This window comes from Lolium perenne, chromosome 3 (genome assembly GCF_019359855.2).
Source record: "Lolium perenne isolate Kyuss_39 chromosome 3, Kyuss_2.0, whole genome shotgun sequence".
NCBI lineage: Eukaryota > Viridiplantae > Streptophyta > Magnoliopsida > Poales > Poaceae > Lolium > Lolium perenne.
Window position 1 is genome coordinate 78,102,306 of NC_067246.2, and position 144,179 is coordinate 78,246,484.

General features: G+C 42.9%; 1 protein-coding gene across 1 annotated transcript; it reads right to left on the reverse strand.

The window, feature by feature from the left end:
* Positions 1 to 73,189: 73,189 nt before the first annotated feature.
* On the reverse strand, positions 73,190 to 74,419 carry LOC127341834 (uncharacterized). The gene has a single exon (XM_051367769.1). The coding sequence runs from the start codon at positions 74,218 to 74,220 to the stop codon at positions 73,507 to 73,509; it is 714 nt and encodes a 237-aa protein (XP_051223729.1). The 5' UTR covers positions 74,221 to 74,419; the 3' UTR covers positions 73,190 to 73,506.
* Between the last annotated feature and the right edge of the window lie 69,760 nt (positions 74,420 to 144,179).

Sequence of the window (144,179 nt, forward strand, 5' to 3'; positions counted from 1 at the left end):
GTCGGTGAAGGGCTCTTTTTCAAGCAAGCTGCACTTCACAGACTCAGATTGAGCTGCAAATTTTTGTGAGTGGTCATGAAGGGTAGGTATGTGTGCCTGAGGAGTTTCAGATTTTTCTGACAATTTTACGTGTTTGTTGATTTTTTTATTAAAAAATGACAGAAAACGAGTAAAACTCATAATAAATGCTAAATTCAATGTAAAATCATCAGTAACTAGTGGGACTGAGTAAATGTTGTGACATTCATGTGGAAAATTCAAATTTAAATTTTTCATGAGGTTTGGTGTAGTTTGATGTGTTGAAGTGATGCCTACTTTGGTATAATTGTGCACTTCGTCCACAAATGAGCATTTGTTTTTTATGTATGTTGAAAAAATGACTAACATGCCATAATTGTTCTGACCTAACCTATAGTCCGAACAAAGGCATGTAGTCAACATTTTGTTGTACATTTGAAGTTGTAAATCATATGGTTTTAAATAATTTTGAAGTGCAACTTTATGATTCAATGTATTTTTCAGTGTGCTGATGTTTTGCCATTGTGAACTTATTGACAGAGATTACATAATAGCAGTGGGCTCCATTTTTGCATGAGATACTTTGTGTTTGACTTTTGAACTTACAGGATAGCAACCACCATCTACCCCACAGCCTCATTAAATAGGTTGTAGGCAGTTACTACTACTTATTGTATTTATAATGCCCCTGGTTGGTTTTGCCTTCTGCCCTCGCTTGTTCATGCGGTGAAGCAAGTCTCCTTCATCTTCTTTTTCTCTCTTTTGTGCTGAAAAACTCTTTTCTCTCTGAAGATTTTCGTTTGTTTTGAGAGGTAGGAAAATATGTTTTTACATGTCACTACTTCACCTCACCTCCTTTTTCTCTGTTTGTTGAAAATCCTTTTTGTCCTCTGAATAATGTTGTTTGTTCAGATCTATGGATATATGTGTATGGTTTCAGATCTATGGATAGATTTCTATGAATATGCCCTACCTACCTGTATTTTTTACTAGCTTTGGTAATTGCTAAATATACACAGGATGAACTGTGTTGTTTGTGGTTCGATGGGCAATCATTGTCATGAGAGGCGGGAGACTCTCAGTTCATTTCGTTGTTATCTTGGAAGCAGATTTGATGACTTTATGGTATATATCCTTTTTTAGAATGTATCTTTTTTGTTGACAGATTGTAGACTATATCCTTATTTTCTGCATTTTTGTTCTACTGTTTTTTCAGACTGTGCCTTGTTTTGTGAGGAGGCAGTTCAACAACCTTGTTGGTAATATCTTTTTTGTCGTTACATCGGATGAAGTGAAGTACAAATTTCATGTTAAGAAAGGCAGTTCGAAGACACGTGTTTTTGGAAGTGGATACCAAAAATTTCTTCATGACTACGACCTGAAAGTTGGTGACTGTATCATGTTTGGGTTTGATAGTGCTCCTGAACTGTTTGGGATTTTTGCAGAAGGTCCTGATGGCACTGAAAAGCATCGTGTCGATGGTAATTCTGTTTTCTCCTTTACCATGTGTTGCCCATTTTTTGATATAACTGATGTTATATCTCCTCTTTTTTTATTCTTTTATTAATTTTAAATTTGTATGCAGAAATTCCAACTGCAGTTGTCCACACTAAAGGTGTTATGCTTACTACTGCTCAAACATTGAAGAAGGAACAACTTCTCCGTGAGCGTGGTCTTGGTCTTGGTGTTGTTTTTCTGCACACCTTGACGAATACTGATTTGAAGGGCAATGGACTGGTATAATTCTCCTTTTCTTTATGTAATCTTAGTTATCCTTTATATCCTTCCCATATATAATTTAATTTTTATTATTCAGCGTATACCGAAGGAAGTTGTTAGGTCCTTGAATATCTCTGAAAGCGGGGAGGCATGTTTTTTTGTTGATGACTATGGCTACCGCCCTCAGGGTGCATACTACACTACTACTGATGGAAGGATGAAGTTCGATTCCTGCTGGTCGGAGTTTACTAAGGAGTATAACTTTGAATCTGGGAATGTTGTTCTCATTCTTTTCAACCAGGGCGGCCATGGTGGTATTGAAGTTTCAGTTGATATCATATGATATAATCTTTATCATATGATATAATTGTTTTAGTCTACAATTTGTGTGTGCCCATTGTGTGTTTATGTCATTTCGCTACCCTGGCCGCTCTTGTGTGAAGGGATTGTATAGTGGGATTATGTAGGGGGTACACTTTATGATTGACTATTTGGTCCTGCATTTTTTCTACTGCCAGTTCAATTTTCACTGATTTTAATTGTTCATTTTTTGCAAAGTAATATGTACTTCCCTGGGCCTTGGGAAAAACAGAACAAGCCCACTAGGCTGGAAGTTAAGTGCTTTACTTCCCTGGGCCTTGGGGAAAACAGAACAAGCCCACTAGGCTGGAAGTTAAACAACTGGGTATGATTGCCCAGGTTCCAAATAACAAAAGTAGAACATAGTCTTTGAAACATGACATAGTTTAACCATGAACCTCCAGGGGAACAACTAAACAGAAACTAAATTTAGTGGAGAACATGAGGGCCAACAGCTGGACCGACGAGCGGGATGAGGCCGATCCCCGACGTAGTCCCTGAGGAACTTGCCAAAGGCAGCGTGCTTCGCCTTCCTAGCAGGCTTGTGCTTCTGCTTGCTACCTTTTCCAACTCCCGTCGCGTGCTGGATCAGACACTCGAGATCGTTCGGGAAAACCCTGCCGCAGAATGGGCAATGTGGCTTTCCGTTACGACGGAAAGGGATCTGGCCAGTCTTCAGCTTCTTCAGAACGAAGCGGCTCTTCCGGTCCCGGTCCTCCTTGTCGCTGTCAACGTCCTCAGAGTCTTCCTGCGATTTTGAAAGTAAAGAAGAAGTGAGAGAAGGAAATTAACTGAAATACAATTGAAGCATTAAATATTTTTGTATGAACATTATTAAGAATTAATCATGTAGAATCAACATTTATGATCCAGATCCAACCATACATAATTACTTCACTAATATAAATAAGCACCAATTTAAACTGTTGTCACAACTTGTTCATGGGTAGTCCAATAATTATTTCAGTATTATAACTAAGCACCAATTTAAGAGAAAATGGTGATTATAAATTTCATGGATCAGGGATCAATCATTTGTTCCCTGAAGATGTACTGATTCATAAAACAATATGGATTCATGACGTCAATAAGCAGGAATTGAACAAAAATTATGGTCATAAATTACATGCAACTGATAATTCATTTGTTCCCCAAATAAAAATGATGTACACACTATGGTTTCATCGTATAAATAAGCACCAGTTTAAGACAAATGGTGATTATAAAATCCATGTATCAGATCAATTAATAGTACCTATAATATAATTCTTGTAATCATAATCACTCTGGTATGATTCATATTCGGATGAATTTAAGTTTGAAATGCAGTGAGCGTTACACTAAGCAGGTATGATTCATCACACAAAAGGAATCATTACAGTTGAATCAAGATGTGCATCAAATATTACAGATCTAGTAACTACAAACCATAAATCAGATGAGCAAGAACCCCAGAATCATCAATTTGTACAAGAAGTCGCAGACATGGCAAATCAATCTACCCTATGAGCAAACCCTATGGTGAACAGTAAGATCAAGAAAAACAGGGGATCGATCGGAATAGTAGAGTACCTCGCTGCAGTTGTCGGAGGCCTCCTCTTCGAACTCGTCGCACTCTCTGGGGCCATATAGCTCGAGGTACTGCCTGGAGTGGCGGTAGAACGGGTCATTCGGATCGAAGCCCTGGTCATCTGCTTGTGCCGCGGGAGCGAGGACGTCTCCCTTGGCCTCATCAGCGACGGCGACCACGGCCGGTTGGGCGGAGCCCTCCACAGTCACGGCGCGGCGAAGAGCGGCTCCAGTTCCGGAAGAAGATCCCGCCTCCGCGACGTCGACTACTACCGGACCATCGCCGTCGCCTCTGTCGACGTTGACGACCGCACTCGCCTCCGGCTCGTCTCCGCGAACACGCTTCATCTTCGGGATCTTCGGTGGAAGGGGAGGTCGGCGTTGCGCTGGTGGAGGTGCAAGCAGGGTTTTTCGCCAGAGATTGGGGAATAGAAGTTGCGGGTGGGAGAGACGATGGGGCCGATGGATATAGAGTAGGTGCTGCCGTTTGGGTTCCTCTGTCTGACGCGTGCGTGTGAAAACGTGGATTGCTGCATGTAGTTAGTCCACTTTCCCATTACTTTGACATGGGTCCCACGCATGACGGATGGGCTGGCACAGAATTTTCAGTATGGGTATTAAAAACTCTAAAATATTTGAAATACGAATTAGTGATCACACATAGCCTCTTCTTGAGTTTAGAGGATGAATTTTTGAAAATTTTCAAACCAAACTGCCAAGATAGCATGCTAGCGTCATTACCCACATGTTGATGCACCCTTATGCCAAATTTCAGTCCATTTCAAGTTAACTACCTCAAAAAATGGTCAAGAACTGCCCGTTCGAGGTAGACGGGCATAATCTTTCACTACGCACCTCACTTTTGTGAGTGCTTTGGTAGGGAAACAAATTTTTTTCTAGTTTGTTATTTTCCATGGAAAGTGTTAGCCACACAGTGGCCATTACACAAGGTTTGGAAAGATTTCAACAAATTTTCAATTTTATATGAAAGTTTGAGTGTTTGGTGAAACCTAGGTTGACCTAATTGCACTAAGAGGTTGTCAAACCTTTTTCCAAGTGAAACTACTGTTGTAGGGTAATGTGGTGACGCCAAATGAGACCAGCACGTGCTCCCAATTTTCCCAATGCCGAAAATGCCCTCACTTGTGTAAATTCACATCAAACTACACCAAACCTCATGAAAAATTTAAATTTGAATTTTCCACATGAATGTCACAACATTTACTCAGTCCCACTAGTTACTGATGAGTTTTTGGCGATTTCCCCCTCTTTTCGTCCGAAAACCCCTGATCTTTTGGTTTGGTGAGTTTTTGGCGATTTCCCCCTCTTTTCGTCCGAAAACCCCTCGTTAGACACATGTCCACCATGGGGACACCATGCCACCAACTCCAAAAAATCAAAACCCATAGCAACCAAGGTGTCATATCACAATGTGCACAAGGGTGCCAAATCATGCCCCAAATCCATGGTGGTTTGGTGAGTTTTTGGCGATTTCCCCCTCTTTTCGTCCGAAAACCCCTCGTTCGACACATGTCCACCATGGGGACACCATGCCACCAACTCCAAAAAATCAAAACCCATAGCAACCAAGGTGTCATATCACAATGTGCACAAGGGTGCCAAATCATGCCCCAAATCCATGGTGGTTTGGTCAGTTTTTGGCGATTTCCCCCTCTTTTCGTCCGAAAACCCCTCGTTCGACACATGTCCACCATGGGGACACCGTGCCACCAACTCCAAAAAATCAAAACCCATAGCAACCAAGGTGTCATATCACAATGTGCACAAGGGTGCCAAATCATGCCCCAAATCCATGGTGGTTTGGTGAGTTTTTGGCGATTTCCCCCTCTTTTCGTCCGAAAACCCCTCGTTCGACACATGTCCACCATGGGGACACCATGCCACCAACTCCAAAAAATCAAAACCCATAGCAACCAAGGTGTCATATCACAATGTGCACAAGGGTGCCAAATCATGCCCCAAATCCATGGTGGTTTGGTCAGTTTTTGGTGATTTCCCCCTCTTTTCGTCCGAAAACCCCTCGTTCGACACATGTCCACCATGGGGCCACCATATTATGTTATTGTTCACCACTTTTAGATTTTTTCGACGAAATTTTTTATAAAAATGAGTAAAAGTCATAAAGAAAATTTGAATCACAATTTTTGGTGATTTTTACGTCTGGTATGTTTTGATTTTGAAGAACTCTACTGCTCTGAACATTTAGTTTACTAGCACTTTGAAGTACTAGGATGTACACAACATAAAATTGAAACCTCCCAAGACAATTGTTAACATATCATGGCAAAATATTTATAGTTTCAAAAGAACGGACTACTAGCCAAAAGCACCTCACGCAGGAGGGAGACCAAACCAAAAGATCAGGGGGTCATGCAGCAGAAGAGATGATCAATCCACCATCAGCAGGACTTTGTCGACCACGATCTTGCGGTAGAGCTCGTATGAGACCCAAGCATCAATGGCTGCATACTCGATGTTCATATTTGGAAGTGGGAAGTCCCCCCACAGTCTGTGCCGATGGTGGTGGAACTTCTTCTTCATATCACCGAACCATGAATCAATGAGTCTTGCTGCCATGGTAGCCATGCCAGCCCTCGCATGACCAGTGTACTTGAAGTACTCGTCCTGGAGATCGACGTAGTACTCACAAGGAATCTCCATGTGCCATGTCCTCCACGGAACTCTCTTGTCACCACGGATGTCAACACTCGCAAACGTAGCGCCTTCTCGAAAGAAATCGCAGATAGCCGGAGACTCCCACCAGTTAGCACTGCAGTAAACAAAGTAATGTACTAGTCACAGATCAGTTACAAATATGCAAGAACCTACAGAGGAGACGAAGATGAAACAAATTAATAAATCGGGAACAATGTGTAGCAGATTTAGATCGGGAATGTACTGCTTTTCTGGAACAATGTCTAGCAGATTTAGATCGGGAATGTACTGATTTTCGGGAACAATGTCTGACGAAAGTCAAAGAGAGACAGAACGGCGGCAAGTAAAAAACCCCAATCGAAAGATTAAAAAAGGGGATTAGTTCTTACGCTGCGTAGTGGAACACCAGCACATGTCGACGCATGCAGAGTTGAACCACGGCGATCTTCTTCTCGTCCTCGGCTCAATGGTTGGTGTACTCGAAGTCGAGGCCGACGAACTTGTGCTCGTCCTCCATGAGCCACTCCGTGTACATGTCGAGGACACGGCGCACTTCCCAGGGGTCGCTGGTGTAGACCACCTCCAGGTCCTCGTCGTCGTGGAAGTGGACTGCGCGCGTGCTAGTCCAGTTGTACATTTGCTGCTCATCCATGTCCATGGCGACGCAGCGGCGGGAGACGAAGATAATGAGGGAGAGGAGACGACGAGAAGTGTGGAAACCAGGATGCGGTGCGAATATTGAGACGGTAGGGGAGGGGGAAGGGGATAAATATCATCCCCATTAATTACTCCGTGCGAATATTGACACGGTAGACGAAGAGAAAACTGACGCGGGTCTAGTCCAACTGACGTGCAGTCCAACTGACGTGCATTCGATCGTGTTGTCACGTCAAAACCCAGCACCGCCCATTTGCACTCCTCTTGACCTACCGAAATTTACTCCACGATATAACTTGCCATCATATCACGACCTCCTTCAGCCGCCGCCAGATCTCGCCACGTCTCTCGCCGCCACAGCTCGCCACGTCTGTCGCCGGCGAGACTTGTAAGACTCTCGCTCCGCGTCGAGACCAAGGATGGCGCCTACTAGTGGAGTACGTAAATAACATGTACGTCTCGCGATCGATCGTTGTTTCCGATTTGTAATCTTTCTTCATATTTTTTGCAGTGTCCAGTTTGCTTTGACAAGAAGGGGATGTGCGGCGGAGGGGGAGTCGCGTTAGGTTTTTTCGTGCAAACACTACAAGAGGGTTTTGAGGAGAAGTCGGTACATGCACTTATAAGTTTAAAATTCATTCAGATGTTTTATTAATTCGCCGCCACATCAAAGTTTAACACGTGATCCTAGTAGTTATTGCTAGTTTAGTACTATTATTCAGATGTGTGTAATAATTGTTGGTCACCATATGTATTAACCGCTTATTTATGGTTGAGTTTTAGGATAGTTGTGATAACTTTTACGTTCATACCAGTTTTACGATAGTTGTAGCTGTTAGAGATAGAGGTATCGGTAGTTCAGTCCTATACCGATAGAAGTTCAGATATGTGCTGATAGAAGTTCAGATATGTGCTGATAGAAGTCCAAGATCTGAGACTCGGTGATTATCCGAGTAGACGCATAATTAACTTACTTTTGTATTAACTCTACTGAATTTAGGTCAACCCTTGCTACTATAGACCGTATTTCCTTAAGAAGTATGGTGTCCAGACCTCCCACAGGACAACTTTTGAAGCTGCACTCAAAACCAAAGATGGCCATGCATTTGTTGTTAATGTTACCAACAGAGCTGGCAGAACCTATATCAACGGAAGATTTTGGAACGAATTTGCTAGAGTGTACAATTTTAAGGTTGGCATGGAGTTAATTTTCAGAGTTAACTCATCTGGTCGATACTCTTGTAATAACTGAATCGAACCACTAATCCATCCAGGTAATTTTCCACCTTTGGACAGAATGATTGATCATATTAAATATTCCATCTTATGTCAGTTATTTTAATTATGCAGCTTACTACCAGTTGTCCCGTACGAAGCGTGACATTGTTGACTCGCTCAGTAGTACTGATGGAACAATGATAAATTGGAGGATGATGCATACCGTCATTCTTCAGGTGGACAACTTGGACTACCTTATTGAGTACCACAATGCTGGAGATTATGATCAAGGAGCACTAGTTGTCCCAATGCTGCATACTCTGAATTGGACAAACAGTGAAAATTACAACAAACACGTGGTAAGCAGTAGATCATATCATTTCATTAACTTTGCGAGCTACATTACGTACAAGTGTTAACTAAACTATGTCTCTACTGTTGGAACAGAAAATCCCTAGCCGTTTGGTTCCTAAAGATATGGAACAATATGGTGCAATCAGTATTGTGTGCCATCCCAGTACTTTGGTGCGTGCGTCCTACGCAATTTCTTCTGACGATGGTCGTCTCTGCGCTGCTGGGTGGAAGGAGTTCATGGACAAGGAAAAGCACCTTCAGATGGGTGACAAGATGCTGTTCTTGCTTTACCTGGGAAATGCAGGGGTTTACTTGTTTGCTACCCATGTGCCTGAAATCGATCTGGAGTAGCTAGTCAGTGATTCATGGTGCCCGTGTGTCCAACTATGCAGCCCCTTTAGGTTTAAATTAAGTTGTAAGACTCTTTATGCGATTGTCGATTTTGCTTCTGTTAAAACAATATTTAGTCATATCGTGCTGCTGGTTGTAATCGTGTCAAGTGTCGATTAATTAAAACCATTGTCAAAGTTATGTTACAGACATGTTGGCTTTTCTTATATCTGTCCATATTTTAGCTTATATTAATTTGCTCTTAAACCCTTCTGGATAATTGAATGACAAGTTCGAGATCGTAAACATCTAAATAAGAACATTTCAAATGTTTGGAACAAAACATATAGTTGTATGCATAACATGTTTCTATCAATCTACATCACTATCTTCGTCTGAAGTTTTTCCCTCGTCATCATGTATGTTCTCTTCCAATATGAGACTATCTTCCTCATTCTCTAGTTCATCTTCGCTCATATCCATGTCAACATTGGGACTATCTTCCTCATTCTCTAGTTCAAGAATTGTACGAGCATCATGAATATGTACAACTTCATCAGCACGATGATCATCCTCCTCTGCCTCCACCTCCACCTCTGCTTCATCCTCGTCTAGGTCGACAACATCATGAAATGTATGGTCGACTGAACCTTCATCCTCCTGGTATGCGTCTTCATTCCGTACAAATGCATCATCGTTACCATCTTCTAATTCTGGAACGTCGTACACGTGTCTATGGCTGAACTTCTGCACCACTTTCCACGGATCACCAAACTTTGTATCCTCCAAATAGAAGCATGTTTCAGCTTGACTGGCCAATATGAATGGTGAATTCTTGAACCATAGGACAGAAGTGTTAACGCTTTTAAAATAACCATCATCTTTTATCTTGGAACCCCTGCCCGCAAGGTCGAACGATGTAGCAACGAAACAAGTACACGGACTGTCACCGTGCTTGTTAGTCCTGTATCGCAGTTCAAGAACTTCTTGCAGAACACATAGAACTCGGTCTCATCTGCATCACCAAAAGATCCCTTAGTCGCTACGCCCGAATTTTGAGTCTTCAGGTCTTTATCCCGAGTAAGCGTGCGAAACCTCGCACCCTTTACGTTGCAACCAGCGTATACTACTACACGCCGGTCTGGCCCAGCAGCCAGAGACTTCAAATCTTCTGATGCATTGGCCAACTGTCTCACATGGTTTGCAAACCAACCTGCAAACTCTCTCTGAACCGTCTCCTCGATGTCACGCACACCCCTACCTCCCAATTCTTGTCGGAATTCACTGAAACATAGAAAAAACACATATGAAATACAGGACAATTATGTCTGCAACATTGAGAAGTAGTTATTAAAGTGAAGCTAACTACTTACTTGATATAACGTTCTACATCGTCACAGTTGTTCAGCACATACCAAACCATTTTTTCAAATTCCTTGTCAAAATGTTTCAAAATGGATTTCCCAAGACCTTTAGCTCCAACTGAAAATACTTCCATCTCGTCACGATCAGGTTTTCTCCGTATGTCTTGGTTCCTATCATCTTTGTTAAATCTTGTTTCTGTGCCATCCTTGAAAAATCCAGAGAAAAAAATCAAACACTCATCAACAATGTATCCCTCTGCGATAGAACCTTCTGGCCTTGCTTTGTTACGGACCATAGACTTTAGATAACCTAATCTTCTCTCAACTGGATACATCCAACCATAATGAACAGGACCCCTCAAAAGAGCCTCCTCAGGAAGATGAATAGCTAAGTGCATCATTACATCTTAAACAGCTGTGGGGAACAGCTTCTCAAGTTTGCATAGGATCACAACAATTTCAACATTCTATCGATTCAGCACATCAACTTTCGTGGTTTTGGCACACAGCTCCCTAAAAAATCTTCCTAGCTCTGCAATAGCCACATACATTTCCTTAGATGCAATTCCCTTGAGCCCAGCCGGCAACACTCGCTGCAGAAGTATGTGGCAATCATGCGTCTTCATACCGGTAGCCTTACAACCATCAATATTCACACATCTTCCCCAGTTTGCGCAATAACCATCTGGGAACCTAGTGTTTGCCAAATACCTACACAAATGTCTCTTCTGTTCCTTCGAAAGCGTCCACGGTGCAGGGGGCTTCGCATAAGTTACTGCTGCATCATCATCATCCTTAACAATTTTCTTCAACCAATACTTCTCCCGGATTTTGAATTTCTTCAAATCAATTCTAGCACTAACAGTGTCCTTATTGCTGCCCTCAAGTTCAAGTAGTGTACCAACAATATTGTCACATATGTTCTTCTCAATATGCATCACATCTAAGTTGTGAGCTAACTTAAGTTCTGGCCAGTACGGTAGATGATGTAAGCTGACTTTCAGGTGCCATGTTGGTTCACCAGGTACAGTTGCACGCTTCCGCTTTCTACTAATTATTGGATTTTTCCCATGTACAAAATCCTTAACCCTTTCTACCTTCTCAGCTACCTCTTTGGGTGTGTACTTCCTTGGTGGATCTCCAGTCTCAGTTTTACCATTGAAAAGTCTGCTTCTCCTGTATGGGTGACCTTTATCAAGAAATCGCCGATGCCCAATGTATCCAATTTTGTTTTTCAAAGATTCATAGCAAGGATTCTCATCGCAATGCACACACGCATGAAATCCTCTTGTGCTTCGGCCTAACATAGTGGCATATCCAGGATAATCATGAATAGACCAAAGAAACGCAGCATGCAATGGGAAATATTCCTCTGTGCATGCATCAAATGTCTGCACACCACTCCATAGCTGCATCATATCTTTTATCAGTGGATGCATAAATACATGAAAATCTTTCCCTGGGGAATAATTTCCGGGGATTAGCAATGCCATCATGTAATTCGATTGATCCATGCACATCCATGGTGGGAAGTTGTAAGGAATGACAAAAACAGGCCACATACTGTAAGGATTACTCATACTTCCAAAGGGACTGAAGCCGTCTGTGGCAAAACCTAGTCTTATGTTACGAGGATCTTTAGCAAACCAATGAAACTTGGCATCAAAGTGCTTCCATGCCTCACCATCAGCAGGGTGCCTCAGTACATTGGGCTCATCAACCCTCTTCTCTTTGTGCCATCTAGTATGTGTCGACATTTCCTTTTTAACAAATAGTCTCTGCAACCTTTTAATTATAGGAAAGTACCTTAACACCTTGTGAGGGATTTTCTTTTGCAAAGAGGGTCTCTATATCTTGATAATCCACAAACATGGCAGTGCGTATCGTCCTTGTGATCTCCCCAAAATAAAGAACAATCAAACTTGCATACATGAATTGTCTCATAACCAAGTCCAACATCAGAAAGAACACTCTTAGCATCAGCATATGATTTGGGAAAGTCCACACGTGGCAAAGCTGTACGTAAAAGGTGAAGTAAGAGATCAAATCCTCTGTTTGTTATCCGGCTGTATGATTTGACATGAAGGAGCTTAATAATGAACGACAACCTAGTGAAAGTGGTGCATCCCTCATGAAGTTCTTTTTTGGCTGACTCAATTAGATTAGCATAAATATTTGGCAGGTTAGGACCTTTATTTCCAGACTTCTGCAGTTCATCGATCATACTAGACGAATCATCAACATAACAATCACCACTGTCTTCGTCTTCATCATTGTCACTATCATACGCACCATCATCGTTTCTATCCCGCCCTTCGTCATCACTAAAACCTTCCCCATGTCTAGTCCATCTTGTATACGTCATAGACATACCTGAACAATTTCAGTGATCCTCAACTGTTTTTATATCCTGACGTATCAGATTTAGGCAGTCCTTGCAAGGGCACAAGATTGGTTCATCTGTATTGTCCAAGTGTTCTCGCGCAAACTTGATGAAATCCGTAACACCTGCCATGTACTTTGTTGTGAACTTCTGGGTGCCATCAGTTATCCAACTTCGATCCATTGCCTACAATTCAGTTAAGAATATGCCAACGTTCTTCAGAACAGATCTTGACAACTGATTAAAAAATCTAGACCTAGCGAACAATCAGGAGAACTCACCGATGATGCGTCTCGCCGCCTCCACAATGGAGCCTTCACGGATTTCTTCTCACCTCGACGAGAACCCTAGTCGATTCGACTGTTAGCAAGATCACCTAGATAGGCCGTGTCTGCTAGCGGCGCGACTTAAACGAGGCACCCACAGCCGACTTAAATATTAATAAGGAAATTATTATGTCGTAACATCTACATCACACCATTGAAATAAATATGTAGTATAGACTAGTTACGGATCCAGATCAAAACTCCATGTCTACCTTAGCGGTAACACTCCGCGTCGGTCACGTCAAAGCCCTGGTTCGATTCTTCCAAAACACAATTTTTTACTTAATTAAATATGTTCCTGACAAGTGGGTCACGCATGATATATAAAACTAATAACATTTAATAAAGTAACTTAGTATTATTTACCTGCTATGTGGGTCCGTTGTACACGCAAATCACGGTTTACATACACCACGATCTTTTTGATTTCGTCACCTATTAACAGACACGATGGAAGCCCTTCCGGTTGGGTAATGGGTGACGATTTTTTGTTGACGAAAAATCATACCGTCAAGCATTACCTTAAATGCATGACGGAAGATGAATTCGTCACCTATAAGGACACATCCATGACGGTATGCATTTTTGTCACCAGGGTTTTCGTCAACAAATATCCCATTTCTTGTAGTGATAAATATGTATCTAGGGTTATTGAGATAGACAACAATCACGTTCATCACAAACCAATCTAGGCGCATCGCCAACCCCTTATTTCGAGGGTTTCTTCCGGGTAAGCATCATGCTGCCTAGATTGCATCTTGCGATCTAGGCAGTATACGTTTATTCGTTGTTCATGCGTTGCTCGCGCTGAAGCCTTGTTGATGGCAAGCAACGTAGTTATCATAGATGTGTTAGGGTTAGCATTGCTTTACCACGATACATGCTTTGCTCCATGCTATCCCTAGACATCTAGCCGCCTTTACACCTGTCTTAGGTGTAAGGGCGGCACCTTGCTTGATCCGTGTTTAGTAGATCCGATCTGTTATGATTGCTCCTTGTTCTTCAAGGATTAGTTTGATATCTGCATAGTTAGGCCTTGCAAACGGGTTGAAGGATCCAGTAGCACGTAGGGTGTAGTTTGCTAGCCCTAGATAAGATGTTCCGGGGATCAACTCTATGTTGGTTTTTAGGCCTTATCTAGGGCTGGTTTATTATCATCTTACGTGGTTGCCAGGCTCAATCACGCGTAGGATGTTCCGATTATGCGGTGAAAACCCTAAATCATCGTAGGTCGTTTTAGCTATGTATTGATCAAGCAGGACCACCATGTGATCGTAGACCTCATACGAACCATGGGAGGATCGGCTCCTTGAGCCGATCCACAGGACAACCTGAGAGCCGATCGAGGCTCGTATTTAATGTTTACATGTATGCCATGCAGGAAACTAAGCGAAGCAGATCATCACCTTCCTGACCAGGTATAGGTCAGGTGGCACGCCCTTGCACCAGCATCGGGACGTGCGTGCCGGAGCTTTGCGGGCCGTCGCTCGAGGGACCAGGGCCAGCCGCAGTTCTGGGAGCCTCCCGGCTCTTCGTGTTGCCCGTCGCTGCTCGCCGGTGGGTTTCGGACGCCAACACATTCTGGCACGCCCGGTGGGACCGTCTTCGACATCAACCGCATCGCCATCTACATCTGAGATGGCGGAAGGTACTCTAGTCACGTACGAAGATCTGACTGAGGAACTCAAGAAGAAGTATGACGATGTCAAAGCTATCTTCGAAGCCGACCTCATTGGCTCTTTCCAGAGGACCCGCTCACACGGCATCAGGTGGAAAGGGTTCTCACCTGAAGGCGCGCTCGACGGAGTGGATCTGTCTACTCCTTCAGAAGAGCGCACCAGGTCGCTGCGTCAGGAGATTAATCACATGGTAGCTGACTCGCTACACCGCCATTCTGAGAACCTAGTGAACACTTTGGAGCGTGTCGCCCTTCGGGTGATCCAGGAAATCATGAGGCATCAGTACTCTCCGTCAGGACCTGCTCTAGGGACTCATCAAGGGGAGATACCACTCCAGACCCGACCACCGCTACCGTTCGCGCTGGCAGCACCAGAAGTGCCGAGTTCACCGGCATTCATCGTCCACAAGATCAGTGGTGATCCTAGTGATTACCAGTTCTTGTATAGGCGCCTAAGGAGATCCCTCACGGATACACGTGCACATACGTGCTGCATCGCAAAGAATCGGGCACTCACGAACCAGACTGCAACAGCAGGGGTTTCTGGGACAGCAGGAGGGGCTTCTGGATCAGATCTTGAGAAGCAGACGTGGCTAACTAAGTATGCCACTCCAACAAATCTCCAAAGCTCAACTCCTGCAGCTAGCTCAGATCTTGAGAAGCAAGCGTGGCTAGCTAAGTATGCCACTCCAGCGAATCTTCAGAGTTCGCCTCCTGCAGCTAGCACCGCGGATCAGATCAGTACAATCTTGAGGGACCAGTTCGACATGGTGCCGAAAAGGAGGGCAATTGGCTATTCCAAGCCGTACCCCAATGAGTACGATTTGATCCCGCTACCACCCAAATATCGGCTCCCTGAATTCTCCAAGTTTAGTGGGTCAGATGGCTCCAGTTCAATCGAGCATGTGAGCCGATATTTGGCGCAGCTGGGCACGATCTCAGCGGCAGATGCACTACGCGTGAGGTTCTTCGCACAGTCCCTCACAGGATCGGCTTTCGGGTGGTACACCTCGCTGCCACCAGATTCAATCCGGACTTGGAAGCAGATGGAAGAGCAGTTCCACATGCAGTATCATTCAGAGGCTTCCGAGGCTGGCATTGCCGATCTAGCACAAGTACGGCAGAAGCGCGGAGAAACAGTGTCAGAGTACATCCAGCGCTTCAGGGCCATCAGGAACCGATGCTATTCGGCTCGTTTGACTGAAAAGAAGCAGTCGAGTTGGCGGTGGTGGGTCTCGCGTCGCCGATCAAGGATATGGCTTCCCAAGCAGATTACCCTTCATTGGCGCATATGGTTCAGAAACTGTCATTATATGAACAGCGCCACCCAGAGTTGTACCAGGACAAATTCAAACGTGCGGTAGTCCTGGTTGAGACAGAGGAAGATGAAGGCTCTGCGGGAGATCAAGAGGTAGCGGTGGCTGAATGGACTCGGGGGGCAAGCCCCGTGTCCTGCAAGTGGGTTAAGCCACAAGGTCCTCCAAGAGGGTTTGACTTCGACGTGACCAAAGCTGAGCAAATTTTCGACCTCTTACTCAAGGAGAAGCAGCTAAAGTTACCCGAAGGCCTCAAAGTCCCCACGGCACAGGAGTTGAACGGAAAGACATACTGCAAATGGCATAACACGTTCACCCATACCACCAACGACTGCAGGGTGTGGCGTCAGCAGATCCAAATGGCGATAGAGCAAGGGCGTCTAATCTTCAGCCCGTACGCCATGAAAGTCGACACGCACCCCTTTCCCGCTGTTAACATGGTGGAGTGCACTTACCCTGGGAGGTGCCAGCCAGGTTTCTCGTTCAGCATTAACATGGTCGGGCCTGGACACCACTCTGGTAAGGACAGAGACGAGGGCACCCGCTCTCGTGGCAAGGACAAGGAGGAAGCCGCTCCACGCGATCGGCTCCGACACGATGGCAAGCGCTACATCACAGAGGGAGAAGTGAAGAATGTGCGATATCAACGACCTCTCTCTGATCATCTCCTCAACAAATATGTGAGTCAGTACGACCAGCGCCGGCGATACAGCGACGACGACGAAAGAGATCGTCTGGCTAGCAGGGACGCCAGGAGATATCGTCGGCATGATCGCGACGAGGAGAGATACGAGCGCCAGGCCAAGGAAAAATCAAGAGAGCAGGACGACGCGGACAAGCACTGGGACTGTCCCTTCTTCAAGCACTGCTGGGATTTAGGAATGAGCCGATTGCCCACAATCGGCAACTGCCCAGAATGTAGACAGAAGAAGAAGGGCACGGGAGATGTGTCAGTGTTCAAGCGTCTAGGACCTCTCCCATCTCGGAACAAGCAAGCTGAGTCCTCTCAGGTGGAAGATCTTGAGGAGTTGGAAGACGACGATGAAGAAGAAGAAGATAAGTACCACCGGCCAAGGTGGTGCCCTGATGGACTCAGCCGTTCCCAAAAGCGTAGGGTTCAGCGACTACGTGGCTTGGAGGAAGCCAAAAGGTTATACCTGCATACGTTGAGGAAAGCGCGGCCTGATCTGGCCGCGAAAATCCAGCGAACTCTGGACGAAGAGGGTCGACCACAAAAGAAAGAGTGGCGCCCCAAACAAAGGAAAGCCGATGATGAGACATCGGCTGGCACAAACATGGTGTTCATCCTGCCAGCAGAGTTTTGTGCTCCCGGAACAGAAGAGGCATCTGTGGCACAACTTGACTGCGGCCCACGGCCGGTTATTTTTGAGAAGCCACGAGAAAGAAGCTATAGACACCTGAAGGCCCTGTACTTACGAGGTTATATCAATGGGCAGCCTGTCAACAAGATGCTAGTGGACACCGGAGCGGCAGTCAACATCATGCCATACTCCATGCTACGTCGTTTGGGACGCTCTAGCTCGGATCTGATCAAGACCAACGTAACACTGAGCGATTTCAACGGCCAAGCATCAGAAGCAAAAGGTGTTCTGAACGTGGATCTGACCGTGGGGAGGAAAACCATCCCTACGCATTCTTCATTGTCGATAGCAAGAGTACCTATGCTGTCCTGCTAGGGAGAGATTGGATCCACGCTAATTGTTGCATTCCATCCACGATGCACCAATGCTTAATACAGTGGGATGGAGATGAAGTCGAGGTCGTCCACGCAGATGACTCAGCCGAGATCTCAACGGCTGGCATGAACGTTTGGGAGACGGCAGGCCAAGAGCCACTCTCCGGCATCACTTTGGACGACTGTGAGCGCATCGACGTGACAAAAAACGGGGTGAGGCTGGTCTTATCCACCGGCCTGACCGTGTAACAAGAGCAAAGGCTATGGACGTACGTGGCAAGGCCGATCCTTGTGATCGGCCCCAAAAAATAAAAAGTGATAATCTTGTCTCAAGCATGTCACGTAGTCATAGTAAAGCAAGACCAAGATGTAAACCTTCATTGAGCAATGCCATCAAAATGGGGGCCGATTCCGGCAATCGGCCCATATTATTATCCTCGCCATATGTCTCGCCTGTGTTCAGCGTCGATCTAACAGGTGACGGAAAGCTAGGGTATGGGTTTACATCGGCTGATGAGCTAGAAGAAGTTGACATTGGTCCTGGGGATAAGCCACGACCAACTTTCATCAGCAAAAAGTTAGATCCACACCTCAGGAGCCAGATGATAGCTCTGCTAAAAAAATACCCGTATTGCTTTGCATGGGATTACACAGAGATGCCTGGGTTAGACAGGAGCATCATTAAGCATCGGCTCCCTCTCAAGAAAGGATTTCGGCCGTTACAACAACGAGCACGTCAGATGAAGGCCGAAATTCTCAAAGAAGTCAAGAAGGAGATCGAGAAAATGTTAGCCGCCGGGTTCATCAGGCCATGCAGGTACGCTGAATGGATCTCCAGTATCGTACCTGTAGAGAAAAAGGACGGCCGATGGCGTGTGGCCATAGATTTCCGAGATCTCAACAGAGCCACTCCAAAGGATGAATACCCAATGCCTGTGGCAGAAACATTGATCAATGCAGCTGCTGGCCACAAGGTGTTAAGCTTCATGGATGGCAATGCCGGCTACAACCAAATCTTCATGGCTCCAGAAGATATACACAAGACTGCATTCAGAGTACCAGGATCGGTGGGCTTGTTTGAATATGTGGTCATGACTTTTGGGCTGAAGAATGCCGGTGCAACGTACCAACGAGCCATGAATTATATTTTTCATGATCTGATCGGCAAGTTGGTGGAAATCTACATCGATGACGTGGTGGTCAAGTCTGTCTCCATGGAAGGACACTTGGATGATTTGCGACACATCCTAGACCGGACTCGGAAATTCGGACTGAGAATGAATCCAAAGAAGTGTGCCTTTGGTGTGATGGCCGGTCAGTTCCTAGGTTTTCTGGTTCATGAACGAGGAATTGAGATTGACCTGAAAAGTCAGGAGGCAGTACGTACCATGCAGCCGCCTACCACGAAGAAAGAGCTCCAACGTCTTATCGGCAAGATCAACTTCGTCCGACGGTTCATCTCTAATCTGTCAGGACGAATTGAGCCGTTCATGGCGTTGGTGAAAATCAAATCTGATGACGAGTTTCACTGGGGGGCAGAGCAGCAGCAGGCGTTTGACGAGATTAAGCGGTATCTAACAACGCCGCCTGTGCTAGTTCCACCTCAGCAAGACAGGCCATTCTATATCTACTTATCGGTAGCTGACACGTCCATCGCTTCAGTAGTGGTGCAACTCTATGAGGGTGTTGAAAAGGTCATTTTCTACTTCAGCAGAAGGATGTTGGATGCAGAGACAAGGTATCCTGAGGTCGAGAAGTTATGCCTCTGCCTATTCTTCACCTGCACCAAGCTTCATCATATCCTTTTGACGGCAGAAATCATCATCATATGCAAGTCAGACGTTGTCAAGCACATGCTGTCGGCTCCTGTTTTAAAAGGCCGACTTGGTAAGTGGATGATTGCGTTATCGGAATTCGATCTCCGGTATCAGCCTGCGAAAGCAGTCAAGGGACAAGCGTTGGCCGATCTCATAGCTGAACGGATCAATACTAATATAGCAGCACTATCTGTGCGTGCATGGGCTATGTTCTTCGATGGATCGGCTTGTGACGATGGTTGTGGCATCGGCATTCTGCTCGTGTCGCCTCGGGGGGCAACATATTCCTTCTCTATCAGGCTATCTACCCCTTGCACCAACAATGTCGCTGAGTATGAGGCAGTGCGCAAGGGAATGGAGTTGCTTTTGGAAGCCGGGGCAGAGGCGGTGGAGCTTTTTGGAGACTCGAAGTTGGTGATCTCCCGGCTCACGGACGAATACAAGTGCGAGAGTGAGTCACTCTTCCCATATTGGATGGAATGTCGTGAGCTGATGACACATTTTCGGTACATCAACTTCAATTGGGTCCCAAGATCTCAGAATACCGACGCCAATGATCTCGCACAGATGGCGTCAGGATACAAGGACATACCAGACGGGTCAGAAGTTCAGGTGCAGTTCCTAGAACAGGATGACTGGAGAGCCGATATCTTCAATTACTTGAAGGATTCGGCTCGGGGGGCACCTAAATGGATAAGGTACAAGGCCATGAAATATGTCCTTATAGGAGATGACATGTTCTACAGGACGTTGGAAGGGTTACTACTCAAATGCCTGGGACCAACTGAGTCTAATCGGCTCTTACATGAGGTGCATGAAGGCGCCTGTGGAACTCACCAATCGGCTCATAAGATGAAGTGGCTGATCAGGCGATCAGGGTTTTATTGGCCCACTATGCTTGAGGACTGCTTCAAGTACTACAAGGGATGCCAAGCGTGTCAGATGTTCGGGAAGATTCAGATGGTACCCGCATCAGCAATGAACCCCATCATCAAGCCTTGGCCATTTCGAGGTTGGGGCATGGATATGATCGGCAAAATCCATCCTGCGTCGAGCAAAGGCCACGAGTGGATCCTGGCCATTACAGATTACTTCACCAAATGGGTGGAGGCCATCCCTATGAAGAAGGTAAAATCAGAAGATGTTATCAAGTTTGTGAAAGAACACGTCATTCATAGGTTCGGGATTCCTCAAACCATCACGACCGATGGAGGTTCGGTCTTCATCTCTAAAGAATTCAGAAAATTCTGTGATGACATGGGAATTAAGCTGATCCGATCATCTCCATACTATGCTCAAGCCAACGGGCAAGCTGAAGCGTCCAATCAGAGCCTGATCAAGCTGATCAAGAGGAAAATTGACGAGAACCCTAGGGTTTGGCATGAAACGTTGTCAGAAGCTTTGTGGGCCTACCGCATGTCATGCCATGGAGCTATAAAAACTTCGCCATACTAGCTCGTCTATTGGCAGGAAGCCGTATTACCTTGGGAAATTACGGCTGGATCGAGACGTGTCACGAACGATCTAACAGCTGAAGAATATGCAGCCCTGGTGAGTGATACCATTGAGGATGCAACGGAACTTAGACTTTGGTCCTTGGAGAAGATTAAAGAGAACAAAGCCAGGGTGGCTCGTGCATACAATAAGAAGGTGAGACCAAAGGAGTTTCAGGTTGGTGATCTAGTATGGGAAGCCGTGTTACCATTAGGAACTAAGGATAAAGCATATGGCAAATGGTCTCCTAATTGGCACGGTCCGTACAAAGTCGATCAAGTATTGAAGGGCAATGCATACATGCTTGAGCAGCTGGACGGTGTTAAATTCCCAGTAGCCGTCAATGGTCAACACCTCAAGAAATATTTCCCAAGCATGTGGGACGATGGACAGTGAAACATGGGGGCCGATGTATAAAATCGGCCAGTAAAAAAAAATTTATATGCAAATCACAGCCGATGCGCAGACATCGACTTGAGAAATATGGATACCAGCACAGCCGATGCTCGGACATCGACTTCAGAAGAATAATAAAAGCCGATGCAGAGCCATCGACTCTAGAGGAATAAGCTCAATGGAGCAGGTTAACAGATTGGTTTCAGGCCAGAATCCATGGCATTTGAGATGATTCTCCCATTGGATTTGCTGAGGAGTTCGATCTGCGCGTTCGAGATTGGAGGATGGCGTGGACGCGGATTAGATATGTTTGACCGTGCGAATAGGCAACTAGTTTGGCCTTAAATCATGTTTATGGTGCAAGCCGATGCCCTGCCATCGGCTCTTTGTGCATTGACTTCGTTCGGCAATCGGCAAATTGGGCGAGAAAACAAAATTAATAGAGGAATATTTTCTTTATTAATAAAGGGGATTTCTTACAAAGAAAGAGCCGATTGCTCAAGGGAGGAAGAACAAAAGAAGGGTCTATTGACCAATCTACTACTACTAGACCTATACTAGTAGACGTTACCCTACGGGCCGTTGCTGCCCTCGTCGTCGGAGCTCTCGTCGGCGCTGCTGCCGGCGGGTTCCTCGTCACTGCTCCCATAGCCCTCTATGGGAGCTTCCTCCTCGTCGTCGTCATCGTCGTCGTCGTCATCTGATCCGGCGCGGAAGCGCTTCGCCAGCGGATAGTCCTCGAGGGAGTCGTCGTCGTCTTCTTCTTCCTCCTCCTCGGAGGAAGTGTAGCCGTCCCAGGAGAACGAGTCGTCCTCACTCGTCGCTTCCAGTTCCCCGTTGGCAAGGAACTGGAGGTCGTCCTCGCCGCTGGTCAAGGACTTGTCGTCCTCGGACCAGACGAAGAGCTTGTGGTCCTCGTTGTCCCACTCCGTTGAGGCAAGGATGTCGTACGCCGCCAGCGAGCCCCACTCCGGCGTCGCCTCGCGAGATGAAGAAGACTGGGAGGAGAGATCCGACGAGGCGGAGGAGGAAGAGGAGGAAGACATTGCTACTGAGATTGGGGTTTCTTGGTGCCGATGGCCAGAACAGAGCAAGGGGATAAAGTGGCGAACTGTTCGAAGCGGTTAAATAAAAGGGAGGTATAGTGGAGATTCAATGCCACAGCAGTTTCCGAGGAAGTGGTGCCCAAAAGAAAAAAAAAAACAACTGTCAAATCACGCGGAGAAGTTGAGAAGGCAAGGCATCATCACGAAGGATACTGCGGCGGTTCTGCCCTGCCACGACATGACCCGACGAAGAAAAAAGCAGAGTGATTTTGGAATTATCAATTCCAAAACCAGGGGGCATTGATACGTCTCCAACGTATCGATAATTTTTTATGTTCCATGCCACATTATTGATGTTATCTACATGTTTTATGCACACTTTATGTCATATTCGTGCATTTTCTGGAACTAACCTATTAACAAGATGCCGAAGTGCCAGTTGCTGTTTTCTGCTGTTTTTGGTTCAGAAATCCTAGTAAGGAAATATTCTCGGAATTGGACGAAATCAACGCCCAGGGGCCTATTTTGCCACGAAGCTTCCAGAAGTCCGAAGACGAAACGAAGTGGGGCCACGGGGTGCCCAAACCCTAGGGCGGCGCGGCCCCCCTGGCCGCGCCGGCCTGTGGTGTGGGGCCCCCGTGCCCCCTCCTGACTTGCCCTTCCGCCTACTTAAAGCCTCCGTGACGAAACCCCCAGTACCGAGAGCCACGATACGGAAAACCTTCCAGAGACGCCGCCAACGCCGATCCCATCTCGGGGGATCCAGGAGATCGCCTCCGGCACCCTGCCGGAGAGGGGAATCATCTCCCGGAGGACTCTACGCCGCCATGGTCGCCTCCGGTGTGATGTGTGAGTAGTCTACCCCTGGACTATGGGTCCATAGCAGTAGCTAGATGGTTGTCTTCTCCCCATTGTGCTATCATTGTCGGATCTTGTGAGCTGCCTAACATGATCAAGATCATCTATCTGTAATTCTATATGTTGCGTTTGTTGGGATCCGATGAATAGAGAATACTTGTTATGTTGATTATCAAAGTTATATCTATGTGTTGTTTATGATCTTGCATGCTCTCCGTTACTAGTAGATGCTCTGGCCAAGTAGATGCTTGTAACTCCAAGAGGGAGTATTTATGCTCGATAGTGGGTTCATGCCTGCATTGACACCTGGGACAGTGACAAAAAGTTCTAAGGTTGTGTTGTGCTGTTGCCATTAGGGATAAAACATTGATGCTATGTCTAAGGATGTAGTTGTTGATTACATTACGCACCATACTTAATGCAATTGTCTGTTGCTTTGCAACTTAATACTGGAGGGGGTTCGGATGATAACCTGAAGGTGGACTTTTTAGGCATATATGTAGTTGGATGGCGGTCTATGTACTTTGTCGTAATGCCCAATTAAATCTCACTATACTCATCATGATATGTATGTGCATGGTCATGCCCTCTTTATTTGTCAATTGCCCAACTGTAATTTGTTCACCCAACATGCTGTTTGTTTTATGGGAGAGACACCTCTAGTGAACTGTGGACCCCGGTCCAATTCTCTTTACTGAAATTCAATCTACTGCAATACTGTTTTACTGTTTTCTGCAAACAATCATCTTCCACACAATACGGTTAATCCTTTGTTACAGCAAGCCGGTGAGATTGACAACCTCACTATTTCGTTGGGACAAAGTACTTTGGTTGTGCTGTGCAGGTTCCACGTTGGCGCCGGAATCCCTGGTGTTGCGCCGCACTACATCCCGCCGCCATCAACCTTCAACGTGCTTCTTGGCTCCTCCTGGTTCGATAAACCTTGGTTTCTTTCTGAGGGAAAACTTGCTGCTGTGCGCATCATACCTTCCTCTTGGGGTTCCCAACGAACGTGTGAGTTACACGCCATCAAGCTAAATTTCTGGCGCCGTTGCCGGGGAGATCAAGACACGCTACAAGGGGAGTCTCCACTTCTCAATCTCTTTACTTTGTTTTTGTCTTGCTTAGTTTTATTTACTACTTTGTTTGCTGCACTAAATCAAAATACAAAAAAAATTAGTTGCTAGTTTTACTTTATTTGCTATCTTGTTTGCTATATCAAAAACACAAAAAAATTAGTTACTTGCATTTACTTTATCTAGTTTGCTTTATTTACTGTTGTTAAAATGGCCAACCCTGAAAATACTAAGTTGTGTGACTTCACAACCACAAATAATAATGATTTCTTATGCACACCTATTGCTCCACCTGCTACTACAGCAGAATTCTTTGAAATTAAACCTGCTTTACTAATTCTTGTTATGCGAGAGCAATTTTCTGGTGTTAGTTCTGATGATGCTGTTGCCCATCTTAATAATTTTGTTGAACTATGTGAAATGCAAAAGTATAAAGATGTAGATGGTGATATTATTAAATTAAAATTGTTCCCTTTCTCATTAAGAGGAAGAGCTAAAGATTGGTTGCTATCTCTGCCTAAGAATAGTATTGATTCATGGACTAAATGCAAGGATGCTTTTATTGGTAGATATTATCCCCCTGCTAAAATTATATCTTTGAGGAGTAGCATAATGAATTTTAAACAATTGGATACTGAACATGTTGCACAAGCATGGGAAAGAATGAAATCTCTGGTTAAAAATTGCCCAACCCATGGACTGACTACTTGGATGATCATCCAAACCTTCTATGCAGGACTAAATTTTTCTTCACGGAATTTATTGGATTCAGCTGCTGGAGGTACCTTTATGTCCATCACTCTTGGTGAAGCAACAAAGCTTCTTGATAATATGATGATTAATTACTCTGAATGGCACACGGAAAGAGCTCCACAAGGTAAGAAGGTAAATTCTGTCGAAGAAACCTCTTCCTTGAGTGATAAGATTGATGCTATTATGTCTATGCTTGTGAATGATAGGAATAATATTGATCCTAATAATGTTCCATTAGCTTCATTGGTTGCACAAGAAGAACATGTTGATGTAAACTTCATTAAAAATAATAATTTCAACAACAATGCTTACCGGAACAATTCTAGTAACAACTATAGGCCATATCCTTATAATAATGGCAACGGCTATGGTAATTCTTACAACAATAATAGGAATTCACCCCCTGGACTTGAAGCCATGCTTAAAGAATTTATTAGTACGCAAACTGCTTTTAACAAATCTATTGAAGAAAAGCTTGGGAAAATTGATATACTTGCTTCTAAAGTCGATAGTCTTGCTGCTGATGTTGATCTTTTGAAATCGAAAATATTGCCTAATGAGAATCATCATAATAAAATTGTTACTACAGCAAATGCCATCCAAGTTAGAATTAATGAGAATATAAGATTAATGGTTGAACTACGTGCTAGGTGGGATAGAGAAGAAAATGAAAAACTAGCTAAAGAGAAGAATGTAGCTAAAGTTTGGACTATTACCACCACTAGTAATGCTAATGCTACACATGTTGCTGCACCTCCTACTAATAATAATAAAAGAATTGGTGTTAGCAATGTTTCCACTTCTAATGCAAAGCGCGAGAAACTGCCTGAAACTGCTAAAACTGCTGAAACTGCTTGTGATAAAGCTGCTGAAATTTTTTCCAACATTGGGGATGATGATCCCATTGCTTTAGATTATAATTGTTTGAATTTTGATGATTGCCACATCTCTGAAGTTATAAAGTTCTTGCAAAAACTTGCTAAAAGTCCTAATGCTAGTGCTATAAATTTGGCTTTCACGCATCATATTACAAATGCTCTCATAAAAGCTAGAGAAGAGAAACTAGAGCGCGAAGCCTCTATTCCTAGAAAGCTAGAGGATGGTTGGGAGCCCATCATTAAAATGAAGGTTAAAGATTTTGATTGTAATGCTTTATGTGATCTTGGTGCAAGTATTTCTGTTATGCCTAAGAAAATTTATGATATGCTTGACTTGCCACCGCTGAAAAATTGTTATTTGGATGTTAATCTTGCTGATCATTCTACAAAGAAACCTTTGGGTAAAGTTGATAATGTTCGCATCACCGTTAACAATAACCTTGTTCCCGTTGATTTTGTTGTCTTGGATATTGAATGCAATGCATCTTGTCCCATTATATTGGGAAGACCTTTTCTTCGAACTGTTGGTGCTATCATTGATATGAAGGAAGGTAATATAAAATATCAATTTCCTCTCAAGAAAGGTATGGAACACTTCCCTAGAAAGAGAATGAAGGTACCTTTTGATTCTATTATGAGAACCAATTATGATGTTGACACTTCGTCTCTTGATAATACTTGATACACACTTTCTGCGCCTAGCTGAAAGGCGTTAAAGAAAAGCGCTTATGGGAGACAACCCATGTTTTTACCTACAGTACTTTGTTTTTATTTTGTGTCTTGGAAGTTGTTTACTACTGTAGCAACCTCTCCTTATCTTAGTTTTGTGTTTTGTTGTGCCAAGTTAAGCCGTTGATAGTAAAGTAAGTACTAGATTTGGATTACTGCGCAGTTCCAGATTTCTTTGCTGTCACGAATCTGGGTTCACCTCCCTGTAGGTAACTCAGAAAATTAAGCCAATTTACGTGCATGATCCTCAGATATGTACGCAACTTTCATTCAATTTGAGCATTTTCATTTGAGCAAGTCTGGTGCCATTTTAAAATTCGTCAATACGAACTGTTCTGTTTTGACAGATTCTGCCTTTTATTTCGCATTGCCTCTTTTGCTATGATGGATGAATTTCTTTGATCCACTAATGTCCAGTAGCATTATGCAATGTCCAGAAGTGTTAAGAATGATTGTGTCACCTCTGAATATGTTAATTTTTATTGTGCACTAACCCTCTACTGAGTTGTTTCGAGTTTGGTGTGGAGGAAGTTTTTAAGGATCAAGAGAGGAGTATGATGCAACATGATCAAGGAGAGTGAAAGCTCTAAGCTTGGGGATGCCCCGGTGGTTCACCCCTGCATATTCTAAGAAGACTCAAGCGTCTAAGCTTGGGGATGCCCAAGGCATCCCCTTCTTCATCGACAACATTATCAGGTTCCTCCCCTGAAACTATATTTTTATTCCATCACATCTTATGTGCTTTGCTTGGAGCGTTGGTTTGTTTTTGTTTTTGTTTTGTTTGAATAAAATGGATCCTAGCATTCACTTTATGGGAGAGAGACACGCTCCGCTGTAGCATATGGACGAGTATGTCCTTGGTTTCTACTCATAGTATTCATGGCGAAGTTTCCCCTTCGTTAAATTGTTATATGGTTGGAATTGGAAAATGATACATGTAGTAATTGCTATAAATGTCTTGGGTAATGTGATACTTGGCAATTGTTGTGTTCATGATTAAGCTCTTGCATCATATGCTTTGCACCCATTAATGAAGAAATACATAGAGCATGCTAAAATTTGGTTTGCATATTTGGTTTCTCTAAGGTCTAGATAATTTCTAGTATTGAGTTTGAACAACAAGGAAGACGGTGTAGAGTCTTATAATGTTTTCAATATGTCTTTTATGTGAGTTTTGCTGCACCGGTTCATCCTTGTGTTTGTTTCAAATAAGCCTTGCTAGCCTAAACCTTGTATCGAGAGGGAATACTTCTCATGCATCCAAAATACTTGAGCCAACCACTATGCCATTTGTGTCCACTATACCTACCTACTACATGGTATTTTCCGCCATTCCAAAGTAAATTGCTTGAGTGCTACCTTTAAAATTCCATCATTCACCTTTGCAATATATAGCTCATGGGACAAACAGCTTAAAAACTATTGTGGTATTGAATATGTAATTATGCACTTTATCTCTTAACTAGCACAGTGGCCCGCGCAAAGCGCGGGCAACCCCTTTATTGTAATTTTGTTTTCTTAACACTACCTCTATATGTCCATAAAAGGTTGTCAGAAGTTTGTTTAAATTTAGATATATCTAGAATTTTTAGTATATAGATACATCTCAATTTGGACAAACCTTAGACATCTTATTTAGACGGATGGAGTATTCTTTTAACATCACACACATATATATGTATATATGCATGTCGTATATATATACATATAATTAAAATGTTGTATAGTTGAGCCCATTGGCCAGGTAATCTCTTTTACCTACTTTCTACTCTTTGCTAATTTGGTCTCCAAAAGCTAACACACTTAATTGCTCGCAACTAATTTGGCAAAGACTAAAAATAGAAAAAAGAATAAGTTCATCAGGCATAGGTGATTATCTAGTATTAGTCTGGTTAGTCATTGAGAAAAACCTTAGGAAGTTGATCTCTCACGACTATATGTTGGTGGAACCTAAGATGTAAAAAACATATTTTATAATATTAAAAAATGATGTTCCAACCAATATTGTATACACATATTCCAGGTGATGGCATGCTTGTACATACAAAGTCCGAGGCCACCAATTTCACACAAACAAAACAAATGGAGCTAGATTGGGTCTGAGTGTGTCAAATTTGCAAGTGTTGTCCAAATCCTCCCTACATGGATGGAGTGAGCAATCGTGATTGTGATCAACTTATTCTTGATTTATAAATCCCAAGTTAAAAAAACAAATGGAGTATAAAAGTAAATTAGAAGTTGCAAAATATTAAAGGAGAGTAAATTATCAATGGATGACATGGAAAATATTAGTAACATAGATGTTAGTGACTAATTCATCTGAGTTTGTTCTTCATAGGACAGGCCTACATGTCGTCCGCAATGAAGCAACACCATTTGGGACGCACAGAGGTTCAGAAGCATAGAAAAAACTCAATCCTTAGGTCGCATCTACACCTATATATGAACTCAATTCTTTGTTATGGTTCATTTGTAACATTATTGTTATCCAGTTTTTGAAAACCCCATGCAGTCGACAAATGATTTACCCTGATATTAACTAAACCATGAATATGTCTTTTGGAGTATATTATCCATGAACTCCAGTGTTTTTTATTGAATCTTCCCTTTTAGATACAATTGGTGTCTGTTATCAGTTTTCCAATAGGTCTAGCCGAGAACAGAGTACACTGCATGCCTTTTGTTATTCTTGGTGCAAGCTACCTGCAGTTTGGGATAAGAGAATCTATGTTTTTGTTTAATTGTAGGTTGCTTCATTTTTAGCAGTGGAAACATGAAACAATGGAGTACTATGCTTAGAACATTTGTTAGAACTTCTTATTAGTGCCGCAGTCTGGCGAGAATAGTCACCTGAAGATAACATACCTAGAATATCCACTTTTATTTTCTATGGGGTAAATGTTTAAAGTGTACATATGGGACCTGTTAAGAAATAGGTATTCGAGGTGAAATACGGCTTAACTACAACATAAAACAGAATTAATCCAAATGACATTCGAGGTGAAATAGGCTTACAATTATGTGCATGTGAAAAATTTATGTTGACATAATTTTATTTCACCCGAGAAAACATTGAGGTGGTTTCACCCCCGCTCTTATTACATGATTTCTCTGCTGCATGCTAAAAGGCTCACATTCATAAACCACAAAGAATCTAATATTAGGTATAATAGTATGCCTAGCACGCAAAGCTATGAATTATTTGATGGCTAAGAAAATGGCATGGTGAAATTTATGAATGGAAATTTTGTTTCTGTCGCCTTTGTTGTTGCAGAATCCCATGGACCAAACTATAGTAATTGTTTAGTAAATACAGTATCAGACCAAAAATACTACTCAGATAGAAACGTGGCCCATGATTTAAGCTCATTGTAATGCCTGAGTCTAAATTATAAAGTCAAATGAGTTTCACGGATATTAATTCTGATGATAATTCAATCAAATAAGTAGCGCATGAAAATGATTGTAAATAAATTATATCAATTTAAACAATGTTATTGTTAGCAGCTCCATTACGATTATTAGATATATACTGCAAAGACGTAAGCATCTAGTATTAACTTGTAACATGCAAGGGAATGTTAGATCCGATTTTGTCCGTAATCATGCAGAAGTTCTCTCAATCAGCTTTCTCCTTGAAGTTTTACACCCCTTTCATCGTCCATGACTCGCCTAAAATTTAAGTAGCCATTTTAATAACCAACAGTAAGCATATGTACCTGCTTGGAGAATTTATTTTTTCCGATTGGCAGCCGGTGATCCTAATCGTCTTAGAAAGAGGCTATACTTCGCTCCACGGACTGAGGCATTGTCTTGCACTCTTGCAAATAAATTCAGAGCAAGCCATTGATTGAGTACCTCAATATGCAATTAGATTTAAAAAGTATTACAGGAGGGCCAGTACAACCTATTTTAAAAAGCATGCTTTGTTACTCAATGCAACCATGTCCAAAAATCAGAGCAGTGATCCGTGACCAAATGATGAAGTTTATATGAATCTGAGCCAATAATAAAGGGCATAGGGAAACTGCTGCATGTAAAGACGCTTTGTTACCATCGTGAACACTGCAGCCTTCACCTAAGTTAGGAGCGTGGTGGCTATTAGGCTGGAGACATAGGCCGGTTAAGTGGTATCAATGGCTAGCTGTAGCACAGCAAATTCAGATCTACAGCTCAAACCAATTGAAAGAGATTAGCAGATCAATAAGAAAGAAGCGTACATTATGCGCGCCAGTGTCTAGCGCTGGACATTGGGCATGCAAGTCTTCCATCCAAGCCATCAGCTGCTCGTAGGCCGCTTCGTCGCTCGGCTAGCTAACAGTGCCGTAGCAAATCCTGAGAGATTAATTTAGGATTTACAAAGAGAACTGAAAATACATACCTGTCACGCGCAGGCACCTAGCTCTGGATCATGATAACGATTCAAGTCTCCGATGCATGTTGTAGGCTGAGTCCCTCAATCGTTCTTGCATCTAGGTATAGATCCTTGTTACCGAAACATCTTCATGATACATATTTGAAACCTGCAGCCGATCTGATCGCACAAGTAGAGTCATTACCGTCGGCCGGACGGCCGGCTGACCGGCCAAGGGAATAAGGTGAACTAATACCACAGCATCCATGAGCACGTAAGGGCACAGGGAGCTTGTGCAGTTTTGACGATCGAATTGATTGCTTTTATTAGATAGACATAGATACATGACATCGAAGGGGTACAACTAATCTAGGGCATAAGTGGGTAATTATTTTGGCTTTCAATGTCGATAGACTATTATACAGATCCAGCGGCTGATATTGCATGTTTAATTTAATTTAATTTAGTTGATGGTCAGATGTTTCTGATTATTGTGGGATTTTCTAGCTAATTCTCTAATTTCTGGTTAGCCCGTAATTTACTTTTAATATATAATAGATAGATAAGTTGCTTGTTGTGCGATAACCATGTTCACTGGGGACGCCATCAACTTTTCATTGTTGAATTTCATGTGAGTTGCTATGCATGTCCGTCTTGTCTGAAGTAAGAGAGATCTACCACCTTATGGTTAAGCATGCATATTGTTAGAGAAGAACATTGGGCCGCTAACTAAAGCCATGATCCATGGTGGAAATTTCAGTTTTGGACATATATCCTCAATCTCAAATGAGAAAATTATTAATTGTTGCTACATGCTTATGCATAAAAGAGGAGTCCATTATCCGTTGTCTATGTTGTCCCGGTATGGATGTCTAAGTTGAAGAATAATCAATAGCGAGAAATCCAATGCGAGCTTTCTCCTTAGACCTTTGTACAGGCGTCATAGAGGTACCCCTTTGTGACACTTGGTAAAAACATGTGCATTGTGATGATCCGGTAGTCCAAGCTAATTAGGACAAGGTGCGGGCACTATTAGCATACTATGCATGAAGCTTGCAACTTATAAGATATAATTTACATGATACATATGCTTTATTACTACCGTTGACAAAATTGTTTTATGTTTTCAAAATCAAAGCTCTAGCACAAATATAGCAATCGATGCTTTTCCTCTATGGAGGACCATTCTTTTACTTTCAATGTTGAGTCAGTTCACCTATTTCTCTCCACCTCAAGAAGCAAACACTTGTGTGAACTGTGCATTGATTCCTACATATTTGCTTATTGCACTTGTTATATTACTCTATGTTGACAATATCCATGAGATATACATGTTATAAGTTGAAAGCAACCGCTGAAACTTAATCTTCTTTTGTGTTGCTTCAATGCCTTTACTTTGAATTATTGCTTTATGAGTTAACTCTTATACAAGACTTAATTGATGCTTGTCTTGAAGTGCTATTCATGAAAAGTCTTTGCTTTATGATTCACTTGTTTACTCATGTCATATACATTGTTTTGATCGCTGCATTCACTACATATGCTTTACAAATAGTATGATCAAGATTATGATGGCATGTCACTCCAGAAATTATCTGTGTTATCGTTTTACCTGCTCGGGACGAGCAGAACTAAGCTTGGGGATGCTGATACGTCTCCAACGTATCGATAATTTCTTATGTTCCATGCCACATTATTGATGTTATCTACATGTTTTATGCACACTTTATGTCATATTCGTGCATTTTCTGGAACTAACCTATTAACAAGATGCCGAAGTGCCGATTCTTGCTGTTTTCTGCTGTTTTTGGTTTCAGAAATCCTAGTAAGGAAATATTCTCGGAATTGGACGAAATCAACGCCCAGGGGCCTATTTTGCCACGAAGCTTCCAGAAGTCCGAAGACGAAACGAAGTGGGGCCACGGGGTGCCCAAACCCTAGGGCGGCGCGGCCGCCCCCTGGCCGTGCCGGCCTGTGGTGTGGGGCCCCCGTGCCCCCTCCTGACTTGCCCTTCCGCCTACTTAAAGCCTCCGTGACGAAACCCCCAGTACCGAGAGCCACGATACGGAAAACCTTCCAGAGACGCCGCCAACGCCGATCCCATCTCGGGGGATCCAGGAGATCGCCTCCGGCACCCTGCCGGAGAGGGGAATCATCTCCCCGGAGGACTCTACGCCGCCATGGTCGCCTCCGGTGTGATGTGTGAGTAGTCTACCCCTGGACTATGGGTCCATAGCAGTAGCTAGATGGTTGTCTTCTCCCCATTGTGCTATCATTGTCGGATCTTGTGAGCTGCCTAACATGATCAAGATCATCTATCTGTAATTCTATATGTTGCGTTTGTTGGGATCCGATGAATAGAGAATACTTGTTATGTTGATTACCAAAGTTATATCTATGTGTTGTTTATGATCTTGCATGCTCTCCGTTACTAGTAGATGCTCTGGCCAAGTAGATGCTTGTAACTCCAAGAGGGAGTATTTATGCTCGATAGTGGGTTCATGCCTGCATTGACACCGGGACAGTGATGAAAGTTCTAAGGTTGTGTTGTGCTGTTGCCACTAGGGATAAAACATTGATGCTATGTCTAAGGATGTAGTTGTTGATTACATTACGCACCATACTTAATGCAATTGTCTGTTGCTTTGCAACTTAATACGGGAGGGGGTTCGGATGATAACCTGAAGGTGGACTTTTTAGGCATAGATGCAGTTGGATGGCGGTCTATGTACTTTGTCGTAATGCCCAATTAAATCTCACTATACTCATCATGATATGTATGTGCATGGTCATGCCCTCTTTATTTGTCAATTGCCCAACTGTAATTTGTTCACCCAACATGCTGTTTGTTTTATGGGAGAGACACCTCTAGTGAACTGTGGACCCCGGTCCAATTCTCTTTACTGAAATTCAATCTACTGCAATACTGTTTTACTGTTTTCTGCAAACAATCATCTTCCACACAATACGGTTAATCCTTTGTTACAGCAAGCCGGTGAGATTGACAACCTCACTGTTTCGTTGGGACAAAGTACTTTGGTTGTGCTGTGCAGGTTCCACGTTGGCGCCGGAATCCCTGGTGTTGCGCCGCACTACATCCCGCCGCCATCAACCTTCAACGTGCTTCTTGGCTCCTCCTGGTTCGATAAACCTTGGTTTATTTCTGAGGGAAAACTTGCTGCTGTGCGCATCATACCTTCCTCTTGGGGTTCCCAACGAACGTGTGAGTTACACGCCATCAGGCATGTGTTATCACCAGAATTTGACCAGATCAGAGGTGGGCCATGATTAAAGATGGGCTTGAAGAATATACACGGAAGATATACATGAATCGGCCTTGTACACGAAGTTTGGGCTAGTTTGCCCGTGTATCTGTAAATATAGTAGGATACGTGTCGGTTAGGTAGAATTTGGCTCGTACACGGTTGGGATTATTCCCACGTTAGAAAGTCTACGGACTATAAATATGTATCTAGGGTTATTGAGATAGACAACAATCACGTTCATCACAAACCAATCTAGGCGCATCGCCAACCCCTTGTTTCGAGGGTTTCTTCCGGGTAAGCATCATGCTGCCTAGATCGCATCTTGCGATCTAGGCAGTATACGTTTATTCGTTGTTCATGCGTTGCTCGTGCTGAAGCCTTGTTGATGGCAAGCAACGTAGTTATCATAGATGTGTTAGGGTTAGCATTGCTTTACCACGATACATGCTTTGCTCCATGCTATCCCTAGACATCTAGCCGCCTTTACACCTGTCTTAGGTGTAAGGGCGGCACCTTGCTTGATCCGTGTTTAGTAGATCCGATCTGTTATGATTGCTCCTTGTTCTTCAAGGATTAGTTTGATATCTGCATAGTTAGGCCTTGCAAACGGGTTGAAGGATCCAGTAGCACGTAGGGTGTAGTTTGCTAGCCCTAGATAAGATGTTCCGGGGATCAACTCTATGTTGGTTTTTAGGCCTTATCTAGGGCTGGTTTATTATCATCTTACGTGGTTGCCTGGCTCAATCACGCGTAGGATGTTCCGATTATGCGGTGAAAACCCTAAATCGTCGTAGGTCATTTTAGCTATGTATTGATCAAGCAGGACCACCATGTGATCGTAGACCTCATACGAACCATGGGAGGATCGGCTCCTTGAGCCGATCCACAGGACAACCTGAGAGCCGACCGAGGCTCGTATTTAATGTTTACGTGTATGCCATGCAGGAAACTAAGCGAAGCAGATCATCACCTTCCTGACCAGGTATAGGTCAGGTGGCACGCCCTTGCACCAGCATTGGGACGTGCGTGCCGGAGCTTTGCGGGCCGTCGCTCGAGGGACCAGGGCCAGCCGCAGTTCTGGGAGCCTACCGGCTCTTCGTGTTGCCCGTCGTTGCTCACCGGTGGGTTTCGGACGCCAACAAAGGGCCAAGCCATGGCGACTCGAGTTTTTCAGTACTGTTTTGATTGAGTCGTAGGACTAAATCCCCGACCTGAAATGATCTTGGCCGCAAACATCGACTATGGTAGTTTTTCAAGTCCTGCTGGTACTTGGTGACCCGTGATAGTACTTAATCTTGAGCTTCATCCAGTGCATCGACATCGTCCTCTAATGCTCTTCTGGAAGCTTCTTCATCGTATTCCGTGACTCTTGGGGAATCATGCTCTATTTCTATCGGCAGTACTGCCTCAACTCCGTGGACTAGAAAAAACGGTGTCTCCTGTGTCGCTGTATTTGGTGTTGTTCGAATACTCCATAATACACTTGGCAACTCTTCTGGCCATGTGTGTCGAGCTTTTTCCAGTGGTCCCAACAAACGCTTCTTGATACCGTTGCAGATGATACCATTGGCTTTTTCGACTTGACCATTGGTTTGCGGGTGCCCAACTAATGCGAAGTGCAATTTGATGCCTACCTCTGCACCAGTACGCCTTGAATTCCTTGGATGTAAAGTTACTGCCATTGTCCGTGATGATGCTATGAGGTACTCCAAACCGAAAGACAATGCTCTTCACGAACTTTATTGCTGACGCTGCGTCTGGTGAATTTATCGGCTTTGCTTCTATCCACTGGTGAATTTGTTGACAGCGACGAGCATATACTCGTATCCTCCTGGCGAGGCCTTGTGTAACTTTCCCACCATGTCGAGGCCCCATTGAGCAAAGGACCAAGACAATGGTATTGGCATCAACTCCGCTGCCGGAGAATGAGGCTTTGCGGCAAATCTCTGGCACACGTCGCAAGTTCGTACTATCTCCTTCGCATCCTCGATTGCTGTCAACCAATAAAATCCAGCCCTGAAAGCCTTGGCCACAATAGCCCGACTGCTTGCGTGATGCCCACATATTCCCTCGTGTACATCCTTCAGGATTATCCTTCCTTCTTCGGGTGTGACGCACCTTTGTAACACACCCGAAATACTTCGCTTGTACAGCTCCCCTTTGACCACCATAAAAGCTTTGGATCGTCTAATAACTCGCCTTGCTTCAACTGGATCGTCAGGTATTTCTTTCCTTAAGATGTATGATATGTAAGCTTGCATCCATGGAATCTGCACCATCATCACCAACTCCTCTTCCTTCTCCTCTTCTAGTGCTTCTTTAGGAGCCGTCGAGGTTTTCTCATCCTTCTGCTTCCTCTGTGCCTTCTTCGGCTTTGTAGACCTCTCGGTTATCTCTTCCCAGAACACACCTGGTGGAATTGCGAGGCACTGCGACCCGATGTTTGCAAGAACATCGGCTTCATCATTACTCAGCCTGCTGATATGATTTACCTCGCATCCATCAAATAACTTCTCGAGCTCATTGTATACTTCTTTGTATGCCACCATGCTATCATTGACTGCATCACATTGGTTCATGACTTGTTGAGCCACCAATTGTGAATCGCCAAATATCTTTAGTCGAGTTGCACCACAAGCTTTCGCCATCTTCATCCCGTGTATAAGAGCTTCGTATTCTGCCTCATTGTTAGATGCGTTTGGAAACGTCATCCGTAAGGCATACTTTAATTTGTCGCCTTCAGGTGATATGAGTATCACGCCTGCTCCGGCTCCCTCTAACCTCTTGGACCCGTCAAAGTTCATAGTCCAAGTTCTCGATAAATCCGGGGGTCCTGTATTTTGCAGCTTCATCCACTTTGCGATGAAATCTGGCAGAATTTGCGACTTTAGTGCTTTTCTTTTTTCATACGTGATGTCCCGAGGAGAAAGTTCTATTCCCCAAAGGGAGACACGACCTGTAGCTTCTGGATTGTTTAATATATTGGATAGAGGCGCCTCGTTGACCATTATTATCGGGTGCGCCGAAAAATAGTGCCGCAATTTTCTTGCGGTTGTGATTACTCCATATGCTAGCTTCTGGTACTGCGGGTACCGCTGTTTTGAAGGCGATAAAACTTCACTGATGAAATATACCGGCCTCTCCACTCCATGGAGTTTTCCTTCTTCTCTTTCGACAACAAGTGATGTGCTGACCACCGCAATATATAACAGGAGGGGTTCCTTCTCTTTCGGCGCCACCAAGATTGGAGGTGTCGAAATTGTGCGCTTGAGATCCTCGAAGGCTCTATCTGCCTCTTCGTTCCACTGGAACTTCTCTCCTTGCTTGATTAAAGCGTAGAACGGCAACGCCTTTTCTCCCAGCCTGGCGACGAAACTGCTTAAAGCTGCGACTCGCCCAGTTAGCTGCTGTATTTCTTTCAACTTTGTTGGCTTCCTCATTGTTACGATAGCTTGAATTTTTTCGGGATTAGCTTCAATCCCTCTTGCTGAGACTAAGAACCCGAGAAGTTCTCCTGCAGGGATGCCGAAAGAACACTTCGTCGGATTCAGCTTAAGACAAAACTTGTCGAGGTTGTCAAAAGTTTCCTTCAGGTCCTCGATTAGCGTTGCCCCCCTTTTTTGACGTTATGACGACATCGTCAATGTACACTTGTACGTTTTTCCCAATCTGTGTTGCTAAGCACTTCTGCATCATCCGTTGATATGTTGCTCCCGCGTTTTTCAGACCAAAGGGCATTGTTCTGTAGCAAAACACGCCGTAAGGTGTAATGAACGCTGTTTTGACTTCATCCTCTTCTTTCAACCTGATCTGGTTATAACCAGAGTATGCGTCCAGGAAGGAAAGACATTCACATCCTGCCATGGAGTCGATGATTTGATCGATCCTTGGGAGGGGAAAGTGATCCTTTGGATAGTGTTTGTTGAGACACGTAAAGTCGACACACATGCGAAGGACTTTAGTGTTTTTCTTCGGGACCAGCACTGGATTTGCTACCCACGTGGCCTCTGTATGCAGCTCTTTAATGAAACCAGCTTCTCTGAGTTGATCAATCTCTGACAGCATAGCTTTGCGGTTTGGTTCCGAAAAACTCCGCAAAGGTTGTTTAATTGGCCATGCTATTGGATCCAAGTTTAGGTGGTGCTCGGCAAGTTCCCTGGGTACTCCTGGCATGTCAGCTGGACACCATGCGAAGATTTTCCAGTGCTCACGGAGGAACTCGACGAGCGCGCTTTCCTATGCGAGGTCCATGTCTGTAGCGATGGACGTCATTTTCTTCGGATTGAATCTGCACCTCCTTGGAATCTTTCGTAGTGTTGAAGGTTGGTTCTTTGGTTAGGCCTCCCTACATCTGGCAGCACATCATAATCAGTCGTGAGCCTTGACGCCATGTATTCTGCTTGCATCCCGAAAGTTTCTGACAGTCGATGAAAATCCTTGTCACATTTATCGGCTAACGCAAAGCTTCCTTTGACTGTGATTGGTCCCTTAGGTCCAGGTAACCTCCATAACAAGTATGTGTAATGTGGTACCGCCATAAACCTTGCATATGCTGGCCGTCCCAACAAGGCGTGATAATGCGACGGGAAATCCACGACTTCAAACTCCAGCCTTTCTATTCTGTAATTTTCTCGGGTCCCAAACTGAACGTCGAGATTGATCTTCCCCAACGGATAACTCGGCTTCTCTGGCGTGATGCCATGGAAACGTGTGTCGGTTGGTTTCAGATTTGCTAGAGATATGTTCATCTTCCTTAGTGTATCTGCGTACATAAGGTTTAGACTGCTGCCTCCATCTATGAATACTCGAGATACATCGAATCCTGCGATTACTGCTGGTAAAATAAGTGCTGACTGCCTTGGTCGAGGAACTTGATGCGGATGATCCGCTGTTGTGAAGCCAATGTCTTGCCCTGACCAATTTAGGTACTCAATCGTTGGTGGAGGCATCTTCTCTGCCATGAACACTTGTCGCGAAATTACTTTCTGAGCTCTATTGGACGGCCTACCCTTCTGAATCATCGAGACCGCTCCATTGGAGTTGGGATCAACGTATGGAGGTGGTTGTGGTGCTGCCGCTATTCTGAGCTGGTGTCGATTTTCGTCCGTAATTGCGGGAGGAGGTGGCAAGTGGATCTCACTCCTGGGCCCTTGAGGGTTTCTATTTGTCGCCTGAGCGTTGGCTTGCCCTGCAAACCTTAGCATTGCCTGAAAATTTCGACAGTCCTTCTGCAGGTGTCCTGACTGTCTCTTCCCATTGCTGTCGAGATAGAAGTGCATCTGACACGGCCCGTTCATCATATCCTCGGGAGATACGAAAGGTCTCTGGAACCTTGGCCCACTATTTTGCCTGTTATTTCGGGAGTCATCTCTATTTTCTCCTCGCTGCTCGTTGCTCCTTTGATAATCATCTCTATTGCTTCCTCCAGCGTTTCCTCGGAAACCAGCCGAAATTTGGCCAGGAGCGTCATAGCTCGAGTACTGTCGAGGAAATCGTCGCCTATTTTGCTAATTTCGACCACGGTCCTCTTCTGGCGACCTGTGCCGCTTATTGTGGACAACATCTTCTCCATCTACCCACCTGTTTGCTATCTCCATCAACGCTGACATTGTCTTTGGGTTGGTTCTCCCCAAGTCTTCGACAAAATCTCCTCGTTGAATTCCAGCTACGAACGCATCTATTGCTCTCCCGTCAGATATCTTTTCTGCTGAGTTTTTAATGATGTTCCACCTTTGGATGTACTTTCTCATTGATTCATCCTGCTTTTGTCGACACGCTCTCAACTCCTCTAGTAACGCGGGTTTTTTGTAGGTGGATCGGAAATTCTTAACAAACACATCCTCGAAGCTATCTCAGCTGTCGATAGAACCTGGAGGAAGCTTCTTTATCCAAGATCGCGCAGCTCCACTCAGATGTACTTGGATGCTCTGCATGGCTGTTGCTCTGGTTCCTCCTATCAGCTTCACCGTCTCGAGATAATCAACTAGCCAATCCTCTGGATCTTGTAGGCCGTCAAATTTTTTGAAGTTATCAGGTAGTTTAAACCCCGAAGGAACTCGAGTTTTTCGGACCCTCCTTGTAAAGCACGGTAGCCACACATATCCTCGTCATCTATCTCTGGGGAGTGCCGATGTTCCCTTCTATTTTTTCGTGCTCTGTCCACTCGTGCTTGTGCTGCTGTGTCTCTTGCTCCACTTGGTCTCTCAGGACCTGGTGCTGCTGCAGTAGGTCGTGGACTATTTTGCCTTGCTGAGCCTTCGGGAGGCGTCGTTACGAACGCCGTTCCCATGGCCCCAACTCCTGCCATGGCCATGTTGTACAATGCCTCTCGTGGATCTCCGGGAGGTGGCTTGGATGCGAGGATGAACGCTTGCGTCGCCATGCATCCAGCTTCTGGTGTCTTAGGGATAATATTCCCTCTTGTATCTATCGACATAAAGGACATATCGAGGTTTTGAACCAAGTTTTCCCTATCATCTTCAGGTATGTTTTGCAGCCGAGATCTTGCTCTGTTTCGAGCTTCTCTGTGGCTATCTCCCGAGGTTCCTGAATGTCGACTTAACTCCGCCCTTCGCCTGCTTGATGCGGATGCTGCCTCCCTTCTTCTGTTCAAAGCAGCTGTCTGTTTTTCTAATTCTCTTCCAGCTCGGGCGAGCCTGTATTGGTATGCTTGCAATTCTTCCGTCGTGGCGGTTGTGGCCATTGGTTCTGTACCATCCATAGGTCTTGCGGCTCTATCCCACGCTTCTTGTGGAAGTTGAACCCTTAGACGCAGTGTAGGCCCAACATATTTACTGCCTAGACCTTGCCTAAGGTCAGAGGGATCGACGTATGGATTTCCCAAATCATCGAAAGCCTCGGAAGTCTCCTCCTGATCGTGACTCGGTTCTCCGATGGCATAAATCTGATGATATTTTGGATTCTGAACCTTGCTGGGTTTGGTGACACCATCATAGAGATTGGTGAAGACCTTCCCAACGGTAGTGGACCTGTCGATGAAGTTGAAGCTGTCGATGCTGCTCGAGTCATCGCTTATATCGGAGTCCGCAGATGACTCAAAGGACATGTTGCTGAAGATCTTGGCGAGTTTTTCGCTTGCCCTGGTGCTGATGAAGCGTGGCGATGAAGTATCCTCGTCGCCTAACTCAGTTGACGATGTTGAGCTCGAAAAATTGGAATCGACCGCTGATAATCCCGACGAGATCGGAATTTCGAGACGATACGCTCCTTCTTTCTCGACGCGGAAGTGGAACTTTCCGAACGTCATCTCCATGGGCTCCTCCAGATACGCATATGCATCCAAACGGGAGGGCGGGTGAGGAACAAAATCGACTAGACCAGTTTCGATCTGTTTACCTCTATCCATCGCGTTGCTTGCTGTTGACGAAGTCGACGATCTTGAACGTGCCATCGAGATCAGATCCTTGACACCTCTAATTCCCACAGACGGCGCCAATTGACAAGGGATTAACTTATCAATGCCTACGGGTTGTAGACTAGGGTTTTAGTCGGAAGTAGAGGGCAAGTAGATCTCGAAGGTTTCAGCCAAAAAGTGCTCGACGATATGAAAACTAGGGTTTGTGAGACAATGAATCGATGCTTTCTTTGTCCCTCGGCTCCCCCTTATATAGGAGGAGGAGCCGAGGGATTCGTAATACACAAGTTACAGAGTTCGGGAGGGTTTCCAACTCATCCCGCAATATTACAAGTGCTATCTCCTAATACAACTCTAGCTTTCCTTAATTAGCAACTTGGGCTTCCGATTCTTCTTATCCTTCGGGTCGTGGGCCTTCAGTAAACCCCGGGTACCATCTTCGGCAGGCCCTTTGGAATGCCTATGTCACAGTAGGAGATAAGAGTAATACATCCCAGAGATAGTGAGAGGACCAGCTATAGGGTTCGGAGGATAGCAAAAGGAGATGTCACCTTTAACGAGCCTAGGCCGAGAATGAATCCTGAACCCTTGAGCTCGGCCACCACCAAAACCCATGGCTTCACAAAACCCAGTATAGGTGCATAGTACTTCTCCTTGCCAGTCATCCAAGTCATAGTGCGATCCTCATCATCATGGAAGAATACGGTGCAATGGAATTGATGGACAAGAAGGGGACAATAGATGCCTTCTCTTTGGTCATCATCAGGCTTCATGCACACAAGCTCATACAGTCCCAAACCCTTTAAGGTATCCACCACAAAGCGGTATTTGCTGGCTTCATGCAAGGCAAGCTCTTCAGTATTGATGACCTTGGGCATCACAATAGCACCGTTCTTCATACACTCTCTAGTGTCGTAGAAATCTTGCCATATGCTTGCTTGAGTGTTGGTCCAGAAGAACTTGTCCCCACCAGTGTAAGTCTGTTGCACAAAGCGATACGGATTTTCCTTCCTCAGACTTTGCCAATCACCAAGATGTGTTGTGCCCACATTGTAATCTGGCACAATCTCATCACCAGCTTGGGCTGCATGTTTGTCTTTCCTCTTAGCGCCAACTGTCTTGGTCGAGGTTCTGTCAGATGAGCTACCTGTGCCAGGAGCTTCTTTAGGAGGCACGCGACCTCTACTACGGCATCCCAGAGGCACCGTAACCTTTCCTCTTTTGGCAAGATTGCCACGGTCAAGGTCTTCACCACTCCAACTATCTGTCAATTAGCAAAAAGAGCAAGCATAGCAGTGGGGTAAGTGTACACGTCATCAATAAATAGGGAAGCCAAAAAGCATAGGATATATTCAAGTGTTTTGACGGAATTGTGCGAAAACTGGGCGACCCGGCGTATGGTCTGGTCCAACCGGACGAGAGACCGGGCTGGCCGGTTACCCATCCGGTTGACCGGGCCACGCGCCGGACCGGGCGGTTGAGAGGCCGGTTGACCGGGCGTATGACCGGGTCTGTCGAGTTGTGAGGTGTTTCCCAGAATTTCTACCACAAAATCATGCAAAAACTCATAAACTTGAACATAGACTATAGTAATAGGGTGGAATATGTGCATGGGGGTGTGAGACACTCTAAGTGGCAAAAGGACTTACTAACCCTAACCCTAATTTTCCTCAACTTTCCTCAAAATTGTGCAATGGGAGAGGACAAGTGAGAGGGAGAGGGAAGGGAGAGAAGATTTACCCGAAGACATCGTCCTCTTGGCCCAAGTGAGCAAGAAGAACACTTGGAGAGGGCTTGAGGACCAAATCCCCAAGATCTCCAAAATTGGCTTGAGGGAGACCAAATCCCTTGGTGAAGATGCTTGAGAGATCCCGATCTACGATTGGGTGAAGTTTGGGGAGAATCTAGTGGTGGGAAGGGCCTAGGACGTGGTGGAGATGGTGCAGGCGGTGGCCATGGAGGTTGTGGAGGTGGGGGATAATGAGGAAGATGACCCCCAAGGGGTAACCTCCTCAAAACATAACCAGCCGCATGGCCGGTCTGCCGCCCGGTCGACCGGGCCTGGCGCCGGCTGGCCCGGCGCAGAGACCGGTCCAACCGGGCTAGAGACCGGCCAGGGTTATTCTGCCCAGTTTTTTTTTGTTTTGCCTCGTTTTGCCTCTATTCTTTGTGTAAATGTGTATAAAAGCTCAGATGATGACATGTACATATAGATAGATAGATAGATGATGATGAGATGAGCATAGACATGGGGTTGGAAACACAAAGTTCTCTAGGCATACCCATTGGAGTGAAAATCCAAACAAGATGTAAATAGCAACAATGAGCATGATTCGAAATATATATCAAGAATCATAAGTTATTTTTAAGTGATTTTTGCAATAAGATCATTTATAAATGAGGGGCGGGGGATTACTCCCCCTATGTGAAAGCGCAAATGTCATGAGACCTCGAAGAGACATGCTTGGGTCCATATAATGACATTGGGTCTATTTATGTTGCACACATAGGTATGCATCATACCAAGACATGGTAAGATGACTATCCCCATATGTGATGTGCCTCTAAGCTAGATAGCAAGATAAATGCAAGAATATAGTGCAAGAAGTTATTCAATCTAAGTTTTTAGGATCAAGAATACCAAGTTCTCCTCTCAAGTTAACAAACCGGGCTTCATCCAAAGGCTTAGTAAAATATCCGCCAATTGGTAGGTTGTCCCCACATGAGTGAGATCAATATCCTTATTGGCAACATGCTCGCGTAGGAAGTGATGGAGAATGTCAATATGTTTGGTGCGACAATGTTGAACCGGGTTATTGGCGATCTTAATTGCACTTTCATTGTCACAAAGAAGAGGCACCGTACCAAGAGACACACCATAGTCTTTCAAGGTTTGCTTCATCCATAACAATTGAGTGCAACAAGATGCCGCGGATATGTATTCGGCTTCGGTGGTGGATAAAGCGGTGGAGTTTTGTTTCTTGGATGACCAACTCACCAATGACCGGCCAATAAATTGGCAAGCCCCGGAGGTAGACTTCCGGTCAACCTTATCACCGGCCCAATCGGAATCCGAATAGCCAATGAGTTCAAAGGTTGACCCCTTTGGATACCATAGCCCGAGAGTAGGAGTGAGAACAAGATATCTTAGAATCTGTTTGACCGCCATTAAATGGCTCTGTTTAGGAGCGGATTGAAAACGAGCACACATCCCTACACTTAGCATGATATCCGGCCTAGAGACACAAAGGTAGAGCAAGGATCCTATCATGGAGCGGTATACCTTTATATCCACATCCTTCTCACCGTCACACGGGCCAAGTTGCCCCTTTACGGGCATGGGTGTCTTCATTGGACTTGCATTGGTCATGTTGAATTTCTTGAGCATGTCCTTCACATACTTTTCTTGAGATATGAAGGTGCCTTTTGCAAGTTGCCTCACTTGGAAGCCTAGGAAGAACTTCAACTCTCCCATCATGGACATCTCAAATTTCCTAGTCATCAATAGCTCAAAAGCTTTGTTATGATTGGGGTTAGTTCCACCAAAGATAATATCATCAACATATATTTGACATATAAATAAGCCACCCCCTTTAACCCGCTTGGTGAAAAGGGTGGAATCGACCGTACCCATGCAAAACCCATCATGTAGTAAGAAATCCCTAAGGAACTCATACCAAGCACGTGGAGCTTGCTTGAGACCGTAGAGTGCCTTATGGAGTAAATACACGTGGTTGGGCCGACATGGGTCTTCGAAACCCAGGGGTTGAGCCACATATGCGGTTTCTTTTAGGGGACCATTCAAAAATGAACTTTTCACATCCATTCGAAATAGTTTGAAATTGTGGAAAGATGCAAATGCAAGCAAAAGACGAATAGCTTCAAGACGGGCTACCGACGTAAAGGTATCCTCAAAATCCATACCTTCTATTTGGGCAAACCCTTGCGCCACTAACCTTGCTTTGTTTCGTATGACAATGCCATTCTCATCTTGCTTGTTCTTGAATATCCATTTGGTCCCAATAACATTGATGCGATGATCCTTGGGTCTCTCAACTAGAGACCATACTTCATTACGAGTGAAACACTCCAATTCTTCTTGCATGGCAATTACCCAATCCGGATCAACCAAGGCTTCATGTACCTTGAGTGGTTCAAAACTAGACACAAAAGCATGGTGTTGACAATAAGTGATAAGTAATGTATGGTGTCTACGAGTTACCACTCCTTTTGAGATGCTACCAAGGACTTGATCTACTTTCATGTCACTTGCCCTTGTAGCGGCCTTGATCTTCCGAATGGTTCCTTCATGATCAATGAACTCATCTCTTGCTAGTACTTGATCATGAGGGACCACTTGAGCTTGATCATGAGTTGAGGATGTCTCTTGATCATCATCATGGTCTTGCTCAGTGGAATGAGGACTTTCTTCTTGTTCTTCGGAATGTGACTCATCTTGAGTGGAGGATGGTTCTTGAGTTTCACTTGATGGTTCGGCTTGAGTTGAGCTAGGCTCCACTTGAGCCGTGCTTGATACTTCTATTCCATCATCTTGATCATCATTATGAACTTTCATGGGCCGGATGTGTCCAATGCCCATATGCTTGATGGCACTAGATGGATCATCACTATTACCTGCAACACATGGAACAACTTGCTCCACTTGGGAGCCATTATCCTCCAAGAACACCACGTCACAAGATACTTCAATAGTCCCAGTGGACCAGTTGTAGTATCTATAGGCGTGAGAGTTCTCCGCATATCCAACAAATATGTCCTCTATGGTTCTAGTTTCCAATTTACCGAGCTTTCCTTTGTTGTTCTTAACAATACATTTGCATCCAAAGACACGAATGTACATGACATTAGGCTTGTTACCTATGAGAAGCTCGTATGGAGTTTTGTTATGGAGGGGGCGGAGGAAGAGCCGGTTGGAGTAGTGACAACCGTAGAGATGGCTTCTCTCCAAAAGTTGTGGGGTGAATTGAATTCACTCAACATGGTTCTTGCCATCTCAATGATAGTCCAGTTCTTCCTTTCAACAACACCATTTTGTTGAGGGGTCTATGGCGCCGAAAACTCAAGCTTGATGCCCTCATCATCAACAAACTCTTGCATGGTGTAGTTGTTGAACTCGGTGCCATTGTCGGTCCTAATCGCCTTGATCTCGGATTCATACATACGTTGAGCTTTCTTGGCGAAGGTGATGAACTCTCTATGGGTCTCATCCTTAGACTTAAGGAGAAAGACCCAAGAGTATCTTGAGTAATCATCAACAATGACAAGTCCATACTTGCTCCCACCAAGAGTATCATAATGTGATGGCCCAAAGAGATCCAAATGAAGGAGCTCCAAAGGCCTAGATGTGGTGACGATACTCTTGATAGGATGTTTCTTCTTGAGTTGCTTTCCGGCTACACATGCACTGCAAACACGATCTTTCTCAAAAGAAATGCCGGTTAGTCCCACAATGTGCTCACCCTTTAGGAGTTGTTTAATATTTCTCATGTTGACATGACCAAGGCGGCGATGCCACAACCAACCTTTGTCATGCTTGGATGCCATTAGACATGTGGAGGGAGAGGGGCTCTCTTTCGAGAGGTAAACCACGTAAAGGTTGTTCTCCACATATCCAAGAAGAACCAATTTGAGATTGTCACTCCTAAAGACTTTCACACAATAATTAGTAAAATATGAATTGTAACCGGCATCGGCAAGATGATATATAGAAAGTAAGTTATAGCCAAGGGCTTCAACAAGCATGACCGTCTCAAGGCACAAGTCCTTAGAGATTGCCACCTTGCCATACCCAAGTACCTTTCCCTTTGAGTTGTCACCAAAGGTGATGCTTGACTTCTTGGTGATATCTTCAATGAATTGATCAAGCACACCTCTTCCTCCGGTCATATGATTGGTGCATCCACTATCAAACACCCATTTTGGACCACCGGAGGAATACCCCTACAAAATCAAGTAGAGGATTTAGGAACCCATCGATTAATGGGTTCCTTTGCAATGGCAACAATATCTTTTGGTACCCAAATTGAGTACTCTCTATAAGCTTAGCCATTACGAGGGCCAACATAGCTAGCATAAACATCACCATAATAATCAACAAATAAAGCATAGTGATTGTTTGGCCCCGTGCGATCACCACTTAGCGGCTTTGCCCTTTGGGGCCTTGCCATCATTAGTGACCTTCTTGTTCTTTTCATGAGTGGGCTTCTCCTTCTTGTAGTTCTTCTTCTTGTGAGACTTGGGAACATATCCAAGTCCAAACTTTTGATTGTTTGACATTTGCTTACTCAAAAGGTCATCCAATCCCATCTTATTCTTGGCGGCGGTGAACTTTGCAAGTTCCTTTGTTAACCTAACATTTTCCTCAAGAATAGCTGCTTGCTCACAAGAAGATTCATTAGGATGATAGTTGAGACCATATTTGGTCACCAAGGATTCAAGATATGCATTGGTCTCAACATGCAAAGAGAGTTCCTCTTGTAAACGAACATGTTCCTCAACAAGCTTAGCATGCTCACTAGTAAAAGAGGTGGAGGAACTAGCAACCTTTTCTACAACAATGGGATCCTTCATTGATCCAAGAGCTTTCTTGTAGGTTTCTTGGAGAAGATCATGGTTCTCTCCAAGTTTCTTGAGCTCATCCTTAACAAGCTTGTTAGCTCTTTCAAGGTGATCAAGATCCCTAGTGAGAGAAGCATGAGCAACTTCAAGCTCCTCCTTTGAGGCATTGAGCTCTTGGGTCAATGATTGAGCCCTATCAATAGTTTCTAGGTCCTTAACTTTATCAAGTTCATAAGTTTCAATTTGTTGCTTAAGGCCTTGAGATATGCACCTTTCGGTTTTTAGCTCTTGTCTTAGGAGATTGAATCTCCGTTCTTTTTCATTCAAATGGTATTCTAATTCCTCAATGGACTCATCCTTTTCTTTGAGAGAGTCCATCAAGAAATCAAACTTGACAAGAGCTTCACCACGAAGGGTGCATCTAACATTGTAAAGTTCCTTGAGCGCAATTAACTCTTCTTGATTTTCAGTCTCATCATCAAGAACACTAGATAGAGAAGGTGGGGATTCCATTACCTTGGTTTCTCTTGCCATAAGACAAGAGCCAACGATTGTAGAGGAGGGAGAGTCATCTGAGTCATCATCTTGAGTTGTCCTTGCCATGAAGGAAGAACCAACATCATTCTCCGTGGAGTAATCCTTGGAGTAGTCATATGTGAAGAGTGACCCGGGCTTGGAGAAAGCCAAACCGGCCACTCCGGCCTCCTTCTCCTCATCTTCCTCTTCTTCATCGGACAAGTACTCGGCCCCAACAAAGGCTCTTCCCTTGTTCTTCTTGTATCGATCGTTGATTGGGTTTGGCTTCAATCTTGGCTTGACCCCTTTGATGAACTTTGGCTTGTCTACCCTTTTCTCATAAGGGCACTCATTTGCAAAGTGGCTATCTTCATCACAGTTGTAGCAAGTTCTCTTCTTCTTCTTGTCATTGAGGAGCATTGGGAACTTTGCCTTGTACTTCTTGGCAAAGAAGGAAAAGTCGGTAGCAATGTCACTAGTTGAAGTCATCTCCTCATCTTCTTCAACTTCATAGTCTTCTACTCTTTCATGGTCAACTCTAGCTTTGGGAGCAAGGTTGTGTGACGCTTCATGGTTGTGTGAGGCTTCATCAACACGGTTCATTGCCATGAGCCTTTTTCCTGCCTTGTCCATGTTTTCATTGGTGGCCACATAGGAGACTAGGTTATCGGAGTTCCGATCAGCACTCTTGGTCATGATTTGCAAGTTGAGTGCAATGTTGGTGTCTTCTTGCTTGACAGCAACCATAGCAATGACATTGGACTTTACGAATGCTTCATTCATCTCGAAGCCGTCATTGTATTTCTCAACTCCAAGTCCATTGACCCTTACTCTAAGAGCACCAAGCCTTGCATAGGCATCGACCACGGATTCTCCTTCTCGAATCATGAACTAGTGAGCCCCTTGCTTTGCGGTCTCATAAAGAGCTGATTGGATCAAATCGGTTCCCTCTTGGAGTACTACGATTCGATCACACAACTCTTTAGCGGAGTCAATGTCATTGACTTGATCAAGGAGCTTGCGGTTGATGCCACTTCTAATCTTGTCACATGCGGAGGCATTGAGTTGACGGTTGTAGAATTCGGTGGAGTTCAACCGAGCGGGATCATGTGGCTCCTGGTATCCATGAACAATGATCTCCCATAACTCCACACTGCAGCTGCGAATATGAGATTCCATAGCAGATTTCCAAAAAGGAAAGTGAGTTCCATCAAAATGGGGAACATTCCCACTATGGTTTATATGAGGCATGGGTGATGTGTTTTTGGGATAGTCATGGTTGAGTTCATGGAAACTTCCTTGAGGGGCCGAATCCCCACTAGGATTCCCACTAGTCAAGTTCTTAAGCATGGCCGACATCTCTGCCATTTGGCTTTGTAGGGCATCCTCCTTTTTCTCCTTCTCGGCATCATATGCCAAGAATCTAGATTTCATCTCTTTAACCGAAAGGTTAGAGTTTTCATCTAGACCCTCGAATAGTTTATCCATCTCACTCTTAAGGCGGTTGAAGCCCTTAATAAGAGTCCAGGCTCTGATACCAATTGAAAGTTCAGAGATGGTAAACCTAGAGGGGGGGTGAATAGGTTTCTACAGATTTTAATTCTTTCTTTGCAATATTAGGCTTTGCGGAATATAAAGGTGAGCCTAATGCAAACTAGGTGAAACAACCTATATGAGGATACAACTAACTCGAGCACGAAGGCTCTCACAGGCAGTTAAATCACAAGTAAGGAGTTAGGTTAGAGATAACCGATAGCACGCGAAGACGAGGATGTATTCCCGTGTTCCCTTCCTTTGCAAGAAGGTACGTCACGTTTGGAGGGGTGGAGGTCCCACGAAGGATTCCCCACGCCACGAAGGCTCACCCTATTCTCCGGAGCCTATCCCACGAAGGAATAGCTCACTCACTTGTGGTAGACTTTGAGGTAGCCTCCAAACCTTCACAATCTTGTCAGGAGCAAATCCACAGCCCGGATGCTTCCGGGCCACTCTTGCCCACCTAGGGTTTCCAAGGAACCCTAGAGAGCAAGCTTCTTGATGAATACAAGGGGGAATGAGATTTAGCTTGGTAGAACAGTAGATCGGGTCCTCCTCTATCGTTTCCCCGGAGGGATTTGAGTTTGGGTGGAGGAGGAGGGAGATCTGAGGCTTTTGGTGTTTCTAGCAATGGAGTATGAGAGAGAGAGAGCTCAAGAACAGCTTGTAGTGTAGTGCCTACCCCTTCAGAGGTAGGAGAAGGGGTATTTATAGTGTCACTTGAAATATGGCCGTTGTCCACTTGACACATCAGCTTTTCCCCGAGATTTCCGGTCAACCGGACCAGGGACCGGACTATCCGGCGTAGGGCCCGGTCAGACCGGACCAGGGACCGGACCCGCCGGTCCAAACCGGGCGGCAGACTGGACCCCAACCGGAGCCTTGAAATCCTTTACAGTAACCCTCCCGGTTGGTGTGAGCGCAGGGCCCGGTTGGCGCCGGGGCGCCCGGTCCTGCGCCCGGTCCGACCGGGCCAGAGACCGGACCCGCCGGTCCAAACCGGGCGGCAGACCGGACGCCAACCGGAGCCTTCCATAGGCTTACAGTAGCCCGCCCGGTCGGTGTAAGCGCAGGGGCCGATTGCCGCCGGGGCGCCTAGCCTAGCGTCCGGTCAACCGGGCGGCAGACCGGAGTCTGCCGGCGCACGGGCCGGTCCAACCGGTCCTATGACCGGCGCCCTGCTGTAGACCCCCTTTTTGATTGTTGTCGAAGTGGGGGGGTCTCCTTTAGCCTTCTTGTTCCTTTGATACACCATTTATGCCTCTTTGGCTAATACCTGGGATTATCCTTACAAACATGTATTAGGCCAAATACTCTTAGCACGGTGTCATTGTTACCAAAATAATGGATAAGGGTAAAATACCCTTACACTAGGTAACTATGTATCGAAAGCTTATAGCAAATTTAACTTAATGACGTGATCTTATGCTACGCTTATTTGGGTGTGTGTCCATTATATCATTCATCCAATGATATAACCTTGTTATTAATAACATCCAATGTTCATGATCACGGAACCATGATCATCTATTAATCAACAAGCTAGTTATACAAGAGGCTTACTAGGGACTCCTTGTTGTTTACATAACACACATGTATCAATGTTTCGGTTAATACAATTATAGCATGGTATGCAAACATTTATCATAAACACAAAGATATATAATAACCATTTTATTATTGCCTCTTGGGCATATCTCCAACAACAACACATCGCCACACAAGCACCATGATACAAACGCAATGTCACACGGTTAACAACACTACCCGGTATAGCTAACCGGCAAGGACACGCCTTGCACCGCCACCCGCCAAGAATGGAGGGGGACGATGCACTAAGCTTCTAGGCCGCATCACAACCGAAGGAAGGAACTTCGGCAGGCAGACTCCAACTCCAGGAAGACCCAAGCCAACGCAACTGTCCACCCATAAGCGCCTAAGGGTCGGCGAGAGTACGGCAAGATCGAACCAGACTGGAGGAGGCGACGACCAAGAAGCACCGTTGACGGTATACAGAGTGCCCCGGAAGCCCACGCTCTAGGTGGTGGCTGACATCAACTCCAGCAGGTGCATAGTGGACCCCACTAACCACCAAGACGACTCTCCAAGGAGGGGAACGACGTAGCCGCGCCACCGCTGCCCGATCCGTTGACCGGATCTAGGGTTTCCCCTGTGGACGAGAAGGGGAAGGACGGACAGGGCCATGATGACGCCTGCAAGGAGGTGACGACACCCTCAGGCATCGCCATCGTCAACATCACACAAGGATTTCTCCCGGCCCTAACGTCGACCCCCACGCCTTTGGGAACATGCACAATGGAGCCGTCTTGGCATCACCACCAATGAGAGGCTCGCCATGGCCATCAGCCAAGCTGGAGGCCCTGCCAACCACCCCACCAACACTGAAAACGGGGGCAGGACGATGGGGATCCGGCCCACCGCTGCCTGGCCGGCCGCTGGCACCACCACGGTGCCCAGCTACCGGTGCCACCAGGCACCACCAGGCTGGCCTGCAGCCAAAAGCCTAGCCCCGCAGGCCCGCCCATGCCCAGATGGGTAGAGGCGGGCTTCGAGCTCACAGCCATGGCAGCAGGGGCGCCTCCACCGCGAGGAGGGCGCTCCTCCGTCGATGTCGCCGTGGCGAGCTCGCCGCTGGACCTCCGCAACACCTCGCCGCCGAGAGCCGCCGCCGAAAATCGTGCCGCCGCTAGGGAGGAAGCCGCCACCGCGCGAGGGAGAGGGCCGCCGCCGCCGTTGCCGCCTGGGCTTCGACCGACGGGTCTTCGGGCGACTGCAAGGAGGGGCGGACGGGGCCGGCTGGAGAGGTGGCGGCGGGATCTCCCCCCGTGTCACCTAGGGTTGCGCGACACGGGGGCGGATGGGGTCTGCTACCTGCAATTTTTTAGGAGTACATAGAGAGATGGTATCAAGCATTGGATTGGATGTCTCATAACAACGAGGTAGGTCCCAACTTATTGTTTCGTAGGAAATAAAGACCGGAGATACCCCAAGAGTGTAAACAAGTTTAATATCATCTCCTTGTACATGCATAAAACCTAGCTTCTCTGTCACACAACCAAGAAAAGCAATTAATCATTTGGGACAAAGATTTGGTGCACATGGGCACTAGTGATCTCATTTTTTAAATAAATGAAAAATGATATTTTTGAGTTTCGAAAAATTATGAAAAAATCTGCATATAGCTAATAATGTATCCCACAAACGTGTAAAATATCAATTTTAAATACTTTATATTTTAAGCTACACAAAAAGACAAAAGTCCAAATCTGAGTAGTCATTTTCAAATCTCTAAAAATATGTCAGATTTTGTTATTTTTATCTAGCACAAAGTAAACAAGAATTTTTGGTTGAGATTTTGCATGATTGCGGGAGGTATCACTCACAATCTTCAGAATTATTTTTCAATTTTTTCATAACTAATAAACATTTTTTATTTTTTAAAAAATGGTGAGAGCACCGGAGCTTGGGAGCCAAAAAAACACTTTCCGCAGAAAATGGCATATGATTGCTTACACGGGAGAGCTAAAATTGTTTGCCTTCTTGTAAAGTATTACTCCCTCCTTTTCAAATTAGGATGCCTATAGTTTTTAATTAAAGTTAAAATTTTAAAGTTTGAGCAAGTATGTACAAAAAATATCAACATCTAAAATTTTAAATGCACATAATATGAAAATATATTTCATGACGATTTTAAAAATATTAATTTGGGATTATAAATATTGACACTGTTTTCTATATAGTTGGTCAAACTTTAAGAAGTTTGACTTTATCCAAATATTATAGGCATCCTATTTTGGGATTGAGGGAGTATGTTCCTAATGTAAGATATTTTTTTGTAGGCTAAATAATGTATGAAAACATCTTATATTTTAGGACTGAGGGGGTACCAAATAGCTCTTGCTTACCCAAGCAAGGCCACAAATTCCATTGCATGTCTTTCATACTCATCCCAAACTATGGGAGGCGGAGATTATTAAAAAAAACACCACCTGAACAAAATGAACAGGGTGTTTAATCAATTGCTAGCCACTGGGTAGATAGTTTGATTCAAATATAATGTTCTTAGGTCAGAAAATATGTCACGGATGATTAATTCAAGCTTGAAAAGACGACCTCATCAACTACCTTCATGCCATATAGGGATTGAAAATTAAAGTTTATTATACCGTTTGTTATTTCGATTGAAGTGGATTAAAAATGTTGTGCTTTAATTTGAAGTGAAAAGAATAAAATGTGTCTACAATATTTGGAAAATATCTTACTACCTTCTTTTGATTAGATTTCAACTTGGAAGTCATCCACGACCTCTCTCCATCAAGGACGTGCCTCTGAAGCATACCTGTTGAAGCATCCAGAGGAATCATGCGATATCCATGTGGTGATCTTATGGCTTTGGGCTTTGGGCGCAAAAATGGGAGGCTGTGATGTAGTGCTTTTTCCTAGTTTCTGCTGTTATCATGTCTTAGTCTTGAGGACTTTCAGATTTTCTCTCTAAGACCCTCGGCTTAGCTGATGGGCTGGATCCTTTTATATTTTTGCCGCTATGTGTTTCGTTTTCAATAATGAAAATGGAGCTGGGGAGCGCTCCCTGTTAGTCTAAAAAATATTTGGAAAAAAAACGTTATTCTTATACGAGGCACCTCTTCGGGAGTGGGGGATGTGCACGCGGACGTTGCGGGCAAGCGTGAGGGTGGCGGTCGTGCCAACATGAAGCTTGTTTTAAAAAATCAGATTATCCAACTAACCTGAGTATTTTAACATGAGCGGCGTCCCGCCCTTGTGTCTTTGGACTGTTTCCTTAACGCCCTCTTGTAGCTAACTCTTATTCTTTGTTCAAAAAATTAATTTCTTATTTACGGCGCATGAGCTTCCGCGATAAAAAGGACTTTTTGTGTTCACTTGTTGCGGCGAAGTGAAATTATTATTTATTCATCATAGTAGTATAACCATCTCTTAGTTAATCGCTGTTAGTTAAACTGAATATACGAGGCAAGTCAAGAAAAAAACGACATCACGATGTTGGTTTTCAGTGTAAGTGGGATAGTACCAAAGGAGTGGCTGAACTTTGCATTCAACAAAAGCTAGAAAAGCTCCGAAAATTGCAACCGTTGGCTTCTTGCGGACTCGTGGTGCGTCCAACAATCACGTCATCATGTGTACTAGTGTATGGACATTCATGTCATGGATGCTACAAGGAGTACAGTACCAAGGAAATATTCGCCTTTGCGGTGTGTGCCGTCGCTTGCGATCGCGTTGGACACAAAAAGGCTCACGTACATAAGGTTAGTAGCGTACTACCACTAATTCGAGTAACTCTAACTACGTTATGCACGTTATGCTAAGCAGCAGTTAAAGGTATCTCCACCAACTGGTTAACAACGATCCCATTAGCTCACTAGGTGTCAGGCATAAAACGGGCTCGATCCCGTCGGCGCCTCTTAAAAGTAGTTGGGACATTTTGGAGCCTAATAAAATAGTCAGCAACCTCACATCGGCCCTTATGCGCAAGGGTCGGTTGGGAGCGCTGGGCGTGGGCACTCTAGTTCATGAAGAACTTTGCTTGCAAAACTCTCCTAGCAGCCGCATGCGTCCATTCCCTCCCAATTCGCCTCATACACTATTGAATCGCCATCGCCACGGTTGCAGTTGCCTCCCCGTGTTTGCTTCCCACCCGTCCACACAAAATTCCCACCACCACCACGCCTAGACATCTCGCATCGTGTTTGGGTAGGAACATCCGTCGGTGCCTTTGGTCCCATCGTCGTCCTCATTTGTTCGTCCTGCCCACAAGGTGTTCGTCGGTTTGCCGCAATGGAAAACGGCGATGAGATGATAAAGCTGATGTTGATGAAAGAGGAGGCGCGCTGATGCCACTGCAGGCAAACAACAACTGATGTTGATCTTGACCAACCTATTCAACGATATCAATGTGTTGCAGTTGTTTGTGGTGTTTGCAAGACTAGCCGGGGCATATTCTCTGGCTATCAATTATTAGATCAATGGTCATACGCATAGGGCAAGGGTACTATCTAGCCGATGATATCCATGCATCGTACGCTACATTTATGAAAATAATCCCGTACCCTGCTATAGAGAAGAGATCTTATTTTCTCAGTGCTAGGAGGCATCAGGCATGTCAGAAGGAGATGTCTAGCGGGCTTTTGGTGTGTGTGCTCCATCAACCGTTTTGCCATTGCATCGACACGCTGCTGTCAGCGTCTATTTAGAGTGCTCGTGTGAAGATGCTCATAGTTTGATTAAGAACATGTTCACGTAGAATAGATAGTGTGTGTTTCCCGGAAAAAAAAAGTGGGCCTGAAAAAATCATTTTCTTGTGCTTGTGTGGTGTGAGGCCGGCAGGGCTGTTGCGTGGGAAGAGGTTCGCGTCATGGGCCAGTTGGGATGAGCATGAGCCCGGTTGGCTTTGGACGACTTCGTCCTGCTAAAAGCTTAAGAAAGGCTTAATCCCTCAAAAAAAGGCCTTTAAAGGCGAGAAAGCATATCAACCATCCGCCGCCTTTTCGTGCCCACCTTTTCGCCTTCCACGCTCCAAAGGCGCGTGCGCAAGGCCGGTCGCCGGAAGGCGGCAGCCGCACAGCGCTCGTGCCATCGTGTTCGTGCCGTGTTCGTCTCGTGCCAAGTCGCAGAGCCGCCGCCACGGGACGAAGCTGTCGTGCACCTCCTCTTCGTGCGCGCGGCCGTCGGAAGCTGCCGCCGGCCGGCCGGCCACCTCGTGCTCTCGGGCAGGCTGACGCGTGCGCGCGGATTATTGCCCTTCAGTAGTTCAGTGGGGCTCGCGTGTCGGATGCACGGTACAAGCAGGTGAGGCTGGCTTGGCTAGAACTGGAATGACAGGATGGCGCGACCTAGCTGTACGTACACTAACACTACAGTGGGGATCGGTCACGCACGCTTGCTTAGCATGGGAGGCAATGGCCGCCGTTGCCGTGCTCGATCGCGAGCTCGCGCGTGCATGTCTCCTTCGCTCGCGAGTTGCGACGAGTAGTAGCCATCCATCCATCCACCATCATCCCGGCCTCGGCCCGCTCCCGTTTGCTTCCTTCACTAGTCAATCATGATGGTGGCTTGGCGGGTGGCGACAGATGCCACCTGCCAGTTTTAACCTTACCCTGGCGTCCCTTCTCCATGATTTGATCATCATGCTGCACTCTAAGCCTTTTTCGTTTTCACATTAGGCTATTTCTCTTTCAGTTACTTACATTTTTCTGGAATCACTATAGGAGAATTGCCGTACGCCGACGGCCAGACGATGTGCCGACGACCAAATGTTGGGGCCGTCGGCAAAGGAGCCTCCGGAGCGCGGCGATAAGGATGGCTATCGGTGTTAAATTGTCCGTCGGTATAGGTTGGAGGTGCCGATGGCCACCATCGGCACAAGACCAGTCTGGCCGTCGGCACAACATTTTTTTCTTTTTTTTTTACTACAGACCTATGCCGATGGTTATACCGTCGGCATAGCTTTTTTCTATTTCTCCACATCAGTCTTCAAAAAAGCATAACTAAATCATTCTAATTGAGAAAAATAAGTATAATATATCAAATTTTGCAGAAAAACAAAGTCTATCATAGAAAAATATCAAAAATGGAATATTTTAAATACCTAAACAAATCTTCTTAGAAATGAGCTATAATGTTCAAGGTTTCATGGTTTTCACACACGGCAAAAATGAAAAAATGGTCGTTTGTGGGTCGGATTAGAAATCTACGTCCGGGGTATTGCTTACCATCCAAGGGCTACACACGTGCCAAATATGACCTCGTTCCGGAAAACTATGCCATGCTAAGGCTATTTCTCACCACATTTTCTCCGAAATCCATAGAACTCCGGACGTGATAGCCCTTTTCGTGAAGGTTTTTTCAAAATAATTGTCATATCCCAGTTTTGACAAACGGAATAGTTATTATGATAAATAAAATGACGCCACACGGCTCCGTGGGATTTTTTTGACTTCGTTCAAATAGCCATCTGGCCAAAACAGGCCCCCTGGGACATGCGGTATCGCTGTACCGGGCGTGCGGTGTAGGATAACGTTGCATAGAAAACAAAAATTTTCCTACGGCGAACACGCAATCCAAGCCAAGATGCAATCTAGAAGACGGTAGCAACGAGGGGATATCGAGTCTCACCCTTGAAGAGATTCCAAAGCCTACAAGAGGAGGCTCTTGTTGCTGCGGTAGACGTTCACTTGCCGCTTGCAAAAGCGCGTAGAAGATCTTGATCACGATCGGTTCCGGCGCCACGAACGGGCAGCACCTCCGTACTCGGTCACACGTTCGGTTGTTGATGAAGACGACGTCCACCTCCCCGTTCCAGCGGGCAGCGGAAGTAGTAGCTCCTCTTGAATCCGACAGCACGACGGCGTGGTGTCGGTGGCGGTGAAGAAGTCCGGCGGAGCTTCGCTAAGCTATGCGGGCAATATGGAGGAGAGGAGCTTGGCTAGGGTTTGGGAGGGGTGGCCGGCCACTCTATGGGGGGCGGCCAGCTTGTGGTCTTGGGGTGGCCGGCCCCCTCCCTTGGCCCCTCATTATATAGGTGGATCCCAAGTGTTGGTGTCCAAGTCTTCGAATAAGACCCGAAACCAAAACCTTCCATAAGAGGTGAAACCTAGCCCAACTAGGACTCCCACCCAAAGGGTGGGATTTCCACCTCCCATGTGGGGGGTGGCCGGCCCCCTATGGTGGAGTCCACTTGGGACTCCACCCCATCTAGGGCTGGCCGGCCATGGTGGTGGAGTCCCATGTGGACTCCACCTTCCTTGGTGGTTTCTTCCGAACTTTTCTAGAACCTTCTAGAACCTTCCATAGAACCTTCCGCGACATTTTATTTCACATAAAATGACATCCTATATATGAATCTTATTCTCCGGACCATTCCGGAACTCCTCGTGATGTCCGGGATCTCATCCGGGACTCCGAACAAATATTCGAACTCCATTCCATATTTCAAGTGCTATCATTTCAACATCCAACTTTAAGTGTGTCACCCTACGGTTCGAGAACTATGCGGACATGGTTGAGTACTCACTCCGACCAATAACCAATAGCGGGATCTGGAGATCCATAATGGCTCCCACATATTCAACGATGACTTTAGTGATCGAATGAACCATTCACATATATTACCAATTCCCTTTGTCTCGCGATATTTTACTTGTCCGAGGTTTGATCTTCGGTATCACTCTATACCTTGTTCAACCTCGTCTCCAGACAAGTACACTTTACTCGTACCGTGGTATGTGGTCTCTTATGAACTCATTCATATGCTTGCAAGACATTAGACGACATTCCACCGAGAGGGCCCAGAGTATATCTATCCGTCATCGGGATGGACAAATCCCACTGTTGATCCATATGCCTCAACTCATACTTTCCGGATACTTAATCCCACCTTTATAGCCACCCATTTACGCAGTGGTGTTTGATGTAATCAAAGTACCTTTCCGGTATAAGTGATTTACATGATCTCATGGTCATAAGGACTAGGTAACTATGTATCGAAAGCTTATAGCAAATAACTTAATGACGAGATCTTATGCTACGCTTAATTGGGTGTGTCCATTGCATCATTCACACAATGACATAACCTTGTTATTAATAACATCCAATGTTCATGATTATGAAACTAATCATCCATTAATCAACAAGCTAGTTTAAGAGGCATACTAGGGACTTCTTGTTTGTCTACATATCACACATGTACTAATGTTTCGGTTAATACAATTCTAGCATGATATATAAACATTTATCATAAACATAAAGATATAAATAATAACCACTTTATTATTGCCTCTAGGGCATATCTCCTTCATCTCCCACTTGCACTAGAGTCAATAATCTAGATTACATTGTAATATACCTAACACCCATGGCATTCTCGGTGTTGGTCATGCTTTGCCCTAGGGAGAGCTTTAGTCAACGGATCTGCTACATTCAGATCAGTGTGTACTTTGCAAATCTTTACTTCTCCATCTTCGATGTACTCGCGAATCGAGTGGTAACGCAGCTTGATATGCTTCAGCCTCTTGTGTGACCTTGGCTCTTGTGCATTGGCGATGGCACCCATGTTATCACAAAGAATGATTAATGGGTCCAATGCACTAGGAACCACACCGAGCTCTACAATGAACCTCTTCATCCATACCGCTTCGATGAAGCCTCCGAAGCCGCTATGTACTCGATTCTGTTGAAGACTTCGCCACCGTGCACTGCTTCGAGCTTGCCCAGCTTACTACAGCACCATTCAATATAAACACGTACCCAGATTGTGACTTAGAGTCATCAGGATCAGTGTTCCAACTTGCATCGGTGTAACCGTTTACAACGAGCTCTTGGTCACCTCCATAACAAAGAAACATATCCTTAGTTCTTTTCAAGTACTTCAGGATATTCTTGACCGCTGTCCAGTGTTCCATTCCTGGATCACTTTGATATCTGCTAGTCAAACTAACAGCATGTGCTATATCCGGTCTAGTACATAGCATGGCATACATGATAGATCCTACTGCCGAGGCATAGGGGATGTTACTCATCCTTTCTCTTTCTTCTGCCGTAGCCGGTCCTTGAGTTTTACTCAATACCTTGCCTGGTAACATAGGTAAGAACCCTTTCTTACTTTCGTCCATTCTAAACTTCTTTAGAATCTTGTCCAGATATGTACTCTGTGATAGCCCTATTAGGCGTCTTGATATATCTCTATAAATCTTGATGCCTAATATATATGATGCTTCACCAAGGTCTTTCATTGAAAAACTATTATTCAAATAACCTTTAACACTGCTTAATAGTTCTATATCATTCCCGATCAATAATATGTCATCTACATATAATATCAGGAATGCTACAGAGCTCCCACTCACTTTCTTGTAAATACAGGCCTCTCCATGACACTGTATAAACCCGAAGTCTTTGATCACCTTATCAAAGCGTCGGTTCCAACTTCTTGATGCTTGCTTCAGTCCATAGATTGAACGCTGAAGTTTGCATACTTTGTCAGCATTTTTAGGATCGACAAAACCTTTTGGTTGTACCATATACAACTCTTCCTCAATGTCTCCATTAAGGAACGCCGTTTTGACATCCATCTGCCAAATCTCATAATCGAAAAATGCAGCTATTGCTAACAAAATCCTCACAGATTTTAGCTTCGCTACAGGTGAGAAAGTCTCATCGTAGTCAACTCCTTGAATTTATCGGAAACCCTTTGCGACAAGTCGAGCTTTATAGACAGTAATATTACCATCAGCCTCTGTTTGTCTCTTGAAGATCCATTTATTCTCGACAGCCTTTCGGCTATCGTAAGTCTACCAAAGTCCATACTTTGTTATCATACATGGATCCCATTTCGGATTTCATGGCTTCTTGCCATTTGTTGGAATCTGGGCTCATCATCGCTTCTTCATACGTCGCAGGGTCCTCATCATTGTTATCTACAATCATGACATTTAGACAAGGATCATACCAATCAGGAGTGGCACGTTCCCTTATCGATCTGCGAGGTTCAGTAGTTTCCTCGTTCGAAGTTTCATGATCATTATCATTAGCTTCCTCTGTTGCCGGTGTAGGCGGTACAGGTACAACTTCGATCGCGCTACTCGATCAACGAGTATAGATTCATCAATCTCATCGAGTTCTACTTTTCTTCCAGTCACTTCTTTAGTGAGAAATTCTTTCTCAAGAAAGGTTCCGTTCTTAGCAACAAAGATTTTGCCTTCGGATCTGTGATAGAAAGTGTACCCTCTAGTTTCCTTAGGGTATCCTATGAAGACGCATTTCTCCGCTTTGGGTTCTAGCTTGTCCGGTTGTAACTTCTTTACATAGGCTTCGCAACCCCAAACTTTCAGGAACGACAGCTTAGGTTTCTTATTAAACCATAATTCATACGGTGTCGTTTCTACGGATTTTGATGGTGCTCTATTTAAAGTGAATGCGGCTGTCTCTAATGCATAACTCCAAAATGATAACGGCAAATCAGTAAGAGACATCATATTACGAACCATATCTAAGAGAGTTCGATTACGACGTTCGGACACACCGTTACGTTGAGGTGTTCCTGGCGGTGTCAATTGTGAAAGTATTCCGCATTTCTTTAAATGCATGCCAAACTCATAACTCAGATATTCACCTCCACGATCAGATCGTAGAAATTTGATCTTCTTATTACGTTGATTTTCTACTTCACTTTGAAATTCCTTAAACTTCTCGAAAGTTTCGGATTTATGTTTCATGAAATAGATATACCCATATCTACTCAGATCATCTGTGAAGGTTAGGACATAACGATAACCACCGCGCGATGCTACGCTCATTGGTCCACATACATCGGTATGTATGATTTCCAATAAGTCAGTAGCTCGCTCCATCATACCAGAAAATGGAGTCTTTGTCATTTTTCCCATTAGACATGCTTCGCATCTATCAAGTGACTTAAAGTCAAGTGATTCAAGTAATCGATCAGTATGGAGTTTCTTTATGCGTTTCACTCCAATATGACCAAGACGACAGTGCCACATATAAGTAGAATTATCATTAAGTTTAATTCGCTTAGCATCAATGTTATGTATATGTGTATCACTACTATCGAGATCTAATAGAAATAAGCCATTCTTTTGTGGTGCTCGACCATAAAAGATATTATTCATAAAAATAGAACAACCATTATTCTCAGACTTGAATGAATAACCGTCTTGCATTTAAACAAGATCCAGATATAATGTTCATGCTCAACGCAGGTACATAATAGCAATTATTTAGGCTTAAAACTAATCCCGAAGGTAGATGTAGAGGAAGTGTGCCGACTGCGATCACATTGACCTTGGATCCGTTTCCAACGCGCATCGTCACTTCATCTTTCAGCAGTTGTCGTTTATTCTTTAGTTCCTGTTTCGAGTTACAAATATGAGCAACCGAACCAGTATCAAATACCCAGGTACTAGAACGAGAACCAGTGAAATGAACATCTATAACATGTATATCAAATATACCTTCTTTCTTCTTCTTGACAAGGCCGCTCTTCAGATCAGCCAGATACTTGGAGCAATTACGCTTCCAGTGTCCCTTCTCCTTGCAGTAATAGCACTCAGCATCAGGCTTAGGGCCGTTCTTAGGTTTCATAGGAGGCGTGGCAGCTTTCTTGCCACCCTTCTTGAATTTTCCCTTAGACTTGCCCTGTTTCTTGAAACTGGTGGTCTTGTTGACAATCAACACTTGGTGCTCTTTCTTGATCTCAATCTCAGCAGCTTTTAGCATGCCAAAGAGTTCAGGTAACTCCTTGTTCATGTTCTGCATATTGTAGTTCATCACAAAGTTCTTGTAACTTGGTGGCAGTGATTGAAGGACACGATTAATCCCTTACCGTTAGGAATCACTATTCCCCAGTCCCGGAGTTTCTTCGCCTGCCCGGTCATGGCGAGCATGTGCTCACTACCGGAGCTGCCTTCTTCCATCATACAGCTGAAGAAATGTTTCGATGCTTCATAGCATTCCACTGCCGCATGAGTCTCGAATATAGCTTTCAGCTCATTCATCAACTCATGAGGATCATGGTGCTCAAAATGTTTTTGAAGATCGGATTCCAGACTGCACAGGATGGCTCACTGAACTTGAGAGTACCGAGTTTTCCGAGTCGCGTAAACAGCTTTTACTTCATCGGATTCATCTTCTGCAGGAGGGTCACCTAGCGGTGCATCAAGCACAAATTGCAGATTTCCGCCAGAGAGGAAGATCCTCACATGACGGAACCAGTCGGTGAAGTTGCTACCGTTGCTCTTAAGTTTCTCTTTCTCTAGGAACTGATTAAAATTGATTGGGGACGCCATCTCTACAACATATATTTGCAATAGTTTAGACTAAGTTTATGACAAATTGAGTTCAAATTTTAATTCACATAATTAAAAACCTAAGTGAACTCCCACTCAAAACAATATCCCTCGCATTGTCTTAGTGATCACACGAACCAAATCCACCGCACCTAAACCCGATCATCACGAGAAAAGGTGTGATTTCAATGGTGAACACTCAAAGTGTTCATCATATCAACCATATGATTCATGCTCTACCTTTCGGTATCACGTGTTCCGAGACCATGTCTGTACATGCTAGGCTCGTCAAGGCCACCTTAGTTTCCGCATGTGCAAAACTGTCTTGCACCCTTCATATGTACTTATTGAATCTATCACACCCGATCATCACGAGGTGCTTCGAAACGACAAGACTTGGTAATGGTGCTACTAAGGATGAACACTTTATTATCTTGAGATTTTAGTGAGGGATCATCTTATAATGCTACCGTCGCGATCTAAGCAAAATAAGATGCATAAAAAGGATTAACATCACATGCAGTTCATATGTGATATGATATGGCCCTTTTGTTCTTGCGCCTTTGATCTTCATCTCCAAAGCACGGATATGATCTCCATCATCTTCGGGCATGATCTCCATCATCGTCGGCGTAGCGTCAAGGTCAATGGCGCCGTCTTCATGATTGTCCTCCATGTAGCAACTATTACAACTACTTTGAAATACTACTCAACATGAAATTTAAAGACAACCATAAGGCTCCTGCCGGTTGCCACAATACAATAATGATCATCTCATACATATTCATCATCATATTATGGCCATATCACATCACCAAACCCTGCAAAAACAAGTTAGACGTCTCTAATTTGGTTTGCATATTTTACGTGGTTTAGGGTTTTCGATAGAGATCTAATCTACCTACGAACATGAACCACAACGTTGATACTAATGTTTTCAATAGAAGAGTAAATTGAATCTTCACTATAGTAGGAGAGACAGACACCCGCAAAGCCTCTTATGCAATACAAGTTGCATGTCGAACGAGGAACAAGTCTCATGAACGCGGTCATGTAAAGTTAGTCCGAGCCGCTTCATCCCACTATGCCACAAAGATGCAAAGTACTCAAACTAAAGATAACAAGAGCATCAACGCCCACAAACCATTGTGTTCTACTCGTGCAACCATCTATGCATAGACACGGCTCTGATACCACTGTAGGATAATGTTGCATAGAAAACAAAAATTTTCCTACGACGAACACGCAATCCAAGCCAAGATGCAATCTAGAAGACGGTAGCAACGAGGGGATATCGAGTCTCACCCTTGAAGAGATTCCAAAGCCTACAAGAGGAGGCTCTTGTTGCTGCGGTAGACGTTCACTTGCCGCTTGCAAAAGCGCGTAGAAGATCTTGATCACGATCGGTTCCGGCGCCACGAACGGGCAGCACCTCCGTACTCGGTCACACGTTCGGTTGTTGATGAAGACGACGTCCACCTCCCCGTTCCAGCGGGCAGCGGAAGTAGTAGCTCCTCTTGAATCCGACAGCACGACGGCGTGGTGTCGGTGGCGGTGAAGAAGTCCGGCGGAGCTTCGCTAAGCTATGCGGGCAATATGGAGGAGAGGAGCTTGGCTAGGGTTTGGGAGGGGTGGCCGGCCACTCTATGGGGGGCGGCCAGCTTGTGGTCTTGGGGTGGCCGGCCCCCTCCCTTGGCCCCTCATTATATAGGTGGATCCCAAGTGTTGGTGTCCAAGTCTTCGAATAAGACCCGAAACCAAAACCTTCCATAAGAGGTGAAACCTAGCCCAACTAGGACTCCCACCCAAAGGGTGGGATTTCCACCTCCCATGTGGGGGGGTGGCCGGCCCCCTATGGTGGAGTCCACTTGGGACTCCACCCCATCTAGGGCTGGCCGGCCATGGTGGTGGAGTCCCATGTGGACTCCACCTTCCTTGGTGGTTTCTTCCGAACTTTTCTAGAACCTTCTAGAACCTTCCATAGAACCTTCCGCGACATTTTATTTCACATAAAATGACATCCTATATATGAATCTTATTCTCCGGACCATTCCGGAACTCCTCGTGATGTCCGGGATCTCATCCGGGACTCCGAACAAATATTCGAACTCCATTCCATATTTCAAGTGCTATCATTTCAACATCCAACTTTAAGTGTGTCACCCTACGGTTCGAGAACTATGCGGACATGGTTGAGTACTCACTCCGACCAATAACCAATAGCGGGATCTGGAGATCCATAATGGCTCCCACATATTCAACGATGACTTTAGTGATCGAATGAACCATTCACATATATTACCAATTCCCTTTGTCTCGCGATATTTTACTTGTCCGAGGTTTGATCTTCGGTATCACTCTATACCTTGTTCAACCTCGTCTCCTGACAAGTACTCTTTACTCGTACCGTGGTATGTGGTCTCTTATGAACTCATTCATATGCTTGCAAGACATTAGACGACATTCCACCGAGAGGGCCCAGAGTATATCTATCCGTCATCGGGATGGACAAATCCCACTGTTGATCCATATGCCTCAACTCATACTTTCCGGATACTTAATCCCACCTTTATAGCCACCCATTTACGCAGTGGTGTTTGATGTAATCAAAGTACCTTTCCGGTATAAGTGATTTACATGATCTCATGGTCATAAGGACTAGGTAACTATGTATCGAAAGCTTATAGCAAATAACTTAATGACGAGATCTTATGCTACGCTTAATTGGGTGTGTCCATTGCATCATTCACACAATGACATAACCTTGTTATTAATAATATCCAATGTTCATGATTATGAAACTAATCATCCATTAATCAACAAGCTAGTTTAAGAGGCATACTAGGGACTTCTTGTTTGTCTACATATCACACATGTACTAATGTTTCGGTTAATACAATTCTAGCATGATATATAAACATTTATCATAAACATAAAGATATAAATAATAACCACTTTATTATTGCCTCTAGGGCATATCTCCTTCATGCGGGTGCACCCATTCGCGAACAAACTAAACGGACAGTTGAGCCTCGGATAGTTGAGCCATAGTTCAAATCCGGTCAGTTTCCAGCGGATTCGGCGGGACACTGCCGGAAACCGCGTGGGCTCTCAAAAAGCTAACGCGTGCACATGTCATGTGATAGGTGATGCGTAGGTGGTCTACTATCATCGCACGAAAGTTTCACGGCATATTAAAATACGCCTCATGTAGCTGCTTCACAAATAAAAACCGTTTGGACACGCTAAAAATGAAAAGATGGTCGCCCGTGGGTCGGATTAGAATTCCGCACCCGGGGTCTTGCTTCCCATCCTAGGGCCCACACACGTGCCTAATATGACCTCATTTCGGCAAACTATACCATGCCGAGACCGTTTCCCACCTCATTTTCCCTAAAATCTATAGAACTCTCGACGTTATAGCCTTTTTCGTGAAGGATTTTTGAAAATAATTGTCGTATCCCAGTTTTGACAAATGAAATAGTTACTATGCCATATAAAATGACATCGCACGTCTCCGTGAGATTTTTTTTGACTTTTTTCAAATTGCTATATGGCCAAAACAGGGCCCCCGGGACATGCAGTATCGCCGTACCGGGTGTGCGGATCCACCCATTCGTGAAAAAACTAAACGGACAAAAATTAGCAGATATAATGATGCGTCGTAGAACTAAAAACATTTGTTCCGGAATTTCTGGAGCGACAGATAGTTGAGCCATAGTTTAAATCCGGTCAGTTTCCAGCGGATTCGACGGGACACCACCGGAATCCGCATAGGTTCCCAAAAAGCTAACGCGTGCACATGTCATGTGATAGGTGGTGCGTAGGTGGTCTACTATCATCGCACAGAGGTTTCACGTCATACTAAAATGCGCCCCATGTAGCTGCTTCACAAATAAAATCGTTTGGGCACGCTAAAAATGAAAAGATGGTCGCTTGTGGGTCGGATTAGAAATCCGCACCCGGGGTCTTACTTCCCATCCTAGGGCCCACACACGTGCCAAATATGACCTTGTTTCGGCAAACTATGCCATGCCGAGGTTGTTCCCCACCTCATTTCCCCTAAAATCCATAGAATTCCGGATGTGATAGCCCTTTTCGTGAAGAGTTTTTCAAAATAATTGTCGTATCCCAGTTTTGACAAACGGAATAGTTACTATGACATATAAAATGACGTTGTGCGGCTCCGTGGGATTTTTTGACTTCTTTCAAATTGCCATCTGGTCAAAACAGGGCCCCCGGGACATGCGGTATCGCTGTACCGAGTGTGCGGGTGCACCCATTCGTGAACAAACTAAACGAACAAAAAATAGCACATATAATGATGCTTCGTAGAACTAAAAACATTTTTTCCGTAAATTTCTGGAGCGATGGATAGTTGAACCCTAGTTCAAATCCGTCAGTTTCCACCGGATTCGGCAGGACACCGCCGGAAGCCGCATGGATTCCCAAAAAGCTAACGCATGCACATGCCATGTGATAGGTGGTGTGTCGGTGGTCTACTATCATCTCACGGAGGTTTCACGTCATACTAAAATGCGCCCCATGTAGCTGCTTCACAAATAAAAACCCGTTTGGGCACGCTAAAAATGAAAAGATGGCCGCTCGTGGGTCGGATTAGAATTCCGCGTCCGGGGTGCTTCCCATCCTAGGGACCACACACGTGCCAAATATGACTTCATTTCGGCAAACTATGCCATGCCGAGGCCGTTTTCCACCTCATTTCCGATAAAGTCAATCAGATTTAAACTATAGGTACTTGATCTAATGCTCATGATTTTTGGGTAAATTAACTTTGTAGGTTCAAAATATGATATGGATGTCATATTTGTATTCCTCTCATTTTTCTGATCAATTTAGACATATTATTTGCCAAATTCGCATTTACTGATATTAATTATTCCATATTAAATAAAAAGAAAATAAATAAATTCATTTAATTGTTTTTAAAATTCTATATTATTATTATTTATATATATTCATTGTTGTTTAATTTAGTAATAGTTTAGAATTCAAAAATAGAGAGGTGTGGTATCACGGTCAATGTGTTAATATGATTGATATGGTAGTATTAACAACAGGGTGTCATTTCTTTCATGGAAGCTCATCTGAAGAGAACCAAGAAGTTAAGCGTGCTAGGGTGGGAGTAGTGTGAGGATGAGTGACCAACTAGGAAGTTTAACTACAAGTGCAATTTGACCTAAGATTAGGTGTACTAAGTGTGATTGTGAAAGATTAACAAGTAAAAAAGATTAAGAAGAAAATTGGGAAAAATAATTTTTTTCAAAAAACATAATTTGAATATTTTTTCAGTTTTTTTTTGAAAATTTTGACATACTATGCCGGCGGTAAAACCGTCGACACTGTGCCGACGGCCAGTTTGTGCCGACGGTAATTGGACAGTCCCAGACCAGAACTATGCCAACGATGCTACGCCGACGGTCTTCCTTGCTGTGCCGATGGCTGGCGGCCGTCGGCAGACTGCAGCTCTCCCGTAGTGAATGGGAGCAACTTCCCAGTCTGTTCATCGAATCGGTGCACACAGCCGTGATTTTAATTAATATATTGTTCACTGCAAGTTTCTTTTGTCAAAATGCAAATAAGAGGGGACGTGAAGAGGGGACACCCTCGCCCATGACAGAAACCTGCATGGTGCGAGTGAGGGCATCGAAGCACCCGCTACGCAGCTGCCTGGGCGCGATGCCTGCGTGCGTGCAGGTCTGGGCGCGAGGTCTCCGTGCGTGCAGGTCTAGCTGCTGCTGCCTGCGTGCGTGTGCTTGCTCCTTTGCTTGCGTGCGAGATGCGGCCGCTGCGAGGCATGGCTAGGGCGGCGCGGGTGTGGCTCGGCCGTCGGCGTGGAGTCTAGCGGTGGCCCGAGGAGGCGGCGCGGCCTGGCTCAGCGCGAGCGGTGGCACGACCTGGCGTCGAGTTCAGCGGCGGGCGGCGTCGAATCCGGTGCCTGCACGACTCGGCGCGGACGGCGGAGCTCCTCATGGCGGCGAGCGGTGAGCAGAGGCAGCGCGGACGCTACGCTGTCGCCTGAGGCCATGGAGGCGCTACCTGGGTGCGCCGGCATGGTCTCCGCTGCCGACATCCTCGGCGGCGCTCATCACCGTTTCGGCCGCGGCGACCTCCGGCAGGGAAGAAAAAAAAGGGGTCGTGCTTAGCAACGGGAGTCTCCATGCGAGCTCGGCGGCGGCGGTTGGCCGGCGAGCCCTGTTCCGGTGAGGAGCAACGCCAATATTCATGGAAGAAAAGAAGGAGAAAGACAAATTAAGGAGAGAGAAAGCTGTGGGGGCATGGATGGGTCGACTAGTGTGGCTCCCATGTGGGGTTTGGGAGGACACGCGCGGATGACCAGAGACGACCGCACGGGTCCGACTCGCCCCAAATTGCTCCCAAATTTGGGCCGGCTTTGGATCGTGCCGGACACCACAACGGTCCATTTTTTATTTGGATCCACCCGTTGGGAGCAGGTTTTACTCAAACGGACCTATCCGACGTCCGTTTTTGAGTTTGGGTGCCCGCCGTTGAAGATGCCCTTATAGTTATTACAAGTTTGAGAAAAGTGACCGGAAGGTGGAGGGGTTTCTCCCACCCGGTGACCAAAACAAAAATAACATTGACAAGTGATCAAAACCATGTACCAACAACTCCCAAACTAGAAAGATATAACCTATCCCGGTCTCTAGAAAACAAATCCTTCAGCATTCCAAATCACACGGCCCAACTGATCACGGACCGACGATCTGAAGCAGAATCCCCCTGTTCTCTTGAGCCGACGCCATTCAACTGTCAACTTTCTCCATAATGATATCTATGCTAACTAATATCACCATGATATAGGCCAATTTCATTTGTTTAACTAGCCGAGAAAGAATTTGTAAATTAATAAAACTGGGTGAATGAATTTTCCATCTCCAGGGGAGAAGGCTATCATCTCCTACTAGATAATTCCTAATTCACCTCTTGAGGCCTCCACTCTTACATAAAGCTCTTGCTTTCATAATTTAATATTAGGTTGAAGGTTTTTTTACCAAGAAATTTTTATTCAAAGCAATTCCATTTGGAATTCTTTCCTTTCTTAAAGCGCCGGACTTCTCAATTATCATAAGGTCCTCCACAATATTTTTTATATATAGCTAGTTGAATTATTTTGATTGATTCCCTCATTTTGATTCGTACGAAATAGCAAGCTAAGGAACCCCCTTCTTTTTGCCGTTGGACTTTGCAATCAAATTGATTGTAGCCGTCATCACTCATGAGCATGGTGTGGCTTGGCGACAGATGCCACATGGCAATTTCAACCTTACCTAGACGCCCGTTCTCCATGATTTGATCATCTCCACTGTAATAAAGCCTTTTCTGATGTACAAACACACATTTTTCATGGGGCACCACCGCACTGTCAAATCCATTCCCGGCGATGATCAGTTATCAGCATGCATGACGTGTCCGCCATTCACACAATAAGTTAACCTATATATATACCCATTGCAATCAAGATCTGCTCCAACCTATGTGTCCACTTAGCCGCACATGCATGAACATACCTAACAAAAAATTGGAGATAACATAGATATATGTCTGGTCTTACATTACATGTGCACGTATCGATTTTGATCCCTACGTGCGTGTACGTACGTAGATATTTCGAACGATCCCAGAATATGTATATTCTCAAAGCCCCAATCGGTCCCAACCAGCTAGGCACAATCGCTATCAAGGTGTCGAAACTAAAACGCAAAGGAAAAGGCTAGCTAGTGTTATACCACAAGATTCAAAGGACGTGTAGTGACGTATCATGGACAAGATTATTCCATCAGGCTGAAATTAAATTAAGGACACCTTATGATCATACGGCAGGACGTACTGCAACGAAAGGTCAAAGGTTATGTCATACATGCCGCTCATTTCCTCCTCCCACCCCTGAGGGTCGGCAGCCCTCCCCGGCCTTCGTCTCCCCTCTTCCCTGGCGTCGTCCTTGTGCATGTGCAGACATGGGAGGCTGGAGCGGATTGTACATAAAGATGTAGGGTGTGCCGGTAGCGGGATTTATGCACTGTAGGTGGAGCAGAACTCGAGATCTTGCCGGCCAGATCTTGGACGACCTAGGGTTCATTCTCTTTGCTCTACGGCTCCTTTGGTCGGAGCGTGACATAGAGGCAGTGGGTGCCATCTCCTTCAATAAAGTCGTGGCTTGTGGCCACCTCGGGGCGTGGGGGCGATGTGCGGTAGGAGGTCATGCCCGACTCCGCAATCTTTGGCCAAAAGGATGGCCCATCTAGATAACTAAATGACGTCCTTCACAACCTCTAGAGCGGAGGTCCCTCTCAGAGCTTCTCATCGGAACTAGAGCGTTCTCACTGCCAAGTGGTGCGTCCTCTAGGCGGCCGGCGATGAAGGCTCGGCTCCGGTGGAGAGAACCAAGGGCCCGACTGATTTTTCTATTTTTCAAGGTCCTTTATGCAATTATGTAGGGCTATGTTGTATTTTCACTTTTGTTCAGGGTCTACCACCGGTGATAATATAATTTGCAGCTCTCGTGGTCCTTGTAGACCCCCCCGTTCAGAGAAAAAGTTATGTCCTTTTTCTTATTTTCTCCCTTCTTATGGTGGAGCAAAGATTGAACAGTACGACCGGATTGAGCTGATTCCATGCCCAAACGGTAAGGCCGCGTACGTACAAGTAAGACAACAGAAACGCATATCGTACGTAAGTACTTTCCTAATCTCAACTTCTCAACATGATTGATGCAAGTATATACGTTCCTTCTTCCTTGTATGTACGAAATCAGTAAGTATATACGTATGGGTCCTGTTATGATCAAACTCCAACTGACGTGTGCGCGGTACTTTGTGCCTAACAAATAAACAACATAACAAAATTAATGTAACCATAAATCGAACTTTGTGTAGTGACATGTCAAATCAAACAATTGAAGTATGTGTAGACAATATATCAAAACATGTACACCGAACAATTTACATGGAAAATAATGTGCAAAATTTTATTATTTCATCTCATATGCATGATACCATCTTGATATAACAGATACAAGTTTGGGGGGCTTGAGAACCCTTGTTTATCTCGTCTCCTCGCCCTCTACCATACGGAGGGATTATCACAAACGAGGAAATTACAAGCAAGCATGTGCATGCAGGCAGCTAGAAAAACTCGAGACCCACATGGCAGTGAAACAATCGACCGGCGCCACGTATTTATCACATGCATCCGCAACAGCTAGGCTCGCGCGTGCGTGTTCGCGGCGGCGGCGGCGGAAGCGGCCGGGACGATGGATCTCTCGCTAGCGCTAGCCCCGGCGGCGGACGCAGTTGTCGGGCGTGGTGGACTGCTGCATCCGGAGCTGCTCGTAGAAGCGCTTGATGAAGCTGTCGGCCTCGGCGTCGACGCGCTCGTCGACGCCCTCGGGCTCGACGGGGAAGGGCGAGTCGGTGACGCGCAGCTGGCGCGCGCCGGCCGGGCAGCGACCGCGGCTGAGGGCAAGCAGCGGCGACGGCGTGGCCCCGGTGGCTCCCGGTGTCTCCCCGCCGTTGGCCTGCGCGTTCATCATCTCGAAGGCGGCGGCCACGGTGGCGGCGTCGAGCCCGCCGAGGCTGCTGCCGCCCCGGCCCCTGCCGCGGCCGATCTTGAACGGGAAGGCGATGGCCGGGCTGGCCGCGGCGTAGAGCGGCGTGGTGTCGCAGCTGAACTCGACGTCCCGCGGGTTGTGCTGGTACATGGTGAGCGCGGACGGGGACGCGCCGGCGGCGGCCGCCGCGGCGGCGAGGTGGTGGGGCTGCGGGTGGTGGGCGAGGTGGGCGCGGAGGGCGCGGCCGGCGAGCTTGCCGCGGCCGAGGAGGAGGTGGAGGTCCATCATGAGGCGCTTGCGGCAGAGGCCCTTGCGCAGCATGTGGTACACGGCGCGGAGCACCCGCAGCAGGCGCTTCCCGAGCCCGGCCTCCTCCTCCGTCGCCCCTCCCCCGCTGCCGCTGCCGGCCGGCTGTATCCTCCTGTCGGTCGCCATCGCCACCACCGGCAGAAGATCGACTAGCTAGAGATCGGTGGATGACGAGCACCGCAATGCAGACGATCGATCTCGCTTTGCAAGCGTCGCGTCACCGAGATCGAGGAGCTGGCTGGCTCTTGGTGGTGTTGCTTTGCTAGGGATTGATTGGAGTGGAAGAGCTTTTGCTGTGGAGTGCTTTGCTTGGCTAGGTGGTGAATGGAACGAATGGGAAGAGGAGGGCGGGGCGGTATTTAAAGGCGAGGCCGCGCGCGCGAGGGAGGGCGTGGTGGGGTGTGGGGCCCGCGGCCGGATGGGACACTTAAGAATTAAGGAAAGAGGATGAGTCATCAGTGTAACGTTGGTTGTGGTTGTGTGGCGTCTGTGCCGAGTGCTGTGGCTAAGCTAACCTAAAGCCAAGCACTGTTTGAACCGCCATCGTCCTGTAGTGACTACCCAGCCGCAAGACTAAGAAAATGTAGCTGATCAGCCGCCTCTTCTAAACCTTTTTTTTTTTTTGACAATTCAAAATATTATTCATTGATATCAAATACAGATTACAGAAAGTAATGTGCATGGATGCACATTTAGATTGCTGATAACAGCAATTACAGGGCACTGATCTGAGGGATGTTTAGTACAATTGTAAAGGCAAACCCCTATTCTATGTATATTGAATGCTTCTTGAGCCTGTTTATGAGCAATTTTGTTGATGTCCCTCTTGATCTTGAAGATATTAGCTTGATAACCCTGAGTATGATGAAAGAACTGGTAAAGATTCGGTCTTATACTCCAGTGTCCGGGGTAAGCTGTAGGATCTTTTTTCTGAATCACTTGAGCCAATGTGAGATTATCCGTTAGAAACTTTGGTTCCTGGAGTTGTAGAGATCTTGCAATATGCGCTGCTAATTCCAACGCCTGGGCTTCTGCTTGAAGTGCTGAACATGCAACAGAGGCTGCCTGAATATAGATAGTATGATGTTCTCCTTCTTTCCAGTCGATATAAATACCAATACCAGATTTCTCTTCTCGAATATGATTTCTGTTTGTTGGTAAGATAGTATGTTTCCAGGCAGCATCAGTGTAGATATTGGGACCTCTTTCAATATAATTCGGATCGGGTTCTAAGTAGTTAACTCTTGTTTCCTTTTCTTTTTTACTAGTTAACTCTTGATCTTTACCATTGGAAATTTTTTCTTTTTCCGCTTGTATAGCTTTTGCTTTGAACAATACCTGTAAAGGAGTACTTTTGATTCTTTTGAATATCAAGTCATTACGAGCTTTCCAAATGCACCAAAGTATACAAAGGACTTTTTGAAGAGCATTTTCATTTTTGTAAAAACTGAGAATATAGTTGATCGTGTTCTGAATATGGGTGTTGTCCAGATGATATAAACCTTCAACCCTAAGCCCAAGGGGAGATGCAAACCAGACAGCCTGTGAGAACTTACAGTCAAAGAAAAGATGGAAATCATCTTCCTTATTGCCACATCTGGTACAGAGTGGATCAATGTGATTTGATCTCACTGCAGTTCTCATACCTGTCGCAATTGCGTCTCTCATAAGTCTCCATCCAAAGACCTGTACCCTTGGTGGAATATTTCCACATTTCCATATTTCTTGTAATATTTTCCTTGTCTGTGGTGTTAAAGATTGATAAGGACCAGCATTTAATCCATAAAAGGAGGGACAAAAAACTTGATAAGCACTTTTTGAGGTGCATATGCCAGAAGGGGTGTGTTTCCAAATTAACATGTCATCACCATTGTCCTTATTAATGGGAATGTTTGCCACCAGACTTGCATTATGTGCACCAAAAAGAGTTGTGAGCAAAGAGATATTCCAGACTTTCGTATTGGGAATCCAAAGATCAGACACGGTAGCAGGGTACACAAAGTTCTTGTCTTGAATATTTAGTTGATTGTGAATTTCTTTCCAGAAAGGGCACCATGGAGCCGACCAGATACTGGTGTTGCCTCTAAAGAATTGATAATTGACTGAATCAGCAAGTTGATTTTTAACTTTGAGAATAGATGTCCAGAAGGCAGATTTGGGCACTTTAGGATTGGCTTTCCAAAACGATGTGTTATGGAAATATTTTGCCATGAGGATTTTGGAGGTGTAGCTGTCCGGAAGAGTAACTATTTTCCAAGCAGTGTTGAGTATTAGTGCCTTATTAATGGCTTCCAGATTTCTCACTCCCAATCCACCTTCTTTCTTTGATTTACAAATTTCTGCCCAGGCTTTAAAATAAATTGGTTTGGATTTAGAATCTTCTTGTATGCCTGTCCACCAGAAATCCCTAATAATAGCATTGATTTTTTTCAACATCTTCTTAGATAGAAGAATGTTTGACATATAATAAATAGGGATAGAGGATAGAACAGATTTAATAAGAACCAGCCTTCCCGCATGTGACAGCTTATTTGCTTTGTAGGAGCTAAGTTTAGATTTGAATTTCTGTAGAATAAAATCATAAGCTCGAGATCTATTCTTGGCTGGTAGAATAAGAGGATGGCCAAGATGCATTGTCTGAGTATTCATTTCTTCAACCATGAAAATTTCCTTGATAGTTTGTTTTTGGTTCTCCTCAACATGCTTACTAAACAGAATTGAGGATTTGGACCAGTTTGGAATTTGTCCAGAATGTTTGCAGAAGAGGTTGATTATATTCCATATGGTTCTTGCCTCGTTTTGGTTTGCTTGTCCACAGACCAAGAGGTCATCAGCAAACATCAGAGAATAAATTGGAGGACAGTTTGGACCCAATCTAATTCCCTGAATGTTTGTTTTTTGAAGCTCTTCTTGAAGTTGAACAGCAAGTTCATTAATGGCTATGACAAAAAGGTAAGGAGAGAGTGGACAACCTTGTCTTATCCCTCTACGACTTTTAAATTTACCATGATGATTGCCATTAATGATTACCGAGAAATTAGAATTGGACATACAAGCCTTGACAAGATTGATAAAGTGTTTGTTGAATCCCTGTTTTTGAAGAGCCATCACAATAAAGCCCCATTCTAGTCTATCGAAAGCTTTTGCCAAATCTATCTTTATCATAAAAGCCTTTTGTTTCCATGAGGAGAGAGAGAAAGAATGGGTAATTTCCTGGGCCACAATCACATTATTGGATATTCTCCTTCCCTCTATGAAAGCATGCTGAGTATCTATGATTTTATTAGGAAGGTGCGGTTTGATTCTATTGGCTAAAGACTTTGCAATGATTTTGTAAATCACATTACAAAGGCTTATAGGCCTAAAATCCTGAGGTTGCAAGCATTGTAATTTCTTTGGAATGAGAGCAATACTGGTATCATTTAATTGCTGAGGAAGGTAGGCATTATGATAGAAATTTTGTACCAGCTTGGTTATGTCGTCTCCAATCCATTCCCATGCTGCTTTGTAAAAGGCTACATTCAAACCGTCTGGTCCTGGGGAAGCATCACTTCTCATACCTTTTAGAATGCTCCAAATCTCTTCCTTATCTGGAATAGAGTCGCCTCTTCTAAACCTAGTGCCGCTTTTCACCTCGTTCTTTTCTACAAGTCGGTTCCTCCTTCTTCGTCCGATCTCACCAGCATCGCGAGATTTTTTTTTGATAAAGGGAATATATTAATATCAAAAGATACCAATTACATCCAGCCTCTGCAACAACGCTCCACCCTAATGGCAGTACGGATGCACACAGCCAAAAAAGAGAAAAGAAAACTAAGAAATAAAAGTCCCGCTACAGCCTTCTAGACCTAGCAGCAGCAATACAACCACCACCGTGACAACACCTGAAGTACAGACTCTCCAAAAGCGACGCTTCCAAGAAGGAAACAGTGCACCAGCATCGGGAGAATATGATGGGATCCAATCTATGAGTTGAATTTTTAATAAAAGTACTATTTTTAAGAGATAAGATTAGTTGTTTTGATAGCCACCTTCTTTTTCGCCTCTACGTTAATGAAGATAGCATCGTTTACAATAAGTGATCTCCAACGTTTTGTTTGGCGACGAGATCTCCATCCCGATGCCAATGGTGAAGTTGAAAGATTAAAATTATGTAGGTAATATCTTTACAATATTGCTTCGTCATCAATGTTGTCAAGAGGAGGATGGTCCTCACAATTCTTTTGTCATGGATGCTACAACTTCGGTAATGAAAGTTTGTATAACCGTCTCCCCAGCCATGCTCACACGACAGTTTGGTTATTGTTCCCTAAAATATTAGTGTTGGTACTCTTCCCAGTGTTGGTTGATTACTTTAATAGCTACGCGCGTGCATGTAACCTTCATTGGCATTGCTGCCCAAATTTAAATTATAGGAGAACATTCATTGGTATTTACAGGTTTGTGGTTTAGTATCTATGTTCGGCTACCTTTAGAAAGTACAAAATTATGTCATGGAACAAGAATTTTTTGAAGACCTTGAAGATTTTTTTAGACTTTATTTTATAATGGCTGGAGACCGCTCATGTATCTCTACCATATACTATTTTCTACTATAAATATATATGATATCGATTGTCAAAACAAAATGTACCTGATCCGTGAGACCGACAATTTTAGCATGCCCCAGATATAGCGTATATTTCACCTTCTCTCATTCTATGTTTCCTGAATTGTTCCGGTATTTTTTTTCTCACTTTAGAGGATCTAATTCTCACCTTTTTTTTAGATTTTAAACCATGAGTTAACTCTGAAATCTGTTTGAATATTTGGGTTCCTAGCAAAGAGAGATTGAAAACAATACCAATATTGAATATATTTTAATGACATTTGAAAATCAAAATTTGAAACATAATGCAACTTTGAAAAACATTAAGAAACTTGGAGAAAATACTTTTTGAAACCATTTGTTTCACCATGTTTCAAACTTGATTCATCAAAGTTGGGAAAATAATTGGCAGTTGACTTAGAGTTAAAACCAAAAGTATAATGATGAAAAACAAGTTTCTTTGAGTTTGATTGTCAATCATACCATATCATTATGTTTCGAAATTCAGGTTTGAAATTTTGGTAATTTTGGGCTTGTTTAAAGGAAAACGCTGGTTTTCCCCGGGGGGAACGAAATGTTCCCATCGTCCTCCTCCTGGTGGCGACACATGCCCGTTGCGAGGCCCACCACGACAGCTCATTGACTCTCCTTATCCACCATCTTCTCGATCTCATTCTCCATCGCTACTGCAATGCTCCCGGCACCCGCCTCCCACCTCGCACCCGACGACCTTCTCTAGTGCCTCATGTTCTTCCCCTACTCTCCGCCCCCGCCGCCTAGAGCTCCAACCATTGCCGCTTTCCTCCCGCGCTGCCCAGAGCTCCATCCATGGCTGCCTACTTCCCAAGTGGTGGTCCTCGCCAGCGCTCCTCCAGCCATACACACCCGCTGGAGTACCTCCTCGTCCTCCTCCATGAACTGCCGCTACACCTAGCTTCTTGCCGTCTGCCTCCAAGGTATGCCCCAGTCGCCACCAACATGGTTGTACCATGGTGGCCGAGGGAGGGCTCTACTCGCCGCCCGCCGCAGCTTTTCGCGCCACCGCATGCCCTGTTCCGGCCTCCGCCAACCGTGGCTCCCCCCGCCCGCGTCTCGTTCTCCCGCCCCCGGACACGCACGACACCGCCACCACCCTGGTTGACGACGAGCTCCCACGTCGCAGTTGGCCGCCCTCCTCCCATCCTTTGTGGTGTCTTCCTCCTCCACCCTCTCCCTCTACATGAGCTCGACCACGACCACATCTTGGCTTCATCCCCGTCCCAAGCTGGAAAACGGATAAGTGTGTTGCGTGGAGATTTTTTTTTTTTAGATTCATATGATTTCTAGCAAGGCAGACTTCTGCTGCAATTTTGTTGCTACAAATGTCTTTGAGATTTGCGTCAAAGAAATAAAATTTCTGGTACAACCTTATGTGGATTTGCATCTTAGGAACAATGGTGGTTGCTACCATATGTAACGGACATGCGGCAGACGACGATGCTACAAATGGTTGTTGGGGTTGCTACTAAGGGTGCTCCATGTCGCTACCAGCAGATTGTGCTTTCGAGATTTTTGATGTGGCCGGCGGTGATTTGCTACATATCTTAATTTTTTAAGCTACAATTGTTTTGCAGTTTTACTACAATATTATAAATTTATTGCTACAATGTCTCCGACGAGGGTCTCTAGCAAATCTGGTTTTGCTACAATAGTTTTTTTTCCAGCGATGTTTTCGACTAGCTCGGATTTTGCTACAATAAACATTTTTTTTGCTATGATATCTTTGCGAGGTCTCCGGTGAGTCTCCGACGAAGCTGGTTTTGCTACAATATTTTTTTATTCAACAATGTTTTTGACTCGGTAGGTTTTTGCTAGAATAGTACATTTTTTACTACGATGTCTTTGGCCAGGTCTCTGGTAACTATGGTGAGGTTTTCGTATTATATGGGTGATCCGTTTTTTGCTACAATCAAGTTTATTTTCCGACACTGGTATTTTGTATGGAATCAAAAGTGAGATTGTGGGTGGAAATAGATTTTGCTGCAAACAAACCATTTTTTGCTATGATGGTGCTTTTATGTAAGTAAAAGTGGGGCTTGGGTGGAAATAGATTTTGCTACAAACGAACCGGTTTTTGCTACGTTAGTGCTTTTATGGAAGCAAAAGTGAGATTTTGGGTGGAAATAGATTTTGCTGCAAATGAATCTTTTTTTGCTACTTTGGTATATTATGGAAGCAAAAGCGGGAGCAACTATGACACATGTCACGCTCTAGACGGCCGAATTCGGTTAATCTAACGGCCGTCCACCTGGGGATGGGAGATTTGATCCCCGGGGACGCCCAACCCTCCCCTTGTTTAAAATATTCAATCGAAATAAAGACGTAAGTTTGAACAAATTGTTAATTTAATAATCATTCCAACTTATACGACTCTCTAAAATCAAGGGTTGATAATTAAATGAATGGAGAGAGTTATGGGTCATTATACCATATGGATGTACAAGATTCTCTATTTACCTAAATCACAAATGAAATTGCCCAAATATATGGCTCTAGCATACACCCGACCTACCGCGTGCACGCTAGAAGTTGCATTCTCGCTGATCCGCATGCAGTTGTGCTCTCGCACACGGCAGCACCATGAGTTTCTTTTACTTGCACATTTTCTATTGTTATATTTTGACACAAAGGTTAAACGGTTAAAAGCACCTTTCACGCATTATAGTGCTGCTGCTAGGTGAACGGTGATACTGAATTGTTTACGTGCCAATTATTATGGAAAGTTGAGTAAACAATATTATTGGCACGGAGTATATGGGGAGGTGCTACTAGCTCATTATGCCAATTATTTACTTAGTACAGGGGAAAGCTAAGTGTGGGGAGATTATGTTACTCATAAATAGTGTTCCCAGCTGCCTTCCGGGAAGCTTCGGGATGAACAGTAGGCACGTAGGCGGCGCTTTGCAAGTTGCGAAGTAGCTTTGCCATAGGACGAACTTTGGTCCTGGAGAGAGTATATGCAAATGCAGCGTGGACGTGGATTAACATGCGCCCCTAGAATTCTTTGAGGTGTCTTTTTTTTTTCTCTTCAAATGGGAGCTCTGTTCGGCCTCTGCATCGATCGATGTATACAGTTTAATTTCTACCGTGAAGTTTACAGTACTGTATCACAATTTACATGTCAAGGATCATTTTTAACGTTGTTGGATGAATTAACCATCTAAACAAAGAACACAAAAAGCCTATATACATCGTGTAGACGATTGTAATGGATGCAACCACCCTAGTTGAATATAGCTCAACGAACTGTCATTAGACGATTGCACCTAGAATCCTTAGGTTCCGCTGTTACACACGCATGAGATATAACCAAATGTGAATCAAATAAGAATCCCTGCAGGCCCTAGCTTTCATTTCGAGTTTCGGCCCTATTACAAATAATAATATTTGGACAATTCCAAATTTCTCAAATTAAAGCACAAACCCTTACACAAATGTTTGATTTTGTTTTCTTGGCAATCTCATTTAGCAAGTTCCCAAACATATTTATCACATTAGCTAGAGGAGAAATATTGTAAGTAAAATGAATTACTCTTCAAATCAAGCGTGAAACGGAAATGATATATAAGAGTTTCTCAATTGTTTCCCCTGAACCACAAAAGATATATTTCTTACACCCATTCCATCGCCTATGGAAGGTGAACTCAATTGTATCTACCTCTGTTCATAATTTTTTTTTGGATTTGTTAGAAGTTGGATGTATGTAGATATTATTTAGTGTATAGATATATCTAAATTTAGATAAATCTAAGACATGTATTTTATGGACAGAGGGAGTATTAAATTTCATAACATAAAAGGCCAAGATGGTTTATACAACGCCAAGAGGTTACAAGTTACACCTTTTTGGAGGAATAGATAAGATTAAAAATAACATGATTCTATAGACCACCCATATGTGAGTAGAGAACCTTGAATGATACATAGATCAGTGCAAGTTACTGTATATTTTTCTTTATGCAAAATCTATAACCTGGCATCCCACCAAGCACCTTGGGACCAGTAATACCATAGAAACCTAGCAAATGGATATCTTAACCTTACACATTTTACTTGAGCTTGATGGCGATGTTTATGCTTGTCTCATGCTGGAATACTGCACGTTTGGTGAAGACTAACAAGTTGCTCCCCTATTAAAAAAAACCAGTTACTCCCCTAAAATCTACAATAGAAAAGTTTCATTTAAGCACATCTTTACATGTTTAGTATCATTAAATGGACGACAAGTTTCAAGTATATGATATTCTCGATATGTTAATCTTAAACTTGCACTTCTCAACCTTGATGGTCATCACCACTTGATGTCATCCTCTCGTGGAAACATAAAATCTTCCTTTTGATATACACCCATTAAAAAATACTAACCCACATATAAATACAAGACACAGTAGATTGATGGTTAGTTCACAAAGAGCAATTCACAAATGTTTACCATACCATTAGATCACTTGATCCCACGTGGTACATCATTTACGTTATTGTGTGTTGACCAACTTGAATCCAATATTTGCACTTCATCTTGGTTGACTTTGTATCTTTTCTTTACTCTCTATTGAGATGATATCTAGAAGGAAATAATTAAATTTTCGCTCAATGTTCAATTCTTCAAGATTAGTTCCCAAAGGCTCAACTCCCTCACGATCAATATTGGGATTCAACAATTAATTTTCCATACTTTATCTTCAATATATTTTGAGGCACAATGACTTCTTCACTTCTTGAGAGCTTCTTTCAAGACTTAACCAACCATGCCTCAACTCGTGAGCTCACCATAACCTTTTATTAAAGCCATATGTTGAATTTTTATGTTGTAATCATTCTCGAAAGATCTTGAACATCCATGGATTAACTAGTAAGATAAATAATGACTATCTTTGAGTTCTGCAAAATAACATCGTATTCACTGTAATTTATATTGATGCTTGAAAGTTCTCTCCAGTTCCTCTTCTTAATCATACCATAGTCATCTCTTTGGATCATATTATACTTAAACTAGAATTTCCAAATTATATCTTGCATCTTAGTAGGTTAGACATTTTAAATGGAGATAAATACATTCATAACGAATTAATCTAAGAGAATATGAGCCTAATGTATTGGCTCTATGCCTTTCAGATCCAAAATGACTTCTGATATGGGAAAATATTAGATGAAAATAATCTAGAGCGTAATCTTGATTTCATAATTGTTGCAAAAAACACAAAGTCGTGTCCTAGCCTAGCATGTGTATCTGACATCAAAATAATATTTCAAATCTTCACGACAATAAAACTTAAATAAACTGGCCCATGTGATGTCACCATTAGTATTAGGAACATTGTTATCTTGGGTTCGTCAATTCATTTCAAATCATTAACCTTCTCATTCATATATTTTCTTTTTTCACATGTGCATCATGTAGTTTACCAATCACCTATTTTTTTTAAATAGCTAAGTAATCATGGTATAGTGTTATTAATTACAAGTGTTTCTCACATATTTGTAGCAAAACTTTTATCCTTCTTATAACTTCTCCTATTAATAAATGTATGTCGGTTTATGTATACTTCAATATAAAAACTTAAATATATGTATTCTCTTATTAGCTAAAAAGCCACTAAATATTAATTGTGATTTATATTTATATTTGGTTTAGTGTTTATTAGTATAAATACATATATGCAAAACTAAAATACCTATAGTTAGAAAAACTATTCAGTTGGAAAAAAATACAAATACATTCGAAAGAATATACCTTGATATGCTATATTTAATATGTTTTTAAGAAAAATTAAGAAAAAGTAGTTGATCCATATAAGTTTATGCAGCTGGGACGTGATATAGCATGTTTATATATGAAGTAATAATTTTAGAGTTTCATGTGTTGGTAGAACATTCTAGAGCACTACCATTCCACACATATCCATATTTATTTATTGATTTATTTTACTTGCGTTGATAGAAATCCAAGATGTGCATAAGTGTACGAATACATGTAACTAACTAGAGAATGAAGAGAAAAATCCCATGAGATGTGGATGGTTGATTTTTTTATCTAGACTTCATAGCTCACACTCACCCACCGACATAGTTCATTTCATTGTTTTCCTCTATCATGTTTTCCCTCTTGTTTCAGATGATCTAGTAAAAAAGTCGATGATGATTGTGTGATTGATAGAAAAAATTAGAAATGTCAATATTTCAATACATTATAATCCAGGTTCAAAGTCTATGATTGTAATATTAAGCGTTGTTTCCTTAAGAAATAAACTGCTCCTTTCTTCCAAGTTTATATATACTCTCCCCTTTTCTCCTTTATACACTTTCCTCCTCATTTCATGTCATCAAATTTGACGTATTTATTTTGTTTCATGCTAATGTTAAATTAGTGAAGATGCAGATAAAATAAAACAAAACATTTACAAAAATCCAAAACTATCTAAACGCGAATGAAATTGTTTTTTTAGCTGTCCATAAAAGCAACATAACATTCCATCTATATGAGCAAATGGTATCAATGATGTAATTAATAACCAATTTGAATTGACAAAGCCAATTTTGAATTTAAGAGTTCATTCATTAGAAATGTTGAAAAGAGTTGTTATGGGTCATCTACATGGGAAATACAATTTTACAAGTTCAAGTAAGTATTTGTCTACTATCCTTGTGAGTTCCTAAAATATGTATGTACTATACTCAACATGGTCCATGTGAGTGGATCTTGGGTGTGGTATATGGTGCTGTCCAAGAAGTGCAGAGTCTTGAGTTTTTGTCTCAACATTAAAATCACTCAATATGTTTGCTTATGTGAGCCAGAATCCCTCCCTATGTTGGTAGGGGAGATTATCTTAACTGGAATTATTGAAAGTCTTGACCTAAAAGAAATTGTTCTCCATGGAACCATGTGGACCAACCGAAGAAAACCCTGACATACGAATAGATAGATTGAAAGCTGCCTAGTATCGAGTTGGAGAAGAAATTGTGTACATGCTCTGATTCAGTCGGGGTTAGGTCATATCCATTTACTTACTTATTCTAGTGAGTGTAAAAATTCTAATTTTTTATTTGAATATTTCTTGAAGCGCCATGATGGTATTTATAAAAAATGGTTACTGCCGAGTGAGCTTTGGTATCATCCAGAGAGATTATGGCTGAGATATGGTAGATAAAAAATAGATTACTAATATTGTTGATGTGCTCGACCTCAAAGCCAAGACGGTTCCTCTAGTACACCAGAGAGGGATGCAAAAAATGGTTGCCAATGAACGAGATGTTAAACTTAGCAAATGGTGAACATCAGAGAGGCTCAACGTGCTAAGGTTAAGCATGTTGAAGAGTGGTAATAGTACTAAATATTTTAAATTAATATTAAATGGTAAACACCAAAATAAGAATATTGTTCAATTAAAACAAGATGAGGGGTCTATTTTTGAGGAGGCTAACCCAGAAGTTTGTGTTTTTGAATACGATAGATAAATTTATCTTTCCAGTACATATTTTTTCTCTATAGTGAAGGAATATCCTCTAGACATATATACCATAGAGAAGGAAGTGAATGAGTCAATTTCTCAAATAGTGAGTGGTAAAAGTCTGGCACCAGATGGGTTTCTAATGGATTAACCAGAATTTTTTATAATGTACCCAAAGCATATATGATGGCCATGTTTGTTCAGTTCCAAGCAAGTGAGTTATATCTGGTGTCATTACCCATTTTCCCAAAAGTGAGGGTGTAATAAAAATACAAAATATCGTCCCTTGCTCCTAAATGTTAGTTTTAAAATCTTTACGGAGGTGGCCACAAATAACATCACTCAGATTTTGCACAAAGTCATTCAGCCAATTCAAACGTCCTTTATGCCCCGATAACACGTTCTTGAGGGTGTTGTCACCCTCCACGAGACTTCATGGAGCTCACATCCATGAATGCCATCACGGTGGATTTCTAACCAGAGCCCAAATCAGAAGCTCTTCATAACAACGGGCTAACACAAGATGTTATCTAAGAGTGCATGGGTTTGGGCTCACCAGATCCACTAAGGGAGGAGGCTCCAACAAGGTGGATTCATCACTGGCAAGCTGATGCAGCAATATTGGTGTGCCTCCTAAATTTGATTCTGAGATGTCAGCATAATGTGGTGTTTTAACATGTTGCAAGTGTTTATGTTGTTTGTTGTGTACTCATGAGATACATGTTGCAAATATTTTGGGTGTGTGCTTCAAGGGGAGTTTTTCTCATGTTGCAAGATTCTTTGCTATTTGTTTTGTTCACATGTGTTACATAAATTGGTTGTCCATGTTGTGAATTGCAACACATTTTCAAAGTTTTCTTTGTTGCATACATAAAATTGGTGTTGCTTCAATATGTTGGAATGTTGCATAATTTTTTTCTGATTTTTACGAGCATCGAGGGTACATATTTCTAACAATGTTTCATGCGTGTGAAAAATGTATCATACAAGAGTTCGATGTTGCGATGATCGGAGGTCCCATAATTGCCACTTAATTATTTTTTTGTCTTTCAGCCGGCTGACGCCTAGTGGTGGCCTTTTTTGTAAGCATACAATTTTTTAGTCCGATTTAGCTAGGACTTAAGGCTGCCATATGATACCTGCTTGCATGTGGGTTGTGACTTGTGAGTTCAAAATTTTTGTTCAAATTTTAATATCTCTAAAAATCCAGGTCTGCTCGTCTATTGAATGATATAGAAATCATATATGATAGGAATTAGCAAGAGGTGACTACACCTATGTAGGTCAGTACAAAGTTACATGACTTTTGCAGTGCGATCAGCCGGTGAATATTCATACACAACAGACTTAATTAGCACTATCATGGAAGGTTCAGGTACCATCTATCACCCTACAAAGCTGCTTAGGAGGAGATATTTTTCATTCTACAGGGAAGATGATTAGGTAGGGAAAGAAGATATATTTTCCACGCTACAATTGCGGCGGCCGGCTGCAAATTAACAGGACGAAACCATCCACAACCACAACCGAACCCCATGAAGCACAGGTCAATGCGTGAAGAAAGCTGCCGCTGCTTAAAAAAAAGTAACCCTGTGCTGAAGAAAAGCAGAAAGTAGCGCTGCTGTTAGGAACAACGTATATCAGAAGATTAGCGTGTCTGCTTTGGCTTGGCCAGCTCGAAAAAGCGCTTTTGTACGCTGCCAAATTACCACCGGGATACGGCGTTTTGTTAATTAGTTCCCACATGCATGGTAAAGAAAAGGGTCTCATGTGTGTCTTGGCCAGGAAAGAACCAGGGCATATATAAAGTCCGTACCACACATGTATGTGGTTAGTATAATGCGATTATGTGTAGGTACAACTGTACAAGCCGATAAGACCAAGATATATACAACGGCTCGTACCGTACAAAAGTATGTGGATACACGGAGGATTGGATGCTTAAGTAAATGACTGCTTTAGGAAAGCAAAAGGAAGGACAACAAGATGGGCAACGAGAGAGTTAAGCTTCTGGGATTTGGTGTGTGCTAATATATATAGACAGGTTTGTCGAAATTGTGAAGCGAAATCAGAAAGAGGAACACTTGCCAGTGTGGTATGTAGAACCCGGTTTTAGGGAAGCTTCCCTCGCAGGAACACCCTGGATGTATTATAGCCCATTGTTAATAGTTTTCTTTCTTCAGTTTGAGATATATATATTGCTAATCCTCTTTAGAAAGCACATTCCACATATTGGTAGCATTTTCGGTTCGCCCCTTCCTGGCAAATAATAGTACCATCTAAAAAATACTATAGTACTACACTTATTAAGTAAATGCCAACCCGTTGCTTAAACTGAACTATCGCAGGCACATATATATTGCTCCAGCAATGCACCTCGAAGAAAGAAGACCGCTTGCTTAAACTGAATTATCGCTAACACATATTAATAACGCTTGCCAGTGTGGCAGCGTGGTACGCAGAACCCAGTTTATGGAAGCTTCCCCTGCAGGAACACTCTTGATGTATTTTAGCTCTTTGTTAACTATTTTTGTTTCCCCAAATTGAGCTGGTCCAGGTACATATTGCTAATCATCTTTATAAAGTGGTCGCATTCCAGATATTGCTTGCATTTTCGGTTCGCCCCTTCCTGACAAATAATACTAGTACCATCTACAGATACTACACATATTAAGAAAATGCCAACACTTTGCTTAAACTGAATTATTTCAATCACATGTTGCTCCAGCAATGCATCTCGAAGAACACAACCAGGACAATCGCTCACGAGAACTAGCACAAAAGGAAATGAGAAGGCATAATTCCCGGGTTGGAAAAAAGCTAGCAGGGTCATGAATTCCTTGGTGTACAAGTGAAGAATTTAATTAGTTCTTCTTATTCTTCTTCATCATCTTCCTCCTTTGACTAAAGCTCGGAGCTCAAAGATGCATGGAGGATTAGTACTCTGCTGCTTGTGCTGCCCTTCTTTTTTGAGGGGTTTGATGGAATTCATGCACCAACTTTTGTGGTAAACGGAGCCCACGCCTTGAGTGGCTGCTAAGGAATGCATGATCTGCGAGTGCCTTTTAAACAAACTGTAAATTATGGCATAAACCGCAGCACTACGCTTACCCATAGAATGAACACTGCATAGAAATTCGTATGATCAGTTCTGATCATGATTAAGTGCCACCATTTCGGTTGTGACCAGGAGATTTTGGGTATTACTGCTTTGAAGTTGCCACATTAGTTTGTAGGGCACCCACACTCGGTGCGCAAGCAAGTGGGCTTGTGCTCACCAGCATGTGTCCCCTCTGGTGGAGGTAGAAATGAAGAAAAAAGAGGAAGCTCCCATCGTAAACATGAACAAAAGCAATACTAGTTTAGCCACTTTGGGCCCTTCGTCGAACCAGGCTCCCTCTGCCTTTTGCTGGCTCGTTGTGCTTTCAAGGTTTTCATCGGTCGATAATGCGCTTTAGTACCTAGCTAGCTAGATTCCATTCATAATTCATGGACCCAGAGGCAATAGTTCGTGTTTGGAGAAAATTAAAAGTTGAAAATCTGAGCAAATAGTGGCCATGAATAACATTTGAGACCATTCCAACCTAGATAGTAGTACAATATTCGTGGTGCGTGGTTACATTTCATTTACTTGTCAATTGGCATGAATTCACAATGTTCTTGTCCATACGCCATGACCGGGTCACGTCTGTGTGATTTGGTAAGTAACTTTTTTTTTCGAAATGAAGGGCTAGCTCCAGCCTGATTTGTTAACTAACAAAGTGTTACTTACTCCTGCCTTTTCGCAGTAATGCGAGGCTTTGATAATCGTCAATGGTAAGACATTTTCCTCTGCAGTCAGAAGTGTGGCTTTCTAAACTGTCCAAGAAACAGAGATCGATGGCGCCGCCGTCTGTTTTTCCACGGGAAGACTTTCCATTCCACGAAAAACAACAAAACAGTGGGCATTGCTTCGCTTTCCTGCTCCTCTCTCCACTTATTAAGAAAACAGAAAAGAACTCCAGCAAGCAAGCATGCCGAAACCGGTAGCTTCACTGCTAAGGATGCCCTCCGTACGTGCGTGTTAGGCAGGGCAGCCGATCGACCTGTTGCATGAGCCCAATGTGCTGCTGAAACTCCGGTATCTGGATTATACAAAGAAAAGATCAGCTTACAGAAAGAAAAGATCGGCTTATACAAAGAAAAGAACCATACAAAAATGGGCGAAAACAGTAGTTGTGGCCTATCCATGTCCAGCTAGGGTTTGCTGCTTTTACATAATATGCAAGTAGAGTATATCTATCCTAGTGAGCTTCGCTTTCTGTCTCGCTTTGCTCCGGTTGGGAGTAAACTAGTTCCATGAAATCAGGCCTGCGTATCTCCTGTGTTTTGTTTGATCCAGCCCTTATATATAGCTTATCATAAAAAATCAGGGTCTCTTTCCGTACCTCTGCCCGGGCATTCTCAGCGGTGACATAGTACATGAAAAAAATAGCATTCTGGCAATTGTGTTTCTTGGTTTACCACTTCATCCATCTTATACGCTACCAAAAAGATGTTATGATCTTGTACACTTGTGCTCGATCGGAGATATGATACGCTGCACTGAAACGTAAGACCTATGAGGATTTGTGTAACTTGTCGTTGTCAGACGGCCCTGTAAGTTGAATTAAGTGGGAATCAAACGTGGTGCTCCGCCTAATGATCTTCCGTAGTCCTTGCAGCGTCAGCAAGAAAACGGAAAGATGCATCGAAAAGAGCAAGGCGACACCAGAAACGTCCTGAGAAAGGCAAGAAAAGCCAGGGCCGCCATGGCTGGACAGCTTTGCCGCAGCTCCAATAATGGAGGTGGTTTCAGATCTCGACGACGGCAGACGCAGTGCCGCGCGCCCGGCCGGCCGTCTTCACGTGCGTGTGTGTACGCGTTCCGCACCACGGAAAGGAGGAAGAAGAGAGAGAGAGATCGCTGATGAGGCGGCAAAGCCAAAGCGGCGGTGTACTGGCCGGTACTCTTTCATCTTCTTCCTCGTCTTTCCGGGTCTCGAGTCTCCACACACGAAAGAGGGAGGGCCATGGCGAGTCACGTCCCAGGGTTCTTCTTCACCGTGAGGTACGGCGAGGGTATCATCTCTGGCGTGGACGAATATTCTGACGCTGTTCATCCATTAACCTTTTGCCGTAGGATGTTCATCCACTAACAATTTGCACACTCAGCTAACGTGTCCAAAGACATTAGCGTGAGGTTGTCCCGTCTCATTTGCCGAACCGGAAGGCTAATTGGGCCGACCCATTAGTGATCATAAATACAATGTAATACAAGATTGGCGCGGCGGCAGGCCGTGGCCGTTGGCTGTTAGATTGTTAGTTAAATTTTATAGAAATTGTACAATATATCTGGGTTGCTAAAATGCTATACAAGTGATGGAGTGGAAGCACAGCTGAAATAACGTAAAAAATGGTATTGTGGTGACATGGGTTGGAATTAATTTATTCCCAGGCCCATAGGTGATTGTGGGTGGTCTTGAAAAATGAGGGTAATAAAATAAACACAAATCACTAGATGGTCTTGAAGCGATGAAAAAAGAGAGGGTAGTATGCAGCAGCACAATCCCCTGCATATGTAATGCCAAGAGCGAGGACAAGGCTCGTCGGCTGAAAAAGGCGGCGGACGGTGGAGCAAGTTTATTTCCAGAGATACCGTATAAAGGGTAGTAGTATTTTCTCTTCAGGTTCAAACATGCAGCCTACGGTGGAATAAGTATATTCTTGCAGAGTTGCTACACAAGAAAAAAAAATAGTTTTTTTCCTGGGTAAAAGAGATGGCACGCTATGAAGTAAGCATATTTTTCTGAGGATACCATAGAAGAAAGTGGCAATATTTTTGTATAGTGAAAGATGGGACAAATGCTAGAGTTTTTTTTAAATTTCTACACTCTTCAGAAAGGCAGTAGTATGTTCCGGCTAACCAATTTTAAAGTAGGCATTAGTATTTTCTCTAGACAGAACAGACGATAGACAATATAATGATTTTTAAAGTATACACTAGTAATTTCCCAATGTAAAAGAGGTGACGGATGATGTAGTAATTTTATGTTTACGAAGGTATTATAGAAGATGTAGGTAGTATTTTCACTGGAGGCGATCAACATAAAAAAGATAGTGGCATTTTGCCAAACAAAAGTGATGACTAGTGTAGAATTTAGGAGAACCGTGAAGCTATATTGCGGAAGCAGGCAAAGATAGAAAAATTATTGTTATACTTAAAGATTTGTGTCGACAAGTTAATGTAGAAGAATTATAGATAGAACTGTTCATGCGCTGTCGAAAGAATATTGTTGGAAAATTACCAATAAAGAATCATTGATGAGTAATTACGGTCGGAGAATTATTTGTAAGGTTGAAGATTTCCATCCAAAAATACCGGCGAAAATTATCGTTGGTGTCCACAAATTAATCTAGAAAAATTACCGATGTAAAATAACTATTCATGCACTGTCGAAAGAATCTTCTAAGAAATTACCCGTGAAGTATTATTGATGAGTATACGGTCAAAGAATTACTTTCGAGTTTGAAGATTTGCATCCAAAATATGTACCGCTTAAAATTACCGTTCGTGCACTGTGAGTAATTAACATCGAATAATTATTGTTAGACGTAATATTTGTTTGCACGAATTACCATGAAAAAATTATCTATATATTGTAACATGTTTGCACCATTCATGCTCATGTGAACAGTCACGGAGAGCTCAACAATCCTTTGTAGATTTTATATCGACAAATTAATATAGAAAAATTACTGATGGAAAATAACTGTTCATGCATCGTCGAAAGAATATTGCTGGAAAATTACCGGTACAGAATTAGTGATGAGCAATTACAGTCAGAGAATTGATTTTGAGGTTAAAGATTTGCATCCAAAAAGTAACGCAAAAAATTGCCGTTCATGTCTTACATTAATGTAGAAAAATTATCGATGGAAAACAACTTTTCATGCATGAAAGCATACTGCTGGGAAATTATCGGTGAAAAATTATTGATGAGTATTTATGGTTAGAGAATTATTTTTGATGTTGACGATTTACATCCAAAAAGTATCGCTGAAAATTACCGCTCGTTCACTATGGGTAATTACCAATGAATAATTACTTTTGGATTTAATATTTGTGTGGACAAATTAATGTGAAAATATTACGGATATAAAAGTACACCATATACTGTAACATGTGTGCTCTATTCATGGTGGCCCCGAGGGCTGAGAGCTCAACAAACCCATGCAGATTTTATATACTTTATTATTTTTATTTTATCAAAAGACTCCTTTTTAATATCTTTGAAGTATCAACTAATAGCTCGCTCGTAGCTCGAGGGAATCTAATTAAATTCCTCTTTCGTGGTTCTCCCCATCAACATAGCATTGATGTAATGATTGGTAAGATTGATAGGGCTAAGGTGTCCGATCTTTCGATAAGATGAAGATATATCGATTTGTTGGTGAAGTTCGTGCTTGACGATCCGACTACACGTGCAAAGCCCATGCGCCAATGCAATCGCTAGGACAATCTACGGGAGTTACTGATCTTGCGTATGCACAATCAGCCTGATCAGCGAGGGTCTTAATTCCTACCTGAAATCGAGAACAAGTAAGAACTAATGATGCAATCAGAATATTGCGGATGAAAGATGAAAGCTTTATTGAATAAGGTGGAATACCGAATAGTTGGTCTTGTTCTGGGCGTTGGCCTCAAAAGAAGTACACGAGGGTTGCAGCAATGGCTAACTTTTAGTCTAATCAAAATCCGAGTCTAACGTTGACGGCTATGGGGGTATTTAGAGGAGGAAAAGGTGGGGTTTCGGCCAGCCATACGTATGGTGGCCGAACCAAACCCTAGAAGACCTTTTCCCTCTTCAATACAGACTCTAAAAAGTGGCTGACTTAATTCCTGCGAAAATGACATGAACCTGACCCAAAATTAAAGGTGACGTAGCACCATATTATGCTATGGATGAAATTATGAAGTGGGAAACTCTATATTTCGTCCATGTCTTCATCTCTTCTTGTGGTGGCTTCAAAGTTCTGAAATCTCCACTTGTGGCGTCATCTTCAATCCTCAAATACTTGCTGCCATCTCCTCCATGTGTGATCATGCTCCAATGCTTGTCCTCCTCATCCATGCTAGGTCCATCATTCCTAAGAGTAACAAACATATCTGATTTAGGCAGCATCATATTCTCATGTATGTGAGAAATAGTTCCAAGAAACGGAAATACCTTATAGTTAAGTTGTTTGGCACAAGCTCGAGTGATTGGTCCTTGTATTTGTGTGGCTGTAGGTACAACGGTTGTATCAATATATGGGATGTCCTTATCATGCCCCCCTTCTTGAATTGAAGTCATCCTCGACGAAAGCTCCTCTTCTTCACCAAAGTAAGGTTTCAAATCTGCAATGTTAAATGTAGGACTAACCGGACCCAATTATGCAGGAAGCTCAAGTTTATATGCATTATCATTTATTTTCTCTAACACCTTAAAAGGACCAGCAGCGCGTAGCATTAGTTTAGACTTGCGCAATTCAGGAAAACGATATTTGCACAAATGCAACCAAACAAGATCACCAACATCAAACACAACATGCTTCATTCCTCTATCCCATCAATTTTATACTTAACATTCATGCGTGCTATGTTGTCTTTAGTAGTCTCATGCAATTGTAATATCAATTCAGCATGTTGTGTAGCATCCAAATTATTTTGCACCGAAGATGGTAAAGGTAATATATCAATACGTGCACGTGGAACAAAACCATAAACAATCTCAAATGGGCACATCTTAGTGGTAGAATGCAGCGAACGATTGTAAGCAAATTCAACATGAGGTGAACATTCTTCCCACAATTTTAAGTTCTTCTTCAAAACAGCCCGCAACATAGTAGACAATGTTCTATTTACTACTTCAGTTTGTCCATCAGTTTAGGGATAACATGTAGTACTAAATAACAATTTAGTCCCCAACTTAGCCCATAAACATCTCCAAAAGTGGCTAAGAAACTTAGTATCACGATCAGGAATAATAGTATTTGGAACACCATGTAAACGAACAATTTCGTGAAAGAACAAATCATCAACACGTGTAGCATCATCAGTCTTGTGACATGGAATAAAGTGTCATCTTAGAAAACCGATCCACAACAACAAAGATACTATCCCTCCCCTTCTGTGTACGAGGCAAACCCAAAACGAAATCCATAGAAATATCGTCCCAAGGTACACTAGGAACAGGAAGAGGCATATATAAACCATGTGGATTAAGTCGATACTTAGCTTTTTGACATGTAGTGCAGCGTGCCACAAATCTCTCAACATCTCGACGCATACGTGGCCAAAAGAAGTGTGCAGCAAGTACATCCTCTGTCTTCTTCACACCAAAGTGACCCATCAATCCTCCATGCGCCTCCTGCAACAACAAAAGACGAACGGAACTATCTGGGATGCATAACTTGTTAGCACGGAACATAAATCCATCATTGAGGACGAATTTGTTCCATGTTCTACCATCTTTACAATTCAGCAACACATCTTTAAAATCAGCATCATGCAAGTATTATTCCTTTATAGTTTCTAATCCAAAAATCTTGAAGTCAAGTTGAGATAGCATAGTATAACGGCGCGACAAAGCATCAGCAATAACATTATCTTTACCCTTTTTGTGTTTGATAACATAAGGAAAAGACTCAATAAACTCAACCCAATTTGCATGGCTGCGATTCAACTTAGCTTGAATACGAATATGCTTCAAAGATTCATGATCAGAATGTATAACAAATTCTTTAGGCCATAAATAATGTTGCCAAGTTTCTAATGTCTGAACCATCGCATATAATTCTTTATCATAAGTAGAATAGTTCAGACTAGGCCCACTCAATTTTCACTAAAATATGCGACAGGTTTGCCCTCTTGTAATAACACACCTCCCAAACTGTCGTCGTGGTGAACGAGCAGATGCCATGGGATGGCTTAAGTTGGGGCCGAATGGGCGCTAGAGGATTCGGGGGAGGGTTTTTTGATTAGATAGGATGAACTTCCGGATGGTTTCCTCAAGAACTCAGCCAAAGGCAAAGGTAGAAGAAGAAACACACAAGGAAGAACTCTGCTCTAGATCTTTCTTTTCATTGATCTCAACAGGATATAGGTTTGTGTCTAACAATCATACATGGTGAGTCGTGCCCGCAAAGGGCAGTGCCCCCTCTCCTTATATAGGGGAGAGGGTGGCTTACAGGGCAAGAAACCCTAATGGCATCTTTGAATAGAAAAACTACTTTACAAAGTTACTTTAATCATAAGATGACGCCGGGGTCTTCTTTAATCAGGGAGGCTGATGTCCTCCGGCTTCTTTCAGCGTCATCTTCCTCTTTGGCGCCAGGGCTTCGTTTAAAGCTACTTTGCTTAGCTCATCTTTGTCCTCTAGCTCTGAAGAGAATCTTTGACCAGTCTTGCCGACGTGCTACCGGGCACTTCTTACCGGTAGCCCGGTGTCTTCTTTACCTGGTTCCGGTATACCCCTCTTGGGGATACCGGCTTAGCTTTACTTAGCCAAACACTTAACTTTACGCTCTGGTATAAATATTAAACCGGTATCTTGATGGCTCAAACCATCCAGTAGACCGAAGAGCATACGAAGTGGGGCCACGAGGCACCCTAACCATAGGGCGGCGCGGCCAGCATGGGGCCTACGCCGGCCTATGGTGTGGGGCCCCTGCGCCGCCTCCAACTCTGCCCTTCTGCCTACTTATAGTCTCCGTCATGAAAACCCTTTTACCGAGAGCCACGATACGGAAAACCTTCCAGAGACACCGCCGCCAATCCCATCTCGGGGGATTCAGGAGATCGCCTCCGGCACCCTGCCGGAGAGGGGAATCATCTCCTGGAGGACTCTACATCACCATGATCGCCTCCGGACTGATGTGTGAGTAGTTCACTCTTGGGCTATGGGTCCATAGCAGTAGCTAGATGGTTGTCTTCTCCTAATTGTGCTATCATGTTAGATCTTGTGAGCTGCCTATCATGATCAAGATCATCTATTTGTAATGCTACATGTTGTGTTTGTTGGGATCCGATGAATATGGAATACTATGTCAAGTTGATTATCAATCTATCATATGTGTTTTTTATGATCTTGCATGCTCTCCGTTGCTAGTAGAGGCTCTGGCCAAGTTGATACTTGTAACTCCAAGAGGGAGTATTTATGCTCGATAGTGGGTTCATGCCTCCATTGAATCTGGGACAGTGACAGAAAGTTCTAAGGTTGGAATTTAATACTGGAAGGGGTGCGGATGCTAACCCGAAGGTGGACTTTTTAGGCATAGATGCATGCTGGATAGCGGTCTATGTAATCTGTCGTAATGCCTAATTAAATCATATTACTCATCATGATATGTATGTGCATTGTTATGCCCTCTTTATTTGTCAATTGCCCAACTGTAATTTGTTCACCCAACATGCTATTTCTTATTGGAGAGACACCACTAGTGAACTGTGGACCCCGGTCCATTCTTTTACATCTGAATACAATCTACTGCAATCATTGTTCGCTACTATTCTTTGCAAACAAACATCATTTTCCACACCATACATTTAATCCTTTGTTTACAGCAAGCCGGTGAGATTGACAACCTCACTTTTAAGTTGGGGCAAAGTATTTGGATTGTGTTGTGCAGGTTCCACGTTGGCGCCGGAATCCGTGGTGTTGCGCCGCACTACACTCCACCACCAACAACCTTCACGTGTTCCTTGACTCCTACTGGTTCGATAACCTTGGTTTCTTACTGAGGGAAAACTTGCTGATGTACGCATCACACCTTCCTCTTGGGGTTCCCAACGGGCGTGTGCTTGACGCGTCATCAAGACTGTTTTCTGGCGCCGTTGCCGGGGAGATCAAGATACGCTGCAAGGGGAGTCTCTCACATCCAATCTCTTTACTTTGTTTTTGTCTTGCTTTACTTTATTTTATTTACTGCTTTGTTTGCTTTCTTATATCAAAACACAAAAAAATTAGTTACTTGCTTTACTTTATTTACTGTCTTGTTTGCGTTCTCTATATTAAAAACACAAAAAATTAGTTACTTGTATTTACTTTATTTAGTTTGCTTTATTTACTACTGCTAACATGGGTACACCTGAGAATACTAAGTTGTGTGACTTCACTAGCACAAATAATAATGATTTCTTATGCACACCTATTGCTCCACCTGCTGCTACAGCAGAATTTTATGAAATTAAACCTGCTTTACTAAATCTTGTTATGAGAGAGCAATTTTCTGGTGTTAGTTCTGATGATGCTGCTGCCCATCTTAATAATTTTGTTGAACTTTGTGAAATGCAAAAGTATAAGGATGTAGATGTTGACATTATAAAATTGAAATTGTTTCCTTTCTCCTTAAGAGGAAGAGCTAAAGATTGGTTGCTATCTTTGCCTAAAAATAGTATTGATTCATGGACTAAATGTAAGGATGCTTTCATTGGTAGATATTATCCTCCCGCTAAAATTATATCTTTGAGAAGTAGCATAATGAATTTTAAGCAAGTGGATAATGAGCATGTTGCCCAAGCATGGGAAATAATGAAATCTTGGTGAAGAATTGAACTACCCATGGACTGACTACTTGGATGATCATCCAAACCTTTTATGCATGATTGAATTTTTCTTCGCGGAACCTATTGGATTCAGCTGCTGGAGGTACCTTTATGTCCATCACTTTAGGCGCCGCAACAAAGCTTCTTGATGATATGATGATCAACTACTCTGAATGGCACACTGAAAGGACTCCACAAGGTAAGAAGGTAAATTCTGTCGAAGAAACCTCCTCCTTGAGTGATAAGATTGATGCTATTATGTCTATGCTTGTGAATGGTAGATCTAATGTTGATCCTAATAATGTTCCTTTAGCTTCATTGGTTGCTCAAGAAGAGCATGTTGATGTGAACTTCATTAAAAATAATAATTTCAACAACAATGCTATAGGAATAATTCTGGTAACAACTATAGGCCATATCCTTCTAATAATAGTAATGGTTATGGTAATTCTTATGGTAATTCTTACAACAATAATAGGAATGTACCATCTGGTCTTGAAGCCATGCTTAAAGAAATTATTAGTACACAAACTGCCTTTAACAAATCTGTTGAAGAAAAGCTTGGTAAAATTGATATTCTTGCTTCTAAGGTTGATAGTCTTGCTGCTGATGTTGATATTTTGAAATTAAAGGTTATGCCTAATGAAACTAAAGATATTAAGTCATTTGCTACAGCAAACGCCATCCAAGTTCGAATTAATGAAAATATTAGATTGATGGCTGAATTGCATGCTAGGTGGGAAAGAGAAGAAAAATTTGCTAAAGAGAATAATGTAGCTAAAGTTTGGACTATTACCACCACTACTAATGTTGTTGCTTCACATGTTGCTACACCTCCTACTATCAATGGTAAAATAATTGGTGTTGACAATGTTTCTACTCCTAATGCAAAGCGCGCAAAACTGCCTGAAACTGCTAAAACTGCTGAAACTGTTTGTGATAAAACTGCTGAAATTTTTCAAAACATTGGGGACAATGATCCCATTGCTTTAGATCATAATGGTTTAGATTTTGATGATTGTCACATCTCTGAAGTTATTAAGTTCTTGCAAAAACTTTCTAGAAGTCCTAATGCTAGTGCTATAAATTTGGCCTTTACAAAACATATTACAAATGCTCTCATTAAAGCTAGAGAAGAGAAATTGAAACTTGAAACCTCTATTCCTAGGAAGTTGGAAGATGGTTGGGAGCCCATCATTAGGATGAAGGTCAATGATTTTGATTGTCATGCTTTATGTGATCTTGGTGCAAGTATTTCTGTTATGCCTAAGAAAATCTATAATATGCTTGACTTGCCACCACTGAAAAATTGTTATTTGGATGTTAATCTTGTTGATAATTCTATAAAGAAACCTTTGGGGAGGATTGATAATGTTCGCATTACGGTTAACAATAACCTTTTCCCCGTTGATTTTGTTGTCTTTGATATTTAATGCAATGCATCTTGTCCCATTATTTTGGGAAGACCTTTTCTTCGAACTGTTGGTGCTATTATTGATATGAAGGAAGGGAATATTAAGTATCAATTTCCTCTTAAGAAAGGTATGGAACACTTCCCTAGAAAGAGAATGAAGTTACCTTATTATTCTATTATTAGAACAAATTATGATGTTGATGCTTCATCTCTTGATAATACTTGATTCACACTTTCTGCGCCTAGCTGAAAGGCGTTAAAGAAAAGCGCTTATGGGAGACAACCCATCATTTTACTTCTGCACTTTTGTTTTATATTTGAGTCTTGGAAGTTGTTACTACTGTAGCAACCTCTCCTTATGTTTATTTTATTGCATTGTTGTGCCAAGTAAAGTCTTTGATAGTAAGGTTGATACTAGATTTGGATTACTGCGCAGAAACAGATTTCTTGCTGTCACGAATTTGAGTAGCCCCCTCTGTAGGTAACTCAGGAAATTCTGGCAATTTACGTGCGTGATCCTCAGATATGTACGCAACTTTCATTCAATTTGAGCATTTTCATCTGAGCAAGTCCAGTGCCTCTAAAAAATTCGTCTTTACGTACTGTTCTGTTTTGACAGATTCTGCCTTTTATTTCGCATTGCCTGTTTTGCTATGTTGGATGGATTTCTTTGTTCCATTAACTTTCAGTAGCTTTATGAAATGTACAGAAGTGTTAAGAATGATTATGTCACCTCTGAATATATGAATTTTTGATCATGCACTAACCCTCTAATGAGTTTATTTTGAGTTTGGTGTGGAGGAAATTTTCAAGGATCAAGAGAGGAGGAGGATACAATGTGATCAAGAAGAGTGAAAAATCTAAGCTTGGGGATGCCCCCGTGGTTCATCCCTGCATATTTCAAGAAGACACAAGCATCTAAGCTTGGGGATGCCCAAGGCATCCCCTTCTTCATCGACCACTTATCAGGTCACCTCTAGTGAAACTATATTTTTATTCCATCACATTTTATGTGCTTTACTTGGAGGCGTCTGTATGTTTTTATTTTTGTTTGTGTTTGAATAAAATCGGATCCTAGCATTCTTTGTGTGGGAGAGAGACACGCTCCGCTGTTTCATATGAACACTGGTGTTCTTAGCTTTATTTTTAATGTTCATGGCGAAGGTTGAAACTGCTTCGTTCATTGTTATTTGGTTGGAAACAGAAAATGCTTCATGTGGTAATTGGTAAATTGTCTTGAATAATTTGATACTTGGCAATTGTTGTGCTCAAATAGATCGTGTTTAATCTCTTGCATCATGTACTTTGCACCTATTAGTGAAGAACTACCACAGAGCTTGTTGAAATTTGGTTTGCATGATTGGTCTCTCTAAAGTCTAGATATTTTCTGGTGAGGTGTTTGAACAACAAGGAAGACAGTGTAGAGTCTTATAATGCTTGCAATATGTTCTTATGTAAGTTTTGCTGTACCGGTTCATACTTGTGTTTTCTTCAAACAACCTTGCTAGCCTAAGCCTTGTATTTAGAGGAAATACTTCTCGTGCATCCAAATCCTTGAGCCAAAAACTATGCCATTTGTGTCCACCATACCTACCTACTACATGGTATTTATCTGCCATTCCAAAGTAAATTGCTTGAGTGCTACCTTTAAAATTTCATTCCTTGCCTTTGCAATATATAGCTCATGGGAAAAATAGCTTAAAAACTATTGTGATGAAGAATATGTCGCTTATGTATCTTATTTCTTATAAGTTGCTTGTTGAGCGGTAACCATGTTTCTGGGGACGCCATCAACTATTACACCTTTGTTGAATATCATGTGAGTTGCTATGCATGTTCGTCTTGTCTGAAGTAAGGGTGATTTATCATGATCAAATGGTTTGAGTATGCATATTGTTAGAGAAGAACATTGGGCCGCTAACTAAAGCCATGAATCATGGTGGAGGTTTCAGTTTGGACATTAATCCTCAATCTCTTATGAGAATATTATCTATTGTTGAATGCTTATGCATTAAAGAGGAGTCCATTATCTGTTTTCTATGTTGTCCCGGTATGGATGTCGAGATGTATCAAAAACGATAAATCAAATGCGATTTATCTCCTTGGACCTTTGTACAGGCGGCATAGAGGTACCCCTTTGTGACACTTGGTTGAAACATATGCTATGCAATGATAATCCATGTAAATCCAAGCTAATTAGGACAAGGTGCGAGCACTATTGGTATTCTATGCATGAGGCTTACAACTTATAAGATGTCTTATGCATAACACATATGAATTATTACTACCGTTGACAAAATTGTTTCTATGTTTACAAAATAAAAGCTCTAGCACAAATATAGCAATCCATGCTTCCCTCTGCGAAGGGCCTTTCTTTTACTTTATGTTGAGTCAGTTTACCTACTTCTTTCTATCTTAGAAGCAAACACTTGTGTCAACTGTGTGAATTGATTCCTACATGCTTGCTTATTTGCATTCATCATATTACTCTGTGTTGACAATTATCCATGAGATAAACATGTTGAAGTTGAAAGCAACTGCTAAAACTTATATCTTCCTTTGTGTTGCTTCAAAACTTTCTACTAAGAATCTATTGCTTTATGAGTTAACTCCTATGCAAGTCTTATTGATGCTTGTTGATACGTCTCAAACGTATCTATAATTTCTTATGTTCCATGCTACTTTTATGATGATACTCACATGTTTTATACACACTTTATGTCATATTTATGCATTTTCCGGCACTAACCTATTGACAAGATGCCGAAGAGCCGATTCTTTGTTTTCTGCTGTTTTTGGTTTCAAAAATCCTACAAAGGAAATATTCTCGGAATTGGACGAAATCAACGCCCAGGGTCTTATTTTTCCACGAAGCTTCCAGAAGACCGAAAGGATTATGAAGTGGGGCGACGAGGCGACGCCACGCCAGGGCCACGCGGCAAGGGTGGGGCCGTGCCGCCCTGTTGTGTGGGGCCCTCGTGACGCCCCTAAACCTACCCTTCCGCCTACTTAAAGCCTTCGTCGCGAAAACCCCAGTACCGAGAGCCACGATACAGAAAACCTTCCAGAGACGACGCCGCCGCCAATCCCATCTCGGGGGATTCATGAGATTGCCTCCGGCACCCTGCCGGAGAGGGGAATCATCTCCCGGAGGACTCTTCATCACCATGATCGCCTCCGGATTGATGTGTGAGTAGTTCACCCCTGGACTATGGGTCCATATCAGTAGCTAGATGGTTGTCTTCTCCTCATGTGCTATCATTGTTCGATCTTGTGAGCTGCCTAACATGATCAAGATCATCTATTTGTAATGCTACATGTTGCGTTTGTTGCGATCCGATGAATATGGAATACTATGTTATGTTGATTATCAATCTATCATATATGTGTTGTTTATGATCTTGCATGCTCTCCGTTGCTAGTAGAGGCTCTGGCCAAGTTGATACTTGTAACTCCAAGAGGGAGTATTTATGCTCGATAGTGGGTTCATGCCTCCATTTAATCTGGGACAGTGACAGAAAGTTCTAAGGTGGTGGATGTGCTGTTGCCACTAGCGATAAACCATCAATGCTTTGTCTAAGGATATTTGTGTTGATTACATTACGCACCATACTTAATGCAATTGTCTGTTGTTTGCAACTTAATACTGGAAGGGGTGCGGATGCTAACCTGAAGGTGGACTTTTTAGGCATAGATGCATGCTGGATAGCGGTTTATGTACTTTGTCGTAATGCCCAATTGAATTTCACACTACTCATCATGATATGTATGTGCATTTTTATGCCCTCTTTATTTGTCAATTGCCCAACTGTAATTTGTTCACCCAACATGCTTTATCTTATTGGAGAGACACCACTAGTGAACTGTGGACCCCGGTCCATTCTTTTACATCGAATACAATCTACTGCAAACATTGTTCTTTACTGTTCTTCGCATACAAACATCATTTTCCACACTATACATTTAATCCTTTGTTACAGCAAGCCGATGAGATTGACAACCTCACTGTTAAGTTGGGGCAAAGTATTTGGATTGTGTTGTGGAGGTTCCACGTTGGCGCCGATATCCCTGGTGTTGCGCCGCACTACACTCCGTCACCAACAACCTTCACGTGTTCCTTGACTCCTACTGGTTCGATAACCTTGGTTTCTTACTGAGGGAAAACTTGCTGCTGTACGCATCACACCTTCCTCTTGGGGTTCCCAACGGGCGTGTGCTTTACGCGTCAACAAGCTCTTTTTCTGGCGCCGTTGCCGGGGAGATCAAGACACGCTGCAAGGGGAGTCTCCCACTTCCAATCTCTTTACTTTTTTTTTGTCTTGCTTTACTTTATTTACTGCTTTGTTTGCTTTCTTATATAAAAATACAAAAAAAAAATTAGTTACTTGCTTTACTTTATTTTACTATCTTGTTTGCATTTTCCATATTAAAAACACAAAAAAATTAGTTACTTGTATTTACTTTATTTAGTTTGCTTTATTTACTACTGCTAAAATGGGTACTCCTGAAAATACTAAGTTGTGTGACTTCACTAGCACAAATAATAATGATTTCCTATGCACACCTATTGCTCCACCTGCTGCTACAGCAGAATTTTATGAAATTAAACCTGCTTTACTAAATCTTGTTATGAGAGAGCAATTTTCTGGTGTTAGTTCTGATGATGCTGCTGCCCATCTTAATAATTTTGTTGAACTTTGTGAAATGCAAAAGTATAAGGATGTAGATGGTGACATTATAAAATTAAAATTGTTTCCTTTCTACTTAAGAGGAAGAGCTAAAGATTGGTTGCTATCTTTGCCTTAAGAATAGTATTGATTCATGGACTAAATGTAAGGATGCTTTCATTGGTAGATATTATCCTCCTGCTAAAATTATATCTTTGAGAAGTAGCATAATGAATTTTAAGCAATTGGATAATGAGCATGTTGCCCAAGCATGGGAAAGAATGAAATCTTTGGTTAAAAATTGCCCTACCCATGGACTGACTACTTGGATGATCATCCAAACCTTTTATGCAGGATTGAATTTTTCTTCGCAGAACCTATTGGATTCAGCTGCTGGAGGTACCTTTATGTCCATCACTCTAGGCGCCGCAACAAAGCTTCTTGATGATATGATGATTAATCACTCTGAATGGCACACAGAAAGAGCTCCACAAGGTAAGAAGGTAAATTCTGTCGAAGAAACCTCCTCCTTGAGTGATAAGATTGATGCTATTATGTCTATGCTTGTGAATGGTAGATCTAATGTTGATCCTAATAATGTTCCGTTAGCTTCATTGGTTGCTCAAGAAGACCATGTTGATGTGAACTTCATTAAAAATAATAATTTCAACAACAATGCTTATAGGAATAATTCTGGTAACAACTATAGGCCATATCCTTCTCATAATAGTAATGGTTATGGTAATTCTTATGGTAATTCTTACAACAATAATAGGAATGTACCCTATGGTCTTGAATCTATGCTTAAAGAATTTATTAGTACACAAACTGCTTTTAACAAATCTGTTGAAGAAAAGCTTGGTAAAATTGATATTCTTGCTTCTAAAGTTGATATTCTTGCTGTTGATGTTGATCTATTGAGATTAAAAGTTATGCATAATGAAACTAAACATATTAAGTCATTTGCTACAGCAAACGCCATCCAAGTTCGAATTAATGAAAATATTAGATTGATGGCTGAATTGCGTGCTAGGTGGGAAAGAGAAGAAAATGCTGAAGATAATAATGTAGCTAAAGTTTGGACTATTACCACCACTAGTAATGCTAATGCTTCACATGTTGCTACACCTCCTACTATCAATGGTAAAATAATTTGTGTTTCTACTCCTAATGCAAAGCGTGCAAAACTGCCTGAAACTGCTAAAACTGCTGAAACTGCTTGTGATAAAACTGCTGAAATTTTTCAAAATATTGGGGACAATGATCCCATTGCTGTAGATCATAATGGTTTAGATTTTGATGATTGTCACATCTCTGAAGTTATAAAGTTCTTACAAAAACTTTCTAGAAGTCCTAATGCTAGTGCTATAAATTTGGCCTTTACAAAACATATTACAAATGCTCTTATTAAAGCTAGAGAAGATAAATTAAAACTTGAGACTTCTATTCCTCGGAAGTTGGAAGATGGTTGGGAGTCCATCATTAAGATGAAGGTCAATGATTTTGATTGTAATGCTTTATGTGATCTTGGTGCAAGTATTTCTGTTATGCCTAAGAAAATCTATAATATGCTTGACTTGCCACCATTGAAAAATTGTTATTTGGATGTTAATCTTGCTGATAATTCTACAAAGAAACCTTTGGGGAGGATTGATAATGTTCGCATTACGGTTAACAATAACCTTGTCCCCGTTGATTTTGTTGTCTTAGATATTGAATGCAATGCATCTTGTCCCATTATTTTGGGAAGACCTTTTCTTCGAACTGTTGGTGCTATTATTGATATGAAGGAAGGTAATGTTAAATATCAATTTCCTCTCAAGAAAGGTATGGAACACTTCCCTAGAAAGAGAATGAAGTTACCTTTTGATTCTATTATTAGAACAAATTATGATGTTGATGCTTCGTCTCTTGATAATACTTCATTCACACTTTCTGCGCCTAGCTGAAAGGCGTTAAAGAAAAGCGCTTATGGGAGACAACCCATTATTTTATTACAGTATTTTTGTTTTATATTTGAGTCTTGGAAGTTGTTACTACTGTAGCAACCTCTCCTTATCTTTATTTTATTGCATTGTTGTGCCAAGTAAAGTCTTTGATAGTAAAGATAATACTAGATTTGGATTACTGCGCAGAAACAGATTTCTTGTTGTCACGAATTTGAGTAGCATTCTCTGTAGGTAACTCAGAAAAATCTGCCAATTTACGTGCGTGATCCTCAGATATGTACGCAACTTTCATTCAGTTTTAGCATTTTCATCTGAGCAAGTCCAGTGCCTCTAAAAAATTCGTCTTTACAGACTGTTCTGTTTTGGCAGATTCTGCCTTTTATTTCGCATTGCCTGTTTTGCTATGTTTGATGGATTTCTTTGTTACATTAACTTTCAGTAGCTTTGTGCAATGTCCAGAAGTGTTAAGAATGATTATGTCACCTCTGAATATGTGAATTTTTGATTATGCACTAACCCTCTAATGAGTTTGTTTTGAGTTTGGTGTGGAGGAAGTTTTCAAGGATCAAGAGAGGAGGATGATACAATATGATCAAGAAGAGTGAAAAATCTAAGCTTGGGGATGCCCCCGTGGTTCATCCTTGCATATTTCAAGAAGACTCAAGCATGTAAGCTTGGGGATGCCCAAGGCATTCCCTTCTTCATCGACAACATTATCAGGTCACCTCTAGTGAAACTATATTTTTATTCCGTCACATCTTATGTGCTTTACTTGGAGCGTCTTTATGTTCTTGTTTTTGTTTGTTTGAATAAAATTGGATCCTAGCATTCATTGTGTGGGAGAGAGACACGCTCCGCTGTTGCATATGAACACATATGTTCTTAGCTTTATTCTTAATGTTCATGGCAAAGGTTGAAACTCCTTCGTTCATTGTTATATGGTTGGAAACAGAAAATGCTACATGTGGTAATTGGTATAATGTCTTGAATAATTTGATACTTGGCAATTGTTGTGCTCAAATAGATCCTGTTTAAGCTCTTGAATCATATACTTTGCACCTATTAATGAAGAAATACTGTAGAGCTTGTTGAAATTTGGTTTGCATGATTGGTCTCTCGAAAGTCTAGATATTTTCTGGTGAGGGTTTGAACAACAAGGAAGACAGTGTAGAGTCTTATAATGGTTGCAATATGTTATTATGTAAGTTTTGCTGTACCGGTTCATACTTGTGTTTGCTTCAAACAACCTTGCTAGCCTAGCCTTGTATTGAGAGGGAATACTTCTCGTGCATCCAAAATCCTTGAGCCAAAAACTATGCCATTTGTGTCCACCATACCTACCTACTACATGGTTTTTATCTGCCATTCCAAGTAAATACTTCATGTGCTACCTTTAAACAATTCAAAATTTATTATCTCTTATTTGTGTCAATGTTTTATAGCTCATGAGGAAGTATGTGGTGTTTTATCTTTCAATCTTGTTGGGCAGCTTTCACCAATGGACTAGTGGCTTCATCCGCTTATCCGATAATTTTGCAAAAAGAGTTGGCAACGGGGTTCCCAGCCCCAATTAATTAACTTTCATTAATAATTCTCTTCACATGTTTTGCTCTGATTCATCAGTAAGCAACTTAATTTTGCAAATAGACACACCTCCATGGTATGTGAAATGTTGGATGGCACCCGAGGATTCGGTTAGCCATGGCTTGAGAAAGCAAAGGTGGGGAGGAGTGTCATCTCTAAATAAAATTAAAATAAATAGACACTCCTTCATGGTATGTAATTGTTGGAAGGCACCCGAGGATTCGGTTATCCATGGCTTGTGAAAGCAAAGGTTGGAAGGAGTGTCACCCAAAAATAAAAATAAACTACACTAAAGTACATGTGTAAACAAAAGAGAAGAGGGATGATCTACCTTGCTGGTAGAGATAACGTCCTTCATGGGAGCCGCTCTTTGAAAGTCTGCTTGGCAAGGGAGTTAGAGTGCCCACTACCATTCGTTGACAACAACAAACACATCTCAAAACTTTACTTTTATGCTCTCTATATATTTTCAAAACTTGAAAAGCTCTAGCACATGATTTCATCCCTGCTTCCCTCTGCGAAGGGCCATTCTTTTACTTTATGTTGAGTCAGTTTACCTACTTCTTTCTATCTTAAAAGCAAACACTTGTGTCAACCGTGTGCATTGATTCCTACATATTTTCTTATTTGCATTCATCATATTACTTTATGTTGACAATTATCCATGAGATAAACATATTGAAGTTGAAAGCAATCGCTGAAACTTATATCTTCCTTTGTGTTGCTTCAAAACTTTCTACTAAGAATCTATTGCTTTATGAGTTAACTCTTATGCAAGTCTTATTGATACTTGTCTTGAAAGTACTATTCATGAAAAGTCTTTGCTATATGATTCAGTTGTTTATTCATTATCTTTACCATTGCTTCGAATCACTTCATTCATTACATATGCTTACAATAGTATTGATCAAGATTATGATAGCATGTCACTTCAGAAATTATCTTTGTTATCGTTTACCTACACGAGGGCGAGTAGGAACTAAGCTTGGGGATGCTTGATACGTCTCAAACGTATCTACAATTTCTTATGTTCCATGCTACTTTTATGATGATACTCACATGTTTTATACACACTTTATGTCATATTTATGCATTTTCCGGCACTAACCTATTGACAAGATGTCGAAGAGCCAGTTGCTGTTTTCTGTTGTTTTTGGTTTCAGAAATCCTACAAAGGAAATATTCTCGGAATTGGACGAAATCAACGCCTAGGGTCTTATTTTTCCACGAATTAAGCTTCCAGAAGACCGAAAGGATTACGAAGTGGGGCGACGAGGCGACGCCACGCCAGGGCCGCGCGGCCAAGGGCGGGGCCGCGCCGCCCTGTTGTGTGGGGCCCTCGTGACGCCCCTAAACCTACCCTTCCGCCTACTTAAAGCCTTATTCGCGAAAACCCCAGTACCGAGAGCCACGATACGGAAAACCTTCCAGAGACGCCACTGCCGACAATCCCATCTCGGGGGATTCAGGAGATCGCCTCCGGCACCCTGCCGGAGAGGGGGAATCATTTCCCGGAGGACTCTTCATCACCATGATCGCCTCCGGATTGATGTGTGAGTATTTCACCCCTGGACTATGGGTCCATATCAGTAGCTAGATGGTTGTCTTCTCCTCATGTGCTATCATTGTTCGATCTTGTGAGCTGCCTAACATGATCAAGATCATCTATTTGTAATGCTACATGTTGCATTTGTTGGGATCCGATGAATATGGAATACTATGTTATGTTGATTATCAATCTATGATATATGTGTTGTTTATGATCTTGCATGCTCTCCATTGCTAGTAGAGGCTCTGGCCAAGTTGATAGTTGTAACTCCAAGAGGGAGTATTTATGCTCGATAGTGGGTTCATGCCTCCATTTAATCTGGGACAGTGACAGAAAGTTCTAAGGTTGTGGATGTGCTGTTGCCACTAGCGATAAAACATCAATGCTTTGTCTCAGGATATTTGTGTTGATTACATTACGCACCATACTTAATGCAATTGTCTGTTGTTTGCAACTTAATACTGGAAGGGGTGCGAATGCTAACCTGAAGGTGGATGTTTTAGGCATAGATGCATGCTGGATAGCGGTCTATGTACTTTGTCGTAATGCCCAATTGAATTTCACACTACTCATCATGATATGTATGTGCATTGTTATGCCCTCTTTATTTGTCAATTGCCCAACTGTAATTTGTTCACCCAACATGCTTTATCTTATTGGAGAGACACCACTAGTGAACTGTGGACCCCGGTCCATTCTTTTACATCGAATAGAATCTAATGCAAACATTGTTCTTTACTGTTCTTCGCATACAAACATCATTTTCCACACTATACATTTAATCCTTTGTTACAGCAAGCCGGTGAGATTGACAACCTCACTGTTAAGTTGGGGCAAAGTATTTGGATTGTGTTGTGCAGGTTCCACGTTGGCGCCGGAATCCCTGGTGTTGCGCCGCACTACACTCCGTCACCAACAACCTTCATGTGTTCCTTGACTCCTACTGGTTCGATAACCTTGGTTTCTTACTGAGGGAAAACTTGATGTTGTGCGCATCACACCTTCCTCTTGGGGTTCCCAACGGGCGTGTGCTTTACGCGTCAACACTTGTCTTGAAAGTACTATTCATGGAAATTCTTTGCTATATGATTCAGTTGTTTAGTCATTGTCTTTACCATTGCTTCGAATCACTTCATTCATCTCATATGCTTTACAATAGTATTGATCAAGATTATGATAGCATGTCACTTCAGAAATTATCCTTGTTATCGTTTACCTAATCGAGGGCGAGTAGGAACTAAGCTTGGGGATGCTTGATACGTCTCAAACGTATCTATAATTTCTTATGTTCCATGCTACTTTTATGACAATACTCAAATGTTTTATACACACATTACATCATTTATATGCATTTTTCGGCACTAACCTATTAACGAGATGCCGAAGCGCTAGTTGCTGTTTTCTGCTGTTTTTGGTTTCAGAAATCCTACAAAGGAAATATTCTCGGAATTGGACGAAATCAACGCCTAGTGTCTTATTTTTCCACGGAGCTTCCAGAAGACCGAAGAGCATACGAAGTGGGGCCACGAGGCACCCTAACCATAGGGCGGCGCGGCCAGCATGGGGCCCGCGCCGGCCTATGGTGTGGGGCCCCTGCGCCGCCTCCAACTCTGCCCTTCCGCCTACTTATACTCTCTGTCGCGAAAACCCTTTTACCGAGAGCCACGATACGGAAAACCTTCCAGAGACGCCGCCGCCGCTAATCCCATCTCGGGGGATTCAGGAGATCGCCTCCGGCACCCTGCCAGAGAGGGGAATCATCTCCCGGAGGACTCTACATCACCATGATCGCCTCCGGACTGATGTGTGAGTAGTTCACCCTTGGACTATGGGTCCATAGCAGTAGCTAGATGGTTGTCTTCTCCTAATTGTGCTATCATGTTAGATCTTGTGAGCTGTCTATCAGGATCAAGATCATCTATTTGTAATGCTACATGTTGTGTTTGTTGGGATCCGATGAATATGGAATACTGTGTCAAGTTGATTATCAATCTATCATATGTGTTGTTTATGATCTTGCATGCTCTCCGTTGCTAGTAGAGGCTCTGGCCAAGTTGATACTTGTAACTCCAAGATGGAGTATTTATGCTCGATAGTGGGTTCATGCCTCCATTGAATCTGGGACAGTGACAGAAAGTTCTAAGGTTGTGGATGTGCTGTTGCCACTAGGGATAAAACATCAATGCTTTGTCTAAGGATATTTGTGTTGATTACATTACGCACCATACTTAATGCAATTGTCTGTTGTTTGCAACTTAATACTGGAAGGGGTGCGGATGCTAGCCCGAAGGTGGATTTTTAGGCATAGATGCATGCTGGATAGCGGTCTATGTACTATGTCATAATGCCCAATTAAATCTCATATTACTCATCATATATCTATGTGCATTGTTATGCCCTCTTTATTTGTCAATTTCCCAACTGTAATTTGTTCACCCAACATGCTATTTCTTATTGGAGAGACACCACTAGTGAACTGTGGACCCCGGTCCATTCTTTTACATCTGAATACAATCTACTGCAATCATTGTTCGCTACTGTTCTTTGCGAACAAACATCATTTTCCAGACCATACATTTAATCCTTTGTTTACAGCAAGCCGGTGAGATCGACAGCCTCACTGTTAAGTTGGGGCAAAGTATTTGGATTGTGTTGTGCAGGTTCCACGTTGGCGCCGGAATCCCTGGTGTTGTGCCGCACTACACTGTAATAACCCAGAACATAGGAACAACGAAGGGTAGATTTAGAAATGGGATGTGCATTTCATAGCAAAACGGGGGAAATTTTTGCGCCTTATTGCAACTAAACCTAAGAGGGATCGAGGTTCTCTCTCATTTTGCACTTAGGGTTAGGCAATGTGAGTTAGGGAAATTTCGACATGATCTCTTTTGTAACTTGTTACTTTGGGGAATGTTTGCATTTGATAAGTGTTAAACAATTAACTATAAACATCACACCATATAAACAATGAATTTAGAATTCAAACACAAGAGATAAAATTCAAATTACTTTGAATTTCAAAGTGAATATCAAATAATATTTCATCAAGAATATATACATTATATAATACAAAGCTCATAAACCAAAACTTGAGCTTTATTGATCATCAACACAGAATACATAGTCTTTACAATATTTTTGATACAAGAATTGATGTATAATAATAAACAGAAATGAAAAAGGAAAATTACAAGATTTTCCTAAACTAAAACCTAGACTAAATGCTTGAAGGACATCTTCTGGTCATACTCAACTTCAAAACCTGCAAAACAATTCACAAGTGCTAGACAGGATATTAAGTGTTAGAAATTCAGTTTGGACAGAGTGAAAAACATCACAGAAATTCAGTTTGGACAAGTTGAACACTGCACATCGCACACTTGTGCTTGTCCAGAACCTGGACAAAGACAGATAGGATCAGTGCAGACCAAACCTGAGCAGCCACAGAGGGCTCAAGTTTCACCATAGCAAGGCTGTTGCTAGGCAAGCAACAGCAAGGCAAGGCAAAGGATGAGTCATAAAGTAGATGAGCTTGTGTGTCATGGCCAGGGGAGAAGTAGAGGCCATATAAATAGTACACAAACCCTAGAACCATGACAGTCGACCACATTTGCAAATCATCAGGTAAGGGTGAAGCAAGAACAAGCACAGTTCATCCAGTTCATAACCAAGAACAGAAACCAACACAACCAACTTAGCCACCAGGAATCATGGTGACTCGAGAAGATCAACCAGAGATTGGAGGTGAAGGGCTGAGTACGTAAAAACCTCAAGTCTGCATCAACCAAATATTTCACACTAGGAGTCGGAACAAGGTATACCAAGTTCCTGGACAGATCCAATGGATTTGATCCATCACATATGCATGAAATAAGCATGGGATGAGCAGATGCTCATATGGGTAGATCATCACTTGGTTTTCACCAAGGATTACTGCCAGTCAAAAGCTACTAAAAATAGAAAGCATCTAGGTACAGATCTTGTACACAGAAACTAGCACATATGCACAGATGCACACCATAGCCAGATCACATGCACAGATAGCACCAGTAGATGAATTGCAAGGATTAGCAGCTAAGACTACACAGTAAATCCTAAGTTATGAACCATCAAGAACCCTAGATTTTCATCGTGCAAGCATATTGGCATTCATCTCAAGGATGATTCCCAAATATGCAAGCAAAGGTTGAGTAGCCACAAAATCCAACTAACTAAGTGAGCAACCAATCAGTAGCAAGGCTACTGAGGTCACATCACACTTAGCATCAATTAAAATGAAGCCAAACATAGCACATCATTATCCAGGAATGGATTCAGATTCAATTGCTTGCCAGATAATCATGAACAGCCAAATCATTTGCAAGCAAGTCATTTAAATCATTACTGCATAAGCAGTTCATCATAATTTAATTAATACAAGCATGAATTTATCACAGATCCATGCTTAATACTAACAGCAACATAATATAAGGCAACACAGTTTAATCCATAGCCACTAGAGCAAGTCTAGGTAGCTAAGATGAGCAACAGCACAAGTAAGCAACATCATAGTGATGCTTGAGCATCAGCATCACAAGGAAATTGAATCACTTAGCCACAGTACTAATCAGTAAGCCATCACTGACATTGAATTGATCAAATGGATCAATTATAGCAAGCCAAGCTACACAGGGAAGTTAGCCAACAAGCAAGGAATGATCCAATGGATCATTGGCTTGCATAGACAGCACTGAAGTATATCACAGGCACCACTGGCACACACACAAGTGTCACTGATGCATCACAAATACACCTAGACAAGCAAGCATGATATACCAGTAAGCACAAGCAAGTCATAACCAAGCATAGCATGGCATAGCTAGCTTTTGAGAAAGCACAGTAGAGCATGGTAAGTACAGAGCATGCTAGGAGCAGCAGAGAAGCAAGCACAGCATAAATAGCAAGCAAAGCAGCATGTGCCAGTACCAGTAAATGGTAATTGGGCCATGAGCTTGCAGCAAACAGAAGCACAGGAAAATTGCGCAGCAATAGCATGGCTCTGCGTGATCACAGGATCACCAGAGAGCAACAGAGCATGAGGAGGAAGAAGAACAGTGGCAAGGGAGGCGCACAGAAGAGAAGGAGGAGATGCAACACTTACTTGCGCCTGGAAGCAGAAGCTAGGGCATGGCGAGGCAGTGCTCGCGCGGCCCTAACAGCTGCAAGTCCAGGGTAGGCGCCGACGTTACGCCGGCGAACCCAAACACGAACCCAGCACCACCGTAGCAGAAGCACCTGGGGCGACGGCACGAGTACTGCGAGCAGCACCCGCGCCAAGCCAACCCCAGGAGCACACCCATCGTCGGCGAGGACGAGCGCTCGCCGGAGTTCATCGAGGCGATTCTTCGCGAGATCCAGGACGGAGGCGATTCGCCAGGAGAGGACGAGAAGGGGAAAACTGCGCAGACAGATCGATAGATCTGCATGCGGCGGTTCTAGATCGGTAGGTGGCTACGGCGGAGGAGCACGGCGATGGCCGGAGCGAGGCGGCGGCCATGGCGGCGACGCCATCGCCAGAGCGTCGCGAGAGGTTAGGGTTAGAGGTGGACGAGAGAGAGAGAGGGCCGAGTGAGTGAGAGCGGTGGGCCGTTCGGCTCCACCGAGCCGCTATGGGGCAAGCCTTAGTGGGCTGTCCCATGGGCTTAGGTTATTGGGCTGGGCCCAATAAGGTCCAGAGGGGTATTTTAGTCTTTTAACATTTAATAAAAAGCCAAAACTTTACCAAATTTTAATAAATCAAATACAACTCTAAAAATTCAGTAAAAAATTGGATTAATGAATGAAAAATAAACCTTAACAAGAATAAAATATAAAATGGAATTTATGAAACAAATTCAAAATTATGAATTTTCAGAATTTAAATAATAACTTGGAATTTTAAACTATTATTTCCTTGTATTTGAAAATTCAAGGAAAAATCTCAAATAAGTTCAAATCCTTATTTTCGAACATTTCAAAATGAAATTCTAATATTCCAAGTCATTTCTATTGAAAAGGGTATTTTTCCAAGAAAAATACTATATTCCTTTTTATTCCAAAAACTATAGAGGTAACTCAATAATTTCAAATTATTTTTTTTTGACACCTGTACCGTAGGGGAATCCCCTACGGTGTCATTTTTTTATATATATAAAGACAAATTATTTTTGGAATGATTAAGGAAATCATCAAGTAAAATAGTTTTACTTTGAATTGTGTACTTTGTGTGAATTACAATGATTTATACTTTTAAATCAATTGTAAATTACTGTTGAAGACATAAATCTTAAACGCAACCCTAAATTGATATAACTCAGCGGGATAAAGGGATCCAACATAAAATAATACATCCATGATTGCATTATTTGGATTTTATAACATTGTCCTTACCGGACAATGATGCTTCTTACAGAACCCGAGGTCCAGGTTCCATCAACTGCATTGAACTGCACTATCTCGCAGTCCACAGGCAAGTTCACCCTTGCTCATGTCAACTTGAGTATTTTCTACTACTTTAATGCAAAGCTATATACTTATCATTCCTGCATCGCAAATGAAATGTTACTTTCCAACTATGAATATGACTATGTGGCTGGCAATGGAACCATGGTATGTGTTGATATGGTGGAGGTTCCATTGCAATGGGTTATATCACCCTAGGATTAATTACCAATGCCGTCCAGTGATTCTAGCGCCGTACAAATCGCGTTGACCATGAGATCTATAATGGCTCTGGGGAAGCCAGCCGTATCTTTTCCCTTCTGCACGCCAACGGATTGGTAGAGCCGGTGGGGTGTTGGAGGCACTTCCGCAATAGGTTGGGATATCCTTTTAAATCCCCATCCATTAGTGATGATAAGCTCTACCATCTATGAAGGATTGTCCGGAGTACACCGTGAGTAAAGCCGTATTATCGGGGGAAGTCTACTGGGGGTGTACGGTTGGATAAAAGGGTGGGTTTGCAGTCGCGGAGAAGGCGGTGTGGGCTTGGATCTTTATACCTGGCCTCACACCAAAGGAAGTGTGAACGGGGGCAAGTCCCTGCGGATGGCAAAAAGGGTGAGATCTCTTGTGGGAAAAGTAACGCACCTCTGCAGAGTGTATCAAATTGTGGCTGTCACTCCTTGTTCCGGGAAGGGAACTGCGAACGCGGCAGGAAAGGAACTCCACGAAGTTCTAGTCAACCTGTGAAGACTGACGGGCATAGTTTTCATAATAAAAGCAACCTTTTGAAGAAATGATTGCAAAACATGCATTGACCTGCGATTTCCTGATCAATGGTCATAGCTAGTGCATCAAACACCTTTTTATTCTTTTAGAACTTGCTGAGTACCCCTGTACTCACTTTCTTTCGACACCCTTGCTAGACTGTGATCCGGAAGTGGAGGCCATCAACGATGGAGCACCAGAAGGAAGTTACGAGCTGGTCTACGAAGAACCTGATCTTACCGGCGGAGTGGAAGGCGTAGACTATGGGATAGTCTACGGACCAGATGATACGGAGGTGGAGGAGTAGTGACATACCTTAGCATCATAGAGCCGAGCAACGTAGAACTTACCTAAATAAGTTGTTGAGCTCTCTTTATATTTGTTATGAGTTGTAATCGTACTTAAGTAGTATCTTAGGGTGTTCTCATAGGACCTGTGAGAATACCAACTTGTTAAGACAATGTTTGTAATAAAGTATGGAGTGTTATGACCTGCAATGTTTCTGTTGTACCACTCTGAGGGATATGGCAAATTGTGAAGAAGTCCCTTCGCAAAGATCATATCAACGACTTGTATACTACAACATGCAGTGGTATGCTGGGTCACCGCAGCTGGTATCAGAGCAAATGTTGCGACCTTAGGTTGGAAAAACCTAGTATAGGGAAGAAACCTGTAGGAGTCTAGTAGAAATAGTAAAGGATTCTCTAGAAATATGGTGATTATTCACTTGAGAACAGCAAAACCATATATTTTAGTGCGATAATTCTTTATTATAGCTATTATGATGCATTATCATTACTAATATTCTGCTTTTGTATACAGCCGTAATGGCGAACACTTTTCCTAAGAGGACTTTGAGGAAGGTTGAGGGATGGCTCGGTGATTATGATGGACCAATAACAGCTCTCCTGTGTGGGATGCTGAAGGAACTTCATTGTGATCCATGGATACCTATTATCAAGTATACCTACTATGATGGGGAAATCCTAGCCAAGTGCAGAGTATCGGTCCAACTACCGGAAAAACTGCTGATGAGTCGTATAATGCCATACGGAGAAGCCAAAACTATCACCACAGCCTACCACATGGGCCTATTCAAGGCAATCCTTGAGATAAGGCAGCATAAGTCAGTAGAACTGCTATGTTAAGAGTTTTCTCATATACCTCATGCCGAGGAAGATGAGGATCCCACTCTAAATCATTTGGTGTTAGCACACAGAAGTCCTGAAGCTGCAGCACGGCACATGGATAGCTGTAAGTCTTTATTGACCACGATGTACCTTTTACACATGAAGATGAGAGGTGAGATTGACCACATGCTAGCTGAGTTCACGGACCCTGATAAAGTCCAAACTCGGATGCGTGATTTGAGGGCACAATCACAACATACTACACCTTTCTTTAGCCTAGACAGCTATGTAGATTTGAGTGACCAGTTATCCCATAAAGATCCACTCACACCCAACTTTGTTCCACATTATCCACATGTGTCAGCATCATATGAGTCTGGATATGGGGGAGATGATTCCAGGAACCTAAACTGCTCGGAGTCACCAATCGAGAATTCGACTGGTTGGCGTTTCGGGGAACCATTTGGAGATGAAGGAGAACCCATCACTTGTGAGTCAGGGGATGAAGGAGGCACGGTTAACCAGAATGTTAACCAAAGCTTTGGGCACGAAGAGAAAGACACCAACTCCATTTCTTTAGATTTGGAGATGGGGTTACCCAAAACATCCCAGTACGTCGTAGGTGAGAGTTCTGGAACCAAGAAAAAGAAGAAGAAGAAGATGAGGGGTTAAGTGAATAGGAATCCTCCATGGATGACCGGAGAAGATGAGCTGTATCCCATTGGGGATATATATGAGTCTTTATCTAGTTACTTTGGCATGACAGATCTCTGTCTCGGCACATCGTCCGATTCAGACTACATACCTACGGGAAGAACCTTCATTCCGGACGGTGTTCGGAGGACAAACCGCTGTACCGGATGGACCCCAGGGATGTACGCGGAGGCGAGTTATGATGACGAGGAGTAGAGCTCCGAGGAAGAATAAAGTAATCTAGGTGGTATTGTAATAGAGCGTATTTTAAATTCCCGTTGGCTTGGGCTTTGAGTCAAATAAGTGGTTTATATATACCACATGTAATATAAGTTTGTGAGTGTGTTATGTATTATACAAAGTATATGCATAATAAATGTTTGTTTTGTATTTGCTTCTTGATTTCATTGTGTGACTAGTTCTGGGCATTGAGTTGAGCTCAGAAAGCATTTGCATGGTGTAATTATGAGTAATCGCTCTTTGTTACAGGACTAGGGGGAAATGGCGTTAGTAGAAACCGAAGAGGCTCGCAGAGAGCGGGAAGCAAGAGAGAAAGAGGAGGCAGATGCAGTAGCTAGAGCAGAGAATGCACCACCACCACCACACCCAATGATGCACCCAGACTTCCAACAGTATATGAGGTCAATGGAGGAAGATAGGAGGCGTTACCAGGAAAGCCAGAGCAAGAACATGCAAGATTTCTTTACCCACGTCATCAATGATAGGGGTAATGAAGGCAAGGGAGTAACTCTATCGGACTTCCAAAATGCAAGACCACTACCATTTACATCAGCTCCAGAACCAATGGACGCTGAAGATTGGCTTATGGATACGGAAAGGAAGCTGAAGACCGTTGGTTGCAACGATGAGGAGAAGATCAGATATACCACTTATCTGTTGTCAGGACCAGCAGCGTCATGGTGGGAGAACCTTGTAGCAAGACACCCTCCCGATAAGGTGTTCACCCGGGAGGAGTTCAAGAAGAAGTTTCGGGAAGCTCATGTTTCGGACAGCGTGGTGGAGCTGAAGAAGAGGGAGTTTGACGAACTACGACTGAATCATCGCACCCATTATGCAATATGTTCGGGATTTCAACAGGTTATCCAGGTATGCACCTGAGGATGTAGATACAGAGGAGAAGAGGAAGAAGCGGTTCATGAAAGGCATGAATCCATACATGAAGATGCAACTAAGGTTGGCACGGACTGCCGAATTCCAGGAACTGATTGACTCGGCAATCACTTTCGAGGATGATTACCGGCAAGTCCAAGAGGATAGGAGGAAGAGGGCTCGTATCGAGCCAAGGAAGTACCCAATCAGTAAACCAACACCTGATCGGAGTTTCAAACCCCGATACCGACCTACTATCGGTAATCAATACAACCGGGAGGTCGTAGTCAGAATCCAATCAACCAAATCATCTCGCAACAATTGTGGCTGAGGGGTCATTTGCGTAAAGATTGTCGAAACCCGTAATCATCTGTTATGGTTGTGGGAAGGAAGGACACATTAAGCCGGATTGTCCAAACAAGGCGTCCTGGAGCGGACAGAGCTCTGGAGGACGAGGTGGAAACAACAACAACAACCGCAACAACAACAACAACAACAACAACAGCAACCGCAACAACAACAACAACAACAACAACAACAACAAGAGGGGAAAGCCTTATGGAAAGCTGAATTGCACATCTTTGGAACAAGCGGAAGAGTCGGATCAAACAGTCTTAGGTACGCTAAGCATTCTTACTCATCCTGGCAAAGTATTATTTGATACTGGAGCAACCACATCGTTTCTTGCATTGGAGTTTGTGGAAAAATTCGGGCTTAGATGTTCTAAGTTAGAAACTCCTATAACTGTTCTATCCGCGGGGGGAACGATCTTAGTAACCCACGTGAAAGAAGCACAAGTCCTAACCATATGTGACTGTGTGTATTTCGCGGACCTATTCATCATACCCATGAAGGACATATCAGTTATCCTAGGGATGGATTGGTTGACAGAAAATGGAGTGGTGATTAACTGTGGAGACAAAACAGTATCACTTCGCAACTCCATCGGAGGTCGAATAGTGTTCCAAGGAGATAAGTACAGTGAGTTGGAGATCGGATTGGAACTAAATAGCCTGAAGGAGGTGAGAATTGAAGATATTCCTGTAGTGAATGAGTTTAAGGATGTATTTCCTAAAGAACTACCGGGAATGCCACCCGATAGAGAGATAGAATTCACAATCGATCTGATTCCAGGCACAGCACCAATAGCACAACCACCATATAAGATGGGGCCAAAGGAATTAGTGGAACTGAAAGCTCAGATTGATGAGTTAGAACAAAAGGGATTCATTCAAGAAAGTGTATCACCATGGGGTACACCAGTTATTTTTGTGGATAAAAGAGATGGAGGAAAGAGAATGTGTGGAGATTACAGAAATTTGAACAATGTAACTATCAAGAACAAGTATCCTTTACCTAGAATTCAAGACCTTTTTGATCAAGTTCAAGGAGCGGGAGTCTTCTCAAAGATAGATTTAAGGTCAGGATACCATCAAATCAAGATCAAGAAGGAGGATGTACCAAAAACAGCGTTCGTATCAAGGTATGGACACCATGAATACTTGGTTGTACCATTTGGACTAACCAATGCACCAGCAATTTTCATGAATTTGATGGACAAGATATTCATGAAGTACTTGGACAAGTTTGTGATAGTGTTCATAGATGATATTCTAATCTATTCCAAAGATAAAGAAGAACATGCCAAGCATTTGAAGATAGTTCTGCAAACTTTGAGGGAACATCAGCTATATGCAAAGTTTAGCAAGTGCAAATTTTGGTTGGATAGTGTTGAGTTTCTTGGACATGTCATAACCAAAGAAGGCATAGCGGTGAATCCAAGCAAGGTTCAGTCCGTATTGGAATGGAAATCACCTAAAAATGCTAAGGAGATACGAGGATTTCTTGGTATGGCAGGCTATTATCGGAGATTCATAGAGGGATTTTCGAAGATTGCAGGACCAATGACCAAGTTACTCAAGAAAAATACTCCATTTGTGTGGACTGATGAGTGTGAAGCCAGCTTCCAAACACTCAAAGATAAGTTAACCACAGCACCGGTGTTAGCAGTTCCTGAACCTGGAAAGGATTACACGGTGTATTGTGATGCTTCCAAGAATGGACTTGGATGTGTTCTTATGCAAGATCGGAAGGTAATAGCTTATGGATCAAGACAGTTGAAACCCCATGAACACAACTACCCAGTACATGATCTAGAGTTAGCGGCAGTTGTGTATGCTCTGAAGAGTTGGAGACAATTTCTATATGGATCCAAGTGTGAATTATACACCGATCACAAAAGTTTGAAATATTTCTTCACCCAGAAGGAATTAAACATGAGGCAGAAGAGATGGTTAGAGTTGATTAAGGATTACGACCTTAAGATCAACTATACACCAGGCAAAGCTAATGTAGTAGCAGATGCCCTAAGTAGGAAGAGTACGGAGAATCAACCTACGGAATGGGAGATTCCAAAGGAACTTCGGAAAGAGTTAGAGGAGGCTCAGATTTTGTTTATTCAAGGTGATGATAAGGGAAGTATAGAAACCATGAGGATTATGGATGAGATGTATTCAGATTTGAAATATGAGATTATCCGGAAGCAAGCGGATGATTTGTTCATCCAAGAAGAAATAAAACGGATTGGAGAAGGAAGACCATCGGAATTCCATCTAGGGGATTTTGATTCATTATACTTCCAGAAAAGAATCTGTGTACCAGATGATCCAGAAGTGAAGTCAATCATATTAAAGGAAGCACATGAAACCCCTTATTCAATACATCCGGGAAGTACTAAGATGTATATGGATTTGAAGGAGATGTTCTGGTGGAACAACATGAAAAGGGAAATAGCACAATATGTCTCGGAATGTCATACATGTCAACGAGTGAAGGCAGAACATCAGAGTCCTGCGGGATTACTCAAACCACTAGAGATACCGGAATGGAAATGGGATGAAATCGGAATGGATTTTGTTACTGGTCTACCAATGACTAGTAAGAAGAAGGATATGATATGGGTAATAGTGGACAGGCTTACCAAGAGTGCTCATTTCATAGCCGTAAACACAAAGGATACTGCAGAAAAGCTTGTGGATATATATGTGAAAGAGATTGTGAGTAAGCATGGAGTACCAAAGAAGATAGTTTCAGATAGAGGTTCAATTTTCATATCAGCATTCTGGAAACGACTACAAGAAGCTTTGGGATCCAAATTGGATTTCAGTACAGCATATCATCCACAAACCGGAGGACAAACCGAAAGAACCAATCAGATACTTGAGGACATGCTTAGAGCCTGTGCTCTGAACTTTGGAGGCTCATGGGAGGACCATTTACCTCTAGCGGAGTTCTCATATAACAACAGTTATCAGAGTAGCATCCAGATGGCACCGTACGAAGCATTGTACGGAAGAAAGTGTCGATCACCAATTTGTTGGTTTGAAACCGGAGAAAACAAGGAGTTTACACCGGACTACATCAAGGAGAGACAAGAAGTCATCGAGGTGATCCGGGATAGACTCAAAATAGCTCAGAGTCGTCAGAAGAGTTACGCCGACTTAAAGAGAAGAGATTGGGAACCGAAAGTGGGAGACATGGTTTATCTAAAGGTTAGCCCAATGAAAGGACTTAAGAGGTTCGGAGTGAAAGGAAAGTTAAGTCCTCGATATATTGGACCATTTAAGATACTCAGTCAGAATCGAGGAACAGCTTTTGAGTTGGAGTTACCGGCACAACTAAGTCAAGTTCATAATGTGTTTCATGTTTCACAACTCAGAAAGTGTTTGAAGGCACCAGATGATCCCATTACATATGAAGAAATAGAATTGCAATCTGACCTAACTTATGTGGAAAGACCGGAAAAGATCTTAGAAGTACAGTGGAAGAAGTTAAGAAACAGGGCAATCAAATACTGTAAAGTTCAATGGCAACATCATCCTGAGCGAGAAGCAACTTGGGACACGGAAGAAGAATTAAGGAAGTCTTACCCCGAGATGTTCAGGTACCAATCTTAACTTCGGGACGAAGTTTCTGTTAAGGGGGAGAGGCTGTAATAACCCAAAACATAGGAACAACGAAGGGTAGATTTAGAAATGGGATGTGCATTTCATCGCAAAACGGGGGAAATTTTCGCGCCTTATTGCAACTAAACCTAAGAGGGATCGAGGTTCTCTCTCATTTTGCACTTAGGGTTAGGCAATGTGAGTTAGGGAAATTTCGACATGATCTCTTTTGTAACTTGTTACTTTGGGGAATGTTTGCATTTGATAAGTGTTAAACAATTAACTATAAACATCACACCATATAAACAATGAATTTAGAATTCAAACACAAGAGATAAAATTCAAATTACTTTGAATTTCAAAGTGAATATCAAATAATATTTCATCAAGAATATATACATTATATAATACAAAGCTCATAAACCAAAACTTGAGCTTTATTGATCATCAACACAGAATACATAGTCTTTACAATATTTTTGATACAAGAATTGATGTATAATAATAAACAGAAATGAAAAAGGAAAATTACAAGATTTTCCTAAACTAAAACCTAGACTAAATGCTTGAAGGACATCTTCTGGTCATACTCAACTTCAAAACCTGCAAAACAATTCACAAGTGCTAGACAGGATATTAAGTGTTAGAAATTCAGTTTGGACAGAGTGAAAAACATCACAGAAATTCAGTTTGGACAGTGAACACTGTCACTGCACACTTGTGCTTGTCCAAAACCTGGACAGCACATGATAGGATCAGGCAGACCAAACCTGAGCAGCCACAGAGGGCTCAAGTTTCACCATAGCAAGGCTGTTGCTAGGCAAGCAACAGCAAGGCAAGGCAAAGGATGAGTCATAAAGTAGATGAGCTTGTGTGTCATGGCCAGGGGAGAAGTAGAGGCCATATAAATAGTACACAAACCCTAGAACCATGACAGTCGACCACATTTGCAAATCATCAGGTAAGGGTGAAGCAAGAACAAGCACAGTTCATCCAGTTCATAACCAAGAACAGAAACCAACACAACCAACTTAGCCACCAGGAATCATGGTGACCTGAGAAGATCAACCAGAGATTGGAGGTGAAGGGCTGAGTACAGAAACCTCAAGTCTGCATCAACCAAATATTTCACACTAGGAGCTGGAACAAGGTATACCAAGTTCCTGGACAGATCCAATGGATTTGATCCATCACATATGCATGAAATAAGCATGGGATGAGCAGATGCTCATATGGGTAGATCATCACTTGGTTTTCACCAAGGATTACTGCCAGTCAAAAGCTACTAAAAATAGAAAGCATCTAGGTACAGATCTTGTACACAGAAACTAGCACATATGCACAGATGCACACCATAGCCAGATCACATGCACAGATAGCACCAGTAGATGAATTGCAAGGATTAGCAGCTAAGACTACACAGTAAATCCTAAGTTATGAACCATCAGTAACCCTAGATTTTCATCAGGCAAGCATATTGGCATTCATCTCAAGGATGATTCCCAAATATGCAAGCAAAGGTTGAGTAGCCACAAAATCCAACTAACTAAGTGAGCAACCAATCAGTAGCAAGGCTACTGAGGTCACATCACACTTAGCATCAATTAAAATGAAGCCAAACATAGCACATCATTATCCAGGAATGGATTCAGATTCAATTGCTTGCCAGATAATCATGAACAGCCAAATCATTTGCAAGCAAGTCATTTAAATCATTACTGCATAAGCAGTTCATCATAATTTAATTAATACAAGCATGAATTTATCACAGATCCATGCTTAATACTAACAGCAACATAATATAAGGCAACACAGTTTAATCCATAGCCACTAGAGCAAGTCTAGGTAGCTAAGATGAGCAACAGCACAAGTAAGCAACATCATAGTGATGCTTGAGCATCAGCATCACAAGGAAATTGAATCACTTAGCCACAGTACTAATCAGTAAGCCATCACTGACATTGAATTGATCAAATGGATCAATTATAGCAAGCCAAGCTACACAGGGAAGTTAGCCAACAATCAAGGAATGATCTAATGGATCATTGGCTTGCATAGACAGCACTGAAGTATATCACAGGCACCACTGGCACACACACAAGTGTCACTGATGCATCACAAATACACCTAGACAAGCAAGCATGATATACCAGTAAGCACAAGCAAGTCATAACCAAGCATAGCATGGCATAGCTAGCTTTTGAGCAAGCACAGTAGAGCATGGCAAGTACAGAGCATGCTAGGAGCAGCAGAGAAGCAAGCACAGCATGAATAGCAAGCAAAGTAGCATGTGCCAGTACCAGTAAATGGTAATTGGGCCATGAGCTTGCTGTAAACAGAAGCACAGGAAAATTGCGCAGCAATAGCATGGCTCTGCGTGATCACAGGATCACCAGAGAGCAACAGAGCATGAGGAGGAAGAAGAACAGTGGCAAGGGAGGCGCACAGAAGAGAAGGAGGAGATGCAACACTTACTTGCGCCTGGAAGCAGAAGCTAGGGCATGGCGAGGCAGTGCTCGCGCGGCCCTAACAGCTGCAAGTCCAGGGTAGGCGCCGACGTTACGCCGGTGAACCCAAACACGAACCCAGCACCACCGTAGCAGAAGCACCTGGGGCGACGACACGAGTACTGCGAGCAGCACCCGCACCAAGCCAACCCCAGGAGCACACCCATCGTCGGCGAGGACGAGCGCTCACCGGAGTTCGTCGAGGCGATTCTTCGCGAGATCCAGGACGGAGGCGATTCGCCAGGAGAGGACGAGAAGGGGAAAACTGCGCGGACAGATCGATAGATCTGCACACGGCAGTTCTAGATCGGTAGGTGGCTACGGCGGAGGAGCACGGCGATGGCCGGAGCGAGGCGGCGGCCATGGCGGCGACGCCATCGCCAGAGCGTCGCGAGAGGTTAGGGTTAGAGGTGGACGAGAGAGAGAGAGGGCCGAGTGAGTGAGAGCGGTGGGCCGTTCGGCTCCACCGAGCCGCTATGGGGCAAGCCTTAGTGGGCTGTCCCATGGGCTTAGGTTATTGGGCTGGGCCCAATAAGGTCCAGAGGGGTATTTTAGTCTTTTAACATTTAATAAAAAGCCAAAACTTTACCAAATTTTAATAAATCAAATACAACTCTAAAAATTTAGTAAAAAATTGGATTAATGAATGAAAAATAAACCTTAACAAGAATAAAATATAAAATGGAATTTATGAAACAAATTCAAAATTATGAATTTTCAGAATTTAAATAATAACTTGGAATTTTAAACTATTATTTCCTTGTATTTGAAAATTCAAGGAAAAATCTCAAATAAGTTCAAATCCTTATTTTCAAACATTTCAAAATGAAATTCTAATATTCCAAGTCATTTCTATTGAAAAGGGTATTTTTCCAAGAAAAATACTATATTCCTTTTTATTCCAAAAACTATAGAGGTAACTCAATAATTTCAAATTATTTTTGGAATGATTAAGGAAATCATCAAGTAAAATAGTTTTACTTTGAATTGTGTACTTTGTGTGAATTACAATGATTTATACTTTTAAATCAATTGTAAATTACTGTTGAAGACATAAATCTTAAACACAACCCTAAATTGATATAACTCAATGATAAAGGGATCCAACATAAAATAATACATCCATGATTGCATTATTTGGATTTTATAACATTGTCCTTACCGGACAATGATGCTTCTTACAGAACCCGAGGTCCAGGTTCCATCAACTGCATTGAACTGCACTATCTCGCAGTCCACAGGCAAGTTCACCCTTGCTCATGTCAACTTGAGTATTTTCTACTACTTTAATGCAAAGCTATATACTTATCATTCCTGCATCGCAAATGAAATGTTACTTTCCAACTATGAATATGACTATGTGGCTGGCAATGGAACCATGGTATGTGTTGATATGGTGGAGGTTCCATTGCAATGGGTTATATCACCCTAGGATTAATTACCAATGCCGTCCAGTGATTCTAGCGCCGTACAAATCGCGTTGACCATGAGATCTATAATGGCTCTGGGGAAGCCAGCCGTATCTTTTCCCTTCTGCACGCCAACGGATTAGTAGAGCCGGTGGGGTGTTGGAGGCACTTCCGCAATAGGTTGGGATATCCTTTTAAATCCCCATCCATTAGCGATGATAAGCTCTACCATCTATGAAGGATTGTCCGGAGTACACCGTGAGTAAAGCCGTATTATCGGGGGAAGTCTACTGGGGGTGTACGGTTGGACAAAAGGTTGGGTTTGCAGTCGCGGAGAAGGCGGTGTGGGCTTGGATCTTTATACCTGGCCTCACACCAAAGGAAGTGTGAACGGGGGCAAGTCCCTGCGGATGGCAAAAAGGGTGAGATCTCTTGTGGGAAAAGTAACGCACCTCTGCAGAGTGTATCAAATTGTGGCTGTCACTCCTTGTTCCGGGAAGGAATCGCGAACGCGGCAGGAAAGGAACTCCACGAAGTTCTAGTCAACCTGTGAAGACTGACGGGCATAGTTTTCATAATAAAAGCAACCTTTTGAAGAAATGATTGCAAAACATGCATTGACCTGCGATTTCCTGATCAATGGTCGTAGCTAGTGCATCAAACACCTTTTTATTCTTTTAGAACTTGCTGAGTACCCCTGTACTCACTTTCTTTTGACACCCTTGCTAGACTGTGATCCGGAAGTGGAGGCCATCAACGATGGAGCACCAGAAGGAAGTTACGAGCTGGTCTACGAAGAACCTGATCTTACCGGCGGAGTGGAAGGCGTAGACTATGGGATAGTCTATGGACCAGATGATACGGAGGTGGAGGAGTAGTGACATACCTTAGCATCATAGAGCCGAGCAACGTAGAACTTACCTAAATAAGTTGTTGAGCTCTCTTTATATTTGTTATGAGTTGTAATCGTACTTAAGTAGTATCTTAGGGTGTTCTCATAGGACCTGTGAGAATACCAACTTGTTAAGACCATGTTTGTAATAAAGTATGGAGTGTTATGACCTGCAATGTTTCTGTTGTACCACTCTGAGGGATATGGCAAATTGTGAAGAAGTCCCTTCGCAAAGATCATATCAAGGACTTGTATACTACAACATGCAGTGATATGCTGGGTCACCGCATACACTCCGCCACCAACAACCTTCACGTGTTCCTTGACTCCTACTGGTTCGAAAACCTTGGTTTCTTACTGAGGGAAAACTTGTTGATGTACGCATCACACCTTCCTCTTGGGGTTCCCAACGGGCGTGTGCTTGACGCGTCATCAGCATGCAACTCCTCAGTCGTCATCTTTGCCGGCTCAATAGCTCCCGGTGCAGGTCCTGTCATGATTAGTACAGAAAAAGCACAAATGTATATGCCTACAAACTACGGAATATGGTAGTTCACGCGCAATTCGTCAAGCAAAATACAAAGCTCTTACAAATACTTACCAAACAGGAGGAAGGTGATGTAACAACCAGCAAGAATCAGCGTCTCCAAAGATTGCCAAAGAGATTACCAGGTGTCGATACAAAGCACGTAGAGACAATATGTGGAGCTGTAGGATGGCTTATATATGGTAGCAAAAAACATCAATTGTCAAAACAACGATGCAGTAATGAAAGTATGCTCAACAACGGTCCTAGGCTAGACCGTACTTAAGACGCGAGCCTAGAACACTAGCGAGGTCACGGCGCGGCACACAAGTAACTAGTAGGGATGAGGTGGCGATGATGTGGCGAAAAATCACTATGATTGCAAGTGTCTCAAACTGATCCCCAAGGTCTAAAAACAATATAGCCTCAGAATTTTTTTTTTGTTGGAATTTCTGGAAAGTGCTCCGGAAAGCCGCGTAGGCGCCAAATTTTTTTTCGCTATAACGGCCAGTGGCGAAAAGTGATCGCCAAGGTGAAAAACCAATGTAGCCAGAAATTTTTTTGGAGGCGTTTCCAGACTTTTTTTTGCTCTCCTTCACAATTCTTTACCGGCGGCCGAAACTGATTTCACGGGAATTTTTTTCTACCGCACGGATGAAATTAGAAGGCAACAGCTAAGGAGGAAAAACAATAAAACCTAATTCTACACGGACTCGATCGCGGTAGAGAAACAGCAACAATCCGTGTCGCGGTAGGAAATGGGGTATATGGTAGGTGCGGGTGTATATGGCAGGTGTATATGTTGATGGCGGAAGTATATGACCGGTGTATATGGCGATGGCGGAAGTATATGGCAGGTGTATATGACAGGTGTATATGGAAGGTGTATATGGCGATGTATATATGGCGATGATCTTCGTATGGTGCGAGTGGCGGCGGCGTGATTAATATGACCAGAACTCGAAACTCTAAAGGAACTAGACGCTAGGACCAGCAACTCGACACGAAGATGCAGACACAAATTCAACTATGCAAAACTGAAAAGACAATGCAAAGACGTGGCAGGGGGGTTTATGGGACGATATGATCTAAACCCTAACTGTATTTTTTTTTTGCCTTTTTCGTGGTTTATGGGTATGATGGCAGATGCAATCTACACTAGGAAAAGAGTAAAATCTCACCGAGCAACCTGAAATCTGATACCACTTGATAAGGCTAAGGTGTCCGATCATTCGATGAGATGAAGATAGATCGATTTGTTGGTGGAGTTCGTGCTTGACGATCCGACTACATGTGCAAAGCTCGTGCGCCAATGCAATCGCTAGGACAATCTCCGGGAGTTACTTATCTTGCGGATGCACGATCAGCCTGACCAGTAAGGGTCTTAATTCCTTCCTGAAATCGAGAACAAGTAAGAATTAATGATGCAATCAGAATATTGCGGATGAAAGATGAAAGCTTTATTGAATAAGGTGGGATTTCGAATAGTCGGTCTTGTTCTAGGTGTTGGCCTCAAAAGAAGTACACGAGAGTTGCAGCAATGGCTAACTTTTAGTCTAATCAAAATCCGAGTTTAACGTTGACGGCTATGGGGGTATTTAGAGGAGGAAAAGGTGGGGATTCGGCCAGCCATACGTATGGTGGCCGAACCAAACCCTAGAAGGGCTTTCCCCCTTTAATACGGACTCTAAAAAGTGGTTGACTTAATTTCTACGAAAATGACATGGGCCTGGCCCAAAGCTAAAGGTGACTCAGCACCATATTATGCTATGGACGAAATTATGAAGTGAGAAACTCTATATTTTCGTCCATGTCTTCATCTCTTCTTATGGTGGCTTTAAAGTTCTGAAATCTCCACTTGTGGCGTCATCTTCAATTCTCAAATACTTGCTGCCATCTCCTCCATGTGTGATCATGCTCCAATGCTTGTCCTCCTCATCCATGCTAGGTCATCATTCCTAAGAGTAATAAACATATCTGATTTAGGAAGCATCATATTCTCATGTATGTGAGGAATAGTTCCAAGAAACGAAAGTACCTGATAGTTAAGTTGTTTGACACGAGCTCGGATGATTGGTCCTTCTATTTGTGTGGCTGTAGGTACAGCGGTTGTATCAATAGATGGGATGTCCTCATCAAAGATGAATGAGAACAAATGACTCTAATTCATCCATGTGCGTCTTTAGAAATTTTACGACCAGAAGCGAAAAATAATTCTTTCGGACTACTTCAAGGATCATATGCTCAATAATAGTTTGAGACAATCAATAATCCGTCCGGACTACATGGTTGTGTGTTCATCGAATAATATAATAATCAATACTATCATACAGGAATTAGCAAAAGATGACTAGACCTATATAGATCACCATAAATTACATGTCTTTTAGCATGCGATCAACCGGTGAATATTCCTACACTACACACTTTATTAATACTACCCGGAGGATTCAAGTATAACTAATCACCATATAATTATAAAGATAGTTAAGACATTATATTTTCATTCTATAAGGGAGATGATTACTTTAATTTGGAAAGTGAGCTACGCTTCCCACACTACAATTGTGGCGGCCAGCTGCAAATTAACAACATGAACCATCCTTACTATCGGTGACCTTTCTATCTAGGGTATTTGTTGCTCTCGTCAGATCATCGCCTTTCTCACTTATAATGTTTTCTTTTTTTCATATGGCTTTATTCAATTGATCAATCACCTCATATTTTGAGTAGCTAAGTAATCATGAAATAGTTATATTAATAATGAGTATTCCTCACATATTTGTAGTAAACTTTCTATCATTTTTATACATATATATGTTGCTTTCATGTATACTTAAAGACACATATTTAACTAGTCCATATTTTATTACAAGGAAAATTGCTAAATATTAAGATGATGTTCATACTTAAGAAAATTTGGTTGTAATGTTTATTATCAAAATATGGATGTGCAAAACTAAAATACATACAATCAGATAAAGTATTAGTTTGAAAATAGAAACATATATTTAAAAGAACATTGTTTGATATATTAATTTTTTTATATGTAGTTAAGAAAAGCAAGAAAACCAATCGAGCCATATATAAGTCTATGTCGCGGGGGAGTGGTGTTTATATATGAAGCAACCATTTTAGTATTTCGATATGTCTTGGTAGAAACTTCTAGACTGTACTCATATTTGTAGTTGTGTTTATAAATAACTAGAGCGTATGAGTGTAGTAAATATATTTTATAGGTTTATATATTATACTCAACTACTTGCATGTAACTAAATAGAGAATATAGAGTGTACTTATCCAAATGAGGCGTTGAGAGGTGATTTCTCATCTAGTCTTCTTAAGTAGCTCGCCCTCACTTGCCGACATTGTTCATTTCATTGTTTTTTTCATGTACGTATCAAGTTTTCCCCTTTGTTTAAGATATCATGTAACACGCTGATGATGATGATTTTGTGCTTCATTTGTTATTTTTGTTGGAAATAATAATATCTAGGATTTCTATTTTCGTGCCCTCGGTTTCTTAGTTGTGCTCAGTTTTCCCCAGCTCCTTAGTTTTTCCTCAGTTTTCCCCAAGACCTTGTCTGAAACCCGCAGAAGCAGCTCAGACGGCAGGATTCCCGTTAAGTTGATCGTTCCGTGCTGTGCTGACGTGTGGGGCCGCGTCGTGTGGGCCCTCGTCGCGTGGAGCTGGTAGAAAGGGACCGCGTGGGACATGACGAGATAGCGTTTGGTTGCACGTGAGCAGGAGCTCAGTTTTGTCTCTCTCGGCCCAAATTGGCATTTTCCCTTTTAAGAGCACATTTTCCCCTCTTTCTCTCTCTGTCTTTTTCACCAAATTAGTATCAAATCTAGAGAAGCTTCTCTATTTCTGCCTTCTGACCCTCGGTTTTTGCCCAATATGGCAGCAAATCTAGAAGCTAGTATATGATAAAGGGATCCCTATGATAAATTCACAGCAGCATAATCAGAAAACTAAGTATAATACATAAACTGCATACAGCAGCCAAAAGCAGCCAATAACATTGTTAATGTTCACGACAAACTAAGATGAAAAAAAATACAAGACGCACGCAATGTATGGCCAGCTAGAAGATTCCTCATTGCTCATATATTTCTTCGTCGCCCCATCCGTGCATTATCCCAAGGAAATATTCATTGAACTCCTTCCGTCTGCAGTGTGCGGCCAATACATCCTCCAGATGGTATGGCCTGTGTTCATTTCTCAGACCGTAGTTTCCCATTCTATCCACATATCGTGGCCACTCATCCCAGGCCTTTGTATCATGAATGTACTCCCTGGTATAACCCAAATCGGCGTAGTAGATGCAGCCAGGTAGAAGTGTCGGGTGCACTCTGGTGTCGATGGAGATACACCGGATATAATGCACGAAGAAGGCATGACTGCCAATGTTACTGACCGGATGGAGAGAGCGGCTCTGAGTGTCCACACGGTACACCAGTGGTTGGTCCTCCATAAGCATGTTGTCCAACAACACAAGCAGCAGATCACCATCCGACTTCACAAGATAGAACTTGTCATTTCCAAGTTGTGGAAATGAAATTAGTGTCTCCATCTTGACAGTGCTCGCGTGCTGCTGCAACTGTACATTGGTGCACACTATTCTTCCGGACTCAAAATTATCCATAGCTATTGCATACAGTTCACCATTGAACGGGGTAATGCAACGCAAACTATGGTTCTCCATCGAAAAACTACCATCTCCCCAATCTTCATATATATCCTTAGTTGGAGTGCTCTCATCGACCCAACTAATTTCGTTCGGGTAATGTGAGCAAACGAAGACCATAGTCGGGGATTTGATTACAGCGACTGAATTCAGAAAAACAGATGACATCTGCGCCTCAAACATAGTGTTCGATGCCTTTGTGAGTGGGTTCAGAAGCCGTATCTTGTGCGGCGGGTTCTTCTGGGCAAGCACGATGACAGCACGGCAAAAGCCGACGAAGTAGTATCTAAAATATATTGATGAAGATAACATTCAACACTAATATTGAAAATAAGAATATATTAACCCTATAGATATGGAGGAATTTGGAGGAATTTGAACCTTGCACGAACTTCCGATAGATCTATGGTGACGTAGCGGGATGTGCCGAGTTGGAAGAAGGTGAACTTAGCGGCGCGTGGAAGGGCGTGGTCTACCATGATCCATTCGTGCAAGTGCACGTCGGGCTCAGGTAAACCTGAGCGCCAATTTCTACAGACTTGCCTCATAGCAGAGTAGGCGTCCATGTACTCCTCATTCGCCAGTAAGCATTCGCCGATCTTGTGAAGTGGTCCGTCACTCACGAGAGAGGCCCAGCTCACGGAGGCGCCGCGCTTGGATGCGCCGCCCTCGGAGGCGACGGGCTCGGCGGCGACGGGCTCTGAGGCGCCGGGCTCGGCGGTGACGGGCTCGGAGGCGACGGGCTCGGCGGCGACGGGCTTGGAGGCGATGGGCTCGGAGGCGACGGGCTTGGAGGCGATGGGCTCGGATGCGACGGGCTCGGAGGCGACGGGCTCGGGGGCGATGGCCGCCGGCGCATTCTTCTTCTCCATCGCCGGCAGGGCTCGTACGGCGGTTGGGGTTTTTCCTTCGATTTGGAGAAGTTGATGGGACGTGAGAGGCGTGGTTTCGTGCGTGAGCGAGAATGAGACGTACTGTGTGCAGAGGGAGGGAGAGAGGGGCTTACGCGTCCTAAATGCGACCCGCGTCCACTAGTGCACGTTTGCACCGCGACACGCGTCAACAATGGCACGTCTTCCACTTCTGCACCGCAACACGCGTCCTCGAGTCTAACCTTGGAAATTTAGATATACTCAGGTATACCCTCGAGTCATATACTAGAATTTTTTGTGTGCTCAGTTTTCCCCTTGGGTGCTAATACTGGCTAGTGCAATATACTCAGTTTTACCCTCAAGTGGCTGGTCAACAGAGAGTCAACAAATGGGATTAACCAGTTAAATGAGTTATTTAATGTGCAAAAAATTCCGAAAAAGAGTGGCACTTACTCATGGAGTCTTTACCACAAGTTGCCACTTCTCAAATCATAGATAAATCATAGATAAATCAAGTTTTACCACAAATTTCCACTTCTCAAATCACCTAGTAGCTATGAAGGTGCATGGTTTTCCACAATAAGCCCTACCCAAAACAGCTTTCCCCAAAACATACTTTGTCTGAATGAGGCCATAATTTTCACACTCATGTATATTTGTATTGCAAATAGTTTGAGGTAGGCCAAGATGGGTTTCATTGTACAAAACACGCATTTTTCATTTTTTAAATCTCATATTTGAATTCCTTAGTCTGTTTACTACTCACTTGCCCTTGGTTTCTTGGTACTACTCAGTTTTGCCCTCTCCGTTTACAAATTCTCACAGACGCCCAACATTGCCCTAATTGGTCTAGCCCATGTCACGCGGATCGTGCCCGCCGACCGTTGATCGTATGATTTAACGGGTAGGATAACCCCTATCTCTCTCTGGTCGGGGCCACCATCCTCTCTCTCTCTGTCGGCGGTTAGCTTCCACCCTCTATGTATGCTAAAGGGCGGTTACCCAGTACGCTAAAGTTTGGTTTTCTGTATTATTTTTCACGAGATAAATTATAAACTCTTTTAGGTATTATTTTTCACGCAAAAAAATGATAAACCATCACCGATTTGTACTTTTCACGCAAAAAATGATACACCATCACCCATTTGTTGTAGCCATTACTTTTCACGCAAAAAATGATACACCATCACCAATTTATTGTAGCCATTACTTTCCACGCAAAAAATGATATACCATCACCCATTTCTTGTAGCCATTACTTTCCACACAAAAAATGATGAACAATCACCGATTTCTTGTAGCCATTACGATAAAATGATAAACTATCATGAATTACCATTTCTTTTAGGCATTACTTTTCAGGTAAAATGATGAACAATCACCCATTTCTTGTAGCCATTACGGTAAAATGATAAACTATCATGAATTACCATTTGAAGGGATCTCGGGATACTAAATTAGTGTCATAAATGCTACTACTTTTTCCTATATATGTGGTCAAAGTTTAAAGGGAAGTTTGACTAAACACAAAACCTAGATGACTACCCCCACAACGATCATGTCCTCCTTAATTTATTGTGTAAACCCCCACAAGGCCACAACGGTCACCTCCTCCTTAATTTATTGTGTAAACCCCTACAACGGTCATCTCTCCCTTATAAACACCCACAACAGCCATCCCTTGTGTAAATAGGTTCTGCCTCTCTCTTCTTCGTTCACATACACTTGATCCATTGCCATGGCTTCCACGTCTCGGACGCGGACCGGAAGGGGAAGGGGAAGGGGCGGCCGGGGTGGTGGATCATCATCATTGCCACCACCACCGTCAACACTGCCATTGATCATAGAGGAGTTCTTCATCGTCGTCTATGAAGATCCTTTGGTCAAGAAGGTACGTCCGTGTTCCCACATATATGATGCATGTGATTAATTATGGGCATGTTCTAAAAAACCTTTTAATTTCAAACGGATCGGCGCTCGAACTCTTTGCAGGCACTCCCAAAAAAGTTTGCGGACTATCTTGACGGCCAGGAGCCAGCTAAGGTGTATCTGCGAGCAGCTGACTGTGGTCCTCGTCTCTGGACCGTGGAGGTCCTATTTGACGGTCAAGGCCGGATGTACCTCGACAAGGGCTGGGAGAATTTCGCCATCGCACACGGTGTGGATTTCGGCTGCTTCGTACACTTCAAATATGAAGGCGATGATGTGCTCACAGTGAAGGTGTTTGATAGAACAATGTGCAGGAAGTACTACTACTCGGATGACGAAGATACTGACGATGAAAGCGATGACGACGTGAAGCCATGCATCCATCCCCTTTAGATAAGGGAATTATGACCAAGAATATATATGTAGCTTCATATGCATCGATTTAGAGATCTAGCTATATATTATGCACTTAAAAAATTATATCGCAATTTCCACCATGATTCGAGCACCACATCCTCCAAACGATGCCGATATCGGCATGGTCAGAATGGTCGGGAAGCACCATGTTTAGCATAAGATTCACTTTAGATTAAGCTGCGAAAATAGTCACCTGCCATTGGCTGAGGCGGCCCCACAGAGCGGCTCTATATGATATTCTCTAAATAAATAGACGACCCTAGCGGTCATTGGCTGCGGAGGCCCCACAGAGCGGGAATATATAATTTTCTCTAAATAAATAGAAGACCCCACTGGTCATTGGCTGCGGCAGCCCCACAGAGCGGTAATATATGTCTTTTCGTGAAAAATAGACGACCCCACTGGTCATTGGCTGCGGCAGCCACACAGAGCGGTTATATATGTATTTTCTTGAAAAATAGACGACCCCACTGGTCATTGGCTGCGGCAGCCCTATAGAGCGGCCCCATTTGTCATTGGCAGCACCGCGTATACAATCAGGAAATAAAACGGCCCACGCGTCAGCGACAAATGGATGGCTACCCGTCAGCACGAGACGGTCAGAGAGGAACTGCCCTCTGTGCAGCCCCACCTCAATCTGTGCAGCCCCACCCGTCAGAACGGTAACGGTAAGGCCTCTGACCTGACGGCAACCCTCCCGTCCGAGGGGTTTCAAACTAGAGGAAGGAGAAAACTGAGGAAAAGTTAAGAGGCTGGGGAAAACTGAGCACAACTAAGGAACCAGGGGCACGAAATTAGAAATCCCTAATATCTACCGTAGGATCCCACGAATCCTACATGTCAACACACAATAGTGAAGCTAATTAAGTCGAATAATGAAGCTTATGGAAATGGTATGATCAACAAGTGAAAAAGACAAGAAGAGAGAAAATAAAGGACAATTATATTTGAAAGACGATGTAAATGATGCAATACACATTAGGTGGAAAGATAGATGGACTAGCCCATCAGGCCATCACTAAACCCATCTCTCCCAAATTTCGTCAACTGGTACACCAAAGCTTATCTCCATACATTTCGCATCTACACGGAGCGTTCCCCCCTCGCAAGGAAGTACTTACAAAGGCACTCACACGGTGGACAAGTTTTATTAAGTAGCCGTTGTAGTAATACTAATTACTACGCAAGTTATTAACAAATTATTAGCAGCAACATAGATGTGTAAGTTGTTCTATGATCGAGCTATACAATTCCAAGTCGTCCATAACCGCGGACACGGCTTATAGATAAGATGTACACCCTGCAGGGGTTGCCCAAATGAAATTATACGCATGCTAGAACCCACTTGCTACAGGTGGAGTCTCACAACAAGACCGTTCCCAATGCAAGAGAAAGTTTAAGGGGAGCCACCCCGCTAAGCTACCTGTGACGAAGTTCGGCCATACTCCGATACGGACCCAGAGGTTTGCGACGGCTTCCAAGGCGGGCACTAACGACCGGCCAAGGATAATGAGTCCCACGTTATGAGTACAGTACGGAAAATAAACACCCGAAGGCAACATGAAGTAAATCGTGCATATCATGCATATGAGCAAATAAAACCAAGGTTGTGGCTCCCAGTAAACAGACTTGAGGAAAGGTAATGGGTGATGGGGGTCCCACTCCCCCACGTACGGGTAGAGTGCTCAATCTCGGAACAGATAACAAGAACTCTGGCCCTAGGGGACATTAGCGAGTCAAAGTTCCAATGCTTTCGCAAAGGGGCTCACAGATGCCCTTGCTTACAATTTTAGTTGTTAACAATTAAGTAAAGCATGTGTATCTACAATATATATATCCATAAACCATGTGTCATGATTCCCCAATAGATAACCCGATAAGATAATAACAATGGTAACAAGAGAAGACAACACTAGCATACACACTACGACTCGCAAAGCAAACTCGATAACCAAACAACAGCTGTAGGAGGTTGGTGGAGGTAATATAGGCTGCTTAAGGTAACAAGTGGATAGGTGATACGTCTCAAACGTATCTATAATTTCTTATGTTCCATGCTACTTTTATGATGATACTCACATGTTTTATACACACTTTATGTCATTATTATGCATTTTCCGGAACTAACCTATTAACGAGATGCCGAAGGGCCAGTTGTTGTTTTCTGCTGTTTTTGGTTCCAGAAATCCTACAAAGGAAATATTCTCGGAATTGGACGAAATCAACACCCAGGGTCCTATTTTTCCCGGAAGCTTCCAGAGCAACGAAGAGGGACCAGAGGGGAGCCCAGGGGGCCCCACCCCACATGGCGGCGCGGCCAAGGGGGGTGGCGCCCCCTAGTGTGTGGGTCCACCAGGACTCCTCTGAGGCTGCCCTTCCGCCTACTTAAAGCCTCCATCGCGAAAACCCTAAAACAATAAGCCACGATACGAGAAATGTTCCAAAGCCGGCGCCATCGTGAAGCCAAGATTCGGGGGACAGAAGTCTCTATTCCGGCATGCTGCCGGGACGGGGAAGTGCCCCCGGAAGGCATCTCCATCGACACCACCGCCATCTTCATCGCCGTTGCTGTCTCCCATGATGAGGAGGGAGTAGTTCTCCCCCGAGGCTGAGGGCTCTACCGGTAGCTATGTGGTTCATCTCTCTCTCCCAGGTGATCTTTATGTTATCATGAGCTTTGTATCACTATTAATCTATGAGCTACTCTAGTGATGTTATTAAAGTAGTCTATTCCTCCTCCATGATGTAATGTTGACAGCGTGTGCATCATGTAGTACTTGGCGTAGGTTATGATTGTAATCTCTTGTAGATTATGAAGTTAACTATTACTATGATAGTATTGATGCGATCTATTCCCCCTTTCATAGCTATTGTTGACAGTGTGTATGCTATGTTAGTACTCGGTCTAAATTGCAACGGTCTATTATGCACTCTAAAGGTTACTTAAATATGAACTCCGGATGTTGTGGAGCTTGTTAACTCCGGCTTGAGGCGTGCTTTTATAGCCCTACACAATGAATGGTGTTTGTTATCCAACAAGAGAGTGTAGAGTAGTTTTATTATGTGATCATTGTTGAGAGTGTCCACTAGTGAAAGTAGGATCCCTAGGCCTTGTTTCCAAATACCGAATCATCGTTTATTTACTGTTCTACTGCATGTTCGCTTGCTGCCATTTTTATTTCAGAATGCAATTACTACTTATAATCATCCATATCACTTGCATTTTACTATCTCTTCGCCGAACTAGTGCACCTATACATCTGACAAGTGTATTGGGTGTGTTGGGGACACAAGAGACTTCTTGTATCGTAATTGCAGGGTTGCTTGAGAGGGATATCTTTGACCTCTACCTCCCTGAGTTCGATAAACCTTGGGTGATTCACTTAAGGGAAACTTGCTGCTGTTCTACAAACCTCTTCTCTTGGAGGCCCAACACTGTCTACAGGAATAGAAGCGTGCGTAGACATCAAGCTATTTTCTGGCGCCGTTGCCGGGGAGGTAAGGTAAAAGGTATTCACATCCTCCGACTACTAAGCTATTTTCTAGCACTGTTGCCGGTGTGTGAGTGCTCGAAGCTATTTCCTTTAGATCCTGCAATTGCATCTTTTTGTTTCTTGTTTTTATTTCACTAGTTAGGCTTAATGGAAAACAACAAAAAAAATTAGAGATCTTTATGAAATTTATCTTGAGTTAGGGCATGAGGTGTTTGAAGAGAAAATTAAAAAACCCATGGAACTTTGTTTGCAAAATAGTTGTAGCAATGTTATTAGCATGAACTCTTTGAACACTATTATTGCTAATGCTATGGAAGAATTTAAGCTTGGGGAAGCTGGTTTTGATGAGCATGATATTTTTAGTCCCCCAAGCATGGAGGAGAAAATTTACTTTGATGATACTTTGCCTCCTATTTATGATGATTATAATGATAGTGGTATTTTGGTGCCACCTACTATGGAGAATAAAGTTTATTGTGATTACAATATGCCTCCTACATTTGATGATTATGGTGATGAGAATAATAATGATAGCTACTTTGTTGAATTTGCTCCCACTACAATTAATAAGAATGATTATGCTTATGTGGAGAGTAATGATACTTTTATGCATGTGAATAAGAATGCTTTATGTGATGGTTATATTGTGGATTTCATCAATGAAGCTACTGGAAATTATTATGAGAGAGGAAAATATGGTTGTAGAAATTTTCATGTTACTAAAACACCTCTCTACATGCTGAAAATTTTGAAGTTACTTGTGTTTTATCTTCCTATGCTTGTCACTTTGTTCTACATGAATTTATTTGTGTACAAGATTCCTATGCATAGGAAGTGGGTTAGACTTAAATGTGTTTTGAACTTGCTTTTTGATGCTCTCTTTTGCTTCAACTCTCATCCTTATATGAGCATCATTAAAATTACTGAGCCCATCTTAATTGCTATAAAGAAAGCACTTCTGGGGAGATAACCCATGTTTTTATTTTGCTACTGTTTTGTTGTGTCTTGGAAGTTGTTACTACTGTACCAACCTCTCCTTATCTTTATTTTATTGCATTGTTGTGCCAAGTAAAGTCTTTGATAGTAAAGATGATACTAGATTTGGATTACTGCGCAGAAACAGAATTCTTACTGTCACGAAATTGAGCCGCCCCATCTGTAGGTAATTCAGAAAAACCTGCCAATTTACGTGCGTGATCATCAGATATGTACGCAACTTTCATTCAATTTGAGCATTTTCATCTGAGTAAGTTAAGTGCCCCATAAAAATTCGTCTTTACATACTGTTCTGTTTTGACAGATTCTGCCTTTTATTTCGCATTGCCTGTTTTGCTATGTTTGATGGATTTCTTTGTTCCATTAACTTTCAGTTGCTTTGTGCAATGTCCAAAAGTGTTAAGAATGATTATTTCACCTCTGAATATGTGAATTTTTTATTATGCACTAACCCTCTAATGAGTTTGTTTTGAATTTGGTGTGGAGGAAGTTTTCAAGGATCAAGAGAGGAGGATGATACAATATGATCAAGAAGAGTGAAAACTCTAAGCTTGGGGATGCCCCCGTGGTTCATCCCTGCATATTTCAAGAAGACTCAAGCATTTAAGCTTGGGGATGCCCAAGGCATCCCCTTCTTCATCAACAACTTATCAGGTCACCTCTAGTGAAACTATATTTTTATTCCATCACATCTTATGTACTTTACTTGGAGCGTCTGTGTTCTTTTATTTTCGTTTTGTTATTTTCATTCTCTGAATAAATTCATGCTTGTGTGGGAGAGAGACACGCTCCGCTTGTTCATATGAACACTGGTGTTCTTAGCTTTACTCTTAATGTTCATGACGAAGGTTGAAACTGCTTCGTTCATTGTTAGATAGTTGGAAACAGAAAATGCTGCATGTGGTAAATTGGTATAGTGTCTTGAATAATTTGATACTTGGAAATTGTTGTGCTCAAATAAGATCATGTTTAAGCTCTTGCATCATGTACTTTGCACCTATTAATGAAGAAATACCATAGAGCTTGTTGAAATTTGGTTTGCATGATTGGTCTCTCTAAAGTCTAGATATTTTCTGGTGAGGGTTTGAACAACAAGGAAGACAGTGTAGAGTCTTATAATGCTTGCAATATGTTCTTATGTAAGTTTTGCTGTACTGGTTCATACTTGTGTTTGCTTCAAACAACCTTGCTAGCCTAAGCCTTGTATTGAGAGGGATTACTTCTCGTGCATCCAAATCCTTGAGACAAAAACTATGCCATTTGTGTCCACCATACCTACCTACTACATGGTATTTCTCTGCCATACCAAAGTAAATTGCTTGAGTGCTACCTTTAAAATTCCATTCTTTGTCTTTGCAATATATAGCTCATGGGAAAAATAGCTTAAAAACTATTGTGGTATTGAATATGTACTTATGTATCTTATTTCTTATAAGTTGCTTTGTTGAATGGTAACCATGTTCCTGGGGACGCCATCAACTATTTCACCCTGTTGAATATCGTGTGAGTTGCCATGCATGTTCGTCTTGTCTGAAGTAAGGGAGATTTATCATGATCAAATGGTTTGAGTATGCATATTGTTAGACAAGAACATTGGGCCGCTAACTAAAGCCATGATCCATGGTGGAAGTTTCAGTTTGGACAACAATCCTCAATCTCATATGAGAATATTATATGTTGTTGAATGCTTATGCATTAAAGAGGAGTCCATTATCTGTTGTCTATGTTGTCCCGGTATGGATGTCTAAGTTGAGAATAATCAAAAGCGACAAATCCAATGCGAGCTTTCTCCTTAGATCTTTGTACAGTCGGCATAGAGGTACCCCTTTGTGACACTTGGTTGAAACATATGCTATGCAATGATAATCCATGTAATCCAAGCTAATTAGGACAAGGTGCGGGCACTATTGGTATACTATGCATGAGGCTTGCAACTTATATGATATCTTATACATAACACATATGAATTATTACTACCGTTGACAAAATTGTTTCTATGTTTTTAAAATAAAAGCTCTAGCACAAATATACCAATCCCTGCTTCCCTCTGCGAAGGGCCATTCTTTTACTTATTGTTGAGTCAGTTTACCTACTTCTTTTTATCTTAGAAGCAAACACTTGTGTCAACTGTGTGCATTGATTCTTACGTGTTTACCTATTGCACTTGTTATATTGCTTTATGATGACAACTATCCATGAGATATACATGTTACAAGTTGAAAGCAATTGCTGAAACTTAATCATCCTTTGTGTTGCTTCAAAACTTTCTACTAAGAATCTATTGCTTTATGAGTTAACTCTTATGCAAGTCTTATTGATGCTTGTCTTGAAAGTACTATTCATGAAAAGTCTTTGCTATATGATTCAGTTGTTTAATCATTGTCTTCACCATTGCTTCAAATC

Bases quoted from the DNA above. Each gene is read 5' to 3' on its own strand.
- LOC127341834 (XM_051367769.1), bottom strand. From the start codon at position 74,220: ATGGCGACCGACAGGAGGATACAGCCGGCCGGCAGCGGCAGCGGGGGA.